The sequence below is a fragment of the Excalfactoria chinensis genome, chromosome 13 (genome assembly GCF_039878825.1).
Source record: "Excalfactoria chinensis isolate bCotChi1 chromosome 13, bCotChi1.hap2, whole genome shotgun sequence".
NCBI classification, from domain to species: Eukaryota; Metazoa; Chordata; class Aves; order Galliformes; family Phasianidae; genus Excalfactoria; species Excalfactoria chinensis.
This window is the reverse complement of record NC_092837.1, coordinates 10,653,860-10,756,178: the sequence shown is the minus strand read 5'-3', so window position 1 is coordinate 10,756,178 and position 102,319 is coordinate 10,653,860. Positions and strand designations below refer to the sequence as shown.

At 45.7% G+C, this 102,319-nt stretch overlaps 1 protein-coding gene and 2 long non-coding RNA genes across 8 annotated transcripts; 1 reads left to right on the top strand and 2 right to left on the bottom strand.

Moving 5' to 3' along the window:
- The first annotated feature begins 5,857 nt into the window (after positions 1 to 5,857).
- Positions 5,858 to 98,186, top strand: HTR4 (5-hydroxytryptamine receptor 4). 4 transcript variants are annotated; one of them, XR_011905183.1, is made up of 8 exons: positions 5,864 to 6,003; positions 29,318 to 29,399; positions 46,625 to 46,750; positions 47,616 to 47,816; positions 58,210 to 58,363; positions 59,026 to 59,591; positions 94,696 to 94,854; positions 95,661 to 98,186. XR_011905183.1 is itself a non-coding variant. In XM_072348102.1 (7 exons), the coding sequence occupies exons 2-7, from the start codon at positions 29,374 to 29,376 to the stop codon at positions 95,746 to 95,748; spliced, it is 1,161 nt and encodes a 386-aa protein (XP_072204203.1). In that variant the 5' UTR covers positions 5,858 to 6,003; positions 29,318 to 29,373; the 3' UTR covers positions 95,749 to 98,186. The 4 variants fall into 4 exon arrangements, 3 of the variants coding, with proteins under 3 accessions (XP_072204203.1, XP_072204204.1, XP_072204205.1); XM_072348102.1 differs by lacking the exon at positions 94,696 to 94,854 and having other exon boundaries at positions 5,858 to 6,003; XM_072348103.1 differs by lacking the exons at positions 94,696 to 94,854; positions 95,661 to 98,186 and adding an exon at positions 80,164 to 80,973.
- LOC140258111 (uncharacterized) lies at positions 41,950 to 48,806 on the bottom strand. Of its 2 annotated transcripts, XR_011905185.1 has the most exons (4): positions 48,753 to 48,806; positions 45,940 to 46,101; positions 43,227 to 43,360; positions 41,950 to 42,473 (listed from the first exon to the last, which is right to left on the bottom strand). It is a non-coding gene; the product is annotated as an uncharacterized lncRNA (long non-coding RNA). The 2 variants fall into 2 exon arrangements; XR_011905184.1 differs by lacking the exons at positions 41,950 to 42,473; positions 43,227 to 43,360 and adding an exon at positions 43,379 to 44,112.
- LOC140258112 (uncharacterized) lies at positions 81,221 to 85,106 on the bottom strand. 2 transcript variants are annotated; one of them, XR_011905187.1, is made up of 3 exons: positions 85,043 to 85,106; positions 81,757 to 81,897; positions 81,221 to 81,472 (listed from the first exon to the last, which is right to left on the bottom strand). It is a non-coding gene; the product is annotated as an uncharacterized lncRNA (long non-coding RNA). The 2 variants fall into 2 exon arrangements; XR_011905186.1 differs by having other exon boundaries at positions 81,230 to 81,434.
- Positions 98,187 to 102,319: the final 4,133 nt, after the last annotated feature.

Here is a 102,319-nt window from a genome sequence, read left to right as displayed (position 1 = left end):
TCAGCACAGAGGAGCTGTGAAAGTGCCAAAGCAACACTATTGCAAGGATAATTACCACTTTCCTATCAATTCCTATGAAGAGGTCATGAGTTGTAAATGATACCAAGGAGATAAGACACAAACTGTACAGTCCAAGGGTAGCCCGTAATCAGCAATATGGGAAATCAGGCTGTATATCTCAGCCCTTCACCTTTGGGGCCATGCAGGGGGAACACCCACCGGGTGGGAGCACACTGCCCAGACACCTCCTGCCCCTTCCTGCAGCACTGCAGAAATGCCACACGATGAAAGCAAATGTTATCTCCCCCAGCAAGCAGCTCACCTGTTCTGCTCCTTCACTCTCTGCCTCCTGCCTTGCTGAGATCTATAAATACTCCAAGGGTGTGATAAATAGAGGATTGCTGCTCGGGCTTTGTCAGCTGCGCTTGGAGCTGACTGTGCAGCTGTTAATTATGCTGCAGCAGCAGATGGACAGGTTTGAATCCTTTTGATGCTTCAGAATGCTCCCCCTGGGAAAGTTTAGGGAATAAAAGTTGTGGCTGATTGCTGTTTGCTTCACCTTCTGGAAAGCATATGGGATTGCTGCTCTTGCTCCTGTTGCCTGTTCCTGGAAACACACTCTAACACCAGGAGTTACTTCTATGGTAAAACAACGTGCTCCCAGCACAGGCACATCCCACAGCATAGCATTTACCCATGTAGATTCTCCCAGGCAGGCAAACCTTGGTTGGGAAGGCAAATCAGTGAGCTGCAGGTGATGGTGGTGGGCCTCCTACAAAGGAAAGAAAAGAACCAATAAAAATTAAAACTTCAGTGGAAACAGCTGGTGTTGGGGAATGCCTGGGCAGGGGAAGGCAGAAGAAAGAAGAGATCTCTATCTGATGGCTGAGAAGGAGTTTCTGATGTGGCTTCTCTACAGTTTCAAATGTTTTAAAGCAGGGTTTAAACGGAGGGTGATGTGCAGCCCTCTCAGCAGAAGAATTTAGAAGCTGAAGTGATCATATCAGAGCCTTTCTTCTGAGGAGCCCAGGTAGGAATGCGGCAAGGCAGAGCAGTGAGTCCTGGTCATGTAGGGGCGCAGAGGACAGGTCTCCTTCAGGTTAGACCTAAATTCAGGTTTACAAGGAGCATTCCTTGCCCCGGGCTCCAACTCAGGGCTGCCACCTGCGGTTCTACCGGCAGCTGCGATCACATCTTCTGCATTACCACTGCCAGAGAGGGGCTGAGTGCCCCATCCCTGCAGATACAAACAAGTGGGACGGGGCTCTGAGCACTGATGGCGCTGTGGGTGTTCTGTTCGTTGCAGGGGTTGGATCAGATGTCCCTTCCAACTGAAACGATTTTACGACTACGCACCCTACAGTGGGTGTTTTCCTGAGCTCTCAACAACTATCTGCCCGGACAAATTAGCAGCTGATTGGTGCGGTAACAAACTGGGAGATAAATAGCCACCGTCGGGTCTGTCGGCTTTCACTGACCGAGGATGCGGAGAAGTGAACGGGACCGGTGAGCGCTCCGTTGAGTGCCGGCAGAGCTCCTCCGTCGGGCCGCTAGGGGGCGCCACCGGCCCAGCGGGAGCGCTCCGAGCAGCGCCGCCTGCCCCGCTCCGTCCCCGCGAGCTGCCCGACAGCGTCACGGAGCTGTGGATGGAGCACCGGCACTCACTGCCTTCTGCGCTTTGTTTTTCCCACGTTCCCCCCAATAGAATTCTTTATTCAAGCAAATAACTCACTTCAGAGAGGACGCCCAGCAGCTGCTGCTGGTACGCTCTGGTTTTGTCTTGCCGAGTGCCCACCTGTTTCACGGCGTTCTTCACACGTCTGCCGTGCTGCAGAGGATGCAGAGTGAATTTCCCCGAGTGCTCTGCTGCATTTGGGTGGGCGCTGGCTGTAGCCATCACTGCCCAAGCTTGTGACTGCCAGCACAGGCTGGCACACCACCTGTGGGCTCCCATCTGCTCTCCTCTTTTTGGACAGCTGTGGGTAAAGGAACATCCTGATGTTTTTCTTCTTAATGTTAAGGTTTTTGATGGGGAATGAATGGTTGGGAAGAAAACTGTTCCACTAAGCAAGGAGAGGGCTTAGCTAATGGCTCTCCAACCCACAAAGGGCTTGGGGTTTCCTTCCCAGGTGCTGCAGGCAACCCAGTGTCAGTGGGATGGCACTGGGAACCTCTCACTGCTGAGTGTGGGTACCAGGAGTGGGGCCAGAGCTGACCTGAGGGGTTCCAAAGGCAGTGCAGTTCCCCAGCACCACTCCACCCCTCATGCACTGCCATGAGCTGGACCAGCAAAACTGGGTGGGAGTAGCCACAGCCATAGGCTGAGGATTCCAGCACAGACCGGAGGCGAGGACTCCCAAAGGCCAAAGAGTGGGAAGGAAAAAGTTGCTCTCCCGGTATAATTTCGTTTGCATTTTAATAGTAGAATTGCTAACAAGTGGAGTCGTCTAACTGCTGCCATGGAAACAGCAGCCTTCATCCCTCGCACAGCGCAACCATCTGCAGCAGAGCAATCCTGGGCTGCATGAGTGAGCCAAGCTGGGGGCTCATGGCCAGCCAGGGCAAGTGGCACAGAGCACAGCAGGACCTCCATCCCTCCAAGTGATGTGACGTACCTGTACCTGCAAATGGGATTGGTGACACCTGTCTGGAGAAGAGTAACCACACAAACCCAACGTGGATCAAATTGGCTTGAATGGGTTTGGGGTTAGCAGTGACTGCATTGCTTTGGTTCCACATTTGGTGTATGTAGATGCTGTCAGCTCTGAATTCATGTAAGCAGGCAGAGGTTGGCACCTCATAAAGCACCAGCACTTCTGGTTGGCTCAGATGGGCTGTGCTGAACCACTTGGTTTGCACAAAGTGATTTATTTATGAAGTATAGCACTGAGCACCTGGCTTCGGCAGGCTGAGCAGATTCCGTTACCTCCTTCAATCCTGCTGTGTGTGCACTGCCTTGCATGGAACCCTGTGTCCCATCCTGCCCTGAGGGATAAAATGACTTGGGTTTATGCTACTTCATTTCCAAAACTATGTAATAAAGGAAGAAAAATAAATCCAGGGAGGCTCGTGGGCATCCTGAGTGCAGAAGAGATAGAATTAATACTATCAATAATCCATGGTGAGTGATTCACTTGGCTTTTATTCAGTCACATGGAGTTATCACTATTCATGATGCACGCAGCCCCTGTGCAGGTCCAGCAGCAACCAGTGAGGGCTCTGAACTGTTGTGGTTCTGTAGGGATGAGTGGGACGGGGTGGGCTCTGCCTCCTGCCCCCCAGCAGCCCTTCCCTGCTCATGGAATCATGGAACCACAGAACCATGGGATGGTTTGGGTTGGAAGGGATCTTAACTATCATCAAATGCCCACATCTGCTCTGACCCAGAGTGCCTGATCTGTCAGCTGTCATTTCACCCTCCCTTGTCCTCATGTTCCTGATAGGTTGTTCAGTAGCTTCCAGCTCATATGTTGTAAATGGGGAGATGGTCTCCAAAAAATGATCTCTTGTAAAGAATGACAGACAAACTTGTCCCCTGGTATCAAACCTGTTTAATATTCTGCTTTGCATGACTGGGACCAGGTCATTGATCTTACACATCCCTAAAGCTAGAAGTCAGGCCAGTCTTACACTGGATTTTAGATTAATGTCTGTGCAGACTTATGGATGAGGTACAGTGGATATATCAAAAGTGCTTGGCAAGCAGCACAGTCCCACTCTACAACTGCTGGGCTTTGCGTACTTACAGGTTGGCTCCCACCTCTGTCTGCCCCTCTCTTGTGATCCCATATGGCTGATATCCCATCTCATTTCAGGCTGAGCACTGTGACTGTGAGCCCAGGAGTGTGGCTGCATGGAGATGGATTGGCGCACAGACAGCTGCTTGGTCTGGTAATGAGTAATGTTGAGAAAGGAGGTGGTGACAGCAGTGAGACACATCTCTAAGGAAGGAGAGCAGCACAACAACAGGTGCTTTCAGTCCAATGGAGAGCAGGGTGCTCCCAGTGCCTCACCTCCTCACCGTGCTCTTCCTCCTAAGATACGCTGAAACAAGCCCAGCCAGTGTCCCATTGCCCTGCCAGGACCTTTCAGCTCAGGGCCAGAACCGCTGGCTGCCGGGACCAGCACAGTGCCTATGCTGAGGTGACCCCCACCAGAGCCCATGTTTGAAATGGGAAAGATAGGAAGAATCCCCTCCTCAGCCCCGGGGCAGAACTTCATGCTCTGACAGCAGGTGTATCCCTCAGAAACCTGATTTATTCAGGATCTTTTCAATGAAGTCTGTCCCACACAATGAGGCATAGGGGACCGTGCTGCGTTCAAAGCCAACAAGCCATACACTCCCACAGCAGTCCTTCCAGGTGGGTTTTATCTCCCCATCTCCCCACCATGCCTGGCAGTGTGGCAGTGATGTGGAGCAGTGCTGGAGCTGCTGCAGAGGAAGGCAGTGAGCGCCGCTGCACCATGCTGTGATTCAGGGCCAATGAATCACATGGCTGCTTTTTTCTTCTCAACTGGATCTTCAGCTTTATTATTGTTACAGAAGGAATAAAAAAGGAGGAGGGAAGGAGAGAAGAGCAAGCAGCAGCCTTATCGTCCTCTCCAATCCTTTCCAATTTTTCTTTATACAAATTTAATTACATTTTTGTACGCGTCCCATTCATGCTGAAGAAACCCTTTGATAATCCTGGAGAGCAATTTGCATCAAAAGGAGGTGTGAGGAAGTATGACGGAAGCGATGAGAGTGCTGGGTCTCAGCACAGCCCGTTCTTAGCTTTAGAAACACCCAGGGACAGCCAGGTTTGCAGCCCACCCTCCCCTAGCCCCCCCCCCCCCCCCCCACACACACACACACACATGGCCCTTATCAGCCACAGCCGGCAGCAGAAAGGACCCCAAAGTGTCACAGGATATTTCTTCAGATTGAAGCCCACTCAGAGGCCGGTGTGGGCACAGGCACTGCTGCCCAGAGCTGTGGTGCCCCATCCCCGGAGGTGCCCAAGGCCAGGTGGGATGGGGCCCTACACAGCCGAAGCTGGTGGGGGCAGCCAGCCCACGGCAGGGGCTGGAGCGTAACGGTCTTAAAGGTCCCTTCTGACCCAAGCCATTCTGTAAGCCTGTAACAGTACGTCTGTGAACTTTGCTGTACTTTAACTCCCAGCCCCATACACTGGGTTTCAGTTTGTGAGCAGTATGAGCGGGGCTCTTAGTGCACAGTATGGAGCCCGTGCACAAACACAAAGGGAAGGGGGGACCGCGGTGCCGTGCGGAGCAGGAGGAGCTGGGGCAGGAGGGCAGCGCACACCGCACAAGCTGCGGCGCGTAGCTTGAGATCCGTGTTCTCCCTAAAACGGCCCGATTCAGGTCCAGGTGCTGGAGGTGAGCGTACCTGGAGACGGGGCCGCTCGGATCCCGCTTTTGGACTCCATCTGTTTCTGCAGTGGGACTGTTTGGATCCCGATGCCCATCTCTTCCCGGACCAGGTCGAGGGGACGGATTCTCACCGCCAAATCTCTCCTAAGGTCAGAAGAGCCGGGCTGACCCCCCCAGTGAGAAACGCGCTCCCGCGTCACCGCGCTCCGCTTCCCTTCTGCGTTTTTCTCCCACAAACAAACCCCCGAAGTCGGTTTGAAACGAAGCATCTTAGCTGAGCTCGGGAGAGGATCTGGCCGACCGAAGGGCTCAGCCGCCAACAGCTTCAGAGGATGCACGTCGGGAGAGCGGCCCGGGAGGTGCCGGGGGGCTGAACCCGCCTGAGCCGGAGGGTTGGCGGCTCCCAACCACGGGACGGCCGCAACTTTCCGCCGCGGGGCCGGGGCTGCGTTGGGTTGGGCTGGGCGGGGAGGGGGCGGGCGTTGTCCGCGGAACTGCGGGGCGGGGGCAGCTCAGTTAGGCGCTCCCGGGCAGGAGGTGTGCAGCCCTCCGTACCGCTCCGCACCGCCGCGATGAGGACGCGAACCGCCCGCGGAGCTGCGGCGTGCGCCGGGCTCCGGCTCGGGGACGGTAAGCAGCGCGGAACCGGGAGCGGGCAACGAGAGGTGGGGGGTGACAGCCCGGCTTCGTTCCGTCGGTACGCTGTTGCCGTCCTCCGTTTTATTTACGCCGTGATTCTGTGGGACCGCACCTGTGCAAAAGCACGTGTCCGTTCGGTTGTGAATGGAAATCGTAGTAATCGCTCATCGGGCGGCTGTGTGCGGGGTGGTGCGGGCTGTAGAGGGGGGATTCCTCGCGAGGTGCCGTACTGATATCTGCCGTCGCAATGTGTGCCTGCTCGCTCTGAGCCGCTGCGTCTGTGTGAGCTGTGAGTGATACTGTGCGAACTGCGGGATACTGGGCTCGGACTGTCACATCCCAGGGTCCGCAGTGCAAAGCCTCCCTCATCACAGCCAGCCTGTCCGAGCTCTGTATCTGTTCCGAGCCCGTGATGCTGAGGTCAAGCATCATGTTGTTGCTGAACCTGGCTCAGCCTCTCTCCAAAGCCGAGGGGGTGAGCAGGAGTCCTATCAATTTCTCAGTGCATTCAGGTATAGGGAGAGGATCTGGGGCTGTATATGTGTAAGAAAACTGGTATCATTTCCTCAAACTCCTGACAGATCCGTCCTAGCTCCAAAACCAGTTCCACCTATGGAAACTTCATAGAAGGGTGAGTAATTAAAATGTGGCGCAGCTGTAGGCTTCTGTGGCTTGAGGGTATCTTGAAGGGTGAGTGGTCTTGGTTTATGGGCTGGAAGCTCCAGGCAGCTGTGGCAGTTGGCCTGGATGGTGCCTTGAAACGTGTGATGTCACAACGACTTCATTTGTCTTTAAAAACAAAATACTTGAAATCCCTCCTTGAAGGAGCATGGTTCTCTCTGCCTTGGATTCTAGCGGTTGAATACTTTTGCATGGCAAGGTGCAGTTTTCCAGCTGTCTCAGTCTGTGCTCATAGTGGGGATGATGGGCAGCAGGGCTGTGGTCGATCTCAGGGAACAGCAGCAGCTCCCGGCCCAGGGATGGCCTTGCTGTTTCCTTTTTGCTCCCCTTGCCTGACCTCAGCACTGCCATCAACTGTGCTGCCAAACAAACACGTGCGTGAACCTGCATGTTTGCTTCATTAGTATTTACACACTAAGGTATGTTTATCCAATTTCCTTAAACAGTTCCTTGCTGGGGATAGACTTAAATAGTTTAATTTCCCCAGGACTTTGTAAACATGGACTTGAAAGCAGCAGGACTGGCGTGCTGCAAGTGCTGAGCTCCTGCCTGCCTGGTGCAGAGCTGTGTGCCCACAAGGGCACAGAGGCACCATGCTGCCTTGCACATTGAAGTGCCCTACCATTCTACATGGAAACCTTTGCGGTGGGTTTATGTTTGAAGCCAAACCTGTCACTGAGTGAAAGGTGGCAGTGCTTTGACACTTGCTGGTGTACAGGAGCAGAGGATGGGGCATGGTGATGCCCCATGCATGAGCTTGTGTCACACAGAAGCAGGTGTCTGGCTGGTGTAAATGGAGGTGCTCTCAGTAATTCCAGTGCAGAGCTTTTGGAAACCCCTGGGGGCCCTGCACTGTAATGCACCCTGTGTAGACACAGAGTTCTGCAGTGAAACATCCCGACATGCCACTGTGACAGCCCTGTGTGTTGGGGCACAGCCATCGCTGAGCTCCTGAGAGTTAAAGAAAGTCTTTCCTCACGGGAAGGCTATTAATTAATTATCCACTTCTGATGTTGTGAGCCCATTAGCTGGAAAAGATGGAGGTGAGCGCCAAGCGACAGTCGTTCTCTGCACGGGAGCAACTTCTCACCGTGCACAAATGACTTTCCTGGGGTCCCCATTCTCTGAGTGCTGGGCTGCGGGCTGCTGCATGCCTGCAGAACACAGATTGTCAGGGGCTGAATGGGGATGCACCATAATGCTGGTTCTCTCAGCCAATGTGAAACTGAAACTGGGGCTTTAGAGCAGCTGACTTTACTCTGATCATGTTGTGTAATTCCATCAGACTTATTGTTATTAGGGCAAATAATCTAATTTAGCCCCCCCCCCCCCCCAACCCCAGTGTGTTCAGGCAGCTGCAGACACGTTGGTTGCAGCAAGAGGGGCAGCAATGCACAGTGTACAGCAAATTGCCCTGCAAGAGCATGAATTGGACTTGGACAAGCTTGTGCAGTTAAGGAGACAGCTGGGAGCCCAGCAGGAGGTGCTCTCCTCCCCAGTGGCAGTTGTGCTGATGGTAGTGTTGAGGTGGCTGCTGCTCCGTGTATCTTGCAGAGCAGCTCGTTATTTGGGTTTGCTTTGGTTTGAGATGGCAAAGATGAGTTCTGCCCTTATTATGGTTCCCATGGAGATGAGCTGGATGCTGGGCCATAAGGAGTGAGGTGCAGTTGGGTCTCGCCCAGCCCAGCAGCTCCAGTGTGCGGGTTATCCTCCAAATTCCCCCTACCGACCCTTGCTGCCATAAGACTTCCAGCTGAGAAAAGGTGTTGGCCAGATAGTTGAGTAGCACGAGCTGTCACTATGACATGATACCATGGTTCTTATCTATAGCTTTTTTTTCACTCTGTGCCCTATACTGAAGACAACAGAGCCATCACTTTCTCCTTTTAGAAGGAGTGCTGAGAAGAAAAAAAGGACTTCTCCAAACACTCATTAGTGGTTAGCAGCAGAACCAGGTGTAGCCTGGCAGTGCCTGTGGCACAGGTGACCCTGTGTCACTGCTGTGTGCCACTGTTGGCTCATCAGCCAAGGAGCAGCTGCTCTCTGGAGGTGCTAATCCATGGAAAAGCAGGCTCCAAGGTTGAAAACCTCATCCAGCTTGACAGCGATATTACCACCAATTTCATCTATGCCTTTTTAAAGCCAGAAAAGGACTTCTCTGATCATCATGTCTGTTCTCCTACCTACAAACGAAAAATACAAACAAAAGAAAAAATGTAGCGAAGGAAATGTCTTCATGATTAATTCCAAAATTTCCTATAGGGAATAGTAAAAGAAAAAAAAAAAAAAAAAAAAAAGAAAAGAAATAAACCAGTTGTTTTCTTTAATAGTAATAGAAGAAAAAAAAAAAAAACACCAATTGTTAAAATCCACACTTGACTGTGTGGGTTTCCAAACAGCCCATATAAAACTGTCTGGGAGGATGGAATGAAAGGAAATGCTTTCAGGCAGTGGTTTGACCCCTGCTTGGGGCCAACTCCAGGCTGTTCCTTGCTGTGTGATGAGACACTGGGCTTGGTGCAGGGCCAGAGGGATGCTGGCAAGGAGAGGTCTTTCTCAATGACCATGGCCATTAGGATCAGCGGGTACCTTGCAATGTGACATCCTGGTTACTGGATGGGAGGGAGATGAATAGGGCCCCACTGACTAACCGGGCTAAGCCCTTCTCATTAGGTTAAGTGTTGCTTTTCTTGGTGTGCCCAGAAAGTGGCAGGGTCTGAGGTTATGGAGAGCAGGCAAATCCTTGAGTTCTCTCAGCTGGGGAGTCAGGAGGAGTGGGTGCTCTGCATGTCAGCAGGCACACATGTGCCATTGCCAAACAAAGTGCTGCTTGTTGAACCCCACCCAAGGTCAATACATCTGTGACAGGATATGGGGAAATGGTTTCAAACTAAGAGAGGGAGATTTAGATTGGATATAAGGAAGATCTTTACAATAAGGGTGGTGAGGCACAGGTTGCACAGAGGGATGGGGGGGTGCCCCATCTGTGGAGATGGATAACCAAGGTCAGGCTGGAGGGGCACTGAGTACAGGAGCTGTGGCTGTTCCTGTTCACTGCAGAGGAGATGGAGCAGATGGCCTTTAAGGGTGCCCTATAACTTTAACGATGCTATGATTCTATGGTTCTTTGACCTCAGAGCCATCTTTCACTGCAAGTCCTGATAGCTGTGATGGTGGAAAGACCCGTGGGTAAAAGGTATTTGGAACAGCCGCAGGACAGTCTGCCTGAGCTCTGGGCTGGGCTGCCCAGAGATGGTGGATCATCCATTTCTGGAGATACTCAAGCAAGTTCATTTACATGGCCTGCCTTATTCTTATTTTACACAGAATGGCAAAAGGGCTTGTTTTAGATGCTTCATGTTTTTTGTCAATAAAAATGAGCTCCAAAGGCATCTGTCAGATAAGAAGCCTCAGACTGGTTTTCTATTGTTCCAGCAAGACAGAGCCTGAGTGTTACTGAGGGTTACACTGGGAAGTATTGAAAGTGTGACTGAAAATTGTGTTGGCTCAAAGGAAGCAAGATCTCATCTTTTGTTTTGGTTTGCTTTTTTAAGCTTGGGTTTTCTGAGAATTGATCTCAGAGCGGCTCGTGTTGCTCAATGGCATTGAAAAGAAACTGATCTAAGCTGAATCTGAGCTGGTTTTTAAACCAAATTTGGTAGAAGTGTGCATGCACTGAGCATCACAAACCAAAAGGCCTAGAGAGACAGTTAAAGAAAAACCTGTCTTTTTTGAATGGTATCCAGGATTTGCTCTGAAGCCAGTATTTCTGAGGGATGGTGCAGGTAGCAGGTGGTTGAGTACCTGGCTCTTCAGCACCCTTCTTAGTTTTAGATTTACAGAGAAAAACCTTTAATCATGAGAAGGGACGATAGAACCAGCATGCTGTGGGACACTTGTGAGGTGCATGGGACTCTTGTGATCTGGATGTGCTTGTGATGTGCAGAGCTGAGTCTGAGCTCAGCCCAGCTGCTGCTGGTGGGAGGTGGGGTTCACCTCCCTTCCTCCTCTTTGCCTTCATTCACTCACTTATGAGCTTTGTAGGTCAGGGGAAATTCACAGGAGCTGGCTCAAATCTAGTTGCAAAGACACCTTTTATGAATGCATGATTTTCTGAACACTCCTCTTGGCTCATTCACTGATAGATCCCACTGTAACAGCTCTTGAAAGAAAACAGCAGCTCTATCTGCACCCGTTTACATTTAATAGGATATAAAGCAAACAATACTTGTGCTATGTGAGAAATAACCAGGAAAGTAGGAAACCAGAAAAAGGGAATTTCCACTCTCCTGCCTGTGATTTCCTTGATCTGCTGGAAGACTCCGACCAGAAGGAAGCAAAATAGTCTTCTCCTTCAACACAGTGTGCAGGTGACAGTCTGCCATGGAGTCAGGGCAGCTTGGGTGCCTCCGTGCAAGACAAGGCTTTCACTCATGGAGGAAAGCGTGGCCACAGGTGCTGAGCTCTGTCTGCCTTGTCCCCAGCAGCATCACGGAGCCCTGTGTAGATCCTCCCTCTTAACACCTGCAGCGATCCCTTGGGGTACCTTGTATAAGATGTTCTGGGGGCCATGGCCTCGTGATTTCCTAAGGTGTTTGTTCTAACTCATCTGTTTACATCACGAAGTGCTGACATCGAGATTTGGGTTGTTTTCGCCCGGAAGTGTCGATAGCCGCTTCAACAAGAACTTTTAAAAGTCTTTGTTATGGAATGATCACAGAATGGAGCCCGGAGTGATCTCGTGCATTACAATGCCGTGACAATGGGACGCCAATAAACTGTCATTAAACTCACGATGCTGTTATTGTTCGGTGTACAAAAGCTGCCTGGTAAATACAGATTGCATAAAAAAAAAAAAAAGAAAAAAAAATCTCCTATTCAGCAGATTGCGCTTCCCAGGAGTTCTAGGAGATATAGAGAATCTGGAAGGAAAGATGAGGGGAAAGTGGCTGCCGGCACCATGCAGATGGGAAGGGCCGTGCTCTGGGAGCAGCACCATTACTTACCCTTGGCACAGGAGATAACAGTCGCCAGCAGACCGACTGCTTCTCTTTGACTCATCTGCATTTATTGCCACCCCAGGAGCTCCCTCACCTTCCCCCCTTGGCATCACCTCCCGATGGAGCTGGAGGGATTCTGGGATGTTCGGTTCTGTGGTGTTTTCCAGTTGGTTCCTCTCCCTTTCACACCTTCATCCCTCTTCTTTAGCAGCCATCTCATCCTTCACTACTCTCCAGGTCCACAGGCATTTATTGTTACTGCTATTTTTGATTTAAAAAAACAGCAACATAATATGAGCTATGAGAGCCCCTCAGATCAGGGATCCAAAACTGGGGAGCCCAAGAGAGACTTAAAGTTCTGATCTTGGCACAGGAGAACATTTTCAGGTGATGAAGAATTCCAAGAGCCTGGCTAAAAACAGCAGCATCCCAACGACACGTGCAGAGAAAAATAACAAACAGAGCATGCACTGCTTATCATCCCTCATGGGTGCTCTAAATCCAGGCAAAAATAGCACTGGTGTGGGGCAGCACCAGCATCCACATCGTCTGTGGAGTACTGGTGGGAATAGCTTCATCCCTCCAACTGTCCTCTGAGTTGTTCTCTTCAAGAGCTTCACTTAGACAGGGAAAACCTAGCTGGAGTTTAAATTCTTTTGCCTCTCTGCATTCTATTAAACAGTAAGCAAGTTGGGATTTCTTTCCCACTTGAGTTAAGGAAGGCAGTGCTGCTTATCTGCGTTGCTGTTAGCAGGAGAGGTGCTGCCAGACTATCCGGAGCCTCTCCTCTTGTAAACGTGTCTCTCTGGCCTCAGCAGGCAGTGCTGAGTCCCACCGGCAGCAGCTGGCAGTGCTGCATAGTGCGGGCAGCTCCTATTGGCGAAAAAAAGCCAAGATCACAAAGAAAACTCATGGGGAAAAAACTGTTTGCTTACGGGTTCTGCTGACTTCAGGATGGTATGCAGAGGCTCCATTGGATCTGTGTAGCTAGTGCTGCTGGAAGCATTGGGTACTGTTCTCCATTAGGATGCTCCTCCCTCTGAGTACAGACCTACCCAGAGGCTGGGCTCTGTTTGCTCAGCCAGGAGATGTCAATGAATGACTTTCCCCTTTTCTCTCTCTCTGTCAAGAAGGCTATTTTTCTTAAGTACACCTTCTCTCACTACATAGAGGTCTCTATAAGAACATTTCCCCAGTTTCTATGTTAGCAGCTGTAATTATACAAAGGCAAGGTAGATGGATAGCCAGAGGTTATATAGAAGACACCGACACTGAGGCTCGCTGCAGAAACTCCACACAGGAGCAATCTCCTGAAATAGATGCTGCCTTAGTGGTGGTCAGCCCTTAAATGGGATCTAGGAGAGGTGGAGTCAAGCTTCACCCCTTCCAGGATCACAGCTGAATTACCTTCACCTGTGCTCCCACAGCTGACCTGTCACTTGCCTCAGATGGTTAATCAGAGGTTCAAGCTGTGATTATCAATTCCCCATACAGCAGCACAGATGCAGATGCAAGGTTGTGCGTAGCTGCCAATCACAGCATTTACTGCCTATTGTAATGTCCCATCACTTTCCCTCCTCCCTCAGCATCCCGAAGCAATTAACAGGAGATTCAGCTGCTGCCTGAATGGATAGATGTTCAGCAATCTTCTTTAATTCTTTATTTACTGTAAGATAAGCAGGAAAGAAAAAAAGCAGAATCAGTTCCTCTTCTGAGGGTGGATTAGTTCTCACGTCTCAGATTCTCTCCCTGTGCTTTCCCCAACTTTATGCTGCTATCTGATGAGCTGTGATGAAAAGCAGGCTGGAAAACATCTGATTGCTGCCTGTCAGTTCCTCGAGTGAATGTTTCAGAGGTAACTGGCATGGCCAGAGCTGAGCTACTCTCAATCAGCGTTTGGATCTGATAGCATCCCTTCCTGTGTTAGACAGCAGCTTGTGCCAAGTGTGCTGAAAATTTGCCTCTGGATCAGTCATAGAAGGACGTGATGCAACTTAGCACCGCACAAAGGGAAAAATGAAATACCTAAACCATTGCTTTTAATAAGGATGGTTTTTAGCAGTGGAGATGGAATAAGTAGAAACAGCAGTGGGGCTGGCTGAGGAAGGGGTGGTGGTGGTGGAAGTGAGACACAGACTGATGGAAGGGCCAGGAAAGCAGAGCTCCACTTTATCAACCTGTATTTCTGTCCTTACTCTGCTCCTTGAATGTCTCTGCCTCAGGAATGAAGCGCTATGCAGTGAGCACAGGCATCAAGACCTGGCCTTATAGGAAAGGAACCATCACAGAGGCGTCACTGACATTTCCTCTGAGCACTGTGTGCTGTAACAGACATCCTCTGTAATTGAGGGGTTATGCCTGAGGGACCCCCTTTCCCCATCTTCAGAAATCAAGGAGAGCTGCATGCAGGAGACCAAAAATAGTTAGGAAAAGGAAGGGTGCTTTTGAAAGCCTTTGTCTGCAGCAGTAAAGCACAGCCGTATTGCGAGCCTGCAAACTGCTAGGTGACCTGTCTGTGTGAGAGTGCTCTGTGGGCTCTGTGCAAAGAGTGGGGCGGTAATTACCTACCGCTTGTTTGCAACCTCAGTGCTTTCTGCATGCGACTGAGAGCTGCACACACAGGGAGGGTGTGAAAATGAAAGCAGTTTTGGGAAACAAGTTCGGTGATGTTAACACAGTTGGAATTGCTGAGTTCAAGGGCAGCAAGGCCCAAATTCCCATTGAGGGACACATACAGGTTGTGGTACTGATCAGCTCAGAGCACACGGGGCTCTTAGTTGCATGCAGTAGCATGAAGGGGTGCTGCAAGTGATGTCACCTCAGTGAACCACTCTAGTAAGCTTCAACAAATCCCACAGAACCTCTTTCTTGCATCAGTTGGGCTGTTGGGAAAGATCTCAGCATGTCACCTGTGCAGGAAGCCTTAGAACAGAAGATCCAATTGGTTATAAATATAATTCACATTTAACTTTAATAGCAGCTGCAGTGTGGCCTCCCCTGTCCCTCCCCAGCCTCCAGTCTAAACCCTACACTCTTCAGCCTCTTTCTTTCATTATTTCATGTCTTTTCTCACAGTTGTTTTAAATCCTGCCGCATCTGGCACAGCTGTCTGAGCTAGATGGGGCCTGGAGGCAGCTGCTATGTGGCACAAGGAGTTAGGAGGTGAGGGCTGCAGCCCCTGGAAAGGGGATGATGGGGCAGCAGGGCTGGCACAGAGCTCATCACTGTGCCAGAGAGATGGTCGCACTGCAGCCCAGAACAACATTCCCATCTTTTGCCTTGTCCTGCAAGTCAATGAGAAGCAATTTTGCTAATACAATGGACTGGAGTATCTAATTCAGTTTGCTGTTTAGTCATGAGCATCTTCCCAAATTCTTGTGCACTGGTAGGAGCTCATTATGCAGCTGGAAAAATCATCTGGCAAAGAATGTTATTTATGCATTGAATCTCTTCTACCTACGTACACGTATTGCTTACTGTTGATGTATTTGCTGGATTTTTTTTTTCTTTGAATTATTATTATTTTAAATATGAGGCAACCAACCCAATTACTGCTAAACTGTTTATCATCCGAGCTCCTTAATGCTAATGGCTTGTTAGGATTCATGCATTCTTTTGGTTTTACCCCTTCCGTGCTGCTGAGCACAGGGAACAGACACAGCCCACCCCGAGCAGCTGGTGAGTTAGAAGCAATGAATATTGATGCAAAAGGGAATTTGTAGAGCTTTTTATTCGCTTAAGCCTTTTTTTGTGTGTGTGTGTATGTGTGATGAATATGAAATATTAATAACCACAATTATGATAAAAACAAGCCATTGATAGCAGCGCTCGGAGATCTGTGAGCTACAATTCATTTCTAAGGGGTTTGTGGGGAGTTTTATCAGCGCAGCTCCATTAGCTGGATCTCTTGTCCTGGTAGCAATCACATTTAATTCTAATGAAGGAAATAGGATGAATTGATGTAGGGAGAGAGTCAGCTCCATGGTTATGACATCCCTAAGGAATAATTTCCTAAAGAGGAAGGTTAGGACCCACTGAGAAAGTGCAATACTGCATGAATCATGAGATTATAGGGTAAAATGTACGTGGGGAAGTATGTTGCTACAAATGTATGAACATGGAGGGATTGTGAAGGTTTGTAGAGGCTGAACAGCTTGAGCAGTACTCAGGGACAGAGGTAATGGGAGAGGATCCCAGAACAGTGTAAGCCAGGCTTTCCTTGGATCAATCTGGAGAAAATGATGGTTTTCAGCTGGGAGTGTTCTTGGTTTGGCTGGAAGGGGAATGGGGCTCTTCTTGCTGACATCACGATGAGCAGCATGACCCGATGAGCAGCATGACCCACAGTGCGGCCACGTTTTGAGCTTAGCCTCTGGGAAACAGCCAGTGAGCTGCCACATCCTTGAGAGAGCTGCTGGAGGTCTGACCGGCTTCAAGAAAGCATGGGGTTGGTTGCAGCCCCCTGCACATTCTGTCCTGAGTCAACACTTTTCTTATGCATTTCCTGTTTTCTCTCTCCAAGGGCACTACCAAGTGCTTACAAACTGCTCTCATCGTGCTGTGAATGACCCTCATGTCCACCAGGCTCCGGGTATGCAGGAATGTGTGCACAGAGCTCTCCTCTTGGTACATTTAAACAGACCTCTTCCCATAAGGTTCCCCAAGGAGCACAGGAGGAGATTTAAAGATGTTCTCCTCCTGCTTTGGGGCAAATAAAACACCATTTCTTAGAGCAGGGGTTTACTTTTGCACAAACAGGAACTCAGTCTTAATGAAAAGCACACGATGTGCAGCAATCCCGCTCCAAAGGAATTATGGCTGTCCAGAAGATAGAAGTCATTATGTTTAATAACAGAAGTTTACAAAGTCCAGTAAAAGCTTCTTAAAGTGAGACAAGTGTTACTATCCATAACTGCTCCCAAGCATTCATCCATTTGCTCATAGAGCGAATAAACATTCCAACAATTACAGCCATCAGGAGTTCTCTTCTGGCCCTCTGGGAGGGCCCTGCTTTTGTTTATAGCTGTATGAAGCCATTCCCACAGTTCTGCTTTACTTCTTTTAGACACTGTGGTTTCCTCTCAGGCCGTTTATCTAGACACATGAAAAGAAGGTTTCAGCCATTGAGTGGAGATGGCTGGCACAGGTTGGCTCCAGGGCAGCCGGGCACTTAGATGTGTGTGGTCCAACAGAGATGTGAGCATAGTCTTGGTGAGCACTTCCATAAGCTTCAAATCTGGATTGATGCAAACCTGTGGGCTTGAAGCACGGCCAGAGCTAACAGAGTTGAGCTAATGCTCACCTTCCTGTACGTCACTGTGTGAGCAGCAGAGTGGCTGTGGGGCAGACGTGGGGAGCTGGAGCTGGAAGGGTGGATGTTGCACAGGTTATATACCCAGGTGCACACCCTGGAGAGAGTGGATGACAGCCAGGGCAGCTCACCCTGAACACAGGGTATCTTTGCATGCACCCAGGCATGCTCAGAGCACACCCAAGCAGCACGTGCTGATGCTTTTCTTGCGCTAACATTGCTAGGCTTTCCATACTATAAGCACTGCTTGTCCTTCCAGGTGGATCCATACCTTCCCCACCTCGTACGTTATACAACACAAGGAAATAGGTTTTTAAAATTCTCTTTATAATAATGTTTGTTTAGGCTGTCTGTATTTAAGCTGACTGAAGGTCAACTTAATTGTGCCAACAAAGCATCGTTTCCAGAGGGCAGGTGGTGCTCCCAAGACGCCTGTCTACAAACAAGCTCACAAGACCCCAGAAATGAAATATCTCCAAGATAAAAGGCATAGCTCAGGGACGGGAGCTCTCCTTCCAATGACAAAGTACAGAGCTCTTATGCTGAGCACAGAGAAGCTCATCCTGACATGAGATCTCGCAGACTGAGCACCCCAGGCAGCACCCACAGCTGCCCCCAGCCCAGCACACCTCTGCAGGGAGCTTCGTGGCCCTAAGCTCACCTCATGCTCAGTGCTGTCATGGCTTGTGCCTCCTGTGCCACTAAATAAGAGGGGCTCTGCCAGCAGCAAGGAAACTACGCACACTCCCTGCTGTTGTTCTTTCCCTGTGGCTTTTCCTTTGTCATCCCAGCTCCTCTCACACCCAGCTCCCTGTGGGGACTTGGGACTGTCCCATTAGCATCACATGAGCCAAGCCCTGGTTGGTTTTGTGCTCCAGCCCCGGGAAACATGAGTAGAAATGCCTCTCAAGCAACTATCTGCCTTTGTTTCAACAACAGTGACATTTCTTGCCATGTATCCAGGCTGCATTTTGGACCTTTACACAGTGCAGCTGGCAGACATGTCTGGAACTTGTTTCCTGACAAGAAAATTTATTTTTGACTAATTTTGTTCATCACAACTTCTAATTAGGGACGAGTAGATGTTTTGTATTTATTTCGTGATGGATGGGGTAAGTATGAGTACAAGTTGGTTGTTTCATTAGCAGTGGATGGGGGTTGGGGGGGGGGGGGGAGAGAGATATAAAATAGATCCTTTTGCAAACACCCACATAGAAAATTTTAAAAGCAGCCTCAAAATATTAAACTGCATCTGTAGGCTGCAGCTCATCCTTCTCCTCCACTGTGTATCGCTGTACTCCATAAAGGGAGGACAAAATGACAAAATCACAATAGCAACTTTTAAAGCTCCTTTCTGTGCACTTATAAGCAGCTCCACAATGTGCAGAGCAGTGCTGTGTTATCCCCCACAGTTGGGTACTTGCTGTGCTGCTCTGTACCTGCCTGGAGACAACATGGAGGAAATGGTCTGGCCTGGAGCATGTGAGGATGAGCTGAGCAGGGTGTGGATTCCCCTCTGCATCTTCTTCAGTGACATTCACTGACTTTTTCTTTCCAGTTCCTATGGCATAGTTCAGATTCTCTGCTCAGAGCTGGTCACACCCAGACCCCAGCCGGTATGTATTGGATTCGACAAGGGTTGGGCATTACAAGTACTGAGATGATGGAGGAGCAAGGCTCCAAAAGTACGGCAGAAGTAAGGGAATATCTGTAAAAAAAAAAGATGAAAGATAGCTTGTAGATGAAGCAGATGTATAACTTCCATGTCCACATTAGACTTCAGCCCCCAAATGAACCCTCAAAGGCTTAGGTGTTTGAGAGACAGAATCTGAGAAATCTGAGCTCTTTCCTTAAGCTGGTTTACCTGGCTGTGGCCAATTCCTTCTTCACGCTTAAAACCAGCAGATTTCAAAATAACAAAGTTCACTGATGCTGCCAGTGCTGAGGCCAGGCCTGGCTCCTGGTGCCACACAGCATCCCATCATTGCCTCCTGCAGTCTGAGCACGGTGTGACCTCCACACACATTTAGCATAGGAGCAGCACACCCAAATCTGGGTGCACTCAAGAATTAGGAAGACCTCACTATCAATAACTACAAAGTGTATACGACTGAAAGCTATTCCTTGACATTGCAAATTCAGAGCTTGTCAGTAATGAATAATGTACAATTTTTGGTTCAAACTCTGCTGTTCCCATGAGCTTTCTTGTATGTCACTTCCTTTGCTAGGATACTGACAGAAAGCGAACCCTAAGACAGAAGAACGTTTGTTTAAATGTGTGAATGCGTATTTTTGGCAACGTTTCTGTAGTATTTTCCTTGCTGTATTTTTAACAGGTTGTTATAAAGCTGAAAGCTCACCATTGTTTTAAGAAGTACAGTGTAGTTGCTCATGATTCTCTGCAGGGTTTCTCTGTGCCAAAGAGGAGTGGGTGTTGCACACCTAGGATCGTGTCATTCTAGAGGTGGTTATGGCTGCTGGAAAGTCAGGGGTGCTTTGCACTTGAGAATGAGGAGTGGACCTGCTGGCCTGATTCGCTCAGGAGTCTTACCAAACTGTGTGTGATGCAATGAAACATCTGGGGTTTGACGATATTGGTGCAATGCCTTGAAAATGCCATGGTCAGAAAATTCCCAGCCTGCTCAGTAGTGCTCCAGGGCGTGTGGGACCTTCCGGTCTTTCCTCATGTTCATTCTCTGGCTCCTCAAACTGAATGGGAAATTAGTTCTGTAAACGTTGCCAGAGGGATATCATTCATTTAGCACGATAATACAACAGCAGTGGATTAGTCAAACAGTAATTAGTAACTGGTCATGCTATAATTAGAGAGTCTGGTATGGTTGGCTACCTCATCCTGAATGCCACCAGAAAGTCAGCAAGCGTTTGGGTTTGGGTAAGCAGGGGCACGGCAGGCAGTGCTGGGGAACACACAGACCTTTCTCTTTGCATCCCTTTATCCCGGCCCTTAGTGGAACACAGCGCTCCGAAGTGACACTTGCTTCTCTCTGAGTTGAGTGAAATGTCGAACAAAAGCTCCCAACAGCTCTCTAAAGTGATTACGTCTCATCTGAAAGTGCTTGAAGTCTTGATGGTGGGGGGTACAAAGGAGTAATGCTTTTCTTTCCTCTTATAAACTGGGAGAAAAAGTTCCGTTCCTGAAGATGAGGTTTATAGTTTACTTGCGTGTTTTTAGTTGTTTTTCGTTTTCCCTTCTTGCTATTTTAAGCATCAGGTTTTCACAGTCCTATTGTCTGAGCATCAGAAGTTTCTCTTGCTTAGACAGGCAGTGAGATTTTGGTGCTCTGTATGTGACAGGAAAGAAAATATCTCAATCAGTTGTGAGTGTTCACAGGATTCTGCTGAATCTTGCTCCCATGGAATGATTTGCTGTGTTTCAAGAATGAAGGGCTGAAATCTGTGACTGGAGATGGCAAATAGCTACCAAATAATTGCCACATAGTCAGTCTGGATGCGTTACTCCTTGGGTGCTCCTGCAACACTTTCACGTTGCAGTTTCATCTCTTCAGTCTACATTTTGCCCTCCACTAGCCAGACTCTCCAGAGCAGCTCCCACTTCTGCCTTCTGATCAGCTCACAGCTCTCACCTTGCCATCATCTGCAGTGATTTACCTTCTAATAGGAGCGTGTTCGGTCATACTGCACTGCAGGACTGTGGTTAGTGCAAGTCAAAATGTGCTTCTTGTCTGAATTTGCCTGGATTCAACCTTCAGCCCCAGAAAGTATTCAGACACTGAATAGTATTGTTCTTCTTGAGTGTGTACTTATAGGATATGCTAAGTTCTTCTTCAGCCTGTCCTGGAACAAACTAAATGGATTATTCTCCAAAAGAATTGCATTGTAAAAATGCATCTTCCAGTTCTTTCATAAGCCTTGCAGCTTTTCTGGTATGCATTTCCAGCTATCCAACAGCTTTCTTATAATGCCGATGTCAGTATGGAGCAGCCGACTGCAGCCTGGTTACCTGCTTTCCCATTTCAAGATGTTCCTGAGAATTATATTAACCATAACAAATGGCATTAGGGACTTGAAATGAGCTGGCGATGAGCAGAGAACTCGTGTCCTTTTCAGAGTTATTTATTTCCAAAGCCAGATTGCTCTTGTCCTGTAAATACTGCCTTATTTTGGCTGCCTCACCTAGGCTGTATACAAATGCGTATTGTTTTCTTGCAGAATATATCCAAACAAACTCTAAATGAGCAGCAGGAAGCCAATAACAGATTCCCAAAGGACCACATGAGAACCAGAACTGTTGGGCAGTATTTCCCAGTTTGCATTTGCATTTCAGGCTCCTCACTATACTGAGTTTAACTTGGCTCAGGAGTCCTGTACTGAGGTGATATTGTTCTTACTTCTTTATGAAAGCCTCATGTAGTACCAAATCAAATGCTTTTCTGAGATGAGGGTATACAGCAACCTCTTACTGCGGCACTGCAGTTGATTAGCCCTGAAAACAGAAGGATGGCAAGCTTTATTCTCCTCTAATCCTCACTGTATTGCCAAATTCTGCTTCCCATCTTTAATTATTAATTCACTGTACTCTTTATGAGCCATTTTATCACTGTGCCAGGGATCAGTCTTGAATTGATAGGTTTATAATTGCTTAGATTATCCATTTCATTATTTCAACATAGTTACTTTTTGCTGTTGTTGTAAACTCTGATGATCAAAGTTAACTGGAAATAGAGATCAACCATATGCAACGTTCCTTGCCCAGGCCTCTGAAAGATCTTTGTAAAGTCAATGTTACAATGTCTGGACAACTGGTTTAGGGCAGAGGTATGGAACTGGATGGCTTTTAAGGTTGCTTTCAATCCAAGCCATTGATTCTGTGATTCAATGACTCTATGAATCTACACTTCACTAGCAGCATGAAGTGAGATGCCCGTGCCCTGCTCCTCAGCACAAGGGAAATGATGGCACGGGTTACGTAGTAGAGAGTTTGACAGAAAGCAGCCTCATGCTGTTTTTCAGGGAGTTACAGTCTGATATGAGTAGAATTTTAAAAATGCACTCGGTCAAAGTGTGTGTGCTGGCTGAAATAGCAGTTCTTTGTGAAACAGTAGAAAACGAGCCATGTAACATCTCATAGCTGCTGGGTGTCTGGTGCCAGACGCAATTAGCGTCTGGACAGCTTGTTTTACCTGGAAAGTCTGGCTGATGAGAACTCACAGCCCACCTAAAGCTTGTCCTGTCATTCTTATTTTGGAAATAACCTGCTGGAAGCAGCTCGCCCTGTGTGCTCATTTACTCTTTTACCTCTGTATGGAGTGCTGTGAAGCTCACAGTTTTATCCAGTGAAGAGCAGTCTTCAGAGTCAGCCCTCAAGGTCTCATTGTGTCAAGCTTATTTTGGTTTCTTGTATTGACCTGGGAATGATTCAGTAGTTTGGTAATTCAATTGAAGAGAAGTTGAAAACAGCAGCAGCATCCTGGGAGGTGCTCAGCTCTGCACAGCTGGTTATGGAATTGCACTTCTTGACACGTGTGCTTGCTAAGCAGGGCATGACCTCAGTGCCTGGACCCGACTTAAAATGCCTGCTGTGGGATTATAGACAGGACCCTTGTATCCCCTCAAACCCTGGGCAGCTGGAGCAGCCCAGTAAGGGAATGAAACATTGCAGTTGCTTTCCCTCAGGAAAAGCTGTACTGCGGTGGTTTCCCTCTGACCGCCAACAGAGAAGCTCTCTGCTCTATTGCTCCTGTATGTAAGCAAGTGCAGTCATCTCAAGGTACTTCTGTTTCTGCTATGAAATGCTTAGAACAAGCTCTAGCCTGGGTAAGATCAGAGCCTGTGTGCTGAGAAAATATTACAGTGTGTTCCCTCTGCAGCATCTCAGACTTTTCAAGAAGTAATTATTTAATTAACCTCTTGACTTTCCCTGATGGTATCAGCTTCCTAACCAGAGAAGGTAATAGCCACGTGCTTTATAGATTTTGTACAGATCTGGAGAATCACACGTTCTCCTGGGGACTGTGATCATTTCAGCTTGCTGCTCAACTAACTGACTTGTTAAGAGAGGCGGAGGCAGATGAGTTTAAGATGAATATTCTCAGCCAGTCTTCTCTCTGCACAACCTGTCATCTTTTAACGGTGTGAAGAAGTGGCAGTAGAGGCATGAGTCAGTTGGGTTGGTTACACAGATCTGCAGTTCTGAGGGGGTTGTCTCCTTCATTTCTTAGAATGTCCCACAGATCTGTGGCTTTCCCAGCTCCTACACAGGGACAGCAGAAAGCCTCTGGCTCAGGTCTTCCAGTAGCAGTTGTAGTTTAAGGGTAATGAAGCACTTTAATAGATTTCCCAGGGAGGTGGTGGTGCCCCATCCCTGCAGGCACCTGAGGTCAGCCTGGAGGGGCTCTGAGCACCTGACGGAGCTGTGGGTGTCCTGTTCATTGCAGGGGGTTGGACCAGATGGCCTTGAGTGGTCCCTTCCGACTCAAATGATTCCATGAATTTGAATGGGTGAGACACAAAGCTTGTACTAACCCCTTCACACAGCTGAAATCACAGAACTAATTCTGCACACCTCTGCTGATTTCATTAGTCATAGTTCCAAGAAGTAATTAAAACAAACAAGTATACCTATGCCAGGAAACATTCGGATTTCTTCTCAAGTCCTGATCCTGCAGATAAACGGTGGCAGGTGTCATGGTGCAGGGCTTGAAAGCAGTGGCTTGCTTCCTCCTTGCATTTCATGGGCCACAAAGCCATCTCATGGCAACGATAAAAACACAGAGAGGAATCTTATTCCAACACCATAAAATCAGTCATGTGCAGCCTCCAGATGGAGAACTGAACATGTCCCTGCACAGTGCCTGCGGCCTGTTGTGCCCTGTGCTCTGCAGCCCATCTTTGTCTTGGATCACCCCCTCGTGTTCCCTCACAGCCCCTGGCTTCTGCAGACAGTATAGGAATCCATGTGTGGCAGAGAAACATGTGGAAAAGGCTTTCCTGCAAGCAAAGGGTAGCCCCTGATAGCAAAATGCCGGCAGCACATCCATGGCTGGGATGAATGCCTTTCTTCATGGGCATTTCTCTGTTTGCTTTGGAGCAGGGCAGCTTTTTTAAAGCAGGAGCTGGAACCTGTCCTTGTTTAAGAGGATTGGGTCTGAGTCACTGCACACGTCACAGCCCACAGTGTCCCTGCTGGGCTGTGAGCTAACCTCTGCCACAGGAGCACATCTCTCTGCAGTTCATTTGTAGTAGGAATGTGCGGTAGTGGCTAATTATTTGTTAGAGAACTGGTAAAAGTAGGGGCCTTGATAAAGCTTGGTGAGGTCAGGATCACTGTGTGCTGAGTTAATGATGCTGCTGGGCACCCTGTAGCTCATCAGTGAGTTGTGGTTTGCCTTCACTGCCATCACACCTGTGTCTCAGATGAAGGTTTTCTACTTTCCTGGCATTTCTATCACATATTTATCTACTGTGTGTTTTCTTCTCAATGGACAACAAAGAAAATGTAGTTGATGGCAATTGTAGAAGGCACAGCCAGTGCTATTCTGGGGCACCAATCTCCATATCCTGGTTATTTGCTGGTGTGCTGGCAACAGAGGAGATGGGAAGTGTTCTAGGATGGGAAAAAATGGCAGTGAATTGTAGGGAAGTTTTATGACAAGTCTCTAGGAATGAAGCCTGTTAGTCCTGTACAAATCCCTGTCAAACACACTTAAGGTTCTCCTGAAGGGATAAGTGGAGGGCAGCACAGTATTGTGATTTATCCCTTCGTGGTGATGAGGGAACAAAAACACTGGTTTGGCCATGCAAGCACAAAACCAATTGTCCAAGTGTCAGGGAAATCATGCCTGCCTGCTTCCATCCCCACTGTGGACGCGCTCTCTGAACTCATCTCCCTTCCTGCCTTCATTTATTGACTGATCTTCTGTTGTGTCTTGGTCTTTCTGAGACCCACAGCCTCTCACTGGACTTTCTGTTGGCTTCCTGTGCTGAGGGCTTGATATTGCAGTGAAAGAGTTGGAGCATTCTGATTACCAACTGGTAGTAACTGCTGAAGGTGAGAGCAGTGAGGTGTGAAATTTCATCATGCTAATGTCACAGCAAATAACTCCTCAAGTTTTATAGCTCTTTTCTCTCCTCAGAGCTCTTATACAAACATAGCTTGGTACACAGAAGGATCTCATACAGATGTCTCTGGAACAGAACAAAGTCACCCTTGAGCAGCCCATAGAAACTTTCCTGCTGTAAATACAGAAGTAAATACTTGGGTTTGTTTGCATTTTGTCTTACTGTTATCAAGAGCTCTTTTTTGTGACAGTGCAGAGCAATAACTTGGCATGGGGGTGTCAAGGCTGAGGGATGCTGGCTGCCAGGCTGTGCGTGCCAGGATGGCAATGGAGAAACACCTTTGTGTCTGCAGACACGTGGGACAAGGTGCTTGCTTCCACTGTGACCCGTGCACCATCTGCGAGTCCTGCGTCACTTGGGGATGTAAGCCTGCTAAACTTAGCAACTATGGGTTGGGTTTGTAAAGCCACAAAGTTCAAAGAGTCGTTTTGTAAAATAACCCTTCAATGAAAGGACACTTCTTGTCTCCTGAAACCACGGACTCATATGTTAGCAGTCCTTATTTATGTCAGTGAATCTCTGGCTTCAACTAGGAATCACAAATGCTAGAAGAAAGCTGAATGACTCCCTGTACTTCGAAGAATTTACTCTCTGAGATGTGGAAGATAACCAGTTCCAGAGGAAGGCTGAACAGGCTTTCCAGACATCTGTGACAGGCTCTTTTCATCTTCCTCCCCTGTTACCCAGTAACAACATCTGTCTCCACGACTTCTACAGCAAAGTCAAAGACTGCATCAAGTCTCCAAATAGACAAGACTGGAAAAGGATGTGAGGGGAAAAGCCAATTTTTACCTTGAGTTTATAGAGAGAGGTGTGAAGTCAGAGAACTGTAGGGATAAGTCCAGTTCTCAGAGTCAGAAACAGCATCTTTTTAATATTCTCCTCCCCCCAGTGTAGTGCAGAAGAGCAGTATAACAGTATGCATCTGTAGGTGAAATGAGATGGGCTTTTCTGACTGCTCAGTCCACTCTCAGCACTGTTTCATTTAAGGTGTCACAAATGATGAAGCAGCACAATCCAGCAATGCGGGAAATGGAGGTGTAAGTTTTGCAGGAGAGTGACTCAACTTTTCTGTTGTCATCAGCTCAGCAGTGACAGAAAGTGGAACTAGATGTGGCTTGAGTGGGATGGGAATAAATTGGATAAAGAATGTGTCAGTGTCTCAGTTAATCAGTGCCTTGTAAGAAAAATTCCTCACAAGTTTGGCTTGGCTGTGGCTGTCACCTGGTGAGACACTTCCATTTCCACTGGGCAGAACAAGGCTCCTGGCAGCAGAACCCACCAAGGCCATGAGGCAGAGCAGGCGAGTCTGTGGTCAGTTTAGAGAGGACATTGGTTGTGCTGGTCAGCTCACTTGTGGTCTTTGAGAACTGAATTCCTGGTTAGTATCTTAAAGCTTCTGTGTAAAGGATCCCTAAGAGTCCCTACAACTTGCTTAGGAAGATACATTGGTTTACCCATGTCCTTGTTCCTTTCTTGCATCCCATGACTGTGGAGGTAGGGGAGTGGAGTAGCAGATCTAGGGGACCATTGCTGAGCTGCCTTAGTGGTGTGCTGGGTGAAGGTATGAGGCACAAGCAGCTGATCTCCTCTTGACAGATGGGTGGCTTCTGATTTCATTGAATGCCATCAGTGCAGCCTTGCTGAGACTTGTAACTGGGTTGCTTTTCCCGTGTCTGAGTGTCTCATGTGCAGTCAGCGATGACTATGACTAGTCATTCACATATGGTAGATCTGCTCTTTTTTGGTAGCACTGATTAGTGGAGAATAAAATAAGACGAAGAGTTCTTGTCACACAGAGGAAACTATGGAGCTGTCATGTCAAACTTGCTAAAGATGATGTGCTCTAAACCTCTAAGCCCGGTCTAGTGGTTGGCGACCTTTCCCATGGCATGGGGGTTGAAACTAGATGACCTTTGAGGTCTTTTTCAACCCAGGCCGTTCTATGATTCTATGATAATACAATCAACTAAATATTCCACTTTGTTCTAGTAATATACTGTTTGTGTGCTATTTTGTGCAGGAGGGGCTACATGTGTGCAGGCTGGGTGGCATGCAGGCTGAATTAGGAGGGCTGTCGTCTCTCTGAGGCAAAGGACAGTTTCCTAATTGAGTATGAGCAATTACTTTAATAACACAGAACAGCACCAGGCTGTTAGTGTGAGCCAAATATGTTTACAGAGTAATTCTTTGTGAGATTTTGCATTATATGGAATTGTGTCATTTTTCTTTGGGACTCCAGTTATTGCAAATCCCACCACTGTGCTGTTGTGGGGAGAAGCAAAAGGAAAGAAGTCCTCTAAGATATTTAATGCTGAAGGGACGATGTGGGCTGGGGTAGGGCAGATGGGTGGCATCTTTTTGTTTCATGCTCACCCTCTGCTCTTGCTCACGCCCACACGTACATCTTTCCCTTGCAGCTCAGAACTGTAACAGGTGTAAACTGCAGCAAGCAGCACAGTGTGCTGCCTTCCCACTGTGACAGTGAGTGCTCGTGCCCCTTTTCTTCTGCACAGCAAAGGAACAGTTTCTCTTGAGTCAGCATCAGCTACTCAGATTTTCTTTGTGGCACACCTGTGATAACTCAGCACTAAGACCGAGTGAATACCTTAGGCCTGGGGGCTGTTTCTGCCCTATCTGTGTGCTTTCGAAGGCTGCAGTGAGGCAGAAGGAAGCAGTGCTCACCAGCTGTGGCAGGCAGAGGAGATGGCATGGATGCAATTTACGTCTATCCTTTCTGAACTGACAAGACAGGAAAGAAAGGGCTCCTGCCTGGATTTGAAACAAAACACTGTATTAGACCCATTCTTATGCATTTCCTTCACATTAATTTCAATTAACTCAACTCCTATGCTAAATGAGCGATTTCAACTTGGAGGTTACTCAGGTCTCTTTGGAGATGAAATAATTAGGTTTATTTTTGTCCATTACTTTGAGCTCAGAGAACATGGATTGTATTTTTATATCCCCAAAGAACATTTCTAGGATATTCTTCCTGCATCTTTGACAGGCAGCTGTCCCAGCAGCCTCCCAGGCATTTCATTCCATGGACGAACTCCAAAGCTAGAGCAGAGAAGATGGTTTATTTTCACCTCCAAATTAAAATCAGAGGTGATTTCTTAGGGATGCAGAGGTGACTTGATGCAAAATGTTAGACTTGTCACCCTTATATTTGCTAAACACAGTGGTAGTCTACGTGGTAAAGTCTTTCCTCAGATAAAACACTCTCTTGTGTAAGTTTTATTGGCAAAACTATGTATAGTCTATACCTTCTGAAGTGCTAATTCTGGTAAGTGCCGAACCAGGCCTGGATAGTGGGTGTTCATTTGCACGACAAACCTGGCATTGCATCCAGGAAGCCTGACTCAGTATTATTGCAATCTCTGAATCCAAGTAACCACAATGACATTGTTTTCATTTGAGTTATTATTAATAGTGCCGTGGTGGTAGCATTATCCTCGGCTCTCCAGAGAAACAACACAAGGGGCAATTAACAGCCAGAAATGCTCAGAAACATATCACCTTTTTTTTTTTTTTCCCACAGAGTTAACAGCAGCAAACACACACACTCATTATTAGGATGGTGTATTCATTTCTCATGATGGATTTTTGATAGAATTAAAAGCCCCATTAATATTTATATCATTTAGTGTTACTGGGAGTAAGTACATTTATTTTAACTCGAGCTGCAAATCATTTAGTTCTTTGTAATTACAGTACTGCTATTAAGTATTCATAAGGCTATACAATACAGTGTCACAGGAAACCTGTTTTAATTTAGTTGTAAGTCAATGTTTTAATTTCATGTAAAAACAGAAACTAATTTACCAAGCATTCTAGCTGGTCTTTTCCCAGTCAGGTTTTGCAAGCTTTCCTTAACTGATTGTACTTGTCTCTTTGAGTGTTTGCATGTTTGGAAGACTTAGGTCCTGTGCAGCTTCTGTGTGTGTATGTTGTGTTGTATGCACTTATAAACATAGGCTGGAAGAGGTCACTTATATTTAGGTATGCCTGAGCAGACAGCAGAGAATTGTGTTATGGCAAGTCTTTGTAATGGTATGATTTCATTTTGACACATCTACTTAACCTCTGCTGTCAACAGAGACCAGATTTGAGTGGTGAAATGCAGTGCATGGGTGTCTTCACTGGGGTAAATGTGCACCCATGAGAGGATCTTTCATTTATAACTCCTTTTTAACTCTCTCCACTGCAGGACAAGGCCTATTCTATGGACATTGAACACTCAGCTACCTATGCTTATTGCCTGTGATGGAAGAGCTTGATGTTAATGTGAGGTAGGATGCTCTGCATGACTCCTGTACTGTGTCTCATCCAACCAGTGAGCTGCTATGGTGTGTCTGCAAAGCTGTGGGGTGTTCTTTGCTGTTTGCCTGTAAGTTAAGGTCCCCATTTGTGCAGCGGTACCTAGTTTTGCTCTTTTATTTATGGATGTAAGGTGTGGCTTAGATGAATCTTGGACTTCCTTGCAATAGGACAGATAAGATCCCATCAAAGATCACATATAAGACAGTCTGCCTGCAGCTGTCCCCAGGGCCTGGGGCTGGCGTTGGCTCTGCCATTCTTCCTTAGATGTGATCTGTGGGGTTTTTTCTGCAGGACTAGGGTTTGTCCATTTGTTTCTTGGCCTTTTGACTGGCCAAGCAGAACTATGTGGGCAGCCGAACTTAAGCCCCACCAAACCCACGTTACACAAGGGTGTGAAACATCTGACCAAACCTGGGCTGCTGGCACAGACACAAGAGGAAGCAATATTCCAATAGCAATGAGAGGTGTGTATTATCCACAGAGCTTTCTTAAAATTAGCTCTAGGAAATATCTTTTTGATGTTTCAAGCTTAAAATTCCAGAAGCAGTTCTTCACCCTTCCCCTGTCTGGGCACTCAGGTGACATGAGAAATGCCTTGGAGGAAATTGCACTGATAGAAATGTATGTAATCTGATCTTCCAGAAAACCTGTCCCTAATGAGTTACTGAAGGGAGATCAGGAAGAAATAGTAGAGAAGAAGGGGAAACATGATGTTGCCCTTGAAGGGATCCTGCCATGCCACACTGTCCTTACAGCTTTCTAGATCTTGGGCTTGCCTCAGCCAACTGCATCCCACTCTCTTCAGTTGTGTGCACAGAGAGAGATGATGCATCTTTAAAGATTAATTCTATTCTTTATGGATCTCCTCAAAGCATTGTGCTATCAAAGGGAATGTTTCTAGCCCTCATTCACCTATTTAAGCATCAGGAAAATCACCAGTAACCCAGGCTGCTGCTTTAATGCACGCTTAGTGGGGCACGTTTATAACCTGCTAATCAATGCTGAAAGGTAATGTGTTTTACTTAATGAAATGTGTCCTGACTTTTTAATACCAGAAGTGTAGTTAAATGCGTAGGCTACCACAGCTGCTCTGTAAAGGGAATTAAGGTGCTGACACCAAACAATTGTCCCTACGCTTTTTTTTCCCCTTGAAGGTATTAGGAAAAAAGAATCAATTTCTGCCAGCGATGAAAGAAAAATCCCCCCCAAATACACTGCAATATTCACGGAAGGCAAATCTCTCAACTTATAAGGTGGGAGCTCAGAGAGTACCTTACCACGCTCATGCTTTTTGGACATATTCAATTTGCCATTGATAGAGACAGATGCTGGGAGTGTCTTGTACTTGTATCTTTGAAAGTTTGGGCTGATATTTCCAATACTCCTTTCCAGCATTTCTGCCTCTTTGCAGGTGGATCAGTCCTTTGGTGTGTGGAGTTCTGCCACTTCTGGGAAAACTGCAGTTTAAGTGGAATGTGCTCATTAAACAACGAATAAGCAAAGCTGATTCCTATCAGAATTAGGCTTTGTAAGCATCGTTCTTCTTTCTTTCCAGTTGCAGGACTTCAGAGCATGCAGCATAGCACACCATGAGAACTGCTAGGGAGGATGAGGGTTTGGCTGCTGTGGGGATACCTGTCTGCTCTGTCAGTTCACTGCCAGAAATGCCCTCTGCACAGCTCCAGGAGAAGGGTTTTCAGAGGCAGGTCCTGAAGAGGCTGCTGCATTCTGCTGGGAATTAGCAGGTGCCACCAGCTGATCGGCCCGACCCTGGCAGATCTGACAGCATGATTAGATGCTAAAAGGCAGCATAAGATATTCTCGGGGGTCTGATGAATGAAAAACTGTGGCAGTTTGAAAGCTCTTCAGCATAAATATTGATTCACCATTGCCTGGCTGTTCTGATCAAACACTGTGGTCAGATCTCACTTTCATTATACCTCAGGTTCAATTTTGGCTGTGGCTGTGTTTGAGCCGTGCTGATGCAGTCCTTCATTTCTCATGTTTGGTGGCACATACAGACTTCCTTCTAGGTGTATAACTTGATCTTGCTTCCATCCTTTTCCATATTGCGAAATTTTGCCTTTCAGCACTTTGCTTGTCAGCTACAAGCAAGTAGCCTCTGCTTTATCCACCTTTATTTCAGCTTTTTTTGCCGAGTGTTTTCTGTTGAAGCCAGAGGTTTCATGTGTTTGCCATCACTGTGTGAAGCCGTGGTGGGAGCTCTCAGGTACCCACGGCTCTTGGAGGTGCTCCCGTGGAAAATCCTCAGGGAAAAAGGAGCAAAGCCTGGGGAAACAAGATGCTCTTTGACAACGTGAGGCAGCAGCCAGAAGGACAAGTTGGCTTTGTTGGAGCTGAGCCCCGTGGAAGTAGCAGGTTCATCCTCCTGCCATTATGTGGGTTTGATGCAGCGCCCCAGGGGATGCCAAGCCTTCCAGTGGGGAACAGCTTCGCATCTCTCCAGCTATCCGAACACTGCAGGCAGATTCAGCTTTACAGATGTTTCCTTTACGTGGAAGAAAATGGTTATGTATTTTACAAGGTGTGAGGCTAGAGATATGTTCCTGGAAATGTTTGACAGTCAGTGCTGGGACTTGTATTTATCACAGAGGGGTGGCAGGCCTCATTTTCTTTAATACTAGAGCTGAAAAATAAATGAGCCTGCAAGTATTTCTATTTATATTTTATAGGATTTTTCAATTTCTTGTGACTTGGTGATTGTTATTGGGAGCATTTATTATATGCAGTAGGTTAATGAGATACTGTCAAGTGGTTTGGAATGAAAACTTGAGCCCTTGAATGAGCTGTAGAACAGAAAAAAAAAACTATTCTCTTTATTCTCCTCTTTTCAAGCATTTGTATAAAAGTATTTGTCGAGCACATTCACAAGCAAATGTGAGATGGTCTTTTCTACAGCCCTGCTCCAGCCCAGCAGCACTTAATGCTCATTACAGCTGTTTGCTGCCAATGGGCAGGAGCCCCTGCAGATGCCTCCACCATTAACCACAGTGGCAAAATCCTCTTCTGCCATCTGAAAGCTGTGACAGATCACTCTGAGTCTTCATTGCCAGTCTTGGTGCAAAGACCTGATTGAAAATACTGTGCTGACTTCCTGAAACATGTTGGCTTAAACTTTTTAAAAGAGTTTTGGCGCAGGCGGGCTCCAGTGTGGTTTGCAGGAGTGCAGCACATAGGAAAGCTGCAGTTATTGACTAGGGGCAGTCTGAGTGCTTCTCAGAATCTGCAAACTGATTTTCACACGTTGGCTGGTGTTCCCATTGGCCAAACACTCTGCTGTTGCGTGCTGCATATTCATCATATGGTGATGTTTCATGTGGCTTTTGAAATACTTCTGCTGGGACCATAACCCAGGACGCTGCACTCCCGCCCTTCTCCTTAGCACCAGAGCCCCCATGACTTTCCAGTTCCCTAACTGGGAGGGGAGAAGCAGAGGATGGGCTCTTGTCACACTCATGGGCAAGGATGGGGAAGTCTCTGGTGTTTGAACGGATGTTTGTGAGAATGGTCAGAGCTGGTCTGTGTTGCTCATGCTGTATGGGAGAGTTTTTGCTTCCTCAAGTGCCAGGCAAAGGCTGATATGCTCCTGAGAAATAAGTTTTTTGGACTAACATTACTAGAAAGTTCAGTGCAAGCAAATAGCTTTTATATAATCCTTTTTATTGTTGCTGTTGGTGAAGGCAGACTCCTTTTGCTAAATTAACTTTGGAGAAACAATATATTACTTGAGTTTGTCACAACAGTAATTGCTTTTTATTTTTAAGCTGAGCCCCCAAAACAGCTGAATTTTAGATTGATGTTAATTGCTTCTGAACTTGGCTTTTCCAGCTTTAGTTCTCTGCTTGCTGAAGGTATTTTTGTGGATATTTTTGTGGCTTGAAGTATTTTGAAAAAGGCAGAGCCCTCCAGCAGAACTGTGGGGTTCATTAATCTTGTCTTGACTTTGAGAAATGAGAAGCAAGGTGAGGGAAGAAGGAATCAAATTGGTTGAATCAGTTGTGTTTGGAAGCAAAGAAAATACTTCATTATTTAACCCAGCTGCTGTTCCCAAAGCCCCTCATCCAGAGGGACAGTGAGCACCAGGTATTTCTGAAGACAGCTGGCCTTGATGATCTACATTCTTGATTTCAAGAGTGATCCGTTCCAACTTGGGATATTCTGTAATTCTGTTCTGATTCTCTATTCTGGAGCCTTTTCTGCTGACCCAGCAGGCTCCTTCCTGCCCTGGTTATGGGAGTGACCAGCTGTGATGTGGATTCGTTGCCTAAAGCTGGTACTCTGGGGGTTCTCTGTGGAAAGGGGCGGAGGAAGCTGGGGCTGCAAGCAGAGGTGGAGATCTTTGGGAACCAAGAGGATGGGACAAAAAGAGCGTTTCATTTAGCGATTCTAGAGAGCAGAAAACTTTTAGAAGAGAGCCTGTGTGCTGACCGAGTGCCCTGACAATGGGGATTCATAGAAAGCAAGAAGCTTAGGATGCCTCAAGTAGACTGCTTGTGTTTATTCTCATATATACAAAAGCTCTTTTCAAAACCTTTCCAGCTTCTACGCTTTGAGCCATTAAATCAGTGTTTATTTCAAGGCGTTTGATCACATTTCAGATTAGGTGAGAAACACCAGGCTAAACTGTCACTTAATAGGCCAGAATTAACTTCAAGCACTCTTCTGTTCCTGGTTGCCTCTCTAGGGGAAGACCAGCTTTCATCCCTGTAATACGCACTGCATGCATCCGTGCTGTTCCCGGGAGACAGACTTAAGGACTTTCTGCAGAGAGCCCCTTTCCCTTTTTGCATCCCCCAAAGGGAACTGGTGATCAGCAGAGCACCAGAAATGCTCAGTAGCCAAAGAAGCCCTGAGCAAGTCCTCTGTCCTGAACCCCCTGCACAGCCCAGGCACTGCTCAGCAGGAGCAATAGCTGTTACCAGCCTGGGTGCTTTCCTTAATGTTGAACTTCTTTCCTTAGTTTCTAGGGAAACACTTTATAGCACTGTATTTATCAGAATGTCTTTCCAAACACCTCCGCCAACACTTAATTAATGGAAGTTTTAAACCCAGCTCTAGCTTCTGCAAATCAATAGCGTGCTCCTGTACGGCAGCTGTGGAACAAAGAGATGGATCTGCTCCATGCAGCTTGTCAGAGGGTGCAGAGGGGCTGTGTATGCTGAGCCCCTCACAGGGTAAGGATGTAATGCATAGCTGGGATGTTCCTCTGTGTGAGGCTGGCAAAACTCCATCTGTCTGCAGCTTTGGGTCTTCTGGAACCAGCTGTTCTCAAGATCACATTCCCAAGGAACCTGGGGCAGGGCTCTTGAGGCAGGGCTGCTGCCAAACTTGAGCTGTATGAGAGGCCCTTTGCCAGCATTGGTGAGCCATAGTGTGTCGTATCGATGGGACTGTGTGTCACTGCCACAGACACAGAGCTGTGTTCCAAATGGGAGGGGTGTTGGCATAGCCGTAGGCAGAAATCTAATGGCTTTTGCTCTCTAGTTAAAATTCCATGAGTGACATCAGGAAAAGTGGCAGAACAGTCCCCAGGTCTTGGGCAGATCTCTCTGCTACCTTGGGGATTGGGCTGTGGTGCTGTGAGCTGTGCTGAGCTGTTACTCCAGATCCCTGCTGCAGGAGGAGCCAGTCATGTCTTTGGAAAGGACATTTATAGTGTCTCAGATAGGAAAGATATACTGAATCAAAACATACTTAGTGCTTTGTTCCTGGCCATGAAATTAGGGCATGCTATGGGGTGGTATCAGTGACCGTTGATAGCCTATCACCTTGGAGCAGAGTACATCTCCTGTGCAGATAAGATCAGTACTCCAGTTCTTACTAAGGGCACTCTTTACACTGTTTATTTTGTTCTTACTGTTCTGTGGTGATGAATCACCAGTTCTGTGCCTGGCAAACTGTCACAGGTCTGAACCTCCATCACTGTCTTGCCCCATCTGTTAGCCAAGGACTTGCCATCACATCTCCTCTGCCTTCCCAATGTCAGATCCTGATTAAATGAGACTGCTGTCTCAACACAAGCTTTGGCACCCAATGGACAGGACTCAGCTGAAGCTTTCAGAGAGTATTGGGCTGTGTGAGTGCAAACCAAATACCTGAAGGCCAAGCTGCTGCACTTGTGAGCACAGCAATGGGAGGTGCTTGGTCTGCCTGTTGCAGATGACTGCAGTTGATCCAGTTTTGGGCTTTCTCAGTGACTTAAAGCTTCGCACGGCCTATGAAAGTCAAGACCTTCCTGGGATGTGGTGCTTGGACAACAGGAAGAATTTGATCTTGTCTGTCAGATGCTTCTCTAATTCTCACATCTCAGGAATGGTAAATCTTGAAACTTAAAAATAAACAAGATTCCTTTACAGAAAAGCCCTTAAGAATGTGATCTCAGCACTCTCCAGTCATGCTGAGGACACAACCAGCTCCATGCTGGAATACCAATGGTAAATAAACCAGCGGCTGATCTTTTAACTGCACTTTGGCATTGTTGTAACCTCAGAGAGGAGAAAGGGAGAAAGGAAAGAGCTCTGGTTGCTGCTGGTGAGGGATGGGGAGGGCAGGGTGCTTTGAAATAGCTGTCTGTCCGTCTGTTGGTGGATCAGAGTGCAGGAATGGGGCTGAACCAAACTGGGCCTTTCTCTTGCCTGGAAACATGAGCTTGTGCCAATATGAGAACACCGAAAGCAAGTCTTAGCTGATTTTCAGTCCTGTCTGCTCTTCTGTCACCTGTCACTTAGCAGGGCATTACAGCTCATCCCTGTCTGTGCAGATACAGACACCTTCCTTGCTTTTCCATTGCCGCAAAGTGTTCATACATCAGGTATCTGTTTGTTGGCTGTGTGAGTTTCACAGCTCACCTTCCCCACTGGAATATTGGGTCTCTGCCCTAGAATGGCTCTGGATGGGTGTAAATGCAGACTCCAGTGTTTAGTATGTCCTGGTAAGTCTGAGTTCTTTTAAAAGCCAGTTCCAGAAGTCCAATGAGTGTAAACACATTACTCACCGCATCCCCAGTTCCTTAGCCTGATCTCCCAGTTGGCTTTTAGAGCTGAGCTGATGTTTTTTCTATCTCCTTATCTTCAGATTTATATCTATTGACATTTAGTTTCTCTTCAAATTTGTTTTAAAGGCCAGGACCTGAGAACACAAAGGCTACTTATTTCCAGAGCTTTATTTCCACAGTGAGACCATGGGGCCGTGGTGATGGGCCAGCTCATCACTCACTGTCAGTAGATTAGCCTGGAGACCTGTCCGGGGCTAACTCTTCTCATGAACTTCAAGGACTTATCTGGAAACGGGCTCTCTTTCTACTCAGTAGGGAGTCTAATAGGACGATAAATAAATGCAAGGAGAAAATAGGCAGGAATTACATAGTTCATGTTGACTTGGTCAAGAAGTCTTTAGTACTGATGATAGCTCTGAGCGGTGGGAAAACTGACCATGAGCTGTCTGATATTATCTGCATAGCCTCAAACAGAGTCTTGGGTATTTGGAGGACTTACGCAAGCAGAGGATGTCACAGGAGTGCAGACAGATTTTGAGTTTCCCTGTGAAAAGGAAATGGTGTGAGGGATGCAAGGACTATTTCTTTTCCAGTCTGCACCACAGAAGCTTCTTTGGGGCTCATGCATCAGGATGTGCCCGTCCTCTTTGCTGGTAGAGATCCTTGGAAAATAAACTGATTGCCTTACTTCCTTGGAGATGGAACTGCTTTTGAGGTATTCTCTGTCTTGCTAGAGTGGAGGAACACACTTTGTCTCCATTCACAAACAGCTGGGATAGATTTGTTCCCATTACTGCCATTATTGGCAATTTCCATTGTTATGGCCCATAATGGGGATGTGATTCTCAGGAAGGGCTGGCAGCTACAATGAAACATGATTTCTTCTTGTTCCTTGCAGTTCAGCTACTGTTCAGTATGCTTTCCTGAGCCCAGCACAGTTGGTCTAGTCCAGTACAGTGTTTGTGTATTGTTTGTACTTCTCCCTGTAAGCCATGCACGCTCAGAGCCCTCGTTGCTGCCATCATCTCCTTGCAGCAGTGTGAGGATCTGTTTAGAACAGATGTGTTGTGAAACACAAGTTTCCACTGGAGCTAAGAGCTATAAACTGATGTGGCTATTAGTGTCGCTCAGCTACTGAAATGAGTAAGAAAGTTCACAGGACCAAAAAACTAATTCCAAAACATAACATAACCTTCTGTACTCACCCTCAGTGAAAGTGCTTTCCAGAAACATCACCATATTAAGAGTTTCATGACTATTGAGTTGCCAACCACATTGCAGACCCCTAAGCAGAGAGTTTAAGAGATGAGAGCATCTTCCCTAGCAACGCCTGGCAGAGCAGTTTGGCTGCTCAGTGCTGCTAGGGATCTGCAGACCCTGGGTTGGGATCCAGTTTCTCTGTTCTGTCATGGCAAAATTACCCACAAAACCAAATGCTTGTTAGTTGCTTGTTATCTTCTTTTGAGCTTTATGCTGGTATTAGACCAGCCAGCCAATACTTGAAGATACTTGAGAACTCTGTTGTGATATCATTATCTAGGTCTATCTAAGAAGCTGGGTGCAGCCAACCTCTTGCTCCTCCGTTTGCCTCAAAACTTTACATCTGTGGTCATATACAGTACAGCCAACATGCAGGTCTTCCACTTCCACAGGACTTTAAACCCTTACATGGTTCCCGTGTTTCCACTCTATTTTATCAATTTTCAGCCTTCCAGAAAATGACCTTTGCTCATTGCTTACTTTGGCCTCCACGCGTTCAGTTTTGCAAGTGTGAAGTTAGCAACCTGAAGCAGACTTTTAGAATCAGACTTTTAGAATCAGAACGCTTTTCCTCTGTTCTGCTGCTTGCCCAGGTGGACATCTTATGTTTGTTTGAAGTGAGAAAGATGATGGGGATTTGTGGAGAATATTCAGAATGTGCACTTAGCTGGGGACACGGAAGGAGTTTTAAATGAAACAGGAGACTGAAGTGCTTTGTTCTCAGTTCAAGGACTTTCCACGTCCTTTTCTTAGCTACCCGGAGCCTAAAAGCAGAAGTGAGATTCATACAAAATGAGTAGATGGACGCATGCTCTGGGGGTGGAAGGTTTCAGGCTGCCACCTTTGGAGTCAGCATTGCTGAACACCACTGTTTGTGGTGCATCTCAGATTGACAGCGGAGCAATGGTGTCTTCACGGAATGCACAGTGTCCTAAAGATGACATATCAAGACTGACTGATCTGTGTTGTGTCAGGATACTGCTGACTGGTCAAGTAATTCAGAAACTGTTGCACTGAGGAAGGGACTGGAAAAAGAAGGCGATAGCTCAGCCAGGTACCTCAAGGGACATGCACCACAGAAGCTGAACAAATGAACTGTGCCATGCTGGGCAGTCACAAAGCTCATTGGGACACTCTCCTGTGCTGTCTTCAAAGAAAAGTACTTCCTGCTATTGTCTTTCAGTGAATGAGCGAGCTGATTTCCACGCGCCTGAGAGCCTTGAGGGGTGTTAAGGACACTCTCAAATGAAATGTATTCCAGAAATCAATGTACGTATTAACTCGTCTGCGCCAAGTCTTCCATTAGCAGGGGTGACAGCAAGAAACTCTCTTGTTTCTCTAGATTCTTGAAACTGGGAAGCTGTCCAGGAAGTATTAGAAGCTAGACAGCCAATAGCTGTATATGACTTTTATTGTTCAAGGTGTAAACAAGCAGGGGGAAAAGTACACAGCCTGGATCTTTTCATGTACAGCCTGATGCCAGGACTCTCCCACTGGCCTTAACTGAATGCCTCTCATTGAACAGTATTTCCCTGAGTGCAGATATTGCTTACAAGAGCAGAGGGGGAATTTTCACGCTTTTTAATCTCGAAGTCTTGCAATTTACACACTCTCTGCAAACATGGGAGCAAAGGTTTTTCCTGGTCTGAAAATGCAAACTCGAAATGCTGATAAATACTAAGAACTGCTGTTATGGTGTTTTGAGAGTTATCTTTGGGAAACATGTGTGTGGATGGAGCAGGACTCACTTTTTCAATTTAACAGCAGAAGCAATAAAAAGCCGAGCAAACAAATGCTCTTAGCCCAGGAGCAGCAGCTCATCCTTGCAAGCTCTGCTCGCTCAGTCTCAGCACACCCTGCTATTGCAGCCGGTCACTGCAAGAAGCACAGATTTCTGTGAGCACACGTGAAACGTGGACACTCAGTGTGGTGAAAGTGAGCCTAAATTGGACTGCCCAACCCCCTGCCATGCTAGAGGAGGTTTTTCTTAGATCTGTATCAAATACATTCAGTTACTCCCTGCATCTGCTGAGACTAAAGATTGAGGTATTTATGTATGTAATAGAAATAATGGTAATGTTGTTCATGTCTCTGTAAAGTAAAATTATTTTGCTTGATAACTGAATTACAGACATTCTTGTTTGAAAGTACTGGGAAAAGAAGGTGCTTCACTTGATCAGGTCTCCTGAGCAAAGAATCCTTTGAACACAGCCTGCTCTGTTTAAGGCTGCTGTATGACCCGGGGTAGGCAGGAGTCACTTATCTGGAGAACAGAGGATGACCGCATCATTAACACAGACTGTACAACAGAAACCACATTTGTTTTCGTGCTCCTTTCATCATCTTTAGTTCCCTACTAAGCTGACACACATCATTCAGTAGGTGCAGCGGTCTTACTTCTGTGGAACAATTCTAATTGCAAACTGATCAAGAAATTTCTAATTAAAGGCCTGTTTGATCTTTGGTTTTATTCAGCATTTTCAAAGGAGAAATGATTGCTACAACATCTCTACTGCATTTCACAGTGTGCTTAAATTCCTGCTCATGCCTAAACCAGAGACTCGCTTTTCCCTAGTTGCAGAGCGTTTGCTAACCTCATTATGATAAGCAGACCTCACATATTCAAACAGCATTGTTATGTGTATGTGGAAATAAAAAGGGAATATTCAGTGTTGGAAGGGGACACTGGGAGCTAAATGGGAAAAGCTGGAACGGAATGTAAGGAAAAAAACATAGCGCTGAGGTCCAACAATTGCTCGTGTTTGTGCAGTGCTTTGCACAGGAGATGGCTTACAGTATTTGCTGGTAGATCACAAACAGAGCAATGGCAGCAGCTGTCCTTCCTCCGTGCAAACAGCACGAGCTTAATCTAACACTAATTTCATAAGTTAATTTTAGCTTATATTTTAGGTGACAGCCTAATGGCTTTTAAGGATTGTACCTACATGCATCAGCCTCGTGGCAATATCCTCTCATATGTGGGTGTAAATTATGTAACGCTTGATCTGCTGATTGAGAAGGAGCCGAGCCAGGATTTTTGTCCTTTGTTTTACGTGGAATAGCAGTGGCTGTGGCTGCGTGCTGCAGATGGGCTGCCCTGCCAGGGCTGAGGCCATCAAGGTGCAAGCAGCACCCCAGCAGTTGCTGTGCTGGGGTTTATTTCCTAGCTCTGCACGTGTTCCCATACAACATTACAAGTTTCTCATGCTGCTGAAGTCTCAGACCTCCCTCTGTATGCAGAGAATTACATTGCTCAGAGTCAGTCTTCAGTCCCAAATTGGTCATCCAGGGAAGGCACACTGAGGCAAACTGAGGAGATGATTGCATGGACTGTCAGGAAGCTCCTTCTCTCTGGGGCTGTTACTTGGGACCCTTGTGCCTGCAATGTACAGGGCTGTCCTGCAGCGCCCAGCAGCCCCAGTGCACACCTGCTTCTGAGCGCAGTGCTGCTGGCATGTGCCTGATTGACTGCACAGCCCACACGCAGCGGTGTTTAAAACATTGAAATCGCCTGTCTTCCTCCCTTCATCTTGACAATTGATTTTAATCAGCATTATCAACTGCTTGAAGCACTGAATCCTCTGAAGTGCTCTTGCAGGAGATGATGCGTGGAGCAGGAGTGCGGTACCAGTGATGTGCACAGGAGCTTTGCCCAAGGGGAGGTGACCTGAAACCCTTGTTTTGCAACTCGTGGTCTTTCTTGGCCTGCTGCTGTCTGCAGTGGGGTAGAGCTTAATTCCCACACTGCAATGAAAGCAAGTTGGTTTGCACAACTTTTCCGAGGTTCAGCACTAGAGGAAAAGCCCTTATCCCTTCCTGCCACCCCCCAGCACTGCAATGTCCTCAGTTAAAAGAGAGAAGTTATTCTGATACCCGGATTGCTGTTTATTTGTGGCTTTTCATTCATTTAATTAATTTCAATCTGTTTCTAAAACAGAAGTGAAGTACATAATTGATTTTGCTAGGTGTGGTCTTGCCATATGCACATTCTGAAGTGAAGGCAGCGATTTGAATTGCGTTATGAGAAATTATATGCTTCTGCATTAGAGCTGATTTCTGATTAATATTTTTAGGTGGCAGTAGAAAAGAATATGGTAACAGCTAGAAAGCCATAGATCAAATAATGTCTTCCCTATTGTCATGTTTCTGTGCTGAGACACGCATTGTTAGGTTTACTCATATAATAACATATCTTGATTTTTAAGTGTTTAACAATCAGCCTCTGCTTTTATGCCTTGGAATAATTAGGGGAGTAGAGAGGAGGAGAGGCAAATAACAGCTTACTCGCAGTGAAAGGACTGCATGAAATCACCTGTCACCTGGAGTTACAGAGTGAGAAGCCACAGCTTGGCTGCAGTAAGCAGACGGGCTCCTCCGGCATTCCCCACTTCCCTTGAGGCCACTGCTAAATCAAGGAGCCAGCTCTGGTCTAAGGGAACCTGGTAATACTCACAGCTCTGGGCTCTGAATCACGGACAATTACACAAGCACTTTGCTATGAGGTGCTCAGGAGGTGCCGGGCTGCCCCCAGGAGATGCTCCACTGTCACCTCTGTGGGAAGAATTGTTCCCTTGTGGTCAGGAAATGGCTCTCTGGCCATTCAGCCCCCATGCGTCATCTCCTCTGCCCCAGAAGAGCAGCCCTGTTTATCCCCCACTGCTCTGTTTTCTGTCTCCCTCATCACATGACGTCTGCAGTGCCCAAGGTGCTCTCAGCTGTTCATTGCTCATTTTATCCCTCTGCAATTGTGGGGAAGTTGGGCTGTGACCTGTTCCAGAAACCAGAGGGTTAATGTATGCAGCCATACCAACACAGCAGAAGCACTTGAGGTCAGTTAGGAAAGGAGGGATGCTGGCAGGAAAGTAGAATTTCAGCTTGAAAAAGAAATATGATTACACCATTTTTTTAAATATTAACAACCACACGGAAGAAGTTTTTAAATATACCCATGTGGGTTTTAAGCATTCATTCCATGTTAGTATTGCTAAGTGGTTCTATATTCCTACTAACCAACAATCATTTTGTCTGAATCTCATTTCCCTGTAATAGCAAACCCATCAATCTCTGCTTTATTAAACAGAAGTGTGCTTGCGCTTAGGTTTGATCAAAGAAGTTAAGCAAACCATTGATTTTAATTTACAAGCAATATCCACTTCTTCCATTATTAACAGATTCGAATTACGGAGACTGAATAATTAACAAATCTTCCTACTTGATGATAGATCAAAAAGCAGATGAGCAAAACCATATTCCAGAGGAACGCCCTTCCTTCACCCCTAGCACTGTGTACGCTATTTAACACTCCCCAGGGGAGCACTACCACGGGCCATGGGAGAAATGTTTTTTATGGAGATCTCCCAAATGCTTCTGAAACTGTTGTCACAGCAAACACACCACAGACATGTGTGCCAGTGCCTGTTTCTGACCTCCTGCCACCAACTGTGTGCAAGTGGTTCAAACCAGAAGGTCCAGGATGCCCCCACCCTCAGGGCACCAGGTGGGACACGTGGCATCCTCACACCTCATATATGTCACTGGGCAGCACGGCAGCTAATCCAAGAGGCAGCATTCAGATTGGATACTAGGGAAAACGTCTTCTCCAGCAGAGTGCTGAGGGAAAGGCTCGGAGTGGGTGCAGAGCCCATCCAGCTGAACCTGCAAGCAGAGCTCACAGTGACTCTCCCATCTGTACACACTGCAGGGAGAGACAAGGTGCTCAAATAACACAGAGATGAGAGTTGTGTAGGAAAAGCAGAAGGATGAGCAAAGCTAGATAAGACAGAATATAAATCTAGCCCTCTGCCTGGCTCTGTATAAACATCGTCATTCTCTCTACTGCCATGCCAGCCTATGTGCACTGCCACACTCAGGGAGAAGGAACATCTTTTGTGAGGAGCCATTCCATGCAGTGTGACATTTTATTTTACAGACACAGCCGTGGAGTTTGCCTATTGTGAGGGCTCAATTTAGGCAGGCACAATTACAGCTCCTGGAGTTGCCTTTGATTCCAGCATCCCTATTGTTCCTGAGCATTTCATCTGCCCCATACCCAGCTAGCTGGCCTGTGGCTGAGATCTGCCTTTGAAGTTGTCTTTTTCTTTTGCCTCTAATTTTTGTGATGTCTTCTCCTGCTGATGAACATATTAATGAAGTCTCTGGACATCAGCTTTGCTCATTGTACTGATGCAGGCAAATGTCTGCCCTTCCTCAGCTGTACAACCTCTGTCTACACAATTAGCATGTGCTCCAGCAAGGAATCACCTTGTGCATCCCAACAAGCACTGTGCACATGAGCTGGAGCACCAGCTCCAAGATGCTCATTCTCCAAAGCACGTCGCTGCAATGTAGGTCTGACTGCCAGCAGCTCCTAACTTGCAGCCTTCCAAAATCTCCAACACTTGACTCTGCTTTGGAGGGAAAGGAAATAGATCAGATTGACATGGAGGGAAGTGGGAAAGTGGTTTCTAGATGGGGAAAAGAGTGATGTACTTTCATAGAAGCTTCTGTAGAGCGACTTGGGATAAGGAACTGGATGCCTATTACCTTTATTTTTGAGGGAACCTATGTATAAAACTGGGGGTGATTGAAAACTGATTCCATGTTCCTGACTTTGCATTTAGCACACTACTGCTAGATAAAGGAAAGCTGTCCAGAAACTGTATTCCGCATAAGCTGAGAATTCAACAGTCAGACCAGAGGAATTCACCAACAGTCATTTGACACAAAACCACTATGACACAGACATTTACAGCGTGAGAGAGGGAAGTGCTGCTATATGCATGTGGACATTTCATTTCCTACAGGCCACTGTCAAGGACAGGATGATGGATGAGGCAGAGCCTTTGGGCAGATGGGTTTTTCTTTCATCAGATGGGAGGAGGTGTGACTAGATTAATGTAAGCAAATTGCAGGCAGCAATTACAAGATCTGCAGCAACAAAACCCACTCATTTCAAGAGTTGTCCAAGAACTAATGACCCAGGGCAGCCAGAACACAACAAAAGCTGGGAAACCCACACTTAGTTCTGACAGAACCTTGTCAACATTTCTGAGTGCTGCAGCATTTGCCCAGAGCTACCAACTGCTCAGAAAGCCTCTTAGAGCCTTAATTGCCCTCTTTGAAGTTGTGCTAAGTCCAGTAGACAACTCTTTCTAATTAAGAGCAAACTCTTTTCAGATGCTGAATAAAACACACTCTTGATTTTTTCCCTTTCTCCTATCTTTGTATCTGTAATTGGCTTGCACAAAAGTGCCTTACTCAATGTGAATCTATGACTACGCCTGCCTGTCAACATAACCCTGTGACCTTCCTCCATTAAGGAGGACTGGATTGTCTGACATTAGCTCTGAAAACCATTAGGGCAGAAGGTGCAGTCGTTGCCTTGGCTGCGACCATTCACCTAACACAGGACAAATCCTTCTGCCTTACTGAGAATCCTCTGCACGAGGACTCATACCTCTCCGGGTACCCACAGGTACCCCAAAAATCCATGTGCAGAGGCACATGGGGCTGGCAGTACTCAGGAATATTTTGCTCCAAAACTCCATGAAGGGGTGGGAGACAGCCATCTACCAATGCAATGTGACATTTGTTGAACTCCTGATTTTAATTCATAAGGCAAATTAAAAGCTGTTTGTGCTCTCATGGGTGAGAAAGCTTTGCTTGACATAAGGACATACATTTACAAAACTAGGGCATGCAACTCCTTGGACCTCTGTCTTATTATAGCCAGATCACTGCAGTGTGGATCAACCCAACACTGTATGCCTCCTTTCTTCTTCCTTATTTGCTCATGGACATCCTCACCCATCTGGATGGATCTACACACAGTGACGCATTTCCTTGTAAAACTTGAAAACTCCAAGCATTCCTAGAACAGTGCTCATACAGACTGTGAGTCTGCAGCCTCAGCAGGCTGTGATCTGACCTGACAAGCAAAACCAACAACAAGCGAGAGTCAGACTCGGAATAGTGCTGGGGACAAAGGTTGTGATTAATGGGATGCTCCAGAGTACAGGCAGCCTGAAGTTGGCCATAAGAAGCCTATTAAGATGGTACAGGCTCTGGAGATGAGACTGCAGCAGAGCTTCTAATCCTTTCTAGCTTTGCAAAATAAATAAATAAAGAGAACTCAGTGAGATGAAGTGTCAAAGTTTGGGTTGCATTTAGTAAATAAAACATGACCCCAGAGGAAGTCAAACTGAAAGAGAATAGCCATTCAATTTTTCAATTACCTGAGCAATCTCACCACGTTAATCCCAGTGCCGAATGCCAGCTCCGTACGCAGTGAAGAAATCTCCCTGCTGGATCAGTGTTGAGTTCTGCCCTTAATGCCAGCTTACTTCCAGCCCCACGTGATGCTGTGAGCAGGCACCCCTTCTCACCACGGTGATGTACTGTGGAAATACATGAGTGTTGGGTTGAGGTGCCTTTGGTTCTGGATATGTCAGAAGAAATAGCCTAAAAGGAAAAAGGGCTCAGCACTTTGTAATAATTGATTTTGTGAGGAACTGAAAAACATTCATTGCACGCTGTTTGCTGCCCTCCTGTTTTGCAGGCTCCTAAACAGAGAAAAGAAGTAAAATGTTTAATGAGATAGTTGTAGGAACGCAGACTTCAAATACTCCCAACATTATACCGGCATGTTATTCTTTTTCTTTTCATTAAAAGAAAGAAATTATTGTTTTCAGGGTAGAAAGACTTTGCACTTCCTTCTAATGAATGTGTTTTCTTTTACTTAATGCTGGAACAGTTCCTAAATGAAAAAAAAAAAAAACAACAAAAGATGCCAGGCTGCCTCTTGTTCTTTGGTTGCTGCTGTGATGCCAAACTGCAGGCAGACTCCTGCAGCCCTCTACTCTGTAGTGTCTATGCTCTGATGTGTCTTCTTTTCTTTTCTTGTTTCTGCTCCCACCCAAGTTCGAGTGAGGGCTTCAGTGTAGCAGAGAAGATCGTACTGCTCACCTTCATCTCTGCAGTTATCCTGATGGCCATCCTGGGGAACCTGTTGGTGATGGTGGCTGTGTGCCGGGACAGGCAGCTCAGGTGAGCCCATGCAGCCCCTGGTGCTGCCACATCCCAGGTGGGAGCCCCATGTATGCAGCTGCGAGTGCAGATCATAGAGGATGAAATACCACCACCAGTTGTGCCATGTCACACTGTCTGTTTGAACTCAGCACCCCTGAGCTCAGATCTGCATTGTGACATTGGGCTGCTGCAGTATCCATCTCCTACTTGTGTAGCACTCAGTGTCAAAACCAGATAGATCAGTTACAGACAGAGCTGAACACAGCACTTGGTCCCATCTCCCATCTCCTTTCTAACAAACAACCCCCTCCAAAGAACATGCACCTCAAGCGCTGCTGCAGCCAGCAGATGTTCCCTGCAGCCTGGGGCTCACCTGCAAGACTCCTGCCCCTGAGTTTTGTCATAGCAGCCCCAGGACTGCAGTGAGATATTCAGCAGCCTCTATTCATGTTCTGTGTGGGATTCTTAATGGATTTAATTCTATTTTATTGTTATGATTCTAAAAGTACTCTTCAAGTTAAAATGATAGCTTCTAGGTTCTGCTGAGTGCTTTCTGGAAGGATTTACTCAATATACAAGTTAAAATAAAATCTCCCTCCTCATCCCCAGACTCTCCAATGCAGCCCACAAGACTGAGCCAGATACAGAGGGCATCTATTTACCTCCTACATGTGAGCAGGAAGATGTGCTCATGCAGCAGAAGCAGGGGTTGTTTAGCTGTAAAAACCAGGAACAAGCTGGGGGAGACAAAATGAAGTGGGACATTCATTGAAGAGGAGCTATCCATATGATGAAGCAAATCAGACCCAATCACAAGCCAAGATCTCCATTCACACTGGAAGATGTTGTGTTGAAACTATTCATTTTGTTACCTGTCTTGCAGGAAAATCAAGACCAATTATTTCATCGTTTCTCTTGCCTTTGCGGACCTGCTGGTGTCAGTACTGGTGATGCCATTTGGAGCCATTGAGTTGGTCCAAGACAACTGGATCTATGGGGAGATGTTCTGCCTCGTCCGAACATCCCTTGACGTCTTGCTCACCACAGCATCGATCCTCCACCTGTGTTGCATATCTCTGGACAGGTATGAGCAGAGCAGCAGAGCAAATCACTTTTGCTTTGGCTTTCTTTAGTGTGGTGTTGCTTACTCACAACAGCCTGAACCTGCTAGGTGCCAGGCAGCAATGAGTTTCTCTTGGTAGCTCTAATTGGAAAGAGTGGTCTGAATCATCATCAGTGCAGGGAGACTTTGAAGGGAATGAGATTTATATTGGTAGAGCAAGGTGGGTTCTCACCTGGTTCCTGGCACAGCTCTGTTCACATTGTTGATGTTTTTTCCATTTAAGTAAAGATTTTAATTAACCTCAAAAAATACATCCACAGCAGAGATCTGCAGAAGGAGGTGCATCTTGCACAGGTCGCTGTTTGTCACTTTCTGTAATTTTGCTATTCTACATCATAACATCATGTACAGCACAGGTAATTAAAGAGTTAGCACTCCAGGTCCATGGATTGACAAGAAGAACTACATATCCCAGGGGACCTCACAGTCATAGAAGGAAGATACATCATGGAAATCATGGAATGTCTCTTTCTCACTGGCTAGCAGTGGGTGTAGGTGCACTTCCAAGCTGTGCACCTTCAAGTAGGCCTCTTGGTTTTGCAAACTCTATCTTATTTTATTTGACTTATTAGCCTCAATTTCAATTAGATTGCATTATATTGCATTACCTTGCATTCCAGTATCATAGTAAAATAAGTTTTCCTCCTTAGATCATTGCTGTTGCTCTGTTTGTTTTCATCAAGTCCAGCTCCCATCTCCTTACCTCTTTCCCTTCCCACTCTTTTTTGGGGCCAGAGGGCCTACAGGCCTACTGCCCCTATCACAGACATAGATTGATCTAGATAATCCCATTACACTGTTTTAGCAGGGAAATTGCTGTGTGTAACTCCATAATGTGATGGAAAACACAGCATTGACAGTGTGATAGCAGGCTGCAGCAAGTAAGGAAAAACTCACCTTGGGAAAGCTTCAGATTAGCAGGAATCTCCAGCAAGATACCCTCACCTCTACTGGCAGCCCTTAAATGAGGTCTGGGAAGGGATGGATTGTGGCTCCATCTCTCCTGGTCATCTGGCTGTATTGCATGCACCTGAGCTTCCCTGGGTTGGCCCTACCATCCTACCAGGTGCTCCATCATTGCTTCAGGCTGTGGCAGCATTTCTGCCACAACGGTAGTGCTGGGTGCTGCTTACTGCTGGGGCTGCAGGAGTGCAGGCTGGGGGTCATGCTGAGCCTCTTGAGCCCAGGGACTGAGGCATTCAGCAGCCTGCCTTTCCCTCCCTTGTCAAAGCAGTCCTGCCACGTCCCTGAAGTGCTATCAGAGCTGCTCTTCCTGCTGTTAGCCAGATGAACACCCATATTACTGAATGACACGTTTTGACATATATTACTAGTTTATATGGAGAAAGACTTAAAAAGCAACCTCCCTCCTGCCTTCAGATTTTATAGGTTTTTTGCTGAGGCATCCATCTGCAGGTCTCTGCTAGGGAAGACTAACAAGGAGGTAAGCAGAGCTGATGAGAAAGGTGTGTGAGCTTTGTAGGAGATTCAAAAAGCTTTATTTTTATTTAAACTTTCCTTGCCAAATTAAAGTGAAGCTGCAATCCTGAAGAAATGATATGAAACAACTTTGCTTTACTGATGGCTGCAGTTTTTCAAAGGGGAATGGTGGACCTTTTCAACTTGGAAAAAAAACACCCAGACTTACAAGCATATTTCACAGGATGAATACTTGGAATGAAACATCTTGACCAGCTATTCTAACGAGCAATATTTAGAGCCTTCATTTGCTGTCTGTGCAGAGATTTCAACACCTTTAAAAATACTGTTACTTAGTATTACTAATAGGAATAAAATGCCCATAATCATTCTCATCATTGTGATAACTGATATTTAAATACCATCTTTCATCCAAAGGATCTGTACCCAGCCACGCTCCAAAAGGTACTTGATTAACTTCTGCACTGATTGGTGTGGATGCAGGGGGAGCGCAACCCCATAGTGCATCCTGATAGCAGCGGATGTACAGCAGCTATGGCATGTTTCCTTGTCTGGGATCATAGATGGCTGGAGAGCAAATGAGAAGCTCATTATCTTAAAAACGTTGACAAATTGCTGCTCTGAGCCAATTAGTGGTGAAGCAGCTGCTAGGCGCTGCGCTCTGAATGTGGACTTGTAGTGTAAAACGTTGGGGTTTGATTCCCCAGGCTCTTAAGAGATGGCAGGAGGTTGTGGAGGGAAAATATTGCTGCCAAAATATTGCAATATCCCCTCCTGCCCGTCTTCCCCTTTTGCAGCTCCTGCTGACACACTGTGAGCTCCTGCTGTTGCCTGTGCTCCATGCTGCTGGGACAGCCACACTGGGTGCTGCCCAGATTTCCTGCTGCTGCAGTGTGTTAACCATGTGTTCATCACCACTCCTGGCAGCTGCCTTTGGAGCAGCGCTTCTTCTGCAGGGTTTTACTTCACATGTGCTCACTGTTGCCCCTCAGTTCACTCAGACTGGCAAAAACTACTGCATGAGCAGGAGGAACCAGTGTTAACACTGAGAGACAGGGAGCAAAGCACTGCAGAGATTTACTTAGGAACACTCAGGCTCACCTGAAAACATGATTCTCCAGGGTATCAGAGGTACCTCAGGGCTCACTGAATCCAAATTCTGCTGTCACTGGGTTATACTTCTTTATTATTTTTTCTGCATTCTAATATAAATGATAGAATTAACCCTAAATTCTTCATCTATTGCGTGTTTTATGCATACCTATCCATTCTTTGTGTCTCTGCAATTAATAGAGAAAAAGAAGTGGCACTGCATATGTATAGACAAAGAAGCTATGATAGAATCTCTCCAAATAGAGTTCACCTGCAATTTTCTTCTCCAGAATTTGTCGTACATTTTGCAGTGTAATTACTTCTCAAAGCCTGATGGAGAAACAGCAACAACAACAAAAACCACTCATCAAAATGACAGAGAAAAACAGTCCTAAGTGTCTGTATTCTTGGCCTTACATGCACACATGGCACATCTGCTTACCCACACACCCAAAGCATCCTGCAGGCTGTTGCTGCTTGCTCCAGATCTCCTGGTGTGTTCCAGCCATGGAAACTTTCCTCCAGGGCTGTATCTCTGCTGGCTGCTGCTCGCCTGGTGCACTAGAAACATTGGTAGATTTGCTGTGTACAGAACAGAACAGATCTAGCTGTGTGTTTGTGTACATGGGGCTAATCTTACTGAATCCAAACATACCACATAATCACTGCTAAATAAAGGCTAAAGCAAAGCAGATATATCCAGAGAGTGTTGGAGCACCAGAGTGACAGATGCTTGTTGCACCGTTTACAAACATTAATTAACATTAATGTACTGTTCAGACATCAAATTAGTACAATCCCTTGAGGGAAGTGATGTTTTAGAGCCTTAGACTTCCCTAGAACAGGGGCAGGGGCTGCAGCTGGCCAGGCTCTGAAGGACAGGGAGGGGGCATCTGCAGCAAGCTGTGTGCTTTGGGATGTCAGTTGGCAGGTGCAGGGGCATGGTGTCAGTGGGCAGCTTCACTGCATTCTGAATAGCCATCAGTAAATAATTACCGAGCATTCAACAGGCTGGCTGTGTGACACAATGACAGCAGCAATGTTGAACCAGACAGAAAAGGGCTTGGTCTCCCACAGTTGGTTGTGTGGAGTAGGACCCAGCCACATAGGCAGGGGATGAGCAGTGACTGTGCAGGAGGGCTGGGATATGGCACATGGCTGCAGGATGGCCCTGAGAGAAAGCTAACACAGGTCTGCAGAATTCAGGTTGGAAAGCATTACAAGAAATAATGGGGCAGATGGTCACGGCACAGTCTGCGAGAAGCACTGGCCTTTATTAATCTCTACCAAGCCGCTAGAAATATGGACATTTATTTTGCCACCATTGCCTACATTAGCCCCACACACACATCAGCCCATGCAGGGATTGTGGAGGAGCCTTCCATCTCCGTTTGGCAACATACGTTTGTTTGTATTACTAGCTAAATTTATCCAATTCCAATTAACTGTTCTCTTTAGCATTTTTTTTTTCCTCGGTGTAATTATTTCAACACCAGCAGACCATTGTTTTTCTAATAAGAATTTAATTTTGTTAGATATAATCATTTTAGGACATTTTTCTTCTGGACCAGCAATGCGTAACTTTGTTTATTTTGGCACAGTCAGAGATCATTGTTTATTTGCTCAGGGAGAAAAAGGAGAAAAGAGCCATTATCCCCCAAAATAACACAGAAATCTGGTTATGTGGAGGCCAGAATGTGGTTTCACAGAAATACTGGCAAAGCCAGTAGTGCTGTTTTAATTGTGCAAAGGGATGAACAACTTGAGGCTCTCTCTCTCTGGACCTCCCGACTTTGCCAGAGTTCAGCTGAAGCCTGTCCCAGTCTGGCTTGACTGAAGGAGAAGAAGATGCCATTCTCTGTCACACAAGTTTTCTCTCTGCTCCATTCAGCACCTTCTATATCTGAGCTGTGGCTGGGAGCAGCTTACCAGACAGTCCCTCTGCTGGGGTTCTTGGTTTTGCCACCCCCTGCTTTGTTTTTTGATGCTCCTTAAGAGCATTAGACAATTACAGTACTCAGAAAGTTTTCCTCCTCTCATTTTGGCCCCAGTGATGCTAAATCATATGGTATGCATATCATGTAATACATACGCGTGACACCAAATGGATTTCTATGTGGGTACCCATATGGCCCCGTCTGTTCTGCAAAGGTGGGTGTGTATTTGTCTGTCTGTGATGTCTAAGGAGCTCCTTTCAGGGAACCGTCTGCACGCTCATAACTTAAATAAGATTGGATTGAAAACTGGGGAGATACTTCAGTTTTTTTTCCAAGGAAGGACTTATCTAATGCAGTAAAGTAATACCATGCTGCTTCTCAGCCCTTTCACTTTCCTGTCTCCAGGAGCTTAGAATCTATAAACTTGTGCTAACTACAGGTTTTATCACTTGGAAGTTGACATGATATTGATGAACCTTTATTTTCCTCTTGTTTTTCCCCTGGAGAGGACAGTCAGAGTGTGCATATGTTTGTGTGTATGTGTGAGATTTTTTTGTCCAGGCAAAGAGGCAACAACAAACACCCATCATTTACAACACTCACATTTCCACAAAAGCCTTGGACCTACACAGCACATTCACTGCTCAGTCATACGAGGCAAGAATATAACTGTGTTTCATTTTCTGTCTATTTTCTCTTTGGATTCACAGCTTCCTTCTTACCCGTCACATCCTGTCTTCACATATACACAAACTTAACATTAGACAAGCTGTCCACGATCCTGCTGCTGAGGAATGTGATATTGTGCCTGCTCTGCACAAAGTGTTGAAGGCTGTTAGGTACAAACATGCCACTGGTGTACTATGTGTTATGAATTTATATTTGATCTTTGGTTTTACGTGTAGCACTGACCATGAAGATGAACTCACCAGTAGGGAAAATGCAAGTTCTGTTGGGAAAGGTTAATATATTCTGCTCTTAGAGCAGCTGGGCACTGCATACGTGTGGCTCCTTCAATGGGGCGCTGAATCCTAAGTGGCATTTATAGCTTTCATGAACATAGCAGAGGTGTACCTGTGTTGATATAATCATAAAATGGCTTGGGTTAGAAGGGACCTCAGGGATCATCAAGTTCCAGCCCCTCATTCCCTTGGAGCTTGTGAGGCTGTTCATAGCAAATGAAGTTCACTCTGGGGAATTGATCCATTTGGCACCAATGAATACCTCCAAAGTCCCCATGATTGATAGACAAAGAACAATTGCATATATGTTTTTCAGAGCCACCAAGTGAATGGGCAGAGCACAAATCCTTGGTAGCCAAACATATCCCTGATGGCCATAAAGGCCATAACTATGGCTACATGAGCTATTTTGTTCTGTTTGAGCCATCTGTAAAATGTTAGCTCTTGATTCATTCACATGTGGTGAATGTCTGATATGGGAAAGGAAATGCATTGTAATAACCTTTGCTTTATGGAACTGTTTGGAAGATCTGCAAGTCCAGGAGGGGATCCTTTCATTTCCCCTTCAGCTGAGAATGTCGTAATAGAGGCAGAAGAGAAGATGTTCACACCATCTCCTTTACTGTAGGTAACAGGTACTTAACGTTTCCAGGGAACAGCAAAAAACATGGATCTTGGTTGATAATACTAAGAATTAATATTTAACTAAACTTGGACATTGTATTAATCATGTATATATATTGCATTTTATATTAATCCATCACACTGTCACAGTAGTACCTAATAGATATTCTTTATGACCACAGGAAAACAGCTCTAGCATGAAAAGAAGCAGAAATGTAGAATATGCCTTTATTTCAAATTTTGGCTAAAACTATTGATAATCTTGGAGATATAATTCCTTCTCTCTCAGTGAATAAATAGCTGCTTAAATACCTAAGCCATCGCATGCATCAAATCATCAGCTAATGCAAAAATTGGTGTGACTTCAATGACTTTTGTTAACATACAGAGACTGCTGTTATCTGACTCTCTGGGCCATTGAATGGAGTCCTGCTGAGCAGTGGGCAGCCAGCTGTGTGCTTCTCTGCCTCACTTACCATCAGCAAAATTGTCACCCACGTTCTGATTGCGGGACCTTGCTGCTGTTGGCAGGGAAGGGGCAGGAAGAGCTGGACTCAACTCTCTGAATACAGCAGGAGTCACTGCAGCAGCACCTAGCAAAAAATATATGTATAATCTTTTGACATATAAGTGGAAGAAAATTGCTGCTGAATCACTGGGAGGGAAGAAGTATGAGAGCTTAAGATGTCATTTTTACAGGCATAATTTTTACTCTAATGGCCTTTAATAGCAAGTACAAGTCAGTGTAATGCTGTCAGCCGCAGTAGAGATAGGAGCACAGAAATGTAATGACTTGAGCTGCTTGGAAGAATTGTTTTGCTCCTGTAGTTAATTAGCAGTGTGTCATGGTTTTCTGTTTGCTTATTCAATGACTGGAAGGGTAGCTGGTGTCCTGGCTGTTCACTTCATTTATTTGTTGAATTTCTCCTTCTGCCCTTTTCACAAATAAATGTGGCCTCTTGGGACTTGCAGTAACTTGCTATCAGGAATGTGACAGGAATCCTTTGATGTCCAGCACTGGGTAACACTATGCAGGTGTCTCTGAGATAGTAAATAAACAGATATGCCAGGTAGATCTCCCTTGTGTCTAGAGTCAGAGGAGCAGTTGCACATAATGCCAAGAGAAGCACCATCTGTCTGAATAAGCAATCAAATATATTACTGGAAATACCTGTTTGAATTCAAAGGTCAGTTTATTTCCTTGGGGAAGGAAACTGAAGAGCACGGGAAATCCAAACTCAATAATCTCTAGTAATAGAAGGCAAAGTTACACAAGCAGAGTAAGGAGGGTAATTATCCCAGGAAGAAAGAGATGTTTATTATTCCCTTGGAAAATGGGAAGAGAGTACAGTTTGACCATGATGACCCTCGTTGTCTGATAGACTTGGAAAAGTTTGGGCTGAAAGAAGCTGTGGAAATCTCTGATCCATCCTTCCTCTTCCGACTCAAATCTGTCCTCATTTCCATCAGGTCTCCCAGGGCCCTCTCCAGTTGAGTCTGGCATGTCTTTGAGGCTGGGCAACCTCGCCTGTTCAAATCTGGACCCACTGAAGGCAAACTAATTAAATCCTGTGACTGTAAATTATTTGGCATCTCTGTGTGCTTCCAGAGGGATGTTAAGGCCATGTCAGTGAACAGAGGAACTGGATCCACTGAATACTGTGTATGTTTGCATTGCTCCACAAAGGGAACATTTCAGACAATGCTCCAAGAGAACATTTACTGTCAAATACACCATTTCCTTGAAGCAAAATTCTACAGAGAAACAGGCTGATTTTCATGCACACACGAAACCAGAAGACAATGTATAAATGATCAAATTGAAATAGTTGAGTGCTTGCTTCAACATTTTTCCCCCGTGACATTTTGAATCTTGCCTCAAATAGATGTTAAAAAATGTTTTCTTTTGACACTTTGATTTTATTTCAACCTTCTGTGTGGAATATATCTTCTAATTTTATCAAAATAAGGCAATTGAGCTGACTCCACATGACTGGTTTTAATTTCTGAAGAAAATTTGGCAATTTTTAGATTTTTTTCCTGACTATTCAGTACAAACTTTTCAGTTCCCACTCAGTTCTTGACAAATTGTGCACCTCAAGGATGTCACTTTGATACATACATGTGCACCTGTGTGCTTTTGTCTATCTCTTATTCTAATAGGCTGCTGGCACTTTGAATTTCTCAAAGGCTACTCTTCAGGTTTGTGGTTCAGTTTTAGTGCATGTGTGCTAGCTTAGTGCCTCTGTTTTATGATTCTACTGGCCTCATAAAGTAGACTTATATAGGCTACATATACATTGTGTCTTGGTGTGAAGCCTGACTTAAAAAAAAATCTCTTTGACAGAGATCATTAATTCCTTTTATAAATAGTTGTTGAAATTATGGCCACTTCTCCAATGCAGTACTCATATCCTCTGGGTACACAGACGGGCACCACATTGCAGAACGTCTGCGCTTCCCAAATCTGGAAGGTACATCTACCAGACAATAACTATTAATTCATTAGGAAAATATACCCCTCGGGCACAGAGCTGAATTATATGTGGTGTTGTTTAGAAGAGCTGGGAATTCATGGTTGCTTGTGGTGTCTCTAATCTACCAGTTGTAGCAGGTGAAAATGCCAGGAGCTCAGCAAGAGGCATCTATAGGGGAAGCAGAGGGGCATTGCTGCTGGAACCCATGTTGGCTGAGTTGGGGCTGGGCTGAGCACTGCTCTCTTGCTTCACAGCAATCTCTATTTTCTGCATCAGAACAGCTGTGTTCTGGAGCCAAGCCAGTAGTTTCCAACCAGCTGTAGAAGCATCTTCCCAGATCTGAACTGCAGGATCCCTGGAGACTTTTAAAAGGAAGCTGAGAATGTTCTCAGTTACACATTTAAAGTGAGACTCGTGTTGGTTGTAAAGAGATTTTAATGCTGCTTTATGAGGTGAATTATAAAACATTTTGCAAAAGATTTTCTTTTATAAATATCCTCATTATGTCTGTATGGTCAAGAAGAAAATGTCTGGTGTTCTGTAGCTGAGTGTTTACTTCCTACCAATTATCTGGAGCAAGAGATAGTTTAGGAGCATATCTAAACTTGGTTTTTGGGCATAGAGCCTTTGCAGACTGACTGTCTTCACAGTCTACCCTGTGAGATTTCTGTTGTGATCTTCCTCATGTCATGTTCAAATCAAAGAAACTACAAGACTGCTAGAGCAAGGAGCAGGGGAATGAAAGTCAAGGCTATTTCTTGGCTCTGCTCTGGTCTCCAGTGTGAACATGGGTAAGCATCTGGCCTCCAGCTCCCAATCTCAGCAGTGGGGATATCAGTGCTGGCCTGCAATGTCTGCTGAAATCCAAAACTCAAGAGTTTGAAAATATTTCATTGGGAGCCTAAGACAGGCTGTCAGGTCAGAACCTCCAGAAATCTGCAATAGGATGATATTGTTGCTGATCTGCTGTGCTTGTGGGCATATTTAACCTCGGAGATGGATTTCTATTTTTAGGCCTGATACACCTTCTTGATGCAGAAATCTGATAACAGGTGGGTAGCACAGGAAACAAACAGATAAGTTGATTTTTTATCTCAGAAGATATTTTCTGTTCAAAGCTGGTTGTTATTTTAGGAACACGAGTCTATTGCACTGTGAATGTGTTGGAAGGACTGAGAGAAGAAAGGAGAGCATGGGGCACCTCTCCTTGATGGGGAAAAGCCTGGAAGCCCTGGGCAGAGCTGTGCTGTGGCTCAAGGTTAAGGCCAGGGAACAGGGAGGAAGAAAAGGAGCTCGGTTAGGGAAAAGCACATTTAATTTTACTGGCATTTTCACAACTATGAAACACTTTGTTCATTTGCAGTAACAACCTTTGCAGCTTTGTCAAAATACATGTCTGTTGCCATTAGAGAAAAAAACATTTACTTGGTTATGGCCAAATAGAAGGAAGGTGAATTCATTCATTGTGGTAAGGAAGGTGCAGACAGCTTTGTGACTAAGGGCAACATGGGAGGTCACTCCCTTGCTCCATGACTTCAGACAAACCACAGCATTAATCTGTGCCTCATTTTCCCTAGCTGGAAAATAGAAAATATTGGCTTTTCCCTGCAAGGGACTATGAAACCTCATTTACTCATGTGGTGAAAATACTCTGAGCTCCTTGTCTGAGAGGAAGTCAATAGAAATAGACCATAGAATCATTTTTTTACCACTGTTTTGAAAGGCAGAAGAAACAAGCTGGGGAAAAGGCTTTACAGTTTTATTTTTAGAAGACCTGAAGGTCTCCTTCAGTGATGGTTGTTCTCTTGCTTTCTCCTTGCAGGTACTATGCTATTTGTTGCCAGCCACTGGTGTACAGGAACAAGATGACTCCTCTGCGTATTGCTGTAATGCTTGGAGGCTGCTGGGTAATCCCGACATTTATTTCTTTCCTCCCTATCATGCAAGGCTGGAATAGCATTGGCATCATTGATTTGGTGAGTAGTTTAGGAGACATACCATCTTGGTACTAAATATATTCCCAGCGGTATCTTCTTTTAAAAAGCAATATTCAAGGAAAAGAAGGCAGGGGAGGCTAAAGGAGAAGCCCCTTGTTACTGATTCAGAGGGCTTGCTGAATTCCTGCAAGGTGTCTTTATGGGGATTTGCAAGGCTGCTACCCACTGCCCTGTACCTGATGCAGCCCCTTGTCTTCTGAGGCCACAGCAGCCCAGACCTCCCGACCTCTTCTACAGCATTTGGGCAGATGGAGCATTAGCATTCTTGGTGCAAGAGCATATCCTGATGCGCAGAGCAGTGAGTGCTGCAAAAACAAGCACAGCATCAAGTGTAGTTATTCCCCTTTGCAATGTCTGAACAGGGCTGTCAGGCTGATTTTCAGAAGCCAGGTTGAGGCACACTCTGGGATGCTGGAGCTGCACCATGGGATGGTCCTACAAGCCTTGGGACCAGCAGAGCCCATGGTGTGAGCGCAGGCAGGAGAGGCAGCAGCAGGTAAGTGAAGTACTGAATGTAGGGGTGGGAAAGAAGGAGAGAGAATAGCAAAGTGGTGGTGGAGCTTTCTGGCAAATAGACTGCTGGTTTTAGAGGAGCAGCACTGAATTTCTTCCCTTCTTTGTCCTTTCTCCCCCGGCCCCAGATTCAACAAAGGCAGTTCAACAAGGCTTCCAACTCCACGTACTGCATATTCATGGTCAACAAGCCATATGCCATTACCTGCTCTGTGGTGGCCTTCTACTTTCCCTTCCTGCTGATGGTGCTGGCCTACTATCGCATCTACGTCACCGCCCGGGAGCACGCCCGGCAGATCCGGGTGCTGCAGCGTGCAGGGACCCCTGCTGACAGCCGGCACCAGCCTGACCAGCACAGCACGCATCGCATGAAGACCGAGACCAAAGCTGCCAAGACCCTGTGCATCATCATGGGTTGCTTCTGCCTGTGCTGGGCCCCCTTCTTTGTCACAAACATTGTAGACCCTTTCATAAACTATACGGTGCCGGGGAAGTTGTGGACAGCTTTCCTGTGGCTGGGCTACATCAATTCAGGGTTGAACCCCTTCCTCTATGCCTTCCTGAACAAGTCTTTCAGACGTGCCTTCCTCATCATCCTGTGCTGTGGTGATGAGCGATACCGAAGGCCTTCCATCCTGGGGCAGACAGTCCCCTGTTCCACCACCACAATAAATGGATCAACTCATGTGCTAAGGTGAGTGTTTGTTCCTCAGCTGCTGAAAAATACCTTGAGCTGGAAAGAGAACTTCTCGTGAGTTTCTTAAAGGATTATTTTCGCACTGCATTTGAAATAGCTGATGGGTTAACTGTTCAAAAAGGAGGGAGCAGGAGAAGTGCACAGAAGTCCGTAGGGTGCTCCAATGACCAGTGTTTGTATGTACCCAGATGCATATTGGTGCGCACAGTATCTCCAGAGGGGTGTTCAGGAAACAGTTGGGAGGAGGCAGTAGTTGTGCATGCATGCTGAATGTGCTATTGCTCTTACTGAGAAGAACAATTTGACTGCAGGGGGAGCACCTTGTGGGAGGCTGCCCACTCCCTTTGCTCTGGCAGAGGGACCAAGGTGCTCTCATTGCCACTTCTCCTCAGATTCTGCCTTTATAGACCCGCCGGCCAGTGCTGCTGCTCCTGAAGTGATGAAAAGCAAAGCATGGCACTGTGGGATCCCAGGGAATGTGAACCCCACACACCTCACACATCCATCCTTTGTGTCCTGCCATGGTGTTTTTTGCAAGAGGACTGTATGGTGGGATGGCAGCGGGTTCTGTGCTGGGACACAACCTCTGCTGCCTTCTCCTCATGAGCAGGGGAGGCAGAGCACTGAGGAAGGGAGGGAGGAACAGTTATCTCCAGTAATGTCAGAATGAGCTGTATTCTCTGAAAGAAAATCCACAGGTGTTTCTGTGCAACTGCCTGAGAGCTATTTGGTTCTTGTGGTAGATGGATTCATGACTCCTTGCTTGCAGATAAGGGCTCCGTAACAGTGTTTGTTTTCAGAGCTGAACCTGTCTGGAGAAAAAAAAAAAATCATGCTTCCAGCTGTGCCTCATCTCTTGGTTTGTGTCTGATTTGCACCCAGCTCCTTTCTGTAAGTTCTGGGAAGAGTCCTGGGTTGTTTAATGGATGGGAGACAGGGCAGGGCTTGCCACAACCCTGAGACAGGCCTCTCATGCTTTTTACACCATGAAGGACATTACGAACTATATCTTCTGCTGAGGAAAAGCTGCCCAAGGGCTAAGGTCCCAGAGCCCTCTGCCTGTGATAGATGCAGGGCACGGTGCCATGCTGAGCCTGTGTCAGAGCTGTGTGGATGGGGATGAGGCAGATGCTGCTAAGCTGCAGAAGGAGGCTGGAAGCTGCAGGGACAAGCACTGGGAATGTGGCTGTGTGCAGGGAAAAGAAAAGGGTTTGCTTTGGCCACCAGTGGTGGGGGGCTGCATGCTGTGGTCACGACCTCAAACCTGTCAGAGTTCAAGGAGTGTTTAGATGATGCTCAGAAATATGGTTTGAGTTTTAGGTGGTGCTATGTGCAGCCAGGAGTTGGATTTGATGATTCTTGTGGGATTTTCCAATCCAAGAAATTCTGAGGTTCTATGATTCTAGTGCTTACCTGGCCAGTTCTTTGGCCTAAGCACAGAGAAAGAGTGAGTGGTGTCTGTTTGGTCTAGTAAGTGCTGCAGCAAGGTACTTCTTGTGAAAGTACTCCAATTTCCAGCTCCTCCCCTCATGCTTGTACCATATGGCTCCTGTAAGCAAGTCCTCCATGGAAATAAATAACAAAGACTGAGGACTGCATGCCTTGCTACAATCCTGTCAATCTAAATGTGAGAAACACTACAAAATGCTTCACAAGAACTAACTCTGCATAGGGCATCTTGTTCACTTCTAGTTTTTACGAGTTACTTTATAGATACAAGTGGGTCCCCTCCCTTCAGCTCACTGCAGGCACAGCCTGCATTCCCTCCTGCCTTTCTGTGTCACCCCTCTTGCAGAGAAAGGCACTGGGGGCTGCTGAGCATCACTGCTCTTCATCAGCATTTCAGACACAATTATTTTCTGTTTTCCTCAGCTTTGTAGCAGATGAGAAAAGCACAACTTCCACTCCTGTGCAGATTATGCACTGCTGGTGACAGAGACATAGGGATTGAAGGAAAGCCTAATTGTAGTCTCTGGACTTAATCTCACTTTCAGAATTCTGAATTCTTTAGTGCTTCTCTATTAAACACAGAACAGTTTGGACTCAGCTCAGGTAAAAGAGATTCAGAGAGGCAGGTTATCTCAGGATGTAATGCACATTTGCTTTATAACTTGGAAATACTGTGCCCAGCAGCTGAAGTATTGAAACCTCCCTAAAAGCTACGGGCTGGCCTCATACCAACCCAGCTGCAAAGAGGCTTGGGGGCTCAGAGTTGTTTCCACCTGACTAAGAGCCTCTGCAAATGGGGGGAAGTTGTGCAAGAGGGATGCTGCAGCTGTGTCTTGTACCCCAGCAGGAAGAGCACGGAGAGTCCTTGTGCTGAATGCAGGGCCAGCTTTCACCCCCAAAGGTCTGCAGTTCTGTATTAAGCTGAATGAATCTCTCAGCCTCAAGGGGATTCAGGAGTGGTGGAACAGGACTTGGTCTTCTAACCCCTCCCCACATCCAATCTTGATAATATCTGAACCATTTTTCCTTTGCCTACAACCAACTCACTTGTGTTTGTCCAAGTGCCAACAGTGCACTCATCCTCATTAAAGGTCAAATTCAGGCTCTTGCTCTCAGATGTGTCTGACCTGTGAGCACCTTCCAGAGAAGAAGCCATTTCTTCATTTTTTCTTCTGATAACTTTTGAGCCAAAAATGTTCCAATGTTCCTATTTGGGGATTTTTCATGTTTGTTTTAAGAATGGGGGAGAAAAAAAGAAGTAGCAGAGTGCAATAAACAGCAGTGGTGAGAAGAGGCAGACCCCATCAACTCAGACTGACAGGCTGGTTGGGAGGCGCTCCTCATCCTTTCCTTAATTTGTTTTTCAATTGATCTGTGAAGACTGCGGTGCTCTGGATGAGCTGGCAGGGAGAGGCTTTGCACAGCACACCTGGGGCTGGTTGCATGCCTGCTGGGATGGGCAGGCTGCACGCAGCTCAGCTGCCTTACCACAATGGGAGGGGGACACAGCTGTCTGAAACCCCAGCAGCTACCCTGTTTTCTCCCTAAATAAAGCAAAAGATGGGGAAAGAATTTCCAATCACCCATTTTACTCTTGAATGGTGACATCAAGTGATGGAGATGCCCATTCATTGGGCAGGGTAAGACATGGTGCAAGACGTGGTCAGAAGATGTCACAAACAGGCAAGAGACAAGATTAATTAGAGCTGGATCTGCCTGTACAATGGACAAGAGCAGTAGAATTAAATATTCATTCAGCTGTGAAAGAAGATTTTCTGCTTTCCTGTTTTTAGAGCTTGCTTTCTGCACACATGGGAACTGCCAGAACATGTATTTTTGGGCCTTTGTATTCTCCTATTTCACTTCTGATGTGTACTATCAATTGCAGTTTAGGTGGGACACATGCGAATAGTAAATTGAAATCTGCAGGTGTGGATGCTATCCGAAATTCATACACTACTCAATTTTCCAAGGCTGAGATTGCAACTCACATATCATATACAGAGGTTTGTTTCTTTGGTTGCAGCACGACTGTGTAATATATAAAAATGAATTTCTATTTATCTATGAGTATAAATATAGAAACGAATTTGCAGTTTGCAGTTCTAAGAGGCTGTGGTTTGAAATACTGTGCATGGGAAGGATTTGGGGATCATTCTGACTAATAAGTGGATAGGAGAATTTACAACGAGCTCTCAGCTAACATAATGCAAAAATAAGCAAAATAATTCACAGCAGTGCATACGCCTTTCTGGATAACTCGTGTTATCCAGCATGTGTTCAGGAGTCCTGTGCACCACCAGAGTGAAAACAAAATGCTATGATTATCTGAAACATGCTGCTCCCCGCTTTAAACATATTGCTTGCATGTCTTTCATTATGCGTAGATATTTGGTTAAGACAAAGCAAAGAGCTCATAACTTTGGGAATCATTAAACTCTCCTCCTGCACAAAGGGATTGGAACCCAGCTCAGTAGTGCTTGAATTCTTGGATAAATCAAACTCTGAAATTTTGCCACAGCAGAGAAAGTAAAGTAAAATTGAGCAATGATCAGAGGAGACAAACTCTGGAATGTCTGGGTCAAGTACGTCCCTTTGGTGTGTTCCCCATTTCTGTCCAGAGGTGCAATACTCAGCACAGAGCAGTGTTAATCTCTTCTGGGAAAGCTATAGTGAGTGCTTTATTTACTCATTTTCCAGCACGAAGAGGCCTTCTCAGACAAGGCTGATGCCAATGTCATTTCTCCAAAGTAAAATACATCCCAATTTTCCTTTTAGAAGAGCCAAGAAAAACAAACTAGGGGGAGAAGAAAAGCAGCATGAAGCTTTGGGGACTGGAAGTTCATTGTCCTTGTAAATACAGAATTAAATAAATAACCCAATCAGCCCACACTCATGTTAGCACTCTGAAGGTGCACAAGGCACGGGGAGAAGAGCACAGTAAATCACAGCATACAGCCAGCACTCAGTGCCGGCGTGCAGCTGTGGAGCCTTATTGGCCCCTGTGGGGAATGTGAGTGATGGAGTCAGTAAATCTGAGCAGGCATTGCACCGCTTGGCTCCTCAGCTTGCAGAAGTGTAGCAGCTCCCTGGCTTGCAGCTGCATTGGAATAAGAAGTCTTCCCTGGCTGCAGGGAAGCACGGCTCAGAGGTGCTGCTGTGGGACTGTGTGAGCAGCACTGTGCCCACCTCGCTCCTGCTCCACTGGGTTTGATACAGGGTAGGGTGCATGCAGGGATCGTAGCACTGCGCTGCTGTTTCCAGTCTGGAAGGGAAAACATTGCAACGTTGGCAGGAGCACTTACTCCCTCTTTTCCCTTTCCCAGCCAGGAGCAGAGGAGACTCTGGGACAGAGGCTTCAGTGCTCAGTTGGGTGGATGGGCTGATTGGATTGCATTACTTCCAAAAACCATTGAAACAAAGAATAAAGAGGCTGCCCCTGAACAGTCAGATTGGTCCTGGAGCCCTCCTGTCCACTGGGCTGCCAGTACAGAGTCTCCACTGCTGGGCTTACAGGTAGAATCCTGCTCTCCTGCCTCCTCCTGTTCCTCTTATCTCTTATCCTTCCTCAGGCATTAAGGCAGTCACAGAGACCATGGAATTCCCGAGGCAGAGCAAAGCAGTCAGGGTGGGACAGCCCTGTGCTACAGCCACTCCCACGCAGCCCAAGCAGCTGCATATGGAGCCCTGGCATCTGGACAGCCTGCAGACCACAGCTTGGAAGTGCAGCCCCTCCTCGCTGCTCATTCACCTCTTCTCTGGCTCTCTTGACTCAGGGCCATCCCTTGATGTCAAAAAGGTGCATTGAGCTTCAGCTGGGGAACACACACCTTCACTACCACCTTTCCCCATGGAATAACAGTGGCTACTGGAGGAAGGAGAGACGGCAGTGATATGGAGCATGGATGGGATGAGCTCACTGCCCACCCCAATAAGTCCACAGAAAGCATACAGAAACAGCAGCAGGGGCCTGGGCCCAGCTCAGCCATTGCTACATCATACTAAATATTTCTTTTTGCTCTTCTTCTTCTTTGCACATAGACCCATGAACATGGAAACAACTTGTTGCATAAGCCAGCAGGAAGAAGTTTCTGGAAAGGAGATGTTCAAGGGCTGTGTTTTGGGAGGCGTTGCATCCTGGCTCTCTTTGTGCTGCTGAAAGCAAGAGGGTAGGGTGCTACATGGACCTGGGATCCATCTCCTGGCTACAGCAGCTGGCCACAGCCAAGGAAGGGCCTTGCTGCTGCTTTGAGAGGGGAAAAAAAAAGATCATCCAGATCATCTATTTCAATACATGCACAACTTTGCTTGGACAGGCTTGCAAAATCTGGCCCAGAGATAACAGGTAAAGGGCTAGACTGAAACACAGGGTCTCCCAGAAGTAGTACATGCAGCTTCAAAGCCAGCTCCTTGCACTGGCAGGGCACTGAGCTCCACCAAATAAGGTGAATGAGTAAAACTCGCTATTACTGGTTCTTGGGCATCTGAGGGTTGTAGCTTTGGTTTTGTTTTCTGTGCTTAAGGAGAAATAGGCAAGCAGCATGTAGGATCACGGTGCTCACAGTAGCAATTGGACAGATCAATACAATGGGAAAGGTGTTACATCAAAGGTGCGATGACAGAACAACCAGCGTGATAGAAAGGTGCTACAAAGGAAGGGAAGAAGATTGCCCACCTGTATCAGAAGATTGCAGGTTCACAAGGGAAAGCTTCACTAAGGAAGGAACTCCAGAAAGAGATCCTTCCCCAGTGGCAGTCAGCCCTTAAATGAGGTCTAAGAGAGGTGCTGCCAGGCTGCAGCCCTTCTGCTCACACAGCTGAATTGCCTTCACCTGTGCTCCCAGGGCTGACCAGGTACTTTCTGCAGGTGCTCAGTCAGTGGTTCAGGCTGTGACTCAGCAGCTCCCATACACTCACTGAGCTCTTAATTAAATCTCATTAGATTCTCATGTGTCCACTTCTTGAGTGTGTCCAAGTCTCATGACTGGCCTCCACCCAAACATAGTGTCATCAACAACTGCCCTCTGGCAGGACCATGTCAAAAGCCACGAACAAGTCAGGGTACATGGCATCAGTTGTCCATCCTTTGTCCATTGGTGCCATCACTCCATCACAGAAGGTCATCCATTGGTCAGGCATGCCTGCCCTTGGTGAAACCGTAATCAGAACTGGCCAGAACTTCTGCCTGGCAGGAACTGCCTGGGAATTTTAATGGTCCAGCAATATGGATCAGAGCTCTGACACAGTGCATCATCTTCTTCTCTAGAAGGTCATTAGCCACAAGATGGATCATTTGGATTCAATCTGCTGTTCCCTTCATTGTCTCATTGTTTGCAGTTCCATGCTGGATTGCCATAGATCATTTTGGAGGCACACCAACACCAGCAGACATTTTGCTGTGCTGGCAAGACTTGGAGCAAGTACAGGCTACGGAGCTTTAGGACGCCAGCTGTAATTTCTCCAGCTGTCACTTACTGTTGGGAGCCAATAAGCAAGAAATTCATGTTTGCAAAGTAAACGAAGCACATTCCCACTAAATTCTTTTTAGAGATTTTCTGAGCAAAGGATTGAGACATCCCCCGGCATCTCCATCCCCTGCAGTTTTGCTTCCATGTAATTCCTCTTTTAGATAGGAGTTTAGAGGGAAGATGTGAAGGTTTTTGTTTCCAGAGAATCTGATGAAATACTGTCTAGGTGCGTCTAGTGTCTTTGCATGTATTCAGAGTGGGATTTTGAGTTCTGTCTGTGTCGACAGGGTTTTATTTTGCTTCATCTTAGCAAACCGATGCAAACATTATGTTTGCATGCAAGGCAGACCATGGTGCTCTGCTCTGCAGTGGCTGTAGGACCAGATAGGAACCTCTGTGTGAGGAGTTCTGTCCTTAGGGATGCTCCAGTGCTCAACAAGAGGCACAGGAGAAATGAAGGAACTTTTTTATCTAATTGAGAGAACTTTGTTGGTGGACTTGTCTTTAAAATGCAGGAGTGACATTTTTTGTCAGCTGTAGGTGCCTGGGTATGCTGTGCTGACATCTATGGGTGATGTCAGGCAGCCCTTTTCACCAGGACCGCATGTCTGTGAGTACAGCATCAGGCATGGCCATATAGTCAAGTACTGCAGGAAGGTATCACAGGGAGACCCAGGGTCTTTCTGTTCAGTACTGAGCCATGGCAAGGAGAGGAACTCCATCCCAAGGTGTGAAGTATTATACCGATAAAGGCATTTTTAGTGTAATCCATAGAGGTAACCATAGGGGTCTGCTTGCTGCCTAACAGTACTTCAAAGGGGTTAGGACTGGAAAGGGAGAAGAAGCATTTGAACTGAGGAGTAATGCTGGCACAAGGCAAAAAAAAAGAAGAAAGTGGCCAGGAATAAATTCAAGCATGGAATCAGAAAAAAGCTTCTGGCCATCGAGGCAGTGATGTTTTGGAACATGCTCTCCCTAAGACTAGTGGGGGGAAATGGCTAACTTTTAGCAAGCTAAAGCTTGATGAATATACAAAAGTCGTATCATTGTATGATATGATTGTGTCAGCAGGTGGGATCCCACAAAGCCCCACTTTGCCCTTAATTCTGATCTCTGTGGAGACCAGAAGCAGCCCATGGGCTCTTGGGAGCCTCCAACAGACTGCCCATGGCCCCCAAATACATTTCATTATTTGTGCCTTTGCTTTTATTTCCCCATTTATTTTTCAGGGCAGCTATCTGATAGCATGTGCAAAGTATACTGACATATCATCTCCTTCTGCAGTTTAAATCCAGGCTGGACAAAGTAGTTAAATGTAGTGTGAGAAGGGGACAGTTTTGTACCAGGGAGGACTCAGACCAGCAGCATTAAGAATATTGCATTCAGTAGGTCTTATTCTTTGCCAATAGCATTAATGTTTGTCAGGAGATAATCTGGTTTTCCCTTGAATTTCGTTAGCTGCAATTCCAAAAAGGTATTCTATAAAAATATATGAGATGATTAGACTCAATAACAGATAAAAGAGTTCTGTAATTTCTTGGAGGAGCTTTCTTGTAGTTTTTCATGAAGCTTTGCCAATATTTGCAATCAAACTTATGTTCCAACTTCCTTGGCACGAATTTACAACTTGGCAGCAATCTTCCCTACAGTCATAGCACTCACAAACACTGACTGGCAGTGTAAAGGCTCACAAGCAGGACAAGGAAGCTATAAATACCCAGGGGTTTGTGATAGCTCAAACAGAAGATACGGGCTGACCCAGGAAATGCTGAGTGAGATTATGCAAGCTGTTATGCAGAGAAGATGGGGATCTGGGAATTCAGCTGTTCAACAGCAGTAAAAGTTCACACCATAACAATAAGAGAGTTGCACACAGGGAGAAGGAGTTGTTGTGTTTTGCTCTGTGCAGCATCTGAAGGCCTACAAGCCAGAAATGGATGTCAGCTTCTCCTTCCTTTCCCCTCTTTCTCTTCTGAAGTAAGCTGCATGGATTTCTGTTTCACTTGACTTTTACACATCTGGGTGTGCATGGGGCATCCTGTGGCCAATGTCCACATCAGGAAGCTGATGTAAACCTGATGCTTCTGCAGCACAGCCTGGAATCCGGACATCAGGAGAAGGAGCACAAAGGCCAAGAGCTGCAATAGGAGGGGACCTCCAGCACGGCCTGAAAAACAAGGAGTGTGATTTGCACCACTAATTGATGGCAGACACCTGGTGTGCAGCAGGATATTGCAGCTGGGAACAGCAATGGGAGTGCAGTGGTGTCAGGGCAGCGTCCCTGCTGTGCTCAGCCCAGTGTTTGGGCTGCAAGGCAGCGGTTCCTGCAGCACAGCAGCCACCAGCATTGCAGCAAGCAGTGCACCTCCAGCTTGTGTGGGAGCTGACTTATTTTTTTACTGTGGGTGTTTTCTAAAGTTATTGCTGAAGCCTTTTTATTTGTAAATGTGATAGGCTTTTAATGAAGCTGGGCTATCCCCAGGGTAGGATGTCGAGACACTAATTTCTTCTCCCTCAGCTGTCATCTTTCAAGTGCGGGGAAAGGTTCTTCCTCCCACCTCTTCCCTGCTTTTTCTTTCCTAGGGATCTGTGCTAAATTTAAAAGCAGAATAGTGCTTGGATCTTTCTTGACAATTGAAAAAGATGGAAAAGGAAGAAAGTGGAGGGGAAGGTGTGGGACAACCTCAGCACCCTGCATCAGCTCCCTCTGCCTTCTGTGGGTAGTGTGTGAACCCATCACCCAGCCTTTGGTCCTCTCTGACCACTCAGCAGCCCCACCAGCTCCTACCAGCCCCCACCAGCCCATCCCATTGCCCATACCAGTACAGACCAGCTCCTGCTGGGATGCTTCTTCAGTATGCTGATGACTTCCTTCAACCAAAACTTGCCTCTCCTGCCCATAAGTACACATACAGTGGGCTGAAGCCTCATACACAGCTCCACAAATACCTTGCCACAGAAAAAGGAGAACTTTTGATGAAAGGAAAGCTTCTTGTAATTGTACGGAATGAAATCAAGACATTTATCTTATTTCCTACAGAGGAGAAAGGAGATTAAGGTTTTAAAATACCACAGTTTCCTTCAATTTCAGTAAGGCAATCTCTTTCAATATGTCTGTATATTGGAAAAAGATTAGAGCTGTGATAAAACCCCTTTTGTTATTTGGCCTAATACAAGACTCAGGATCAGAAGTTCTGTTCTGCGTTGGTTTGTTGCTGGTAGGGAGACTGAGGGGTTGAAGGGCACCTTGGGCTTGGAAGTGACTGAATGATCAACTGATTTTTGTCAATTTTTAATTGCATGGCTTGCGCTTTGGGTAATGAAGCCTATTGCTGTATCCTGGTGGGGCAGAATCCTCATTACTGCTTACTTTTTGGTCTGAGATTTACTTCTGTAATGTGTTGCCCTGATCTGTGCCCTCCTGAGGAGCGGCTGACTCCTGGTTCAGCAGCACCTGGTGGTGGTGTGACCTGCATAGAATGTGTGGGTCCCCAGGAGAGCCCTTCCTGCAGGAAGCCAAGGGAATTGGTGCTCTCTGGGCTGCTCAGGGAGCTGGGCTGCTCCTGACCTCCTGCTTGCTCTTTCTGCCCATCACCAGTAGAACCTCCCTGGCTCAGCCCAGCTGCTCCATAAAGCATTGCTTTATCTGTTTATCACCTATGAAAATGGAAAGTAATTTGGTTTACAGAAGTTTGCAGCAACCCAGCTGTGAGCAGCCCCTGCAGTGCTGTCGGAGGATAGTGCTGGAGGGAAGGGTGAAAAGCAACGTGAAAAGCCAGCAGGGGAAAGAAGCCTTGGGGATGGCCAGAAGTGCTGCAAGTCAGTGTCTCCTCTCTGTGCAATTACTGCTGGGTTTCACTTCACTGTCTCTGTTATTCAAATGGAAACTTTAAATAACTTGCATTACTTGTTGTCTTTTCCAATTAAACCTCTCTGGCATTTCTCATGCATGACTGTTTCTTATTTCTCTCTGCTTTGCAAAGCCAGCTTCTGTAACAGCCAGTACATCCCCAACATTCCTCTCTACTTCACAAGGCAGCACCAGGAATCAGCATGGGAGTGCACAGCAGAAGGAGGGATGTGGGACTGGCTGCCTGATGAACATGCTTCATAAAGATGGGCTGGATTTCCACATCTTCCATCCTTGCAGGTCTCCTGGGAGTAAAGCAAGTGGCCCCATTCTGCATGAGGCTATTTGAATGGTTGTTTAAATTGGTTTGGAGGTCTCATTGAAGAAACAGAGCAAGATCTGGTGGGAAAAGCTCTAATCTGATTTCGGCCCAGTCCTTGCTGACAGGAAGCACAATTATAGAATTGCCTAATTTAATCCCAGCCCTGCTTCCTAAATCAGCAGCACTATGCTAGGGATGTATTCAGGTTTATACACCTAAAGCAGAAAGTTGCTGCTGAGAAATGAATTCTCACTCATGCAGTGACATTTTGCTGACCCTAACAGCACTGTGCCCTGTGCTGGGAATATAACTTTATCAACAGAGCAGTGGGTGCTGGGAGGGTGCAGTGAGATGGACAGAGCTGTGTGCAGGGCTCTGCTCCAGCTGCACTGAGCAGCCTGCTGCCTGTTGGGCTGGGCCTGTCGACCACAAGAGGAGCTCAAGGAAGTTGTGCAACTAATTTTGTTATCTGAACAGAATCCTCTTTTGGAAAGCAATCTACTGTCCACCTACTTCCCTTCTGTGTATCTCCCAGCTGAGACCTCTGCACAGCTCTGCTGAGTGCTGTGGACCAACTGTTTCCCACCTCTCCACATTTTGTCAGCCAAGGTGTTCTTAGACAAAGAGCTCTGCATACCGCAGGGTTAGAAACACTATATAAATCCAAGTAATTATTATTAGATTACATTATTCATTGGTAGCAGCACATATCTCTAAAATTCAGGGCTAATTGCTTAAGAGCATTTTAATATTAGGTTAATTTTTATTTTTTTTTTCCCCAGTTTTTAATAACTCTCTTCCTTTCTGATCAGTGCACAAAAAGCTTTCTGAGTTTTTAGAAAAGGCTGTTCATTTACCTGAATGCCATAAGGATGCACATGGGGAAGATTCCAGGGTCCACCCCCTCCTAGCAAAAGATAAACACTGGCACAGTGAACAGTAACCAGAGGGCAGAAACCCTGCGGACACAGAGAGTGTTTTAAGTCACGTGTTTGCAGAGATGGTGAGTTGAAGTGAATTACTGGAGAGTAAAATCTGAATACAAGTTCACCACAGTCAGTGTTCAGTGACATTTGAGAGCTCCACCTTTCTTATATCAGGGAAATACCTTAAGATGATCAACCCTCACCCACCACCCCAGCTTCTCCCAGGAAACAGGTCTGTGGGTTCTCAGGCATCCTCAGTTAACTTCTCTTATGTCAGGCTTTTCCCTTCTCTTTATTTCTCAGTCTCTCTTCACACGCTCCCTCCTCATCCCCCGCATCATGCCCTGCCATCTCCTCATGGTACTTGTCTCCACTACCTAATAAAAATCCCAGCAGCTTGTTTTTCTTATGGATCACACAAGATTTTGGAAGAAAAATCAGATGCCAAAAAGCCAAAAAAGCCTCCTGTGCTGGGGCTGGTACTTCAGGGAGGAGCATCTTTCACCTCCAGTGACTGCTGCCTGAAGCAGGGATAAGCACATCTCATTCCCACTTGTAAAACATACTTTGCCTTCTCCGAATGGCACTGCTGTTTAACATCTTGGCTTTTGAGATTTGTTTTCACTTTTGACTGTGAATCCTGGTGAGCTTTTTCAATTTTTCAGGCCATTATCTTTGATTTGTAAACTTTGGCAGAAGGCAGCTGCAGCAAAGGGATGTACTTACAGCACAAAGTCTCCAGCAAAGCACAGGTCTCCCAGGCTGCCTACCCATCTAGATTTGCCCACCGCAGCTAAAGCCACTTATAAGATCTTCAGTGTGCCTGGGGCAGAGACAAGGCCTGCTGCTCACAGGCATTTTGGCCACCAATTTGGAATCCCAGGGACTCTCTCCATGCCTGCTGTGATTTGATCGCCTGTTGCCGTTTTGCCTCACTTATGAGCATTAACTGCTGCCTGCATTTCTGATTGCAGCGCAGCCACCAGACCCAGCCTGCCTGTTCCCAGTGCTTACCAGGTACAGGCAGCAGTTCCTCCTGCTGTGAGCCTGTCTGTCGTGCTCACCCACCTGTGATTTCAGCTCTTAGCCAGCTGTGAGCATCTTTCCACCCTTAACTGCACTTTCAGAATAGTACATTGGCCATTTCAAGTCTTTTGCTTTTATTTATTAGGCATGGCAGAGATTACTCTCGCTGCTAACATCTGCTGCTCACTGTGCATTTGCATCTTGAACAGATGACCTGACCTGTGAATTGATGCAGATGTGCCTTTGTTTTGTTTTTGTCACCAATAAACATGCCATCATTTTTTTTCTGTATGCTTTTGGGAGTGCAAAGAGTCTTGCAAACACTAACATTACACACAGCTCAGTAAGTCTAATACGGCATTAGCTGATGATTTCCAGTCCTTGCTTCTGAATTACTTTGCTCTTTGGCAAATGCAGGGTACCCTGGCCTCACTATCATCCATTATCATCCATAACATTTTAAAAATTCAGGTAGTTCCATTTAGAATGTGGTTTTATAACTCATCTCTGTTCTTCCTGTTTTGCTGTGCTTTATGACTGCATCTTTATTAATGTGATCTATGCCTGGTTTATGATGCCTCCATTGTTCATTCTGCTATTAACGGGGAAATTTTCTAGAGCGTTTTCTTTGAAGAGTGATTCTCCCTTTGAACCTATGTCTTCATTTAGTCCATTTAATCCTGATTAACTGACATTTTTCTTGCCTAAAGAGCTCATTAAACCACGCATTGCCTCTCTTTTACTGGTGAGCTGTAGTCCTCTCCTTTGCAATGTATGAGCTCTTCAATATCTGAGGCTTTGTTCTCACACTGCAGGGATAAACCTGGATAAATTTTCTTACATCATCATTTTGAACATCAAACCTCCTGCAATCCTAGAATCTGAGATCAAATTTCACTACAAGCCTTTGCATTTAGCAGGAAGTGTAATCAGAAGGGTATCCACACCTTGGATGAAACACATCAGAGTTCCAAGAATATTCGGAGGTTTCTAGAGACAAGGCAGATTCCTTGCCCTCCATCAGGGGCCATTTCAGCCCCATATCATTGTTAATGGTTTTTAAGTTGCTTCCTCGTTTATCTCATTCTCGTAGTTTAAATGTTTGGGTCTTAGCAGCATTTTTTCCACCTCTGGAAAAGACACACAACAGCTGCTCAAGTGCAAAAATGAGAGGAATCTGCTTTTATGGAAGGAGGAAGCAAAGCGAACACGGAATGCATTTGTCACTTTGGAAGGAATGGGAGGATGCCACATTGCTACCAGAAATGGAGCGAGATGTGTTTATTTATACCAGAGATTAAATGAAAAACCAAGAAACTGGTAGTGTCTTACACTAATGACAGGTGTGAATAATCTTACCATTGATTGATCTGCAAGCTGTCTGGTTGTGCGCAGAAACAGTAACTGTTTATGTTAAAGTATTAAAGGCAGATATAATTGACGCAGTGAGATTCGTGCCCTGTGGTGCTTTTGAAAACATTTTATAGCACCACAGTTACTATTTATTAGCAATGAAAGCACTCTATAACACTTTGATACAACACAGAGACAAGAAGAGCACTAAACGACTACTTTGTAGGCAACAAAGCAGCTGTGAATGGCACATGAAGAAGTGTTACCAAAGAGATCTTCAAAGAGCTCAGCTTTACATCATTGAAAACACAGTGCAGTCAGGAAAGAAGATGAAGATGTTTGTTCAGTTCCATCCACCAGGAGCATCACAGCCACCTCTGCAGGCAGGAGATGCACCCTCAGCATCCCTCATAGACCCATAGCTGGGACAGTCGATGGGGGAGAGAAGAACAAGGGATGGGGGAGAGAGGGTACAAGGAAGGAGTGGGGCATTTAAGTCAAGTTCCTTTTGCCATGGGAAATCAGCAGAGAAAGACGAGTTCCTCTGGAGGGGAAGCCAAGGTACCAAAATGCCCAAAGCAGGGCTCTGTAGATACTTCACTTCTGCAATCAAGTGCGTCACACAGACGTAACTGCAAAGCCTTCCCTCCAACCTCTATTTTAAGTCAGAAGGAGGAGAATAAAATCCTGATCCCAACATCATGTACCTGAATGTAAGAAGGTGGTATGATGCTCTCAAAATACTTGATGAACAGATGCAGAAGTTTAAGCATATTGTTGGGCTCAAAGGAAAAGGCTGTTATTAAAGGTGTTAAAAAAAAAAGAAGCAAGTAGATGCAAAAAATAAGCCAGGCATTCTGCTCATGCAAGTCTTTTCCTTCTCACAGTTGATCCTTTCCTAACTCTTTTCCTTGTCAATCAGGAGAGCTGTCAAATGTTTGGCACAAACCTCGTAGTCTTCCACAGCCTATTAAACTTTCTTTGAACCTACAAAATAACATGTATTTCCTGACTTGTTCTATCCTTTTTCTGTTTGGCAAATAGTTTCTACCACACACACCTGTTCCTGAATGTACAGCTTTATTGAACAGGTTTTGGTTTTGAGAATTGTTGCAGAATGAGGCCTGGATCTGCCACTTCCCAGAGAAGTGAAGGCTATAGCTGATGCTTACACTTTTGAATAAGTATATGAAAACAAAAACAAAAAATACCTTCCCATTCTTTTCTGCTCAGGTTGTTGGATGTGCCTCTACAATGCCATGAACTTATGGCATTATTCATCCCCTCCACAGCCAGGCAGGGTTGTGCAGATTGCATTTATCCAACTGCTGCTGGATTTCTACTACTTGCTCTGCTCAATTTCCCCGAACTCCCTTTTAAGGTGGGTGCTGGAGGATCAGGGAACACTTCTCTGGTCCTGGTGAATTGTGTCAGAGGATGATCTACCAGGTCTGCAGTAGATAAGGCTGTATGCAGCCAAGGATGGGCAGCTGGACGTGGTCTGGCAGCAAAGCACACACCTGGGTCAGGAGGGCAGAAGGTTCAACTCATGTCCAAGGATGAAAAAACTAGAAGAATATCAAGCAGAAGTAATGAAGTGACCTCTGTATATGCTGTATTGGGTTCTGATGTGCCCAGAACAGGAATGTGACAAAAACAAACCAGAAAATTCAGGGAAAGCAAAGCATGCAAAGTAATGAAATATTTGAAAGCTTATCTTAAGCTTAAGTGAGAAATTAAAGAATGGTCATATTAGAAGCTGGTCTTTAATCATAGCTGACAAATAACATTCTTCTGTACAAAGTGCAGTGAAAAGTGGATCCTGTGACTGCAAGTTGAAACTAGAATAGTTGTACTGAAAATAAGGCATGCATTTCTAACATCAACCGGAGGTACTGGAGAAAGTTATCAGCTGTTGTATGGCTTTTCTTTCTACCTATACCTTAAGAAAAAAGATTAGATCTCCTTCTTCCTCCTCCCACCTCCTCCCCCCAATAAAAACCACCAAGAAAACTGAAATACTCCATCTAAACAACAATAAAAAAGCTTGGTTGAAGCGTTTATTAAGACCTTGTGCTGTAGGCAGATGATAGATGCTTTCATCCCTAGGTCAGCCCAGGTTGAAAGAACAGTGACATCCAAATCTACATCAGTGGCCAAGGTCTACCTGTAAATCACTGGCCATATTTCCAATAGGGAAAACTATAAAAATCAATCAAATTCAATACAATTTCCATTTATGAGAAGGTCTAAGAAACTCTCAACTTTCTGCATCAGAACTGCTGTTGGTGATACGTTTCAAGTGTTCTCCATTTGTGCTTTTATCAAGCTTCTGTCAGACAGTCAGGAGAAAAATGGAAGGCTAGGAGTGGGAATTACAGCAGTTGAGTGCTTGAAGAAGCAGTGATAATTCTCTGCTACTTCATAGAACCATTGAGAAACCAGTAGTATCCTGTTCACAGCCAACAGCAGTGCATTTTTAAAGTTAGGACTGGGTGTTGGCTAATGGCCAGATGTAGTTATAACTTCACTAAAAATTAAATAATAACTACCATATTCCTGCACTGCAGTGTGACAAAAACCAAGCTCAACAATTACTCCCCTGTCTGTACTTAAAACACAGACCAACATTTCCAACGTACTAAAGCTGTCAGCTGGCTCAAGGGTCCCCAGCCAGGAATCCATGGCAAATCCACATTCCTCCATAGATCTCAATTCCTAGCAGTGAACACATCAGTTATCGTGGCAATTAAGGGACCCAAATACGACCCTCTAGGCTTCTGATTATGAGATATGGGTGGCTTCCACAAAAGAAGACCATCAAACCAAATGCGCCAGTGCTGTGCCTGAAATCAGCAAGAGAAAGACATTACATAGCGACCAAACCTCTCCCTAGAGCACTGCTGGGGAGCTGTCAGAATATGGGCTCAGCAGAGCACTCCTGCAAGTAGATCAAAGAGGATATTCTCAAGGAGCAGGAGGTGCTGAAGGATTCCCAGTAAGGAATATGGAAATGAACTCACCTGATGTCCCATACAGTTCTAATTCGGTTAGAACTGTTGCTGTAAAGACAGGTTTCCCTTCCAGTAGAAGATCTGGGAACATAGCTCTAGCTTTGACACTACTGAAAGGTAATTTCTTGGTGTTTAATGCCAGGCTAGCTAGAGAGCATTTCCCTATTAGCTGTCTGTTTTTTCCCTTTCTCCCTTTACTGCCTCTATGTCTTCCCTCCTCTCTTCACTGTGGCTGTTCCTCTGTCTCCAAGCTCCTCCTGCTGTTCTGCAGTAGACCAGTTCCCATCTAGCCATGGCCATGCTCCCTAAGATCTGTGGTGTAGAGGCAGATACCCCAGGCACATGGGGATGTATCTCCAGGACACTGAGGGTTCCAGCTGCAGAGTGCTGTGGAGCAGCAGTGCTGCATTTAGATGCTGGTTCTCATTGAGTCACAGGATGATCCCACAATAAGTACCACATAAGACATAGCAAGACAGAGAGCAGTAATGAGCTGGTATTAAATTCACATTGGCGTTGCACAGCACCATATATCACATACCACAGTGAGGACAGAACAAATTTTTGTCACCCTTTGCTGGAGCAAGCCTGAACCATGCATAAAACACAGGATATTTAACAATTCCTAGATGTTAGATATAGCCACAGGAGTTTCTCAAACAACTATGAAAGACTAATGACACCAGTGCCTCTAAAGTCATTCATACCTTCTGGCTGCTGGTAGGTATCCTCTTCTGTCAGATGAGGTGTATGCTTTCGTTTGGATTCCTATCACAGAGGAATGCTCCTCGGGCCGAGCACTTCAAAACATAGCTCCAATTAGCTGAAAATTAAACAGGAGATACTGTGAAATTGGCTTTCTGCTGGAAATAGAGGTAAGAAAAAGGAGAAGAGCTCATTTCAGGACCAAGAAAACCCCGGTGGTCATGAGGATCTCCCCATCTTGAAAGTGGGATGGCAGGTGACAAGAGCTGATATGTGACCAACCTCCTCCATCAGCAGGCACACACTGTGTAGCCCCTCAGTGTCACACAGCCACAACCCCCCTGTGTTACTGATTGCTGTCAGCCCGTGCTCCCTGCACTGGGCTGCTGAGGCCACAGACACTGGGGAGACTTCACCTCCCAGTACCAAAAAACCCACAGTTATCTCAAGACATTTATGGCAGACAAGGAATTTCCCTCCTTTCCCACTTCAAAGATTTTATTTATTCTCTGGTAGGACATTCACATATTGGAGAGACACAGCAGATTCCAACAGTTGCTTTAAGAGTGCAAAGTTCACAGTGGAGGAAGCAGTTTCAGGTTCCACCATCTGCTGTTTCCCACATTCAGGTCCCCTGAGTAGGCTGTAGTATGATCAGGATCAGGCTGCAATCTGCTCCCAGCATTGGTACCCAACTTGCTGTTGAATTCCTGTGCTGCAGAATTCCCAGCTGCTGGTGGGGAAAAGGGATCATCCCTTGGAAGATCAAAAGAAAAAAGAAATCCCGCAGGAACAAGGGAGAATGTCTTTGGAAAGCAATTAGCAGAAATCACGTAAGGTGCTAATTTACAGTGAGACTGCCATGAAATATTCTTCAGACACAGAGAGAAGCTCCCTTGCTGAATAGGAAGGGAAAGCTGAGCACAGTAATAGAAAAGAGGGTGAATATTAGTAACTTCCATCATCCTCTTATCCCTCACTGAAACTCGAAGGGTTAGAAGTAGAATCCAGGGTATTCCAGGGTCTGTTAGACTATGCCCTGGATTCACACCCAAGTACGGGATATTTGGATTGGATATAAAGAAAATGTTCTTTACAATGAGAACGAGATAGGGGTCCAGAGGAGATCATAAAAAAGCTACAGCATCCTTTAATGTGTGCTGAATGCCCAGCATCTGAGGACTAAATCATGAACAAGGATGATGAAGACATATATCAGTGACAGGCACACGGTACCAATGAAACACTGTCAAAAGGCAAGACAGAAGAGCCAGGACAACTGTAAAAGATAACTGCTGCTTCCCTAAAGAACAAGAAATTCCCAGGCTGGGTGGGAGCCTGTAGATCTTCATTGCACTGCCTCCGTGTTTCTGCTCTCTCATATCATTACCAGTGAGGAATAACTTTACTGAGATCTGTGCCAAAACAGAACAGAGTGCAGAACCTATCACTACAAAACTTGCTCCTTCTAACCATCACATTCCCTTCCCTATGCTAATTACAGAGGAAACTCTTGATTTTCCATTATATTGTCAGCGATATCTGTGTAAAACAGTTACAAAACCTCACCAGTCTGGTCTGGTGGGCATTCATGCTTCTCTGGTCAAAGTCAAAAACACCTCCTTAGAGGAAAGGACAACAGAGAAAGTAAGTCCGTTTTGGGAAGGAAGAAGGAACAAGGACACAGCAAGCAGAACTCCACTGGCATAAGTCATCTCACATGTGTGCAAATCAGCACAATCTCAGGCTGTATCATGGCCAGGTGAGGCCTTCCTCATAGCACAGGCTATCATCAGTAACAAGGAGCAGGAAAGGCTTTCTTTCCATCTTTCTCCCTACACTGGAGCCTTAGGGTGTTAACAATAATATCTGATGGCAGTTATTGTTGTAGTCACACAGCAGACTTGTCTTGGAAGATGTCTCAGCAGCACAAATGAGAGTCAGTATCATTTTGCAAAGCACAAATCTTTCAGTTTTTAAGACTGCTCTCAAGGAGCAACTGGAAACATCCAGCCAAAAACTGTCCTCCAGCTGGAAAGGGAAAAAAAATGACTATCAAGGTGGCATGGATTTCTCAACCCAAACCACACCTCCACTCTCATTTAACCCACCTTCTGAGGCAGGAGCAGGACAACGGAGCAGGTGGAAGAGCAGGGCTGGGATTGCCCTGTGCTGAGCCTCGGGGGAGCAGAGCCACGGCCATGGTGCAGATGGCAGCGCCATTTTCAGAGCTATAAACAGCATCATTGTCATAGCTCTTTGAATGGTACTGCCATATGTACCGGAAAAACAGCATCTATGCTTGGGAGGGCTTGGGGCCAGCTGGATTTTCTCTCCATTTGGATGAAGCAGATTCCTGAAGTATGAATGAAAGCTGCATGCTGCCTGGGAGTAATTCCCTCTCGACGCTTGTTTTTGAGTCTCTGAAGATCATCATGTTCTGCTTTGTCTCCTAGCAGCAAAAGTCATGTGTCCTGCACGTGGAAGGGTTGATGCATCTAAACCACCCTGTTCAGTTCAAGAAGCAGCACTGAACATTCATGGAACTTTGCATAGAAGATCAGTCAGGCTCTGTGTGCAAAGAGTGTTTGACTGCGTCTGTATGGGGCAGGAAGACAACACTCATCTAGCATGCCCTGTTGCAGTTCCCACTGTGCACTTCCAGTTGAGCTGCTGAGGGAGCACCTGCTGCAGCAAAGGGAGAAGAGCATTGCAGAAAGCTGCACAGATGGAAACCATGCTGCAGGAGTCAGATCCTGACCCCAGGGCTGGGGTGCAGCGGGGCAGTTGTCAGGGAGACACTTCTGGAACAAGAGCAGCCTGTGAGATTGTCTGTGTGTTGGCCAGGCCTTTGGCTGATAGAAGAGGAAGAGCCTACAGAGATCTGAGAACCACAGAACCATGCAGTGCGTTTCTGATTCCGTGCAGTATCAGCAGTAGATTATGATGGCTGATGAGTCCAGGCGCTTGTGATAAACACACAGCTTAATTAGCCACCCGTTTAGAGACATATTCTAGGAACTAATTAATTCTTTCAGTTTCTGGATTAAACCATTGCATAAAGCATCCCTTCAAACAGAGAACATTATATGTTACGCTGCTGTAATTAAATAAAGAGTTAAGTGAGCTTGAGAGATGCCCACAACACTTAATGAGGATTAATTAAGCAACATGATTTACAGCTGGAGAAGATGAAACTGAGCATTTCCAAGCTGGCAAAGCAAAGCAGCTGTGGCTGCTGAATTCATGGAGGCACACATGGGGAATGTGCCTTTGCAGGAGCTTTGCTACAGCAGCCTCACTGACCAAGTTTGTCTATCATAGACTCGTTAAGGTTGGAAAAAACCATTAAGATCCTCAGGTCCAACAGTGAACCTGTCACCACCACACCACTAAGCCAGGTCCCTCAGTGCCACATCCACCCTTTGCTGAAAGCTTCCCATGACAGTGACTCATTTAGCATGGTTGCATTCAGCCCTTGCAGTGCACCCATTGTTTTTGCTGAACGTATTCCTCCCTGTTTACCTGCTAAGAGTAAGACCTTGGCAGTAGGAGGCTTGAAGGGCAGATAAAGCACAACCCAAATACTTGCAGGGTTTCCTCTACAGGCCCTTCCTGAGGCAGCCACTAAATTATCCTGTTCTTAATTTCTCTGATCTTAATTTCCTCTGATGGCAGTACAACAGTTGATCTGTGTAACAGCATCGTTATGCTCCAGGCACATCAGCTGTAGGGAATGGTTGACTGGTGTTGGTCACCTTTGGCCTGGTTAGAATAAACAGTTCAAGTGATGGGTGTTAATATAGGCCAGATTGAGAAAAGAAAAATCATGTGAAAGATTTATTTGTTTAAAGAGCTGTGGGATCCTTGTCCATAAATCAAGATTTGGCCTAGGATTCCTGTGCCCCAGCCACGATGGTCTCTTGCAACCCACATGCTCAGGACATGCCCACACCCCAGCTGAAACCTGCAGCAATTTCTTGGTTCTTCCTGTATTTTTCCCCCTCATATTTTCATTCTGCAGTCCTAATGCCTGTGTAATAGATTACCTGAACAGATAGACTCTCTCTATATTTCATTTCCCAGGCATGGCAGTCTCATTTTCTTGAGAACAGCTGCTTCCTTCCATCCATACATCCTCCTGAATCAGCTGGCTCATGTCCCTCTGTGCCAGCATTCTGGTTTTGTGGCTGTGAACACACAGAAATCCTGATAAATTAAGGAATCCCCTCAGAAGTTGAGCAGCCATATATTACCAAGACTTGTAGCTTTCAGACTGCTGTTAATCACCGTGAGATCTCGCTTAGTGATTTTCACTCACTCCAGAGCTGTAAAGCACAGCGAGAAAACAACTCTGCATCAATGTAGGCAGCTGAAATAACTTCAGTATAGGTAACTAAACAGCTTTTCCAGATGTATACAAGAAGCCAGCAGTCCATCTGGAGTCACCAAAAATCATAAGTTTCCCTGCTGTGAATGGCTGAGGGATTGACTACATCCTCTCCAGATAACCCTGGTCTCAGCCATTGGTTTTAAGACAGCTTGGTTCAGAATAGAAGACAGTACTGCGATTTAGGGACCCAGAAGTAAATATTCTCACTTGTAAACAACGTGTGATGACAAGCACAAGCAAAGGGCTTAGTGTGTGAAAACCAGCTCCAGCAAAATCAGTCTTTGCTCTAGTATAAATAATTCACTTTTAAAAACAATTAGTGCTGTCAGACCATTCTAAGAAGCAACAGAAATGCAAGCCAAGGATTTAGGGTGAACGCTGATAAAATTATAAAGAAAAATGTCTACAAAGCACAGCACACCTCTTATTATTTCTATTATACAGGCCAAATCACATTCACACTTTTATTGAAACTGAGATGAGTTTACATAAAAAGGGAAAACCCGGTATATTATAGCAGTATGTAATGCAGGTGTGTGATATTTTGGTAGGTTATTGGGCAAATTACACCATGGATTAGCCTCAGGGTAATACAAAGAACCGTACGTACAAAACTGGGCTGATTTCTTAAGAGGATGAACAGGCACTTGCTGCAGTTGAACCCAAGTCGGTTACATTTGAAGCCTTCTGGCTAAGATGCAATTTTCTGTTCCATTTGCTACATATATCATTGTTTCGTTTTTCCTCAAGAACGGGAACAAACATAAATCTGAGCAACGTTTATTTTTCTAAGGCAGAGGCTAAGGCAGGGATTTATAGAACACATCACATCCTCTGAAGCGGAAAATACAGAGGCCCAGGAGCACCAAGGAAGGAGGATATCAAAACCTTCATAAGTTGGAACTTGTTTGTTTGCTTTTGCACTGCAAACTGGAAAGCACTTTGTAAGGCGATGGATTGATGGCTTGATGAGCCCTCAGGCAGCAGCAGACCCACAGGCTGCAGAGGGCAGAGCTTGGGCAGCTCAGCACTACCTGCGAAACATGGCCAGGACGTGGGTAGAGCCCACCCTGTAACACAGACCTGTCCAATATAAGGTTCCTGGTTCAATCTGAAGGACCTAAAACTGCACAAACTGAGGAAAAGCCACACATGGGGTTTTGCTGACACGATGTCTGGTTTTGGTCCTACAATGTAAGTGTTCTTTGTTTAAATAAGAAACTGGTATTTCTTGTGCTGGAGAAACTAAAGAAATCACTTAAGTACACTGTGAGCAATTCTCATGTAGATAGAAGGGTCATTTGCAGACCAAGGGGAGGCTTCGCATCTGAGGTTGGTGGGCTCCCCACTGTTCTTTCCTGGCAACTGTGTTTGGGCTTTTTTCCTAGACTACTTCTGCTAAGAAGAATGCTTGTATCAGTGTAAAGAAGTAATGAGACTGACTTTAGATTCCTCTGTCCCACCTGAAGTAAAACAGTTTATTCTAACCTGTCTGATATTTAAAGCATGTAATGAATATTGCAGCTACACAAGTGACAAATATATTCGTTATCTGTAGTGATAGACAGCATTCACATTTTGGTACCACATTCTGTTGTGGTGGTTCTGACACTTGCAAATGTAGTTATGACAGGTGAAAGTCATGCCAATGAAAACGTATGTGCCACAGACCCAGCAAACTCCTGAGCTTCATGTGCACTTGAGGCACTCTTGGCTGAGTCAATCCAAAGACTCAATATTCATAATGTATTTCTGGATTATTTTCTGCCAGCATTTCACTTTATGTCAAACAGAATAAATGACCAGTTTCACTCCAAGATTAATTTCTCCCTCTTGTGTTTCTGCAATAAAGCTGTAAACTCAATCGTATCAGCAGGGGAAGGATTATGACTTCCCCAGTGATTCCTGCATGCATCTCTCCCAGCTGGTCACCAGGTACTTTGTACTGATTACATCTCCCCATGACCAAGATCAATATAGCGAACAACGAAGCTCTGAACGTTATGCTCCAATCCAAAAGGAATTTGTGTAAAAAAGGATTTCAAAAGGGATTGCCCAACGTTCTTCTGTTTATGAAATCCACTAGAAAACAAATCGAACTCTGAACGTGCTCCCCAGATTCCTGGATTCCCCCCACCCTCTCCAAAACATCTGAAATTGTTTGCAGCAATGTTCTTTCCTCCTCACTTGGAGGACACCTGGAGATGAGCTCATGAATATGGTACATTTAAACATTCACACTGAATGTAGCATTTGTACTTTTGCACATCTCCAGAGAAGATGCCTTCCTTCTCCCTACAACAAATGCTTGGATGAAACCTTTTCCTTATGCCCTTCTTGCACACAGAAGTTCAGAGGGGCCCTGATCTTGGAGGGGACAGCAGTACAACATGCTCACTAGCAGATGTCCAGGAGCAGCCCTCTAGAGATTGCAAAAGATGAAGCCAGATAACAGACTATTATCACAGGATGTTTGGGGATGTAGCTAAGAGAAAGTGGGGGCTTAGCAACCTCTGAATCATATTGAAACGAAGAAGCTGTCAAAGGTGCCTCCTGTGCTCCTGAAGACGATTTAACCTAGCTATGAGATAGCTCTTGGCAAGGGATGTGGATGAGCAAATGCAGCATCACACTTCCGGAGGAACAATGTGAATGACTGCACAGCCACCAAGCAGAGCGTGCTGCTGCCTTGTTTGGATATTGCTTTTAGTCAAGCTAACAAGGAGTAGTGCCTTCCTATAGAAGAGATGCAGGGAATTAAAGCCTGCAAGTGGGGGAAGTGCAGGAGGGGCAGAACAAGGATGGGGAGCACAGAGCTCTCTGCTATTCTTAATGCACCATAAGGATCAGAAAGATCAGCTCAGTGGAATGGTGGTGCAGGAGGTGTAATAACAAAGAGATTAGAGTGAACAGAAAGGTGTTACAAAAGGAAAAGTGCTCACCCATCTCTGAAGATCCAGGCTTGCAGGGAAAACTCCACAAGGGAGGAATCTCCAACCAGAGATCCTTCCCCAGTGGCAGTCAGCCCTTAAATGAGGTCTAAGAGAGGTGCAGCTGGGCTGCAGCCCTTCTGCTCACACAGCTGAATTGCCTTCACCTGTGCTCCCAGGGCTGACTGGGTTCTTTGCACTGAGGGAAAGCTGAGGTGTGCTTTCATCAAACATGGGCTGTACAGAGGAGAATATGAAGATTTAACTCAAATTAAGCACCCACTCCCAGTGTCACCATCTGTGAGATGACATTTCATCCTAATAACGTATTTACAAAACAAACTAGTTATGAGCTCAGCCTAAAAATCTGCAATGTTAATATTTTTGATGGCATGACGTGTAAACTTTTACAAATTCACATCCAGAGATCCGTGACAGAGAAGCAGCCTAAAGTCAGGAATGTGCTGGTTAATGCATGCCATAGAAACAGAAATAGTGACCAAAAAAACCAACCCCTTTCAGATCTTACCATCGGATGCTCTAAGCAAGGGCTGGATTGCAAACACCCCTTCTGGGATACCCAGAAATCACCAGGACATGCAGCACAGACAGAATGTGGGTGCACGTGGGAAGCAGCCCCATGGAGCACAGGGAAGGCAGCGAGGGGCCCTGGGAGCCGAGTGATGGGGGAGGAGTGGGAGGGAGCTTGTGTGAGCCCAGGTGCTGTGCGGGAGTCGGTGATGGTTTGTTATTCAGGAAGGAACTTCCACTCCTGACCGACATCAGCTACGCGCATATGCTACAATTTTGTTATAGAGCATGCAATTGTTTAGAAAAAGTCTCATTCTGGCACACACCGAGTTCTGCTTTTGCGTGCACAAAACAGACGTGAAATGGTTACGGAGCTTTTTTGGGGAGAGGATTTCAACAAACTCCTGTTGTCACTTTCCGTTGGATATTTCTTATTTCCATTGGGTATGGGATAGCATGGAGAACAGGCTCTGGAGAGACCTGAGAGTGGCCCTTCAGTATCTAGAGGGGCTGTAATAAAGCAGACTCCTTAGCAGCATCTGTTGTGACAGTAGAAGGGGAAGTGGTTTCAAACTAAAAGAGGAGAGATTCAGACCGGATATAAGGCAGAATCTTTGGACAGTCAGGTTGGTGAGGCACTGGCACAGGTTGACCAGAGAGGTGGTGGATGCTCCGTCCTTGGAGACTTGCAAGATCAGGCTGGAGGGGCTCTGAGCACTGATGGAGCTGTGGGTGTCCCCGTTCACTGCAGGGCCAGTTTGATGACTCTTTTGCTAAAAAGAGTCTCCATCAGCCATAAGAAAGGCCTCAGTTGCTTATAGAGTAAGGGAAAAAATCCAGCTGCAGGTCAGTGCTGGGGCTCACGGCTGCTGGTCTGCAGTACACTTGAAAATGGTGATGTTCCCATTGCATAAGGAAACAGCTCCAGCTTCTTCTGCCCCATTTTCAGCTTAGACAAATGGCTTGTTTCCCTTCAGCTGATGAAAAATCCAGTTTTGCCAGTTATGAAATCCCCATTTATCAAAAATATTATCATCCATTTGAATTTTCTTAATAGATCCTTTCTTCTACTTTTGCAATTGAAACACCTTACTTAAAAACCAGAAAATTATTGCGAGCTCTTCCATCTGTAGGCAGCTGTAAGATGCTCTTAATGAGATGTTACATATATATTTGTAACATAAGTGAACACTTCCAGCTATTCTTCTGATTATCACATTTGTGCCTCTTACGAACGTTGCATTAATGATGGCGCAAAAACGAAGTGTAGGCCAAAATCAACAGGTGATTACAATATGTAACATGGTACCAAACTTAACATTAATAAAAGGAAAATACAGAGTTAATTTGAGGAGGAAAGTGCCCACCTTCTGCAGCGTGGCGTTGAGTGGCCTCTCTCATTTCCTTGCTTGTTTTCTCCAGGGCATTCTCTTAAAGTTGAGCTGAATGTCCTGCGATGGATAATAGGGAAACTGATCAACATCATTCAGGTCAAGCATCTGAAAGACAGAAACATGAGGAGGATGTTCTTGCCCTCACACCCAGGGGAGGCAAAACACAGACTGCGGATCTTCCTAGTGAGGGGAGCATGAGGTGAACATGGGAAGTGATGGGGAGCAAAGTTCTGACAGGATCAGAGCTGCTAACGGTATAATGAGGATAATTATTTTGAAAGTGAGCTTTGTGGTTTGAAAGCTGCTGTGTTTGACAGCTCTGGAAGGCACGGGCATCTGCTCGTGCATGAAAGGGAAGTAGCAATTAGGCCACGGGAGCACAGGGGCACAGCAACAAGTTCAGCATCTGCATGGGAAACAGAAAGTTATTTCTCAGCTTCTTTGTTTCTCAGTTTCATAGAATCGCCGAGGTTAGAAAAGACCTCTAAGATCATTGGGTCCAACTGCCCACCAACCACCAATATTGTCAATCACCTTGTCCCCAAGTACCAGGTCTCCACATTTCTGGAACACCCCCAGGGACAGTGACTGCACCTCCCTGAGCAGCTGTGCCAGTGCAGCTCCACTCTTCCTGAGAAGAAATCTTTCCTAATAACAAACCTGATCCTCCCTTGGCACAACATGAGGCCATTCCGTCTCATTCCATAAAAAAAGAAAAGCAACAACAAAAAACAAACCAACAAACCCAGGTGGAAAGAACCAGGGGAAAGGTGAAATCTGAAGCAGCAGCACACTGGAACTATTCTTGCCATGGTGAAAGTTGCTTAGCTTGCCCCAGACAGGAATCTTTGGAAGTCACCTCTGAGCCTGGGGCTGCCCCAAGTCCACAACCTGCTGTGAGCAATCTCTTCAAACAGCTCTCTGAAGAATGTGGTAGATCTCCATTCTTGCAAGAAGCTGTGAGGTACTGGTCTGTTTGCTTAGCATTAACATACCTGTTATCATCCCCCTGGTTTTAACTTCTGATGTCTATCAAGAATGTCATGATCTTCCAAAGAGGGTAGTATTATTCTGTACAGAAACTGGACTTTACAACATTACGCAGAAGGCTGTGGCAGATAGCTAATGACATACAAAAATGTGCTCCTTCAGCCCTATTTTTTATTGAATTTGATTCTTTGTTCCTTTGCTGATCTATGTGGAATGCCTTGGCTGACTCAGGCCAGGCTCCCAATTAGTTGCCTTCATTAATCAATCTCCTTCCAATCTATTTCCTGTGCCAAGTGAAGGGTTGTGTTCAGCAGTCTACCAGAGAGACCCAAGTGCTTTTCCTCCACTCATGGAACAGCAGAGCAGAGGGGCAGTGTGCAGGAATTAGCTGCTGAATCTGAAGTTGCTTAAATGAGTTCCTATACATTTTCATTGACCAAATTCATTAATAGAGCAATAAAAAGAATAAGAAGGGAAGATGTAATGAACAGTTTCTGTTCCAAGGAAACAAACTGTTTGGGTCAAATGTAGCGAATGCTTTCAGCAGGAGAAAAAGGAAAGGAAACAAGATCCTGAAGTGTTTTGACATTTCATTTCAAAATCATATTTCAGTTTACTATTTGCCTACACTTCAAAAAGAAGTTAAACATTCCCCTTAAAAAATAAATGAACGCTTCTACTGTAAACACAAAAGTAAATGAATGGGAGGGTATTTTGCTAGAAAATGCTTTGAAACATTTCTATTGGCAACCCTGCCTGCAGCAGGAGGTTGGGAAGGGGTGATCTTTAAGTCCCTTCCAACCCAAGCCATTCTGTGATTGTATGGTTCCCTGTGCGTCAAAAGGAAGCGCTGTCTGTGTGCCCATGGTTGTATGGCTGACACACGCTATGTGGGAATACCATGACCAGTTGGACCGAGGTGCTCTGGGAACACATCATGGGAACGTGGGTGGTGGGAGCAGGTGGGAGGCCAGGCTGCTCTGTAGGAGTGAGAGAACGGGTGGCTCAGCTAAGGAAAGCATCCATCAGGAACGATGGAACAGAGGAAAGAGAAAGGTGAGGAATGAACGTGTTGATTGACGCTCCCTTTGTTTTCCCTGCCTTGTCAGATAGAAGGCTTTTTTTCTTTTTTCTTTCTTTTTTCTTTCTTTTTTTTTTTCTTTTTTCTTTTTTCTTTTTCCAGCTGTATGTTTCTCTCCCTCAAAGGCTTTGCTTACTTAGAGAACTGCCTGCTAATTTTAGACCTGAGGAGGCACACAGAAGCCTTACAAAATGCGCTCAGGCTGGATGATGTGGGCTGCAGACAGCTGTTCTTAAAACCTCTAACTGAAGTTTAGTGGAGAATGATGAGTGCTTAATTCCAGCTCGCGAGGTCTGAACAGCATTATTTGATTTAATGATAATTAAGATATTCAGCACAACTACTCATGAGTGGAAAAAAATCAGTGCATGTCAAGAGGTAGAGATAAATTCATATTTACGTTTGACTACAAAGGACTTTAAATAAACACTGCTGTCAGATCCACCTAAATAATTTAACAATCTCAGTGCTTTCCTGAGATCTGGAACACAGAACATTGAAGTTTGGGTGGCACCCCTGTGTATTTTATCGGTATTTTCCTAAAGGACTGCATCAGCCATAAGGAGCTGTGGACAACTAATAGTTAGGGAAGGACATCAGTCACAGCACCAGGATGATACACAACGAAAATGATATACTATAGGCCGTTAGGAAACCCTGCAAGTATCGTGTTCATCTTAGGAGCAAGAAGAAATGAAAATCCCACCAAGAAACAATGGGAGCTATTCATCCTTGAAGTGTTAGATATATTGCTGGCTTTGCAGCACTGAATACAGAATCAATTTATGTTGTTCTGCAGTGTTGATACATAGCAATGAGAAGACAGAATGAGCTGTAATTTACTGCTCCCTCTCACCACGGGAATCGTGTTGAGGGGGTGTGGGAGTCGTTCTTATCCCACTGTGTATTTTATGCTGATGGTCAAATGTGGAAGTTCAATGTAGAGGCTGGAAGCGTGAGTCACTCAGCCCGGAGATGGTGGGCTTTAATTTCTTGGGGCCTATGAACCTGGTCATTGCAAGAGGACAACTCCCCACTGACCTTTAAAAATTAAATATGCAGCTGTACTGAAATTGGGCATTTCATGAAAACAGTTTTCATTTGGGTCACGCATATTCTTTTTTTTTCCAATAGAAAATGGAAGCGGAGCAGCGTATTTTGTTCACATTCCATGTTGACATTCTGTGTATTTCAGGTTTAAGAAAAAGATGACTATTTTTTTTTGCCTTTTTCAAAGTGAAAAATGTCACAGATTAAAACAGCAAATTGCAGAGATTGTTGGATTTTTTGCTCACTCCTCCCAACTTTCTGAATATTCCTGTGATTTCCCAGTTTTCCAAATTGCTGAAAGCATCTTTTCAGGCAGCAAACAGCACAGACACCTTCATTTACACTCAGCTCCCACAGCCCTGCAGGGCACTCCAATGCCACAGGCACATTCAGTGCTGCCGTTCTGAAACATGCCTTCAAGGTTTACTCCTCATCCACTGAGACACAGGACAGTCTGCACCATCTTCCTTGGGTCCTTCTGGTGTAGGCATGGCAAATCACGATGGCAGCCATGAGCTGCACTGCACTGCATTTCCATCCGCTGCCATCACTTTGGGTTAGTGACTGCCATAATGTGCAGAGTTAAAAGACTGTTCTCTACCTGTTCCTGAAACAGAAATCAAGTAGGCAGATACATCGCTGTCTGGAAGAACTAACAAACACTCATCTTAAGCTGTTCTCTTTTTTCCTGTACATTTTTAGTGCATTTATGAATTATATTGTTTGCGTTTATAATTACAGTGCTGAACAGATGGTGGAAGGCTTATTTCAGAATGATGTGTTCATTAAAATAACCTGCTCCGGTCTGCCAAGTGATTGTTAACTGCGATCCCAATTTCATGTTGAAGAGAATGAGTTACACTTTATAAGTGTACCTGAAAGAAATGGAGCTTTGGGAGATGGGCGCCATATTGAGCATGAAGCTAGAGCAGCGGTGCTGTGTGTTGTCAGTGGCAAAGCATCAAAGGGATATTTCAGCTGTGACAAAGGAAAAAAAAAGGGAGGGGGAGAATTGGGAAACCACATTTTTCAACTCTAAGAAAAGGTGCAATTCTTTATTCAGTTTGGAGGCTCTGTTCCACTACAGTGGGGCTAAAGCCAGCTTCCACCTATGCCCAAACTGTGATCCAAATACCTAAGGCTCAATAATGGTAGTTTCCATTATTAAAAGTGACTTGAATCAAGACCCAAGTCTTCCTAGTTGATCATTTTACCATCTTCCACACCTGCCCAGAGATGTTTTGTCTCCCTCTAGTCCTAATGAGTGCTCATCAAGTGCAGCTGAAACTAATTGGAGGTTTCCTTATGGAGCTGGGAGTGCTTCTTTCTTCTCTGGAAATCTAGTTTTCTTAACCACATTGCCTTCCACGGCTCTCAGTACATCCTTGGACATTTCTTTGCTCTTCGTCCACCTTTGCAGTATTTCATTTCTGAGATTTCCTGCCCCATTTCCCCCCCACACCCCCCCCACCCTCACACACACATTGAGATTTCAGTATCTGGTCTGAATATGGATGAAAGCAGAACACAATGTCCAGATTTCTTGGAGGAGCATCTATTTTCCCAGGTCTGCTGCTACCCATGCTCTAATTCCTGGCCCTTACACCTGCTAGTGAACATGCCCTACCTGGGTTACCTCCAGGAACCCCACTGCAAACAGGAGATCCGCTTCAGTGGGAAGTCTGCTCAGAACCATTTACAGCTCCCCTACAGCTGAAAGCTTTGCTCTCCTGCATCAGAACAATTGGCAGCCCTGGTACCTCACAGCCATGGCATGCGGTCATCAGAATTTTACAGGCAGACTCAAAACAATCTAGTGGAGGCTAAGATGGAGAGAAGCGGGACCAAGGAATGGGGGAGCAGTGGGAAAGGTGGCTGCGCTCACTAAAAGCAACCAGAAACATTAACCTTTTGTGCCTTGTTCAGAAAGCACCTTCCTGAGATCTGGCTGCGAAGGCTTCAGAGAAGCAGATCCCCTTTAAAACGCCGGGTGGGAACCAGCACATAGGGCTGCTTGGCTGGCACAGTGCGTGCCTGGAGAGTGGGAAAAGCATTTCCTACAGCACTCTGACTTTAGCTCACAACTTGTTATTTCTGACCTATCTGTGTCTCTGCAATCACACGTTTCTCTTATATCTCAACCTCCCTTAAAAGACCACCCCGGGTCAGTTCATCCTCCTAAGCAGTAAATGAACTCCACAGGTACATTTATATAGGGAATGGGTTGTGTTCAGAAGAAGCGAGGCAGAGCTCAGCACAGCCCATTCCTGCTTTAATTTGGACCACGGCGCTGCTGGCAGGAAGACATGGCTGGATACGGATTATTCATGAATTTTGTTTTGTTGAAATTTAATGTCTGCTTTACATGGGAGTGTTTCATTTGGAATGCAAGCAGCTGACACACACAAGTGTTAAAAACACTAATGAAGGATGTTTCCCAAAGAAAAACAGCCTGCAATGTCTTTACATGAAAGTCTTCCCCAGTCACTTGTACAGAATTATTGCTTATTATATTTGTTTAAAAGACAAACTCGGAGAAACCATCACAATTTCAGAAGGCCTTTCCATACCACAAAACCCACAGATCTATTTCAATTCTCGATAAAAAGCCAATGAGTTCTTTCCAGTTGATAAGACCTTGACAGCTGAAGCTCTGCTCCTCTGCTTCCTGCCTTACGGAGGAGCTTAAAGACTCATTCTGCATTTACAATATACAGGTTACCAAGAAGATTTACAAACACATGGAAACTGGGTGCTCATCAGCTTTCTGTATAGCTTGTGCCTAACCATTGTGCCCCAGCCAAGCCCTCAGCCATCTCAGCAGTGCAAAAACCTCACCTGAGTCCCCATCTAACACCAAGACAGCAGGAACCACCTTCTGCCAGCTCAGAAATGGAAGCAATTAATCATGTAAGCAGATGCACTGCGGGAGGATCACTGAGCAGAGAGTGGGGACAGCTGTGCACCTACAGCGCTCTGCGACAGTGCTGCTCCCCCCATTAATCTGCCTTAGTCCAGCTGAGTGCTTTACCACGCTTGGGCAGTTGGGGCCATTCATTTTTGCCTTTTTTATTATTATTATTATTTTTTTCCTGTGCTATTATTATGGCTTTTGAAGCAAAATTATTCCTCCTGGCCAAGGTTAAAGAGGCAGAGGCTGATGAGGCAAAATGAAGCCCAGTGTTCACAGACAGGCAAAGGGCAGCAGACCCTTAGCCCCTCAGTGAGTCAGCTCTAGTTGGGAAGGGCTGTGTTTGCCCCTTGATATCAGTTCATTGGTTGTTAATGAGCAGCACTCCCCTTATGGCTCTAGTACCTACCAAAGTCCTGCGCTCTGCAGTAGCCCAGAGAGCTATGTGGGGATGGCAACTCCTCCGTGACAGCTGGGGAAACCATAAAACAGCACCTTTGGCTGTGCTTCCCTGAGGAACTGTGCAAGTTGGTGCGAGGGCTGGATCAGCAGGGAGCACAGAGTGCGCTGCATCCTAGTAGTGCATCCTTCCCAGCTCTTGCTGAGCTCCCACAACAACTCTGGAGCTTTGTGTTCTGGTCATGGGCCTACGGGGGGTAAAACCACACAGCTCCCCACTGCTGAGCTGAGAGCTAATCCAAGCAGTTAATTAAAGAGTCCGTTGGACTGTCAGAAACAGTAAGAGATACATAAGCAATTATCTCCAAATTGGTCATCATCACAGTTAAAGTACCATTTGGCAAGTATGTGAAACGCCTGCTGCAGGGCCCCTGTATGGGTAGCAGTGCCTTTTGATCCCCGGGGTTTGTGGCTGGGTGGCAGTGTTCAGATCCGAGTGAAGCTGGCGGGTGGCACAGTGGGGACATGATAGTGATGCTGCTCCTCGATCCGGGAGCAGCCAGGTGCAGGGGCAGCGTGGGATGCTGCCTGTAATCAAGCCTGGTAGCTTTGCGCACCAATATATATAAATCCCATCTAGGAACTCATTATAGGCAGGAAAGCTGAGCAACTAATTTGCTTCAGATTACTTATTTAATGCATTTAAATCCCTTTTTTTCCTCGCTCACAGATTCTATCTTCATATTCATTACTCAGATCTAGCTGACAAATCTCTCTGGCAGCATTTAGCCCACACACACAGGGTCCAGGCATTGCTTTCTGGTTGTGGAGACAGACTCCACAGTGCATGGCTTCTGGGCAGGCTGAGCACATGGGCTGTGTCCATACAAGTGAGGCAGAAGTGACTCTCAGCTGCTGCTGTGCTTTCTCTTTGAAACTTGCTTCCCATCAATACTGATGCCTGAAGAAATAATGGTGTTTTCAGAATGCAGATCGGTTGAGATGAGGTGGCACAAAGCAAGGCGGGGCTGTTACAAAGCTGCCCTTTATCTGACACTAACAGTGCCATATGGCAGGCAGCTTTAACTTTTATGTGATGGGAGAAACTACCATATGTGCAAACAACCCTGCTCACACAAAATCCTGCCAGCAGAGGACTCCTTTAGCAGTTTCCTGGAGGTGTGGGTAAGTTTTTGGTACAGAATCACTTGCTGCTACCAAATCATGCCCAGCACATCCACAGCACAGCCTTCATAACCCACCTGTAAATGCTCTTTCCTGCTCTCCTACTGCTCCTCTTTCCCCACAGGGTAAACAGCTGGAAGTGCTGATCTAATGCCAGCAGCTTCAGGCAAACCCTGTGAGCCAACAGAGATCCTGGGACACCTCAATGACTTCTCTTTAGCTTAATCAGCTTTGTAACAAATGGCATCACCTGATAAATTGCCCGCAGAAGAAAATATAAAAGGTTTGGTTCTTTGGCTGTCCTCTGTGAAGTCAGCTTTCAGTGCCTGTCTGGTGTGCTTCAGAGCAAGCCAATACACCTGCCCTGATCTCAGAGTGAGGGCTCTCCTGGTTCTCATCCCATCAATGTTCGTAGTGGGGATTTTGCTGTCCCTGAGGTTTGCTGGAACTCCATGTGCTGCAGCTCACTTGGTATGGGAAATCAAACTTGCATTAAGGCTTGTATGTGTCATGGCCATCTAATCAGAGTGTCTGTTTGGTGTCAGATGCAAACTGCCTGCTCTTGTTTCTTACATCAAGTCTGTATTGTGTCCGTAGAACAAACGTGGTTTGGGAAAGTTTTATGGTCATTGTTCAAAGCGATGGAGTCCTGGAGGAAGATGTTTCAGTGGATATGTCTGCTTGTACAATATCGTGTCTTAAGTCAATCAAGCCTAACAGTGTTGAAAAACAGCATCTAGTATGTTAGAGGGAAAATTCCCTCAGCAATATTCACCAGGACAAATGCTGACAGGCAGTGGATTCTGTATCATGGCTTTTATCTTCAGACTGTGGTCTCAAGACTGGGGCATACATCATTTGGAGGATACTCACATCATCCACCTCAGACATCTCAGCAGCATTGTAAGCACTTTACTTCAGGAGCCTAAGTCCTGAGTATACTCAATGGAAGGATGCATCCAGTTTAATGATGCCAAGTCAATTGATATGAATATTTAGAGCATATGATTCTGGGTTTTCAGGAACTCATTGTACACAGGCCTGTGCTTTTTATCTAGCACTAACGAAGCTTTGTTTTCCCACTCCCAGGTATGCTGTTTTACATAATGGGCATCATCAGGAACACCAGAAGCTTCCCATCCACAATGACCCAGAATCACAGGAGTCCTGTTTCTAGCCACAGTCCCAGAAGAGGAATGGCCCAGCTGGAGGAGCAGGTTCCTTTTAGGACACCCAAAGGATTCCCAGACAGCAGATCAATGAACACTCATTCATCTGCATTGTCAGGGGGCTGCCTGCACTGGCCCTGATGAAGGCCCAGCCACAAGCTGTGCAGATCCATGGAGCCAAGGAAGGTCCCTGAGCACTGTATCTTCAAGGATGGTGTGGCCATATGACCGCATCAGAACCCGCACCTGGATGTGAGCAGGTTTCTGTGAAGGAAGCATCTGTGGTAACAGATACAATCTGCCTGGAACTGGGAATCCTGTTACTCTTTTCCAGATGCCAACTCTGCATGAGCCACCACTCTATCCTGTGCTACCCGGATCCTAAAGAGTTCTGAAGCCTTGGCATCACATGAGATCAATTGCTTTATCCCACTGGTGGCTGAATGCTGCCAGCAGAGAAACAGCATTGTTTTCTTTAGCCAAACAGGAGGAATGTTTGCCTTTTGACTGTCATTATGGGGGTAGGTCAGCACGTGCTGCTGATTCACCCGGCCCCGCAGAGCTTCTCTTGTAAATGCTTTCATCATGCTTCCAGACCAGGTTCCTTGGAGCAGGATTCAGGAGGTGTGTACAGTACCTGGCAAGCTGGAGAGACCTACTGAGACACTCCCCAACTAACAGCAGGTCCTGCACAGCTGTTGCAGCCCACTGCTGAGCCCAGCCACACTCTTCTGCTCTAAGTCCTCATACCAAGCGTGCAACCACTGCTGCTCTCACCTGAGCAAACTTTGGGCACTGTCAGCAAGCAGAAAGGTTGGTCGAGGGGCTGCCAGACTGTGATACGTCACTAAGTGCCATCCTGAAAAATATACCATCTAAGAATCTTTCCTAGCTCCATTAGGAACACAGACTGCTACTTACCTTTTCCATCTGTAGTTTTCTCTTCTGTTCTCTTCCAGTTGGGGCAAGAAGTTTCGAAACACTAAGATATCGCTGTATGCACAGCTGCTTGCCAAAACCTCAGCTCTGAGCCACTTCCTGCATGTTCGTGTTGCTGCGTTCCCTGTGAGCTGCCTCCACTTTTGCACATCATTGGTAGGCAAAGCTGTGGACGTCACAACATGGGAAAAATGATTATCCTGCAGAGGAAACATGCAGGATCAGGACTACATGCCTCTACCCTATTTAGCTGAAGATCTGACCCAGAGATGCTACCCTGAACCTAGAAGATAAAACTGTACTTTGTTATATTGTGTAGTCGTGTACAGACATTTTTAATGTAAAAAAAAGTTATTGTGGTATTATTTATTATAGTTTTTTATCAGGAATGTGTGACTTTTGTTCATTAAAAGCTTCGAGACCCAGGAGCTTAACATTATATATTTTATTTAGTAATATTTCTGTTGCTATGTGACAGATATTTACTGTAAACAAACGAATCCTGCCTTGAACAAAATTGTTGCTCAGTAGGAAAAGAAAACTGTGCATGCTGAGAACAACGGGCTTCTTCGCCTTGGTGTCTGAGCTCTTTGAAATGCTTTTTCCACACCAAACAGTCAGAGCTAGCTTCACTTCATTACCTTTTAGGATCCGAAAGAGCAGTGGGCAGAAACTGCTCTAATTAGAGGAAGACAGACACATCCTAGTGTAGGAAATCCCTGGCACTTAGAAAGAGACCAACTGATGTTTGGGTCACAGGTGCTGATGGGAAGAACATGAGCTGCTTGAAACGAGACGGTAAGAGATGGTTTGTGCCAATTCCACTTCATCATTAGGGACGGTCCCTCAATGACCTGCTTTTAAAGAGGCTTCCAAAAGAATTCAGTGCCAATTCACCTCTATTGTTAACTCCAAATCAACGCTGGTGGGTGAAAAAGTAGAATCTTGTTAAAAGTATTGGAAGAAATGCATCCAAATGAGCTTCAGGCCTATGGCTTGTACCTCTGTGGGACTGCTCACACAGGTTCTGTCTGGATTTGGGTACTCAAGACTGTAGAGCAGGCTGCCTAGGATCAGCCCCAAATATCAGGTTTCTTAAATAAATACTAGAGAAGTGTTCATCTGTCCCCATTAAAAGGCACCAAAATATCATTGAGTGATATGGAACCGGCTGCATGGGGACACAATAGCAGTGGTGTTCTTTGTTTCTGGTTGTCCCCGAAGCACTGTTTTCTCCTGTATTTTAATGTGCTTTAGTAATACATTCTTAATTTAAAATGAACTTCTCAACACTGGTTTTTACTCACAGGCAGCGTTCAGAAGGCTCCGTCAATGGGCTCAGTAGCTCACTAACCAAAATGGTCAACAGGTCTTACTGAGAAAAAAAGAGGATTCAATTCTTGACACTGTATTTTGTGTCACCTCTGCGTAAAGGCTGGTTGGACTCAGTAAAACCATCAAGAATCACTTGGCAGCTTCTGCTTAATAAGTCAGTAATCTCAGCAGTGCTTCTGCAAACACAGCGCACAGCGTTGTTCGTCATCAGTAACATCAGTGTTTCTCTGGAAAAGAAGCTGTCTCAGGGAAAGAAGCTGTTCTTTATTTCCTTCCTCTTCTAAGGGTAGCTGCTCCTGTAGCCTCTGAGTTCATTTTCCCATTGACCATTTTGGCTAGTGGTTTCAGAGTCTCTGCCTGCGCTGAGTAATGTGCAATGCATTGGCTGTTCCTAAAAATAAAGATCTATGTACATTGTAGGAAGCTCTAGCTCATGCTCATCTCTTGTATTTTTTCCACTCAAAACTTAAGATGTTACCAGATGATGCCTTCAACTTTCCTTGCAATATACTGAAACTGCTAGAATAGGAAGGGAGAATCTGGCCACATTGCTTCAAAACTACTGATGAGCCATTGGTTGTAATATAAACTCCCAATATCTACCTGCCAGAAACATCCAGCACCTCCTGCTCTGTTTCTTTCTTTCAGTGTCTCAGTGAATTTGACTGAAAAGGGACTTTCCTTCTCACTCATCCTTCACTTCCCTAATTCATAATTCACTCTAATAACCACATAAACTAATTCTGTACATAAAGATAGTAGCACTCACCAGCAAACTGTCCCACAATCACATTTATAGCCTAGGAACACTGTATATTCATTCATATGTAGGAAGCCTTGGAAATGTTAAGCACAGTGCCTACTGTAGCTGTTTTCTTGGAGTACAGCTGATGACGCTTCCTTGCCAGAGATAAAGCGCTAGCAGAACACATAGCTAATAAGAAATTGGCTGGCTGGGCCTTTGCCGAATAGTCTTCAGGAGGCTGTTCTGTCAACACAGTTGTATTGCCATATTTCTCTATTTTTTCTAGGCTCCAGAGGAAGCATTTCTGAGACTTTGCATGACGTTCGTTAGTAGCCCATTTACACAGACAAGCAAACCCAAAGACCCGTGGCTCCCACTGTTCATTTTTCTTGGATAAAGCAAAGAGTGTCTGCTGCAAAGCAAAACTCAGAGGCATAATAAACATATCACCAACGGGAGGCAGCGTTCAGCAGCTCCACGGAAGAGTGCAGAAGAGGCCGTGCACTTTAATTAGGTGATGGCCAAGATTGTCTGGAGGGATGTGAAGCAATAGCTGGGTGACACATACTCTGTAAATGTCAGTGCTCGAGGCAGCCAGCAGCTGCACTGCATAGTGAGATGTACGGAGTTATGGCTGCAGCCCAAGTGTACCAGCAGGTCATGCTCATAAACACCACGCAGAGAGATGAATCCTTATGGGGAGATGTCCCTTCCCAATTTATCCTTCACGGTTCTTTCAACACTGAATATATTTTCAGGATTTTGGAGAGGGCAACGATTGGAAAAAAGGAGACAATTTCATCAGAACAATCTGAAAAATGTTTTCAGTAAATCCTCAAAACCATTTTCACGTAGTTAGAGATCTAATGTGTGACCTGATGCCTGTATAAGCACAGAAAGAAAGGAAAACATTTACCAGAGCAACTTAAAAATGAAAGCAGTGATTTCCACTCACATGGCACTACAGCACTTTGCCTTTGTGCCCAGCTGAGACAAGGCTCCTAGTGGAACACGCACTCAGTGCAGGAGCAGAGGGGTATTTCTAGTGATGAGTGGGAAGCCCTTACTCACTTCTCATCCACAAAGCGCCTGACTCCAATCTGCATTTTCCATATTCTGCTTGTTTGAATGTTGAAATCCCCACAGATGTAAATATACAAATCTATGCTTCGAGGAGATGGTGCACACAGGGTGCACTGGCGGAGGACTTCTGTGGATAAAACAAGTCCAGCACACTGAAACTCTTCCAGTGTTCTCCTCTGTGTTCACCTCTTGCACACACTGCAAGCCCAAGCAGACAGCTGAGTATATGCAGCCACTGTTTGTTTACAGATACTGTCATATTGATAATCTTATTTTATTACTGGTTATTATTACAATAATTACAACCAGTAATGCTAAAGACAATTTACTTGCAGCCATAGGAGCCCACACCTTGGCCTAACACACTGTCCTGGTTTCAGCTGGGAGGGAGCTGATTTTCCCTCTGCAGTGTCTGGTATGATGCTATGTTTTGGCTTTAGGAGAAAAACAATATGGGTAACACACTGACGTTCCAGTTACTGCTGAGCAGGGCTGTGCAGACATTTCAGTTTCTCAGCTTCTTGCACTGTCGTGCCAGAGAAGGGCTATATATATTTATATATCTATATATACACACACACAATAATATAACTATTATTCTTTTCTCCTTCTTTCATTTCTGTCCTAGTTTTTATCTCAATCCATGAGTTCTCTCTTTATTTTTTTTATTCTCCCCCATCCCACTGGGCTCAAGGATCACTGTGATGCTGGTCCAGCTTGCAGAATGAGTGTGATCAAACCAGACTCACACAAGCAATGAAAAACATCGTTAGGGTTAATTTAATCTTGAGCAGTATGAATCCCTCACTCCAAAGTCTCTCTTTTTTCCTCCCAACTTTGGTTCTCTGTAAGTTCCTGTTACAGCAAATGACATTTCAGGGAGAATGTACATGGGATATACACATGGTAACACCTGAAAACTTAAATATGAGTCAGCACTGAGAGGGCTGAACGCTACTCAACTTGCCTTTGACTTCAGCACCCTTCAAAATGGCTTTTATTTTACTGTCTTCTCCCACTGCCCTCTAGGTGGGATCAAGAGCCCTGTGAGTAATCATCACTAGCGTAGCAGTTGTACTTAGAACACTTCAGTGCAGCATCTCAAAATGCCTCTCAGTTTAGGTATTAACTAACAAATAATCTTCGACCTAAGGACAATATGACTGAGGGCTGTGGCTTTCAGAATCCATTACACTCAAAAATGCCTCTGCTCAGCAAAGATGAAGAAGAATCAAAAAGTATCTAAGGTATTCACTGGTGTCAGCCTGAGATAATAGAGAGTAGTTGAACAAACCAACTGGGTCCAAATTGCATCCATTTTAGTTCTAGCATGGATGAGAAATACAGAGCGGTGCCAATAAGATGATGTCCTTGGATCCGGCAGCCCACAGCCAGCAGATTCTGAGTCATTCTGAGTTTTCCTCACCCATCTTTGTAAATGCTAAAGCCAAGGAGATGGTTTTCATTTCTTATCTGTCAACTGTAAATCCTTCCGTTGTTTGGGATCCTATCTTTGCGTTAAGCTTTCCTGAGCCATCTCTGAGCATTAACGTGCCAAAAGTCAACACATCTGATGTTTTTTACTACTAAGATTAGCATGGAACAACCTGAGTTGGAAAGGACCCACAAGGATCCCCAAGTCCAACTCCTGGCTCCACGCAGCACACCTTAAAATCACACCACATACCTGACAGCGCTGCCCAAACACTTCCTGAACTCCACCAGCTTGGAGCTGTGAGCACCGCCTTGGGGAGCTGCTGAAGTGCCTGACCATCCTCTACAGGAAACATTTCAGCTCCTTCAGTTTTCGGACAGTCAGAATCTTGCAGAATCCAAACTCAGAATCCAAACGAGAATTTACCTTATTACAATGTTAATGGACCCGCATTCTTCCACTTCCTGTTAAGCTGAACCGAAATTGCCCACACTGTCGGACTTCCTGTCCAATATATGCTTATTACTTAATGAATTTCAAAGATCTGGCAGAAAAGCTGAAAATTCTCTTGGCACACATTATTTGTTTTGACAACTTACAGCTTTTTTTTGTTTGTTATCTTCTAAAGTCCTTGAAATCAATCAGAAAGAAAAAAAAATACAAAGAAAAAAACCTTAATTATCTCTACTGGATCACACCAGAATGGGTTGCAATGCAAGATGAAGCTCCTCACACAACCTCTATAGTACTGTACTCCCTTAGTGGTGCTGCAAAGGAGGCTTCTCAGTCCTCTGGGACAAGAGGAAAAATGACGTGCTTGCTGAATAGGAAGTGTACTTGATCACCTCCTTGAAGATCTCTTCCAAATCAAGATCTGGGAGGCCCCAAACGAGGACCTACAGCTGCCACGGGGTGCGTTTCAGCTGGGCAATGATTCGGATATCAGAACTAAATCCCCATCGCACGGCCTCAGTAATTAATCTGTTACCATATTCCTTGACTGTTGAATCTCACACAGCAAACAGAGCTTTTGCCATAATGA

Coding starts and splice junctions, on each gene's coding strand:
- HTR4 (XM_072348102.1), top strand. CDS start 29,374: ATGGAAGAGCTTGATGTTAATGTGAG. Junction 29,400..46,624: donor GAGCTTGATGTTAATGTGAG/GTAGGATGCTCT, acceptor CTCCCACCCAAG/TTCGAGTGAGGGCTTCAGTG. Junction 58,364..59,025: donor GCATTGGCATCATTGATTTG/GTGAGTAGTTTA, acceptor CCCCGGCCCCAG/ATTCAACAAAGGCAGTTCAA.